Source organism: Elaeis guineensis, chromosome 7 (assembly GCF_000442705.2).
Source record: "Elaeis guineensis isolate ETL-2024a chromosome 7, EG11, whole genome shotgun sequence".
Lineage (NCBI taxonomy): Eukaryota > Viridiplantae > Streptophyta > Magnoliopsida > Arecales > Arecaceae > Elaeis > Elaeis guineensis.
Window position 1 is genome coordinate 78769001 of NC_025999.2, and position 144179 is coordinate 78913179.

Genomic DNA, 144179 nt, shown 5'->3' on the forward strand with positions numbered 1-144179 from the left:
AGCAAAATGCTCAGTAGATGAGTCACTTATTCAGTGATGATGTACTCTTATATTTCACCTGTATGCTATATCAGTATCACCACACTCCTTGATTAAGAGGACAACCAACCCATATGGCACACAACGATCTCCACTCGATAAATGTCATTGTTCCATAATGACGTATCATTTGGTCGCAAATATGTTTAAGAACTATACGATAAATTTTTCTTTATCGTACATTGATATAGTTCTAAGGACTTCATCACAACATAAGAGTTCAAGGAAGATGTAACTTTTATGATAAAAATAAATATCAGAATAAATTTTATTTATTTATCAATAATTCATAGATAAAGAAAAACTCAATTGTCGCACGATTGATTTTAAGACATAATTCCCAACAACTTCCACTTGGACTAAAGCTAATCAGGGTAGTATCTTATATCCATCTTCCATTTGAAGTCATCGAACTCTTTGATCTCGAGAGCTTTAGTAAAGAGGTCAGTTAGGTTCTTTTTTCCATCGATCTTCTGAAGCTCAACGTCATCTCGATTGATGATCTCTCGTACTAAGTGATCGCAGCATAAATATGTTGCAGCATCTGATGCAGCATTGTATTCTGTTTTGCGTACAGAATCAGCCACAGTATGTTACTTGAAATTCTTTCAGCAAATAGCTCCTCCATTCAAAGTAAATACGTAGCCCTACACGCTTCTGCTATCATCATAATCTGACTGAAAACTGAAATCAGTATATTCCATAAATTTCAGATCAGTATCTCCATAGATAAGCCATTGGTTTTTAGTATTTCTCAAATACATAAGAATTATTTTCGCAATCTTTCAATGCTTCTCACTCGGATCAGACTGGTACCTACTCACTACTCCTAGTGAATAGGTCACATTCGATCTCGTACACGTCATAGTATACATGATAGATTTCACTATCGAAGCATATGGTATTCTATTCATACGATCTCTCTCCTCAGGAGTTGTTGGACAATCCTTCTTGGAGAGAGTAATTTCATGATCTATCGAAAGATAGCCTTTATTGAAATTATCCATGTTAAACCTCTTCAACACAATATCGATTTATATGGATTAGGACAATCCAAGCAACCTTCTAGATCTATCTCTATAGATCTTCATCCCTAAGATGTAGGATGCTTCTCTCAAGTCTTTCATGGAAAACTATGATGATAACCATAGCTTCACACCTTCCAAAGCTGGAATGTCATTTTCTAGTAACAGTATGCCATCCACATACAGTACAAGGAAGATGACTACAGAATTAATAGCCCACATCTTATTCTTCTCTCATCTCACACTCTCCTCCCTATAAATACATGCCTTCTTCTCTTCTAAAGGGACATCAGCCCCTTTGTGGGGATCATCCTCTCCTTCTCTTCTCCAACAACCCAACGTCTAAGTTTCTTTCCAAGCAGCCGCCCCCTTTCTCTCCCTCTTTCTCTCTTCTCCATAAGTCTAGGAGAGGTACTAACCCTAGCAACCCCTCTTTTTCTTCCTTGCTACTACTATATTCCTCCATAGATCCCTTCTCCACATCTTTAGAAGTCTAAAGGAGGTACTAACTCTAGTATGCCTTTCATCAAATCTAGGAGAGATCTTAATTCTAGTGCCACTACCCTTTTTTTTCATATTTTATACTTCCATCTACCTTTCTTTCTTGAAGTTTCTAGATCAAGTATTCCAGCCATCCTGTCACTGTTTGCATGGAGGAAGACGAAGGATTCAAGAAGGCATATCTACCATCAAGCGCAGCTAGAAGATCAACCTAGTTAAATTATCTTGTATCACACTTTTATTTTTTTTTCTTTATGTATGCTTCGTTATTTGATAAATGAAAAATATTTTTATTGAAATTTATTTTTTTTATATTTTTTATAATTTTTTTTTATATTTTTAAAATAATCAATCAAGATCCTACAGATATAATCCCGACTCTTCCTATCTACATAGTAAGTGAGTTGGGTTAATTTTGGTGTGCTATGATATGAATCAAATTTTAACATCGTTGTTGGAGATCTTAGCATGATTATTTAAAAAAAATTAAAAAAATCTATAAAATATAAAAAAATTATATTTTACTATTTTTTAGGTCTTTATTTCTTACTTTAGATTACTTTACTATCTTTCTAGTAAAATAATTTTCTGCTTTTTATATAGATTTGACTTCATACCTATTTTAGACTTACCTTTTATTTCTAGAATAATTTACTTCCTTTCTAATAGATTTCTAGATTAAAAATATAGATAAATTTTTGCCTTTTAATTGACTGCCTTGAATAATAGATTTGATTGTCTGCTTTAATTGTAGGATATCTAGCTCTTTATATTCTTAACTTAATTTAGTTCTTATTTTAGACTCTTTAGATCTTCTCACACCTAATTAACCTAATTTAAAACTTACCTCTTATTTCTTCTTACTTAAAGATAACATAACATAAAAAAAAAAATAAAGACATTACATAATACTTAACTAAAATAGAAAAACTAATTAAATCCAAAAGTTTCTTACTTGTATTAGACAATCTTTTTTTTTGCATTGCATATTTTCATAAAACATCCTAAGGGCATAACCCATAAATAACACAAGCTAGAGATTTCATCATCCTCCCTTGACCTACAAATCTCCATCCTACATTCGTATTAACCTAAGCCTCTTAATTAAAATTAATTAGACGTCGGTCCCTAAGAAATTCAGCTCAATAGAAAAGTGATCCCGAAAGTTGAACCAGATCGGGCTTAGTTAATCAATTGGAGTCTAGAAAAGTAGTTCAAAGATTACGATCCAAAGGAAGGTAGTTCTTTAATTAGTTCCATTCACTGACTTAGCCAACTTAGTTGGTGTTTAAGAAAAAAATGGGGGACCCCCACCAATCTTACACCTATCTGGCCAGTTGGTTGGTTAAGTTCGCACTTAGAGTACTTGATGGTGCACTTGGAATAGTTAGGAGCTATCTAGATTTAGGATAATTCTAGGATAGAATTGACTTGATTGCATCACCTTTTGGAAAACCAATAAAAATAATTAAAAACAACCTTCTCATCTATCCTCTCTTGGTTTAGGACTTTCTTAAGGTTCTCATCTTTAAACTTTTCTCTTTCTTTCTCTTCTCTTCTTCTTCTTCTCTCCTCTTCTTTTAAAAAAAATCAAAATAGGATTGTTCTGATCTAGACCCCTTGATTGCATATTAAAACAATCAGAACAATCCGATAAATTAGATCTGTGCTAGGAATCTAGATTTTTATAGTAGAGAGGATGAGTTGTCCCATATATTAGATCACCTACTGGCTATCAGACACTCTTCCTCTCCATCTTTTCTTCTGCATAATAATTAAATACCCAGCCGTATACCAATTTTCTGAGTTTATGTATGAGCAAGTTCATCAAGATCAAACCTAAATAGCTTACGAATCAAAAAATAATCCATACTTTAACGACTACAATCCAGGTTACGAGGTTCAACCAAATTTTTCATAGAAACTACAACCAGTGGTTACCTTGGTACTATAAGGATCTATATTCGTAGATGTGCCTAATTACGATATATCTTATTCACATATCAACCTTCTCCAACTATCTATAGCCCATCACTCGAAGAGAAGGTTTTACAAGCACGAGATAGGGTAGAAGTCAACACTCAGACCCTTTACACCCATATGTCTCTAGTTCCATAGAGATACAATTATCAAGAATCATAGTATAATAGTCCATCCTATAGCCAGCACCAGCATATCTTGTAGTCTGTACCCAATTACAGCCTTTTTTCAAGAAAGACATCCTACAAATCCTCCGCTCCCACACGCAATCTATCGTTAAGCTAAAGATCCAAATCGATCAACTAGTAATCGCATTCGGTAGGGAGGAAAAGGATAGCTGCCTAGTCAATCCGAGAGCAATCCTGAGGAACAATACTTGGCTAGAAGTTTTAATGTCCCTATAATATTTTCTGAACAATTGATTATGACTCTCGAAAATGAAACAGTCAAAGAACAATCCTGTACAACCAAAAAGACCAATATAGATAATTTAACAAAGACAGAAACGTATAGGAAGAAATCAGAATAGTAGGACGAACCAATTCCATCATCACCCTACTTACTTATGGTCCCATTCTCTAGTATCCTAGAATCATCCATTTATTTTAACAAGAAGGGAGGATAAATTGATGAAATGATGGAATTAATTGAGACTTCTCAAGGATCACAAATGAATAACACAATGAAGGAAGCTACACCCATAATTCTCCCACAAGATTCAGTAGATCTCTGTCTAGCTCACTTCGGGATGGACGATTTTGATATAGATGAGTATATCACAGAAATAAATGATCTAATCAATATGCTCTACCCCAAAATCACTCCTAAATGATCTAGTCGATACGTCTACCCCAAAACTATCCCACTTTGGATCAAAAAATATGAGCCATCATCTAGCCCACCAATAGCTCTCTTGTTAGAATCACCACCTACTCTAGAACTTAAGCCATTTCCTAATGCACCCACCGACACCCTTTCAGTGATCCCTAATCAGAAAGTCCACCTTGTAGGTATTCTAAAAGTGCATAAAGAAGCTATCGGATGGAATATCTCTGTAATGATGGATAACGATATTAAAATTTTTATGACTGATCTTTCTGTAGTTAGCACTACTTTCGATGACTGTCTTCAAAATTTTTTTATGACGTTAAAATGATGTATGAAGATAGATTTAATGTTAATTAGAAAAAAGTACCATGCTATAGATCGGGAAGAGATGATGTTGAGACATATTATATCAGAGAAAGGGATTACAGTAAAATAGGATATAGTTGAAGAAATTCTTAAACTACCACCTCCAATCTTGACCCAACAAACACAATCCCTTCCTCATCATTATGAAGACTATGATCATATTTTTAGACCCTGGTATGCATGTTTGCTCAGTACACTCTATTGGTTTGAGATAATTATCATAGAATATTTTATGAATATTTTACTACCATGATGACAAAGCCTCCTGACTGGTCTTATCCTTTTGAGACCTTGAGAGAGGTACCTAAATTAGTTATAAGTGAGATTTTTTCAAAATATTTGGTTGAAGATGTTAAACTTAGCACTTGTTGGAAGGCAATCCAATTTCTTAGGAGTAGTCTTAATAAAAGTCTGACTGAAGATGTTAAACTTAGCACTTGTTGGGAGGCAACACAGCTTATGCAATATTTTTTTAGTTTCTAAGAATCTTTAGAAAGATAATAGCTAAGTTGAATCTCTACAGTAGAGTGGATGAGTGATGCTACTGACAAGTTGGGGGAGAGCTATGTTCATGCCAACTAGAGTTAAGAACACACCACGCCTAGCAATGAAGGACCTCTCATCCAACAATAAATGCACACAATGAACTTAGGTGGTATCCTTCCTTGTTATATTTTATTTTGGCTTCGTTATGATTTCCTTCTTCAATTAAGAACAATGCAAATTAAGTTTGGAGGGGAGAATAACTAATTTAATTGAGTCCTCAAGTATAGTCAGAATAATTAGTTTTGTGCATCCGAATTTTGTCTTGAATTGAAGTTAATTAGGCACCTTAATCAATAATGATTAACGGTCTAAATAATTTTAGAGACACTGAGAGGCAAATTATTAAGAAAAACTAATGAATCGTAGGATTTAGACTGGTTCAATTTTTGGAGTAATTCTAGAACCCCCTTCTTATCTATCTCAATGAAAAATCTACTTCATAGAGGTATAGGTGAAAAGGTTTAAGTATGTCAAAAATCCTTCTTAGAATATAAATTCATTAAAGAAATGAGATAATTTTTTTAGCATTGTCTCACTAAGTAACTGGACCCCTTCGTCTAAATAAGCATTATGGTTCACATCAAAAATGGAGATGCTAAGAGATCTATTTTAGAGTTAGTCTCACCACATAGCTTTTCTTGGACTCAAGCCAGTAAGCTGGAGGGGTGTTCTGCACCTAATACCCTAAAGCCAACTGGTTGAGAGTCATTGACTGAAAGGATCAGCTGAAAGGCTTAAGAGGATAAGACATTGCACTAGACTTTTTTTTAAAAAAAAAAGAGAAGAAAAAGATAGTAGATAATAAGGAGACTAAATTGTAAGAAGACAATAAATCTAACTTACATCAAGTTAGAAGACTTAAAGTATAGAGTTAAGAGTTATTGAAAGAAGATCTTCAATAATTTCTATAGCTAATACTCAGCCACTAACTAGATTGAATTAGTAATCCAATAACGTGCCTCTTTAATAGTCTGGCCAGGATATCCACACCATTAGGAATGCCTAGAATAACTTTCAATTCAAGGATAATTTGGTACATACTACTAATCTATCTATTTTACTCGAGGACGAGCAAAAGCTAAGTTGGAGGATGTAATGAACACTTGAATTGAGTCACTAGAGGCATATAATTCTATTTAATTATTTTTATTTATTAAGAATTTGAGTGAATTTGGGAGTTTGGGTTCATACAATTCCAATTCGACTCAAAGTAGATCAGATTTGAGTGAATTAAGCAACCAGCTCCTATTTCAGTGTGAACCTGATTTATTCATGAAGAGATCAGATGCAACCTTTACAATCAAGGTCCCAGACTAAAAGATAATCTTTCACATGAAACTAAGTATGAATATGACTTAAAAATCAAGGGCTAAGAAGCAATGCTCCAAGATCTAATGGCCATTAAGGAAAACACCACATGAAACCCTAAAAAGTGGATGCACTTAACTCCTCTCTCATGCTAAAACATCTTCACACATGCTCTCTCTCTCTCTCTTAACTCTTTCTCACGCCATCCCAAGTCCCCCACATGCCTCCTATTGCTTTCTCATGCTAAAACCTTGAGTCTCATGCACCTTCTAACAATTAAACCCTAATGTGCTGCATCCCAAGTCCCCCACATGCCTCCTATTGCTTTCTCATGCTAAAACCTCGAGTCTCACGCGCCTTCTAACAATTAAACCCTAATGTGCTACCTCATCCAAAGTCCTAATGCAAGAAGACTCTTCTAACATCCCAATTCAAGTCCTCATGCATGCCCTAGCTTCTCTCATCTCACCCTCCCCTCTCTATAAATACATGCCTCCTTCTCTTCCAAAGGGACATCAGCCTCTTTGTGGGGATCATCCCCTCCTTTTCTTCTCTATCAAGCCAATATCTAAGTTTTTTTCAAGCTGCCGCCCCCTTTCTCTTCCTCTTTCTCTCTTCTCCATGAGTCTAGGAGAGGTACTAACCCTAGCAACCCCTCTTCTTCTTCCTTGCCACCACCATATGCCTCCATAGATCCATTCTCCATATCCAAGAAGTCTAGGGGAGGTACCAACCCTAGTACACCATCCATCAAATCTAGGAGAGGTCCTAATCCTATTCCACTACTCTTATTTTTCATATTTTCATACTTTCATCTATCTTTCTTTCTTAGAGTTTCTAGATCAAGCCTTCTAGCCATCCTGCTGCTGTCTCTATGGAGAAAAACTAAAGATTCAAGGAGGCACATCCACCATCGGATGCAGCTAGAAGATCGACCTGGTTAAATTACTTGTATCACACTTTTGTTTCTTTTTCTTTATGTATGCATTTTTATTTAATCAATAAAAAATATTTTTATTATAATTTTTTAATTTTTTTATATTTTTTATAATTTATTATTTTTTTAATATTTTTGAAATAATCAACTAAGATCTCTGCGGATACGATCTCGATTCATTCTATTTACATAGTAAGTGATATCTCACGATGTTGTCGTTAGGACACATGATTATCAATTTAATTTTAATTTTTTAAAAATATTAAAAATATATAAAAAATAATGAGTCAGATCGATTCCATAGAGAAGACGGTGTTGATTTGAAATTTTTGATTTTATAAAGAAAAAAAAATCAAGAAACTAATTTAAGTCAAAAATAAAAATTAAAAAGTACAAAAAAAATTTGTATTAAGATCTACTATCTAGATCTTAGCTTCTACTTGCAATAAAAATAAATAATAAAAATTTAAAGTACATAAAAATAATTTTTATATTAATTTTAATCAAAATTTAATTATAAAAAATTAAAAAAATAAATAAATAAAATAAACTATAACAAAAATTTAAAAGAATAAGTAAATAAAATAAAAATTATAATAAAAACTGTAACAAAAATTTTAAAGTTGATTGATGTAGCCTCATCGAGAAGATAGTTGATGACCTCTCCTTCTTCTTTCAAACTTTTTAGAGCATGCAGGGCTTCCTCTTCTTCTTCCCCTTTGGATTTGATCTTTGAGATGGCGTAAGTATGAAGATGGTGTAGAAAATAAAGCTTTCTTCTAAGCATCTCTTTCTTAGAAACCAATCCATAACCCTAAGCGTGCTTGCTGCCCTATGCCTCCACCTTACTCCTGGATGATTTTTTCTTGCATGCTGGGATTCTTTTTATAGCTTTCCTATCCTCCTAGTCTCAGATCTACTGCTTCTTCACAGAATAGGACTCCTTGTCGCTTTTGTTTTCACATCTATCGCACGTCTCAGGCATGTTCTGCTTTCTGTTCCGCTATCCACTTCGCGTGAACTCCCACTTCATTTGAATCTGGCATGCTGCTCGCACCAGCCTGCACTCCACTATAAGCTCTCATGCCAAATCACACCTAGCTTATTTTTATTTGAACCAGCTCATAGCACCCAGGTGTTCCCATAACCATATTTGAATTTTACTCCACACTTGGGGCCCACACCAAATTCAAATTCTCCTCCTAGCCTTCCAACATCATGTGAAACTCTTTATTAATGAAAGGAAGGAAAACTGTTTCTCTTCGAATGACCCAAGTTATATCTAAAAATTTTTTTATTAATCTACATGAATAAGGATCAAATTCTTATCTGATTAGTAATGAAACCAGAGATCAAATCTTAAATAATCTGAATTAAACCTTCGTAGAGGTCTGAAAGTACAAATCATCTACTTTGCATACACGTCAGATGCTGCAGAAAAGCAGGATGGACTCCAATCTTTGCAACTCAATCAAACAAGGGAGGAGATATGCTGGTGCGACACCTCACATCAGCAAGGGGATGCCCCAGAAGGGCCCATGCCAAGGGAGAAGGGGTGGCACCAAAAGGAGATGGCAAAGAGGAGAAGAGACCTCTCTCTCTTCTCACACCTCTCTCTCTCTTTCTCTTCTCTCAATCTAATTTATTTGCTATGCATCCATAGGTAGAGACTCTCTTTATTTATAGATGAATCTCATGACCCAATAAGTGTAGGACTTTTAATTCAAATCTGATTTGAATCAGTCCAATACTCATTAAAGAAGGATTTTATATGAGATAAAATTGCCATCACTTATGACAATCACTTTGCACCCAATCCCTCACCCACATGGGACATCCCAAACCAGCACCATTCTAGGTATTGGTCAGCCCATATGAGAGAAGAATCTTAGTGCAAGAAAGATTTTTCATATCTCATCCAAAATAGATCTGATTCGAATCCAATTCGAAGTTGATTCGAAATAATTTCGAAAGGCTGTCAATTCCAAACTCTTTAAAAATTTTATACCAAATCTAACTTAAATTTTAGACCCAATTAAGTCTAATAATTTAAATCTAATTTAAAATTAATTAATATTTAAATTTAATCTTTCATATGCTTCATGGATCATAGATCAGAAACTGTTCATCTCCGGGATCGAATCTGAACCTCATGTGTAGTACTAGCTAGATATAATCAACTTTTCAATTCGTTTAATCCATAACTTAATTTTCAATCAAGTTATCTTATATATTCAATAAAGTCAAGTACTTTCAAATTGGATATATAAACATAAGTCAATTTCTTCTTACTTTGTCTGACTTATGTGCATGACTCTATAGGTTCAAACACTAAGTCGATAGCATAGAAATAATTTCTACACTAATCGAGATACCATCTAGCAATGGTTTCGATATTCAGATAGGTTGAATTATCGTAAAAAATATTTCAGAATCTATACATATGGTTATCGCATAATTCATCTTTTTGACCTTGAATGCTCTAGGATGATCTCAATTAACTATCAATCGAGATTGCTTCATCCACATTGTATTTCAATCATTCAAATCCATCTCATGGATTATCCTGGCCAAGACTTTGCTAAATTGAAATACAGTGATACATTAACTCCAATAATCTGGAGGGATCAATCCTATCTTGATCCACACACAGACTTCGTAAGTACTTGACTATACCCAGTAGCCTTCCGTCACTGCATTAGAAATCCAGATAGTCCGGTACTAAAGCACAGTGAGTTGCTTTAAGTCACTATAGTAATCTCAGATCTGAAGGATACTTATATCCATATGCTTCGCGAGCAGCTCTTGACAGCAGAATGCTCAGCAGGTAAGTCACTTGTTAGTGACGATATACTCCTACATCTCACCTGTATGCCATACCAGTGTCACCACACTCCTTGGTTAAGAGGACAACCAACCCATATTGCACACAATGACTTCCACTCGATAAACGTTATCTTCCTGTAATGATGTATCATTTGATCATGAATATGTTTAAGAACTATACGATAAATCTTTCCTTTATCGCACACTAGCATAGTTCTAAGGACTTCATCACAACACCAGAGTTCAAAGAAGATGTAACTTTATGATAAAAAATATCAGAATAACTATTATTCATTAATCAATAACTTATCTAAAGAAGAACTTAATCGTTACACGATTGATTTTAGGACATAATTTTCAACAACTCCCACTTAGACTAAAGTCAATCGGGATAGTATCTTATACCCATCTTCCATTTTAAGTCATTGAACTCTTTGATCCTGAGATTTTAGTGAAGGGGTCGATTAAGTTCTTTTTTTCGTCGATCTTTTGAAGCTCGACATTATCTCGTTCATGATCTCTTGCACCAATGATAGCGGTACAGAACATGCTTGGTGTGATGGTGTGACTTTGATTCTTTCGCCTGAGCTATGGTACTGAAGTTGTACAGTACAGCAGAACAGGGCCATCAATAGAAGGTTTAACTTCTAGCTAGATGATGAAATTCTGCAACCATACCGCCTCATTTGTAGCATCTGATGTAGCAATGTATTTCGCTTCGCATATAGAATTGGCCACAGTATGTTGCTTGAAACTCTTCTAGCAAACAGCTCCTCCATTCAAGGTAAATACATAGCCCGACATGCTTCTGCTGTCATCACAATCTGAATAAAAATTGAAATCAGTATATCCCACAAGTTTCAGATCAGTGTCCCCATAAATAGGCCATTGGTCTTTAGTATTTATCAAATACTTAAGAATTATTTTCACAATCTTCTAATACTTCTCATCTGGATCAGACTAGTACCTACTCACTATCCTTAATGAATAGACAACATCCGACTTTGTTCATGTCATAGCGTATATGATAGATCTCACTACTGAAGCATATGGTATTCTATTCATACGCTCTCTCTCCTCAGGAGTTATCGGACAATCCTTCTTGAAAAGAGTAATTCATGACCTATCAGAAGATAGCCTTTTTTGAAATTATCCATATTGAACTACTTCAACAAGATGTCAATGTACATGGATTGGGACAATCTAAGCAACTTTTTAGATCTATCCCTATAGATCTTCATCCCTAGGATGTAGGATGCTTCTTCCAAGTCTTTCATGGAGACTTGATGATAACTACAGCTTCACACTCTGCAATGTTAGGATGTCATTTCTTAGTAACAGTATGTCATCCACATACAGCATAAGAAAGATGACTACAAAATCGAAAGCCTATTTGTAAATGCAAGGCTCTTCTCTATTCCTAACAAAGTCATACGTTTTGATCATCTTATTAAAATACATGTTTCAACTCCTAAACGTCTACTTAAGTCTATAAATAGACCTTTCAGCTTGCACACTTTCGACTCATCTGTGGATGTGAACCGTTCAGATTGTATCATATACATCTCTTCTTTTAACATCCATTTGTCAGATCTCATAATCTAAGTGTGCAGCGACAGCAAGCATAATCTGGATGGACTTGAGCATTACCACAGAAGAGAATGTCTCATCATAGTCAATACCATAACGCTGATGATAACCTTTGATAACTAGACGGACTTTATAGGTCCCTACCTTTCTCGTCCGCTCCTCATTTCTTCTTGAAAATCTATTTACACTCTATGGGTTTTATCCCTTCAAACAGGTCAATTAGTATCCATACACCATTGAACTCCATGGACTCCATCTCGAACTTCATGGCCTCAAGCTATTTTTGAGAGTTAGACCTTTACATGGCCTCCATATAGGTGATCGAATCCTCATCATTCTCATCAAGTTCGATGGGGTCACTGTTCTGGATCAAGAAATCGTAGTATCTATCTAGCTGATGCAGTACTCTACCGAATCTCCTTAATGACGTCTCTACTGGCTTTAGATTTGATTTACCAATTAAATTCAATTCTGTGTGTCGATCCTTGGACCTCATAAACTTCATCAAGTTTAATTTTATAGGCATTAGCTCCTTCACCAAGGAACTTCTTTTTCAAAAAGATTGTCTGACTGCTGACAAACACCTTTTACTCTACAATGAAATAGAGATAGTACCCTTTAGTTTTTTTTTAGATATCCTATGAACAAATATCTGTCAGATTTTGGTCCAAGCTTATCTATCTTTAAATGCTTGACAAAAGCTGGACACCCCCAGACCCTAAGGTGTGAGAGCACAGGCTTATGTCTAGTCCACATCTCATATGAAGTTTTATCGATAAACTTGCTTGGCACCTTATTCAAAATGTAGCAGACAGTTTCTAAAATATATCCCAAAAGGAGATTGACAGACTCGCAAAGCCTATTATAGATCGAACCATATCTAATAAGGTTCGATTCCTCCTCTCTGATATCCCATTATGTTATGATATTCCAAGAAGATCTACTGTAAGAGAATCTCATTCTCTTCTAGATATATCAGGAACTTACTGGTGAGGTATTCACCATCTCGATCTGATCGAAGGGTCTTAATACTCTTTCAGTCAGTTTCTCTACTTCATCACAAAATCGTTTGAATATTTTAAATATTCTGACTTATGCTTCATAAGATAGAGATACCCATACCTTGATAGATCGTCTGTAAACGTAATAAAGTAGACATATCCTCCTCTGGCATTTATGTTCATAGGTCCACATACATCAGTATGTATTAGACCTAGGACATTGCTGGCTCTTTCACTTTTTCTCTTAAAAGGTGATTTAGTTATCTTACCATGTAGACAGAATTCGCAGGTTGATAATGATTCATAATCATCTATCTCAAGGACACGTTCCTTGATCAACTTGTCAATCCTATTCTTATTCATATGGCCAAGCCTATAATGCCAAAGGTAGGATTCACTGGTATTATCTAATTTAGGATGTTTATTAGCTGTGTACATTACACTAATAGACCGTGATATTATGTATATACCATATTTTAATTATACATATATAATTACAAGATCATTCATAATGATATCACAAAAATCATCTTTTATTATAAATTTGTAACCAAATTTGGCCAAAAGACCTACAGAGATGACATTCATCATAAAGGAGAGACAATAATGATAATCATCTAATATGACACTGCTGGACTCGAAGACAAGCTGCAAAGTTCCCAAGGCCAGAACTGGAACAAGTCTTCCATCTCCAATGTTAAGGAACCATCCGTCCTCTCGAAACTTCCTACTTATCTGTAGTCTTTGCAATAAATTGCATATATTAATAGGACTTTTGATATCCAATATCCAGATAGTAGTATCATAAACAGAGAAATTACAAAGTGTTATAATAAAAGTACCTTGCGAAATAACAGTTTGCTTCTTTCTTTTATTTTTAGACCTGTTTGGGTCAAGAGTAGCTATATAAGCAGGATAATTTTTTTTCAATGACTCAGCTTCTTGTAAAGGAAGCATTCTGTCTGGCTCTTGTCAACTTTTGATGATTTGCTCTGCTTAGGATCGATGGCACGGGATTTCTGCACTTTTTTTTCTTTTCTCTCTCAGAGGATCGATGCCCTGCAGATGAACCTCTCACTAAATTTACTGGCTCCTTTTGGAGCTAGTATCCTTTTCAAAAGTCTACAGTAATCCTAGCAAACCATGATAGTTTATCATAGGTTTCGTCATTCTATAATGACTGAGAAAAGATAGGTAGGATTTTGGTAGCGAATTAAGGATAGCATCTTGTCTAACTGTTCATGCAACAGAAAGTTAAATTTGCTAAGGCATTCAATCTGCTTAATCATATACAGTACATGATCAGTGACTAAAGTCTCCTCTCGCATATGGGCATTAAATACTGTGCAAAAGATTTTATGTCTCTCCATATCCTTAGAGATGCCGAAGGACTCATTCAACATTTGAATGATCTCCTCAGGCTACACATCTTTGAACTTACGGCTAAACTCATCGTTCATAGCTGCCCTCATCATACAACGCATAGTCGTGCGATCATTGAGCCACTTCACGTAAGTATCTCTCAAGATATGAAGAGCATTGACTGCAGGTTCTTTAGGTACCTCATCTGTAAGGATGTATAAAATTTTCTCATGCTCCAAGATGATCTTCAACTTTCAATACCAGCTATTGAAGTTGGGTCAGGTGAGCTTATCGCTATCCAAAAGTATACGGAGGGATAGTGTGTTGGCCATAACTAAAAGAAAAAATATAATCCTATTAGTATATAAATTATTTTTAATCCTGAAGATATGGACTTTAGTCTAAAGGTCCTCCTACTATTTTTACAAATTGGTAGCCTCTACCTCCAACTCAAGAAATTACACTAATTTCTTAGCGGGTACTAAATTCCACACAAACTGTATTTGGATCGAGTGTGGCTCGACCAATCCTAGTGCATCCATGGGTAGGTTCAACCAATTGTTTCTCCAAACAACTTCTAGCAATTAGATTTTGCTCCAAGCATCCCTTCAGCAAGCATGTGGCACCTCCACTGAAAATCTCGGTTAGATCCAACCATTAACATGACACACAAGTACATCCAACAAATAGATGTCTAGGCCTGAGTGTGGCTCGATCAATCTGAGCATTGATCTGAAGGTAATCATGATGGTCATATGATGAATGACAATTTCAATACGTAATAGACACTAGGCGTGTGGCACCTCTAATGCCTATTTAAAATATTGACTCATTATCATGCACCGTAATGAGAGGCTATGATCAAGTTATCTTATAATTTTATCATTTTATAGATCTAATAATTTAGAAATTTAATTTCATTGATCTGAGAATAAGAGAAAAAATCACCTGGAAGCTGCAAATCTTCCCACTGACTTCATCAAGTCATATAGAGGATTAAACACAAGCTAGTCTAAAGACATCTAATCAGTCACACTGATTTACCTTAATGGCATGGATCTACATAAATCGATTAGTGACCTAATCAAAAATAATCCATCATGTTGGTCAGATAAGTGAGATCAGTGGGAGGATGTGCCCTTAACTCACTATAGATGCATCTAGACGAATAGCTCTCAATTAAAAACTACTTGATCGAATCTATCAAACTTATCTTAGACACCAATGGTTAATTAGTTTTGATTTGGTCCACCAAAAAATTCAGACTCAACCATGGAGCCATGATCATGGTCCATTTATTAGGGTCAAACATATGGACTTGATCCAACTTAACTATTGAGATTGATCTAGAAAAATTCTAACCTAATCTAGTTCAACAATTGATTAGATTTAACCAATTTTTCTACTTGATCCATATGTATTTCTAATCCTAGGTCTAACCTATTAGAAGGACCTGATTCAAGCTAACCCATTGTCTATCATTTTATGCGATGTCTTAATGATCTTTAATTCTCATATCTAAATCATTCAAAACTTAATTCATAATTAGGTGTGTGAAATATGTATTTCAGTCTGTAGAACTATTCTACAAAGATTTCAGGTGAAGCATACCATATATTTTAATTTATGAAAATAAATTTTATAATATATTTAATAATTAAACATACATAGGTATGATCTAAACTTTATACATACATCTCATGCATCAAGAAACTTTTAGATTAATACCAATTACATCTTATATAACATGCAATTCAGATCTAAAATAATTTTATATCTGAATTTTATCTTATTATAATAAATCATAAATCACTTTAGATCTAATCTAAAATATTTATGATCAAAATAATACATAAAAATCGGTTTATTTTTTTTCTTCATAAAATCGGATCACAACAACACCCCTACACATCATAAGAGAACCCATCGAATAGGCAAAAAAGAGATTAATCTCTTTAATCTTCTATGATCGGATGGCCTGGTGATCTCATCAATCCGAGTACTAGGCTATTAAGATCTAAAATTTAATTTTATATATAATCGCAATAATATGTAATTATTGACAAACTATTTTATGTCATGAACATGTCCTTGATCTTATCAATTATGTTCTTCATCTAATATAATTAGATTTGATGCATCATGTATATTATATCATATCTGAAATATATCTTATACTGATTATAAAATATTAATTTTAGATTTGATATCATATAAAAATTAATTAGATGCAAATATGAATGCATGAAGAATAAATTTTTGGTAAAATTTATTTTGCGCAGTGCTAAATTCTGATAGGATTCAGATCTAAATATCCAATGAAATAAATTTAATTTAAATTTAAAATAAATTTTATTTTATTTAAAAATAATAATATTAAAATTTTATAAAAATAAATAAATTTTATTTCACATTGTTATTCCATCAAAATTTAGCAGCAGCAAAATTTATTATAACAAACTTATAACAACCTGAATCAACAATTGATTAGGCTCATCTAATCAATCAATATCAGATCAAAAATTTTATATAAATAGATTTAAATTATATTTAATATTTAATAAAAAAATTTAATTATATCTCATGTAATTAATCCAAAAAAATTTAGTTATACATGCATGTATTTCAGACCTGCTCTGATACCAATTGATGGGAAGGAAACTGTTTCTCTTCGGATGACCTCTAAAATTTTTTTATTAATCTACATGATTAAAGATCAAATTTTTACTTGATTAGCAGTAAATCAAAGATCAAATCTCAAATAATCTGATTTAAACCTTCATGGAGGTCTGAAAGTGCAAACCCTCTACTTCGCATGGACGTCAACGTCGCAGGAAAGCAGGATAAACTTCGATCTTCGCAATCCAGTCAAATGAGAAAAAAGATATGCTGGTGTGAAACCTCACACTAGCGAGGGGGATGCCCAAGAAGGGCCCATGCCAAGGGAGAAGGGGTGGCACCAAAAGGGAGATGGCAAAGAGGAGAAGAAGAGACCTCTCTCTCTTTTTCTTCTATCAATCTGATTTGTTTGCTATGCATCTATAAGTAAAAACTCTCTCTATTTATAGATAAATTTTATGACTCAATAAGTATAGGACTCCTAATTCAAATCTGATTTGAATCAGTTCAATACTCATGAAAAAAGATTCCTACATGAGATAAAATTGCCATCACTTATGACAACCACTTTGCACCCAATCCCGCACTCACATAAGATGCCCCAAACCAGCACCATTCCAAGTGTTGGTTGGTCTATATGAGAGAAAAATTTCAGTACAAGAAAGATTTTTATATCTCATCCAAAACAGGTCTAATTCAAATTCAATTCGAAGCTGGTTCGAAATAATTTTGAAAAACTGTCAATCTCAAACTCTTTAAGACTTTTATACTAAATCTAACTTAAATTTTGGATTCAATTAAACTTAATTAATTCAGATCTAATTTAAAATTAATTAGCATTTAAATTAATATTTTATATGCTCCATAGATTATAGATCAGAAACTATTCATCTCTGGGATCGAACTGAACCTCATATGTAGTGCTAGCTAGACATAGTCAACTCTTTAATCCTATTTAATCAATAACTTAATTCTCAATCAAGTTAGCTTATATGTTCAATCAAGTCAAGTACTTTCAAATTAGACATATAAATATAGGCCAATTCCTTCTATTTATCTGATTGTTTGCGTGACTTCATAAGTTCAAACACTAAGTCGGTAGTACAAAATCAATTTCTGCACTAATCGAGATACCATCTAGTAATGATTTTTAACATCCAGATAGATTGAATTATCATAAAAAAATATTCTAAAATCCATGCACATGGTTACCACATAATTCATCCTTTTGACTCTGAATGCTCTAGGATGGTCTCAGGTTAACAGTCAACCGAGATTACTTTATCCATATTATATTTCAATCTTTTAAATCCATCTCATAGATTATCCTGATCAAGATTTACTAAATTGAAATACAGTGATACATCAACTCCAATAATCCAGAGAGATCAATCTCATCTTGATCCATACACAGATTTCGTAAGTACTTAACTGTACCCAATAGCCTTCCGTCACTGTATTAGAAATTCAGATAGTCTGGTACCAAAGCACAGCGAGTTGCTTGCAAGTCACTATGGTGATCTCAGGTCTAAAAAATACTTATACCTATGTACTTCGCGAGCAGCTCTTGACAGTAGAATGCTCAGCAGGTGAGTCACTTATTTAGTGATGATGTACTCCTACATCTCACCTGTATGCCATACCAGTATCATCACATTCTTTGGTTAAGAGGATAACCAACTCATATGACACACAATGACCTTCACTCAATAAAATTATCATCCTGTAATGACGTATCATTTGATCGCGAACATGTTTAAGAACTATACGATAAATCTTCTCTTTATCGCACACTATCATAGTTCTAAAGACTTCATCACAGCACAAGAGTTCAAGAAAGATATTATTTTATGATAAAAATATTAGAATAACTATTATTCATTAATCAATAACTCATATAAAAAGAAGAACTCAATCGTCACACGATCAGTTTTAGGACATAATTCCCAACAATTAATCCCATGGGTCCCATGTGTAATTATCTTTTTTTTCTTTTTTTTCTTTTATCTATTAGGTTTCTGCTATCCGTCTGTGTATCTTCGCTTATCATGTACATAACATGCTTGAATTTAGACTTGAGTTTCATCTGCATGTGTTGAGGGTCCGTTGCTTGTTCGTTTGTGATGAAATCTTTATAATTAATTATTTCAAAAAAGAACATAGGAAGTATCCAATATTAAATAATAAAATTAAATAATAAAAATTTTAATATTTTTTATATCATATTTAATGTACTGATCACATCTTCTAACTTCAACTTTGCTCATCCTTGAGTGAAAAAAGATTTAAGACTAAGTACTGTTTAACCTAGAGTTTTGAATTTCTTCAAGTAATTTTCAAAGAGACCATTGATATTCAGTAGAACGAAAGTGAGGTATGTCATCAGGATATTAGTACTAATCAATATGAGAGTTAAGTCGAGAATATTAAATTTTTTTTTAATTTTTTTTAAAATTACTTTTCCTTTATCTCTAAATCATTAACCTTCACATAACAAGTATATTGTTACTTCCATCCTTCATTTATTGATTTTTTTTAATAATTTTTTAATATTATAGCGTATTGAGTGTCTTAATCTTAAGCTTTCTGTTTGATCTACGTAGTGAGTTTTCAGCTAATGACTTCCAAACCAAATGGCTTTAGGGCACTAAGTATAATATAGCCCTCAGACTTATTTATTCGAATCAAATAGGCTATGAGTTAAAACTAACTTTATAACATAGCTTCTTTACCCTTCGTATCTTTTAATGTGAAACTCAATACTTGCTTAGATAAAGAGACTCAATTACTCAACATGAAGTTCTTGAAAACTTTTTTTTATAAATGGTTTATTTGATGAAGAAATATATAGTTATCCTATACAAGCTCATAGGAAGTAAACTCTTCTTTGATGTTGGTAGAAAAAATTAAAATACTCACAAAAAAATATTTATATTTAAAACTTAAACTATTCATTGAATTTTTTTAATACTTGATCCCTCAGTATCTTACAAATTCTCTGAGCTATGCTTTAATTTTTTTTTAAAAAAATATTTGGTTCAACTCGATTCTTAAGCATAATCGAGTGTCTAAATGCTAAATACTAATTTATTCAAAAATTTTAAAAAAATATTCTCCCTCCAACTGAATTGATATTATCCTCAATGGAGTAGAAAAAATAAAGTATGACAGATAAAGAGAAAGAAAAGGAGAGATATCACCTGATTCAGATATGTACTTGGTTCAGTTTGGCCTTTATGATTCACTCAAAATCTTTTCAAAATTAGTTCTCTCCCCAACTTAGTCTAAATTTAAAAAAAAATAAACTAAAAATAAAAAAGAGATTCAAATGTAAAAAATGGATTGCCTCCCAACAAATGCTAAGTTTGCCATCTTCAGCCAGACTATATCGATTCTCTCACCTATCCAGGATCAAATACTGATTTAAAAAATTTAGTGGGTGAGATGAATCAAGCAGGCATTCACCTCCTAGACTTAGGTTTCTTCGATGGGCTCATTTAGAAAATCATCTTTCATCAACTTTAAGGAGAAATTGGACTCAACTATCTCATCTTTCAGATCAGAATAGCTTTCCTCCTTTTGAGCATAATTTGAGGTATTAAAAATATTGATTTTCTCTTTTTGATCTCCAAAAAAAATATCCATGGCTTCTATTTTACAATCGATGTTGGTATTGGCAGTGGCTAGGAATGGACGACCTAGAATTATGGGATTCTGATTCACTCTTGTCATGGTTCCATATCAAGTATGAGGAAGTCTATTAGGAAATAATATTTATTTACTCTAACAAAGACATCCTCAATCAGACCATGTGGCATCTTTACAGATCCATCAATAGATGCAAAAAAATCATTGTGGATTTCAGTTCTCCTATCTCAAATTTTTATAGATCGAGGTTGGAAGTAGGTTCACACTAGCTCCTAAATCTAGTAGGACTCGATCAAAAGTAATGCCTTCTATAACATATGAAATTAAAGGAGCACCAGGGCCTTCATTTTCTGAGGCAATAGATTTAACAGGACTGTACTTACATCCTCAGATAGCATAATTCTCTTTATGATTTGCGACTCACGCTTTTAGGCATAAAGTTCTTTGAAAAATTTTGCATAAGCTGGAACGTGCTAAATCGCATCAAGGAGGAGTAGATTCATATAAACTTGCTTAAATAATTTTATTAGTTTCTCATTGCATGCTCTTTGCTTTTTGTAGAAAAGACCGACTTCTAAGGCTAAAGAGAATGGGACTCTAGGTTTATATGTCTTGGATAACTCATCTGTTCTCTTCTTCCCTTTATCTTTCTCACTCAAATTGAAACCAGCATCAGTACCAATTCTAGGCTCAAATTCTTCTATGCGGTTAGTTTAAGTATAGTCTCTTCTTTTATGTTCACATTTTGCTAGCATCAGTACTAGCCTCTCTTACCTGATCTTGGTATGGATTCTTAAAAATTTTACTACTTCTAAGCTCAGAAATTGTTTTGGTATTTTTAAATTGAAGATTCTTAAATGAAACATTGGGTTGATGACTAGATCCAGATGATTGGTGGATATTGGGTGGCTGTTTCTGGGATTCACTATCGGTTGGCTCGATAATTGATCTAGTTTTCTCCTCATAGTGGACTCAGCTAACTATCTTATTTGTATTTCTAGTCTGATGATGGATTGCTATTAGATCATAATCGGTTGTTGAACTTGAGTAAACCTATCATCGGCTAGATTGGTCTGTTAAGGAGGTGGGTATGATGGCTGATTGTAATATGATGGTAGGATAGGCTGATTAGGCTGACCTTTATTATAGGTATAATTTTGGTATTGAGATCTATTTTAAAAATTTTGCATAGAAAGAATTTGGGTCTAAGCCTGAGTCTGTTAGGGTTACCAAGAAAAATTAGGATGGTTCCTTCAACCTAGGTTATATGTGTTTGCGAATGGATCATTAACCGGCTTGGAGTAGCCTTGCACAGCTTAAACTTATTTTTGGATGAAAGGTGAAAACTGTGCAGCCATAGAATATTCACTCATATGATGGATGGGCTAGCACAGATAGAACAAATCTCCTGATAATTAGAAGGTGATGTGTATTGTATAGGAGATTCTTGATCTAGGACTAGGACTTGATCTAACTTTTGGATAAGAGGTCGACTTTATCTAATTTCTGAGCTATCAGATTCAAGTTAGCCTTAGAACTAGAGTCTGAATATTTGATCTCATAGATTCCTATTCGCTTTTGGTGAAGAATCGACTTTTCATAGGAAGATAATGAAACATGATTAGTCGAGTTTTCACTCAAGATTTCAAATAAGACATAGACTTCATCCTCACTCTTGCTTATGAATGCACCTCCACAAGATGCATCTACTATCTGTTATATTGATCTCCTAAGCCTTTATAGAAAGCTTGAACAATTTGCCACTTAGATAGACTATGGTGTGGATATTTTCTAAGAAGTTTCTTAAGTCTCTCTCATGACTCATGAATTTGTTCTTCTGGAAGTAGAGCAAATCCAGTGATAGTTTGCCTCATGATATTAGTTCGGCCTATGAAATAGAATTTTTTAAGAAATCCATCTTGTATTTTAGCCCAAGTTTGGATTGGTCTTCCTATTGTGCCAAGTCAGTGCTAGTTTTGTCCTATAGTGAAAAAAAAAATAAGGTCAATATAAGCACATCATCAGTAAAATTTTGAATCTTCACTATGGAACAAATTTTAAGAACTCATCTAGATGCTTGCAAGGATCTTCATTGGTGTTACCATAGAAAGATGGGAGCATCTGGATTATGATCGATTTGATCTCATAATGGTTTGCAGAAATATCAAATAAATGGATATAAGTTGATAGGTTATAGGTGGAAGGAATAAAGTATTTTTTCATCTGTCAATGTGGTTCTTTAAGATTTCTAGTCATTTAATTGTTAGGTTTAACGTGAATCAGCTATTCAATTTCAGGATTAGATTCAATTAGATCAGAAAAAAGAGATCTCCTATCGTGCATGTACCAGTGCAAACCCTAATGTATGTAGTTCAAAGATTTTTTTAATAATTTTTTTAAAAAAAAAAGAGGAAGAAGAAGAGAAAAGAAAAAAGTTCTAAAGAGGAGAACCCTAAGAGAGTCCTAGATCTAGAAACGATAGATAAGAAGAATTAGTTGTGATTAATATTAATTGTAATCAAGTTAGCACAAAGTGGACTCTCTATCTTGAGGTTATCCTAAATCTAGATAGCTCTTAACTGTTTCAAGTGCACCGTCAAGCATTCCAAGTGCGAACCTAACCAACCAACTGGCCAGATAAGTGTAAGATTGATGGGGGTCCCCTAAGTGATTTTCTTAGACACCAACAATGTTGGCCAAATCAGCAAATAAAATCAATTAAATAACCATATTTATTTAGAATATAGTCTCTGAATCACTTTTCTAGACACCAACTGATCAACTTGATCCGATCTGATTCAACTTTTGGGGTCATTTGTCCTATTGAGCTCAGTTCCTTAGGGGCTGACATCTAGTTATAATTCTAATTAGACTTAGGTTAATGAGGGATACTGGTTTGGTTGTTTTTGGGCTAAGAGAGGGTGATGAAATTTTCACCTTATCTTGTTAATAGATGTTGCCCTTAAGTTGATTTAAGATGAATATGCACAATCAATTTCAAACAAGAGGTTCTATGCAAATAAATTAGATGTATGAAACTAATTAAACTTAAGAAGTTCATCTTGTCTCCAGTAATCATCAAAAATAAATAAATCTAAATGATGGATGCTCTAAGTAATTAGGATTTCTACTCTTGTTGTGAAGTTTTAATTAGATTTAAGTGGCTTATTTTTAAATTAATTTGAAAAGAAAGCAACTAATGCTAAAAAAAAAATTAGGATTAGGATTGATCTCACCAAGCAAAATTGGAAGCTTTCTTTCTTCTTTTTTTTACAAGACATCAAAACTTGATATCTCGCGATGTTGTCGTTAGGACATCATGATTATCAATTTAATTTTAATTTTTTAAAAATATTAAAAATATATAGAAAGCAATGAGTCAGATCGATTCAATAGAGAAAATAGTGTTGATTTGAAATTTTGATTTTATAAAAGAAAAAAATTTCAAGAAAGTAATTTAAATCAGAAAATAAAATTAAAAAGTATGAAAAAAAAATTGATACTAAATCTACTATCTAGATCTTAGCTTCTACTTACAATAAAAATAAATAACAAAAATTTAAAGTACATAAAAATAACTTTTTTATTAATTTAAATCAAAATTTAATTATAAAAAATTTAAAAAATAAGTAAATAAAATAAAATAAACTATAACAAAAATTTAAAAGAATAAGTAAATAAAATAAAAATTGTAATAAAGATTTCGAAGTCGATTGGTGCAGCCTCATCGGAAAGATAGTTGATGACTCTTCTTCTTCTTTCAAACTTCTCAAAGTATGCTGGATTTTCTTTTCTTCTTTTCTTTTGGATCTGATCTTTGAGATGGTGTAAACATGAAGATGGGGCAGAAAATAATGCTCTTTTCTAAGCACTTCTTTCTTAGAAGCCAACCCGCAATCTTAAACTTGCTTGTTGCCTTATGCCTCCCCCTCTTTTGGATAATTTTTTCTTGTATGCCTAAGGTCCTTCTTATAGCTTTCCTATCATCCTAGTCTCAGATCTACTGCTTCTTCACAGAATAGGATTGCTTGCCACTTCTGTTTCCGCATCCATCGTGCCTCTCAAGGACATTCCGCTTTTTGTTCCACTATCCACTTCATGTGAACTTCGCTTCGTTTGAATCCGACGCCCCGCTTGCACTAGCCCGCACTCCACTATGAGCTCTTGCGCTAAATCCAGCCCAGCTTATTTTTATTTGAAGCAGCACACTGCATCCAGGTGTTCCCATAACCATATTTGAATTCTACTCCATACCCAGGCCCCGCTCCAAATTCAAATTCTCCTCCAAGCCTTCTAGCACCATGTGAAGCTCTTCATTAATCTCGTGGGTCTCATGTGTAATTATCTTTCTTCTTTTTTTTTATTTATTGGATCTCTACCATGCGTCTGTGTATCTTTGCATATCATGTATATAACAGATTTGAATTTGGACTCGAGCTTCATCTGTATATGTTGAAGAACCAGGTTGGTTTACGATTAAATTTTTATAATTAATTATTTTTAAAAAATATAAAAATATTAAATATGAAATAATAAAGATTAAATAATAAAAATTTTAATACTTTTTATGTCGTATTTAATATACTATCAATAAGTGAGTAGGATTGATTTTAATGTGCTACAACACGCATCAAGTCTGATAACTTTCACAAAAAAAAAGCACTCGATAATCAAAATTTAAAAATAATATCCTCTTGAGGACTTTATTTTATCTTATGAAATAAATATATTCACAGATACATATTCTCATGATTAATCATCCAAAACACAATATCCTAGCCTCTACTAAATTTTTATCATTAGAATAGTTACATCCTATAAGATTGGCCTAAATCATATTGTATTCAAATAGGATCTAACTTGGCTTAATTTCTAATATCTATGGTTCCCATATGAGTCTTGTTTCTTATATCTCTCTTAGATGTTTAAATCATGCTAAACTTCTATTAAAAGAAAAAGTTCTTAACATTGGTATAATCTAAACAAGAACTATTCTTGAGTTGAGATTTGTACAATCATATGCGTTATAAATTTCCATGCCTGAAATCTAAATTCATAATGATGTAGTAATTATAGCAAAAATTCTCTATGTTAAAAATGTAATATATTAAATAAATTTTGAATAATTTTATAAGAAAGATATATTAGCATCTAATCCATGCTAAAATATTCGTTTGTAGACCGCAAGTTGGCATGTGCATTGTAACTAGTGTCCAATAAAATTTACTTGATAGTCTAATCTAAATGCAAAATTTAAGTAAAAGTGACCCCATGTATTTTTATATTTTAGTCAAATAATATAAATTCTTTTAATCAAACATTGAACCATATAGAATTGATTGCGTTATTAAATATATGAATCAAAGAGATGAAAGATAATTTGAATAAATGAAGTTACACCATCAACTATTAGATTGAGAAATGAAAAGGGTTAAAAAGATAATGATCTTTTTTTTAGAATTCATTATTGTTCATTTAGATCTCTATGTCTTTTTTTTGAAATATCAATATGCAACCATTCACAAATGAATTACATAAGGATTTAACAATTAGTGCAATTGGCCCAAAGAATTATTATTATTGCTGTGAAGCTCTGGGTCAGTGTGGTTGAGGTCAGTCTCCTATCATCCAGGCTAAGGTTAGTCTTCTACTACCCCGAGATTAGGAAATAGATGCACCTTTACCTTGGAGCACCTAAAAAGGAATTCTATACTTACTAAAGATTTTTTTGTGAGGATCTTCTGATAATTAAGTTAGTCAAAGTTTGAGAATAGTAGAAATCAAAAAGAGAGAGAGAGAACGAGGACTCTTTTTCCCTAGAGAACAGACTTGAGAAGAGTTACCTGAGGGTCCCCTTTCTCTCCTTTTATATAGATGGGGAGCAATCAATCTTGTCGTGGAATCCAAGAATGAAACTAAAAACCCATTTAACTGAAGATCACAAGCATTTGATACATACACTTAAGGTAGGCATTCGATTGTAGGCATCAGCTACGTGCATCATCCATGGGCATTATGCACTATAATATCCAACCCATGTGCACATAGTCGAAAAAAATAGTCCCATGATTTTTGGAGATTCTATTGGACTGAGTTGTCGGTTGTATAGATCGATTGTTGATGAGATTCTGGGTGGGACCTTGGTCAAATTCGAGGGTAATCGAATATGCCCAGGACCATCTATCTTGAGATTGGTCTATGACTGGGCTCTAAGTCAATCTTCACCCAATGCTAGGAGGTGCTTCCTCGATTTCAACAACTTCAACACTTCTTCAACAATGTAACTCTAATATTGAGCTCCTCAGTTGCTTGCATAATGAGGATGTAGAAATAGTGAGACACCTCATCATCTAAAGACTAAGCCATGCTTGATGAGAGAATAGTTTACTCCCTCAACACTTGCCCCCTTACGCTTGAGTTTGAAGTAACTTAGTACTTCGAATGAAAGGAGTAGCAATCGATGAAGTCATTCTCAAGTCATCGATAGTTTTTGAAGTAAAATTTTGCTCAGTAAAAGTCTGTGACTATATTTAATGCTATAGCTTGGATATTGTGCAAAAAGTTCTGGATCCAAGATTATTACAGCACTTCAAGTGAGACATCATACTTATGAGATGCAAGAATTAAGGCAACATGCTAAATAATTTGAAATGATTTGTTTTGAGGATCCTGAGGATAGCACCTTGGCTTATCGTAGGCTGACATATGGTGAAATCTAGTTGGTTGAATGTTGTGATGCATAGATCAGACTGTCGATTCTTTACTACTGTCAGATAGCACATCCCTGTAGTTAATGCACATGATTGTGGTCATTTCATCGATCAACATGTGTCAAATCCCAAGGTCGGTACATTGAACCATCACACCAATCTCAGCCATAGGTGGGAGTATAAACAGGCTTTCTCCTTCATTTCTTCTTTTATTTTTTTAGTTGAGTCTTCCTATTCCATTATTGTTGCTGCCTGAGGATTTTTTGCCCCACCTATGCCACCATCTTCTCCGACTCTATCACCACTCTCGTCCAACTGGAGTGTAATTGGTCCTCCTCTCCTCTTCTTTTGCTGATAATTTTCTTTGATTTTTAGCTTGTTTGTTCTTATTTTTCTTTCAGTTTCTCTCTTTCAACCCTTCCTTGATTCTTTTTTCCAGCCTTTTTCTTTCGATTTTTTTTTCTTTTCTTTGTCTCCATGGCCTCTGGCATAGTAAGACTAGATGCAAAAGTCATCGAGATGGTCGGATTCTCGATCATCCAAAAGCTTGAAAGTTCAACAAATTCTAAGGTCGGAGAGTACCCGAGCTGATGCTCTATCTTGTCTTAGCACCTTGGGATATCATAAGCTCAATAAGAAGGTCTTCGTTGAGCAGTTGGAGAAGCTTAGCATTAAAGAGTAGCCTTTAGTTCTGTAAGTTGAGCATGAGCTAAGCTGGATTGACCTCCTCATCGATTATCATGTCAATGGAATCCTCCTGACCAACCCTGTTGAAGCTCAAAAATCAAGCAGCAACCTCCCTAATACGTCCTCTTAGAAGAAAAATTATGCAAGAGGTCATATTCACTATCTTTGATTAGATATCTTTGGCCATCCAAGATAGATTATACTTTTCGGAAAGTACATAAGGGCATCTGTGGTAATCATCTGGGAGGGTAGATCTTTAGCTTATAAAGTACTTTGACAAAAATACTACCGATGACTCTATTGTAAGATGCAGCAAACCTCATTAGAAGATGCAACCGATGCCAGAGGCATCCTAATATCCAGCACCAACTAGTGATGCAGTTTACACCGATCTCCACTTCTTGGCCATTTGTCTGATGGAAAGTTGATATCCTCAAACCAGTCCTATAAGCAACTAGATAGATGAAGTTCCTCATCATTGCAATTAACTACTTTACCAAATAGGTTGAAGCTGAGCTGCTGGCATAGATCATGGAGAAGGTCCATGCCTTTCTCTCAAAGTCTAATATATATCAGTTCGGATTAACACACCATCATTACCAATAACGAATGATAGTTTAATAATCCGAAGCTTAAGAATTTTTGCTCGGAGCTCCATATCAACCATAGACTTACCTCGATTGCTCATTCACAGTCCAATAGAAAAGCCAAGGTGACTAACAAAACTAGTTTGTAGGGCCCTAAAGCTAAAACTAAATCAAGCTAAGGGACTTTGGACCAAAGAGCTTTATAATATCCTATAGGCCTATCAAACTACACCTTAGATACCAATCAAAGAGATGCTATTCAACTTTGTCTTTAGAACTGAAGTAGGTATTTTTGTCGAGATTGGCCTACCAATGACTAAAGTGGAGAACTACAATGAGCAAAGCAACCTAGACTAACTTCAGGTAAATCTTGACTTGTTGAAAGAGACAAGAGAACGAGATCGAATCAAGATGGCTTCCTACCAACAATGAGTTGCTCGGTATTACAATGTCCGAGTCAAGTCGAAGATTTTTCGATCTAATAATCTTGTTCTTCGAAAAGCCAAAGTATCCAAGCTCACAAAATTAGGCAAATTATCTCCAAACTGAGAAAAATCTTATCAGATTGCTGAATTCATCTAATCAAAGGCTTACAAAATTGAAGATCTTAGTAATGCTCCCTTTCTCGAATTTGGAACATCGAAAATCTAAGAATGTATTATCAATAAGCTTTCAAGTTTTATATTGATTGTATAATCAATAAAATTCTTATTATTTCAAGCCTTATATAGGTTTTCAATGAAAAGTGACTAAGAAAAATTGATAGATGTCAGGATTGGACCAACCTCCTAGAGACACACCTACTCCATCTAGGACCTCTAAATAAGTGCTTGGAAGAATACAAACTACTTGGAGACACTCGAGCTCTACCTTGGAACTTTAAAATTGAAAGTTGGATGATGACCGATCTAGAGATATCCAAGCTCTAGCTTAGACATCCATCGACTTGGTGGGAAAAAGGCCAATCTCTTGAAAATATCCTGACTTTGGCTAGGATCTCCAAATATGTTCTTGGTCAAGGCTAACCACAAGGAGACACTTCGACCCAAGTCGAGACCTCTAAATCGGAGATCGAAAAACCACCAACCTCATAATCTTGGCCCAACTGAACATTGATCATGGAATAACCAATGACTATGAAAAGATCCTATCTCCGATTAGAAACCCTTAATCAGATAAGTCCCAACTATGACTATGATTCTAACCTGATTCATCTACTAGTGAAAGACTTTCAACTTTGATAAAGACTTCCAAAGCCAAAGTCGGACTTAATATTGTCCCAACCTCAACTTGAGAGGAACCTCGGACTAAGTCCAAGCTAACAAGTTCCACATCGACCTATGCTTTCTCCAACCTCAAGACTTAGAAAAAATAAAAGTGAACACAAACACATATTTGAAGATCAGGTAAAATTCATTTCATTCATTAAGTCTTGATTATAAAAGAGGTTGGAGTAGAAAAAGAAAACAAAAGGTACAAAAACTAAGAAGCCTCCTCAGTGGAAGGCTCGACATCAGGCTTAGCGATGAGTTGGGTGATGGGCTCAGGGACGGCCTTAGGAGCAGGCTTGGCAGTAGGTACTAGAGCAACCACAGAAGTAGCACTAACTTAAGGAGCCTAGTCTGCTTCTTCCTCGACTTCATCATTGCTGACTTCGGGCTTGAGATGGCTCACATCGAGCTTAGGGAAGAGCTGGATGACCTGGGCTTTACAAGCATTGAAGCCAAAGCATTAGGTTGCCACAAAGCCCTCGGCAACCTCCATCTCAAAGTCCTCAGAGGCCTTGAACTCCATTATGATTGAGTTTTAGCCTTCATGACTATAGTCGAATTCTCCTTTATAGCTTTGGTTGTGACCACCTTGGCCTTCTCTTTAGTCGCCTTGAAGGCTACCTTACTAAGCTTGAGCTCGATGGCATCTCTCGATGGACCCTAGTCGGTGCCCTCTCAATCACAACTAGGCCCTCGAGGGCCCCAATCTTCTCCCAGGTAGATAGGAGCTTGGACCTAGCCTAGGCTGATTCTAACTCGACCGCCTTTGCCTTCACTATGGCAGCCCTTAAAGTCACCTAAACCGCCCTCTTTGCCTCCTCAGCAACCTTCATCTGAGCTTCATAGCTCAGAGCTTCTCCTCTAGCAAGTGCATCACTCGATTGAAATCAATGAGGTCCTTTCTGAGGACTATTATATCATGGGCCAATTGCAAAAAAAAAAAGACTAAATTAGGACATCGGCTTAGGATTGAGAAAAATAACTGAAGAAGAAAAGGTACTTACCCAAGGAGACCTATGTAGCTAGAGCCCATGACAGTGCACCCTCGTCCAGTGGATGGGACTTTCGTTTCAACCAATGGAAGAAAAGGAGGATCATCTTCATTAGCTCTGAGATGAGCAAATAATTCTAAAGACTGGAGTAATTACTTCGAACCCTCTTGCCAAAGTTAAAAACCCCTTCTCAGCTTCAGACAGGGAGGGGCCCACCTAAGCCCTTGTGGTCAAGAGCTTTGATGTAGCAGGTGTTGTAGTTGGAGTGGTTGGAGCAGTCAATGATCGTGGTGGTGTTGGAGTGCATTGGTGGGGGGCATTACTAAGTGAGGAGCTCCACTTGGCTCTGGTGAGGTCAAAGGGGCTGGTCTCAGCAGCATAGCCATGATGATGACCTTTGGCTCATCATCATTCTTAATAGGCTCCACACTCAAAATCTCAAGAGAAAAAGAGAGTCACTACTACAAAATAGGACTATGACAGTGGTTGAAAACAACTATCGTAGCCCAAAAAATTACTACCATAATCTATGGTAGCGGTCAGACAATCGCTGCCATTATGACCGTCGTCGTAGGTTTATGAATCATTTTTTTGGGATATGGCAATGATTGTATCAACCGCTGTCATAGAAAGGTATGATAGTAGTTTTACAATCGCTGCTATAGAGCTATGGCAGTGGTTGTACAATCACTATCGTAGCATCTATGACAGCGATTGTCCAACTACTGCCATAGATGTTACAACAGCAATTGCCAAACTGCTATCATAGCCTTTCATCGATCAAAATGATCGGTAGATAATAGATGGTGACCGACCGATGAGAGGAGGTGGATGGTGAGAGGTGGCGGCGGCAATCGGGGGCAGACGGTGACAACGATCGGCGGGCAGGCGATGGCGACGATGGGGCCCGGGTAGAGGTTGGACCTATATGGTTGACTACTTAAGTCTTAAATATAGGTCATTCATTTTTTTCACAATCGATGTGGGACGATCGCAATCAATCATAAGTTGAATATGGCATCCTATGGTAGTGGTTGGTGATAACTGCTGCCAAAGATCTACAGCAGCAGTTATTACGCAAACGTTGCTATAGAGGCAGAACATAATTTTTTTCTATTTTTTTCTGAATATGATATAATTTTAAAATTTAAAATTCATCTTTATATTTATTATCTAAATAATTATTATTAGAGTATCATCACAAAAGACCACTTCGATTTCGTAGCCCTGATATGTCGATCATTAAAATTTATTTCGACGGTCACAAATGGCTGTATGATGATTGATAGATAGAGAGCATGATGGATCTGAAAACTTACAATAATGATCTTAATGATATTTATATTATACTATCAAAATTTTATTTCAATCGAACATCATTATGATGGTCAATTTAATACAGGATGATTTGGATCGTTAAATAAAAAATGAGTGATGAAAAGACTAAACGATATTCGATTATAAGATAATTTTTTAAATAAATGATCTTTATTACTATTTTGATCATTTGTATATTGATGATCGTAAAATTTAAATCGTACATATATGAATGATTTAAAACTATATGTCACTTGCTACTCATTCTTAAATTCTTTAAGTAATTGTTCTTATGCTTTTGTAAAATATGCTCAAATAGATTTCAATATATACATACGGTTTAAATTATATGATCATCATCATATAAATAATTAAAGTATTAACAAAGATCATTTATCCAAAAAATCACCTCAATCAGACGTCGATTGGGCTTGTGATCACTCATTTTTTATTTAACGATCAAAATTATTTGTACTAAATTGACTATGCTAATAATATTCAATTGAAGTAAAATTTTGATAGTATGCTATAAATATCATCGAGATCATCATCATAAATTTTTGGATCCATCGATAGTCTCATTTATCAGATCATCATGTGATCGTTCATGATCATCGAAATCGAATTTTAATGATCGACATATCAGATCAAACTTATGGCAGTGGTTATCCATAACTACTGCCGTAGGTTATGCCTACCACAGTGGTTATAACAACCACTATCGTAATCGCTGTGGTAGGCATAACCTACGGCAGTAGTTATATTGACCACTACCGTAGGTTTGACCTATGCTACCGTAACCACTACCGTAGGTCCTATCTACGGTAGCGGTTACAATAACTGCTGTCGTAGATCAATCTACGGTAGTGGTTATCCATAATCGCTGTCGTAGATTATGCCTACTATGGTGGTTACAAATAACTACTGCGTAGGTCCTATCTAGGACAGCGGTTACGAATAACCACTGCCGTAGGTTCTATGACAGCAATTTTAAAAGCTGCTACTGTATAAGCACTGTCATAGTCCCTTTTGTAGTAGTGAGTGCTAAAATTGGCGATAGAGTCATCAGCCTCGGCTTCTACACATTCATTAAAGAAGGTTCTCCTTGGGAGGAGCTGACCTCTTCTTAAAGGTGGACTTGATCAACTCGAACAATGGCTTTATCACTAAAACACTAAATAGAAAGGTTAGATCAATAGTCGATAATAAAAAAAAAATAAATTAAAAGAGATCAGCTATACCCCAAGGATACGTCAAACTTATACTAGTGTCATACAAAGCCTGCTCGATCACCAGCTCCTACAATGGCAGCATCTTGATATCAAATAGGAATTAGAAGTCCAACTCATCCTCGAGAAGTAGATCTAGATTTTTATTTTGCGAAAGTCGAGGATCACTCCAAATCCAATTGAAGTCCTAGGGAAGGTTTGAAGAGATGAAGAAATGATGGCTTCTCTAGCTTTGAATCAAGGAGGACAATCCTATGATAAACTGACAACCTCCTCGGAAAGAGAAGCACCACCCCTTTTCATGGGGGTGCCACTTTAGGGTGAATAACACCTTGAAGAGTAGGTACCTTGGCATGATCTGAAGAAGATCGAAGAGGATGATAAAGATAATGATTATTTGAACTAAGTCTGGAGTAATTTGAGCTGGAAGAATATTGTAGAAGTTGAGAAGATTACTAATGAAGAGATGGAGAGAAAAATGGAGGCCAACTTAGAGACTCCTCATAGATCCTAAGATGTATATCCAGGGCACTGGAGATTTGGTCATCTTGACCAAGCACCTCCAGGTGGAAGATAAAAGGAATGAAGAACTAAGTCTGAAACCTCCTCAAATCAGACTCAATAAGGGTCAACTCGTCGAGTTGTAGAAGCTCCAGAATCTACACACAGGACTATCCAAGCACCAAAAATCAGAAGACCTAGGTTGGGATAAGGAGTCTGGTATGGTAGCGGCCCAAGGAACGACCTTGGACCTGGTCCAAGGAGGGACAATCGAGAAACCCGGCCATTTCGATGACTTCCACCTCTGGTCTCACTATCGTCAGAGGCCATAGAGATCAAAGAAAAGGACAAAAATCAAAAGAAAAAGACTAAAAAAAAGAATCGAGGAAGGACTGAGAGAGACAAGCTAAAGGAAAAATAAAAAAAAAACTAAAAACCAAAAAAAATTATCAACAAAACAAGACGAGAGGAGGACCAACCGACATCAGTTGGATATGGTTGGTTTAAAGCTGGAGAAGATGGTGGTGCAGGCGACGATGAAGAATCCTCCGATAGTAATAGCAATGGAATATGAAGGCTCGATTGGAAAAATAGAAGAAATAATAAAAAAAGCTATTGATACTCCTACCTACGGTTGAGATTGATGTGACAGTTCAATGCACTAACCTCGATATCTTGACATGTGTTGACCACTGAAATGACTGTAGTCATTTGCATTAATTATAAAAATATGCTATCTAACAATAGTAGAGAATCAACCTACGCATCTCAACATTCAACCAACCAAATTTTGCCACATGTCAACCTATGATAAGCCAAGGCACTATCCTTGAGATCCTCAGATCAAATTATTTCAAATTATTTTGGCATGCTACCTCGATTCTTGCACCTCATAAGTATGATGTCTCACTTGAAGCACCATAATAATCCCAAATTCAAAACTTTCCACACAATCTCTAGGATATGGCATCAAATATGGAGCCACGAGCGGAATCTCACTTTCAAAACTCTCGAAGATTTAAGAATGGCTTCACCAATTGACTACTCTTTTCATCCAAAGTCATCAAGTCACTTCGGGCTCGAGAGTTGGGGATAAGTATTGGAAGAGTTAACCATTCCCTCACCTTGCTCAAGTCGAATTTCGGATGAGGTGGTATCTCACTACTTCTACATCCTCTTTGCACAAGTAGTCGAGGAGCTCAATATTAGAGTTATGTTGTTGAAAAAGAGTTGGAGTTGGTAGAACTGCAGAAGCACCCTTGCCATTGGGAGGAGACCGACCTGGAGCTCAATTTAGATCGACCTCAAGAGGGATGGTTTTAGGCATATTCAACTAGCCCCATATTTGACCAAGATCCTAACTCGGCATCTCACTGACGATCGACCTACATGACTAACAATTAAGCCCAACAAAATCTTCGAAAATTAGGGGATAGTTTATTTTGACTAAGTGCACATGAGTTAGATTATTGTGTATAATGCTTGTGGATGATGTGCATAATCGATGCCCACAATCGAGTGCCTATATTTAGTGTGCATAACAGACACTCACGATCTTCGATTAAGTGGGCATAAATTTTTTGGTTCTGTTATTGGATTCAATGGTAACAGTTGATAGCTCTTGTTGGTGCAGAATTCTGTCGAAGTCGGAGAAGCTGGAGTTGAGATGACCGCGGCCGCCGTCGGGACCTGCAAGGAAAGTCTAAACTGGAGTTGGGGATGCTCCGGCAAGATCCTCCAACGCTCAAGTCAGTACTCTGCTTCAACAGAAATGGAGTGCTCGAGTGAGAATTTTAGCAGAGTTTCGAGATAGAGTTTAGAGCTTAGAGAAGAACGTATTTGGGGGTCCCTTTTTATAGACGGAGAGCGTAACTGATTGACAGTAACATCTGTAACTGCCTGGTAGTGGGCCGTTCAGGGTCATCCGAAGTTTGTTACGGAGAGTAGTGGCGTCAGGGGCCGTTCAGAGCCACGTAGAGTTTGTTACGGAGAGTGGAGTGGTGTCCGATGTCGCGACTTGCCAGAGAGTGGTGGAGCCACGCAGAATTCGTTACAAAGAGTGGAGTAGGGTAGCAGCCATTGTCGCGACTTGCCAGAGAGTTCGGATTTATCGGCTGAAGCTCGGTTGGGATGTCTGATGGAGCGGAATGACTCTCTATCTCGTAGATCTAGGAGAAGCTCGGATGTTTTCAAGGTTGTGACGGGTCTACTGTTGTTGGGTGCCTAGAGCACTGATGCTGCAAGCGAAATCATCTGCTGTAGAAGCTCGGACGGAGACTTTCTGTTGGAAAAATCTGGTTTCATGAAGAATCTGGCAAAGGGTCAGCCGACGGTGGACTTCGGATGGTATTGGAGAGGTTCGTCCGTTGGAGGAGTCTGGAGATCCTATGGAAGTCTGAATGGCGTTGTTGAAGTCCGACTGACACTATTGAAGGTTGATGGCTGGGGAGGTTTAGCAGACACCGGAGGCGGTCAGCTGTTGTAGAAATCCAGCTGCTGGAGCCCGTCTGTTGTAGAAGTTCGTTCGGAATCTATCAGCTATGGAAGTTCAGACAGAGTCCGGTTCTTGCAGAAGACCGAAAGGAGGCCGCTTATTGCAGAAGCTCAGTCGAAGATCGATTGTCGTGGAAGCTCGGAGTAGTGACCCGACTGGTGGAGCCCTTCCATTATCAAAATTCGTCTGGGATCCATCCACTGTAGGAGTTCGGCTGAAATCTGATTCTCGTAGGAGCTCGGATGGAATCCGAAAGGCGATCGACTACCGTAGAAACTTGGATGGAGTCTGGTTACTGTAGAAATCTTGTTGTCGGAGAAGCTCGGATATTGATAAAGTTTGGAAGAAGTTTGAAGTAGAGTCGTCTGTGGCCGAAAGAAGTCTGGAAGGGATTTGGAGAATAGTTCATCACTGTAGAAAATCGGCTGATGACGGAGTTCAGAGAGCGTTTGGAGCAGTCCAGTAAATGAATGGAGAAGCTTATTGTCGGAGAAGTCCGGATGGTATTATGAAAGCTCGAACGATCGAGGGAGTTCAGAAAGACGCCACACAAGGTCGGAAACCGAAAAAGTCCTGGAAGGGTCGGCCTTTTACAAACTTCGGCTGGGGGTATTTTATACCCAACAGCTCTCCTTTATATAAAGAGAGAGAAATGAGACCCTCAGATAAGTCTTCTTAAGTCTATTCTCCAAAGAAAAAGAGCATTTCATTCTCTCCCCCTCTTTCATTTCTATTGTTCCCAAGCTTTGGCTAACTTAAGCATCGAAATAACCTCCTTAAAAATCTTTGGTGAGTGTGGACTTCTTTTTTGGATGATAGGAGTGATCACAGGTAGGATGGTTGGAGACCAACTTCAGCTACACTGGTTCGGAGCTTTGTGGTAATAGTTATATTTCATTGTGCTATATCTACATCCATCTCATCCAATAAATGGTCCATCTAGTAGTGCTCCACAAAACTCTCTTCTTATCATATATGATGATATATCATAAACTCTTTAAAGATATGTGGGTCAATACCAAACCCTTTTATGGAAAAAAAAAAGTACCAAACCTTGTTCATACATGCACGGGAATTTGAAGAGATTTTATCAGTTTCTCTTCCACGCCAAGTCCTCATTGCTCCCAATTTTTTCATGCATATTGTAATCATTACTATAGTTTCTTTCTAGTTTGGTATCCAAATTTATGTATACATACATACATACATACATATATATACATATACATATAGATATACATATACATATACATATACATATACATACATAAACATAAAAATATATATATATATATATATAGAGAGAGAGAGCGTCAGGTTAAAATCAGATCGATCGAATTTGAACTCAGATCCGATTAGATCAAAACTCTATAATAAAAGTTCTATATCAATAATCCAAATCATTGAATGCGATCTACTACCTCAAAACTACTTGCATACAAAAAATCATATAATTTAGAGATCTCTAATCTATGCATCAAGTAGTCAAAAATTAGACAATGTAAATAAAATTGAATTAGATATATTTTTTTATCACTTGATGTGTCAGTAATTTTGAGATAATAGATCATATTCAATAATTTAAATTATTGATATAAAATTTTTATTATTTAATTTTGATCCGATTGAATTTGAATCTAAATTCAAATGATTTTATTCAAATATAATATATATATATATATATATATATATATATATATATATATATATATATATATATATATATATATATATATATATATATATATATATTGACACATACGTATATGCATACATATAACCGTTACTTGCCGGTAAATGAGATAAAGCAGGATATCCTCTCCGCACTACGTAAGCCCCTTCCGCGTGCAGAGCACTCGCCTTTGCGAGCGGGCTTTTTTTTACTTTCGGTGAATCTTTGCGAGCGGTTTTTAATAGGGAGAAAGGGAAAGAGGTCAGGTCCCCTTCTTCGCTTCGCTCGATTTCCCATCGCTTCTCTTCTCCTCCTCTACTTCTTCTACGAAGAGATGGCCGCCAACTTCTGGACGTCGTCCCACTGGTAATCCCTCTCTTCCTTCGATCCTTTCCATGATTCTCTGCTAAATTTTTCCCTTTCTGATGTTCCGTGTCTCCATGAATTCGTTCGCAGCAAGCTGCTCCTCGATCCCGATAAGGTCGACGTCGTTCCCCTCCTTGATAAGGAGAAGGGCCTCACCCAAGAGGAATTCCGGCTCATCAAGATCCACATGACTTTCTGTAGGCTGAAACATTCGCCTCACCGATCTTAATTTTTAGGGGTTTTCTCGACGGTCTTTAATGATTTATTTTTCTTGATTCGATGGGATGCCTAAAGAATCCAACTTTTGTGTCTTTAAAGATTCTAGCTTTGGTGTTTTTTCAACTTGCTTGTACTTTGTTTAGTTTTTTTTTGTTTAATTCAATTAGGATATCATTCAACTTTTGTGCAGTTACTGGTTTGTGAGGAATATGATTTTAGCAGCTTTTCATCTTTCTTGCAAAGTCTTTGTCACGAGGGATAATGGATTGTGAGAGGAAGAGGAGTCAGAAGACACAATCAGGACTGATTTTTTGAGAGGTGTTTGGCTGTATCGGCAGTTTATAATGACTTGTGATTTTGGATGGCTTTTAGTGGTTATGGGTTCAGGGAATTACCTGTTGTTGGAGTTTGGAGAATTGTGGTGAAAAAGAGAGATTAGCATACACAAGAACAATCAATTCTTTTTGAGGATTATTTTGTATGTACTGAATAATCACTAAAATTTTTAGTTCTCATGATTTTCTCAATTATTTGCTTTTATATGCAGCCAAATTACCCTTGCTAAGGCTTTACAATTTATAAGTACCATATACTCCTAATCAAAGAAAAACAATGAGTAAACAAATGATTTTGAAGATATATTCTAACTTACATTTATTTTCTTCACATTACCCATCATGAGTTTTTAGACCCTCCTCGTTACCGAATATTTTAGATTGGATGATGTTCTTGGCCTGACAATGTCTGAAAAGAAAACTTTTAGAGTCCCGATAACATGACAGCAATCATAACAGGGTACCCTCCCATGTCATTTTGGCTGCTCTATTCCATTAGTTGTGTGTTTGAGTAGCTTTTCAAATTCTTTTACAAGTTGTCCGATATAGGATAGGTGCCACACTTGTTATGAGACTTATTTTGACACTCCATTTGTGCCTTGCTTTGCTAAGAATCCATTCCTTCTGATCCATCTGGGTCTGATAACTTTTTTTTTCCTCTAAAGAAAAAAAACCCTTTCCTTTATTTATACCATGCCATTCACTTTTCTCATGTGCCATGTCTTGCACATCAAGTATTAGGTAGTCCATGACCAGCATAAAGAGATGGACTTTAAGGCCAATTCTTATTTCATTCCTTTGCAAGTGAAAAGCTCACATCTTGCTAAAACTACAACAAGTATTTTTGTCTTTCTTCGTTATACACTTCTCTTTGTGAGACAAGGGAAGGGAGACCTGCTGCACTATGATTATCCAAGTTCAGATTTCTAGGGATGCACCACCTATGAATAGAACCCAGAACCTCTGGTCGACAAGCACTGGGGTGTTCACACTGAGGCAAACCCCAGTTCGCTTTATGATTCCTTTTTAATCTCAATATACTCCTAGGAACATGATCCTTTAGTACTGTTTAAGAACATTGCCTCTTAACTGCTTTATTGTATGCATTCTCTAAACAAGTAGTGTTTGTGTTCCCTCGTATTCTTTCAAATTTCTACATCAATTTTCGAAGAGATGACATGACATATCCTTGATTTTGACCATTTTAGTTAAAGATAAATTGCTTCTTGAATATTGATGTTCTACAGAGGGAGTCACAGATAGCTGGACCAATAAAAAAGGAAAATTGAAAAATAAAGAGCAATTATAGTTTGACTACATTATGCCATTTACTATCCACTGGAAATCCCTTATAATCTGCTTTACTTAGGATATGTGTCTAGCCTGGTCGAAGCCATACTCTTTCATTTGAGGGATCAGGGTGAGAAAACTCTGACAAAGTCTTGATGTACAATGAATTTGTTGAATCTATAATTCTCTTTTTCAACCAGCTAATTTTAATTTCTTTAGACAATAATTCTAAAACTGCATTAAGAGCTAAGCCACTTTCATTCCCATTCTTTATGGTGATGAGATTTTTCTTTTTTTTTTAGTTGACTCCAAATATCTCGCATGTTAGAGTTTAGAAAGATGCAGAGACCTTTTAGGGTGCATGTAAAAGAGTAAGATTCATTTGATTGGAGCAATCAATCTGCTCTTCAATTTATATGTGAGGATAATTTGAAAGTGATTTCTCATGATATTAAAAGAGGGAGTATGTTTACCTTGTGCACTATGTATATGTTGCGGCAGTTACATGCTTAGCTTGCTATCATTACATGCACTGTTTCATTCTTTATGTGGTCTCAGGTTGTCTACATAGATTATGTATATCAAATAGTAAATACATGCACCTTTTGCGTGGTGTCCTATGCATTGGACACGAGTTCATGGAATCATCTGTATTTGTTTGTAAGCTGACCAATACATAGTGCATCATGTATGCTTGCTTGCTGCTTCAGTTCATTTGAGATTTTAACAAGATCATCCCTGCCCTCTGAATTGGAGCTCTCTCACTTGAATGGTTCTACCAAAATGAATTATTGGTGTCATACACTCAGTATGCTTTTGTAGGTAAGAATAGTTGTTGGATTATTCTGAATATAGAGTTAACATTTATAGAAAAGAATCCTGGAATATTGCATGCCAAGTCCAAGCATTTCAGGCCTCCTAAAAGTCTTCTGCTATCTGTGAGTCGTTAGATTACTGAAACATATTTAGAGCAGCATCCTGTGTTCAAGAAACACTAATAAAACAATTAATTAATGATGATGCCCTTGTTAAATGAATAAAGCATGTCTATGTGACATGTCTGTTTTGTGTGAACTATAATTTTTTTTTGTGGTAATATATTTTTTTTAAAGATCTATATGCGATTGAATGATCATTGTTTGGTGAAGCATATGAACACATGATTTTCTTTGATTATTAATTTAAGGTCAAATGCTAGTGTATGTTGAAACCTGGCGTTTTTCTTGCTTCACCTGGACACTTTCAACTTGAGGAAAACTAGATTGCTTTCTTTTTGCATAGGCTTGAACCGAGTAGGCAAGAAGGTAAATTTTTCTACTGATCAAGTAGTTCTCTAGGTTGGGAGTTGGCATCTATTTGGAGGGTAAAAATTAGGTACATAATCATTTCTAAATATTTTCAATGATGGATTATACCATGTTCCTTGTGGCCAACCCTGTAATAGCCATGGAAGAGGGTGCAATAAACATGATGCAATTTGCAAATGTAAGGACTGGAAGCTGAAACTGTAAGAATTTGTGCACTTCACTACAGGGACAGCTCCTTTGGGGGGTGGGGGGGGGGGGGGCTCCGCCAAAGCTGGACAAAATCCCTAACAGCGTAACGGACTCTGGATACCATGCTTGGCTCCTCTTGCAATCCCATCCGCCTTGTGAATTCAGTGATCTTGTTGGACTGCTTTCCTTCTGCAAAATTTTGATTTGTCCCCTTTTCTTGAAACTTCTTTTGGAAAGGTTGAGTGGGACAGGACATCCACCTCTTTCATATGTTGCCAACTCAACATGCATACCTTCCTCTTTAAACTATTATTTAATTGGGTCCAACTAATGTTTTTCATTTTATATCAGAGGTGGTCAGAATCTGAATGGCATTGCCCTCTCTCATCTTCTTCTCAACTGTCAACATAGAACAATCCACATCCCCAACCCCACCTTCTCTCTAACTTCCCTTCTGAGGACCAATCTCTACGACAGTTGTAATCCTGGATTATTGACGGTATCAGCTGCTTTTAACTTGTCATGCTTTCAGCATATTACCACCCCTCGAATTTCTTCCCTTACTATTCATTGGCCTTGTCATTAAAGGGGATTGCTTTTCTCTTTGGCAGTTAATAATTTTTTTCCAAAAAGTAATATATGGGGACATTATATTATGGTGTTTAGGAGGATAATTTAAAAGAAAAGGACTATTTTCTTGGATTATTAAACAATTAGGTTGCTTGGAATGCTTCAAGTATGTCATGACACAAAGCATAGATTTGGAGCATATATCAGCAAAAAGTCCTTACTGTTGATAAGATTTGATAAGATTTCAAAGAAGGATGATGAATCCTCTACGAATTTGTATCTTGAAGTATTTGAATAATATATGATCACGGTCAAAAAGGTGCAACTTCTCTAGGGAAGTTTAAGTTATGACTTGCGAAGCTGAGTGTTTGATACCCAGTTTAATTTTAACGATGGTTGAGGTATGTGGAGAGATTGTTAGGATGATAACCTGACTCAGATATTATTCTCATGTGTGAATTGCTGTGAGTCATGAAACAGAAAAACCATTAAAAGTTAAAACATATATAAAGGAATGTTCAGGCACTAGCAAATGATAACCCACCTTATTCTTTAATGATTCAAATAGGTTAAATCGATCATTTGCCTGCAAAGAGTAACATGAATATATTTCTCAAAATTGATGAGTTTTGGGTTCATTTTCTAGGCTTTTCTTGTGTTGTGGGTTCCATTGTATCTTGGAGCAATATCCCCAGCATGTGGCAGTTGTTTGTCTGTTTCCTTTGCTCTTTAGGCATATCCTAATATGCTATAATTTGGGGTTTCAGATGGTAGGTAAAGTATCAGTTCTACCACTCTACTATTCTTTATTTCCTTTTTCTTTTGTGTGTGTGAAATTATTTACCATTTTTCTCATGGGAGAAGGGGTTTGTATCGGTTTAGATGAGTTGGTCGTGCTTGGCAGGAGAAAAGTGGAAGCATAGGATGATAGCATCTAGATGGAAATCTGAAGGCACACCTGAAGATTACTACTTGGCTGCATATAGGTTAGATAATTCAAGAAGATTCATCTTGGAGTCCAAAGTGATAGTGTGGGGCCTATTGGTTGTGCCACAGTCAGGTCTAAAGTTGTTTCTGTAATTTCTTCTATGACTTATCCCCATGTCCTGTTTGTAAATATGTCATAATACTTAATTATGAAGCTACATGGTTTATTGGTTCTTTGACATGAACACTTATGTAAGGATCAAGTCCATTGAAGTTGATGATCTATTCTTTGTAACAGCCAAAAAGTTTGTGATCATATATAATGTAGTTCACATTGTTGTTGCTCCATAAGGTGCTTCTCTTTTGTTCCTACTGATTGTGATCATAACCATTATTTCAGATATTTTGAAGTTGGCTCAGCAAGTTAAAGTAAGGCAAAGGTTAGATCTTGTATTGCTATTATATCTTGTAGAATATAGACAGTTAAACAGGAATTCTGTTCTATAATGATCAAAATTGTTGCTTGATTTTTGATCCTTGCACAGTCATCTTCAATGCATTGGTTTTGCTCTCTCAGTGGTAACTCCAGAATAATGCATGGCATTTGCATGGTACAGTTCAAGTCAGTTAGTAAGTTCAGTTATAACAATACTTAAAGGGGCCCCTTGTTTATTGATCATTTCTGTAGGCTGTGAGCGTTTTTGAAGACTAATGAATAGAGATGGAAATGGAGGCCAATAGCCCACTAACCTGACTTGAACCCTGCCTGGTATATTGGGTTTGGGTCCCAAAAAAAGCCAATAACTTGTTTGGGTCAGTTATGGATCCCAAGTGTAAATCCGAAATATCAACCGGGCATCTTTGGATTTTGCCCAATCCATATGCAATATGAGTGTATGTATGTATATCCTTAGCCAAGAAAAACACCAAAAAGACTCATTCATCCACTGATATTGTTATAAAATGCTTAGTGCATCTTTTTTCCTATTCTATGCCTTGTAAAGTGGTCATGTAGACAGCAAAATTAAAAGACCAATTAGTTTTTCTATTTTGACCAAATGTTACACCATGCTCCTAAGTTATTGCTTTTTTGATAATGTTAATAATACTTACTTGGTGAGGGAATATTTTAATTGCATCAATTAATCTCGAAAATAATTAAAAAGCACGATAATGGAAATATTGTGATAAAATTTTTCATGTTTCTCCATATGTTGTTTATTTTTTAAACTTAACACTTGTTAATGTATTATTTATTTTATTTATTTATGTCATGGGTTAGTTGGTTGACCTGCAGTTAAACTGCTGGTCTGTGACCTGGACATCAAAGGCAGTTGGTGTCTAGTCCCAATTGCAAACATTGATTCTTCATACTTAGATCTATTTGGTGGCATTAACCGTTACATGACCATGTAATTGGTTGCTTCATTTTGGATTACTCACCTCATAAATATAAATTATTTTAGCACCTCTTTTATTTTTTAATGTGTACTTGTCAACTGTTGCAAATACCTTAGCTTTAGAACAATTTTAATTCATCTATGATTTTTCAGGGTTATCGCTACTGCAGTGACTTATTTTAGACGCGTATATACTAGGTATGTTGGAATCTCCTGGTAAGGGAGGGGCTTGCTGGGTGCCATTAAATATATTATTCGGCTAGCTTTATTCATGCAGTATTCTTGTTGGAATTACTGTAATATACTGTTCTACTATGCTACTGAGATTTGGCTAACATATTATTTTTTTTTTCAAAATTGGAAGAAGCTTATCTGACTTTTTTAATGTCCAAACCTCAAATGAAAATTGTTGCATTTTTGTTGAAAATATTTTTAAAAAAAACAGGTTTTATTTTGATATTTAGATCAGTGTACTGCTTCACTCTTTTTCTCTAAATAAAGAAAAGGCAAAGTGACTGCAAGTATTTATACATATAAAAGCAGACTGTGCTTCGTTGAGGAAAGAACTTTAGATGCTTAAGCATTTTATTTAAAACATCCAAACTATCTTGGCAGTGCTTGCATCAAGCTGCTAGTTTTCATTGGCTGTAAAGAGCTAACTATTAGCCTTTTAATAAAACTTGATTATCATTTTGTAACACATAATCTAGAAAACATTGAAAATTGGAAGTCACATTGGAAGCAATATCTTGGCATGTTTATTTACAACAAGGATGCTCATTGGAGTTTGAAGTTCCTAACCCTGAAAAGCACTTGCAGTAGCATCTGTTCACTGGTTTGTTCTGATATGTGAAGGAACTTGCATGAAAAGTCCAGGTCCAATTGTAGTCAGAATATATAGAATCTACCCACAATTTTCTTGTTATTGAAGATGTTGGGGGGATATTTTCTCCTTGGGCCGAAGACATGAGCCAATAGCTAGATATGGGCTATTAAGCATGGTGATGTATCCAATCTTAGCTTCGGCCTGTGATGATCCTGAGATCCGGACCATCATCCCGAGCAGAATTCTTAGGATTGGCCATTTATGACTTCGGATCAAATAATTTATTCCTGTCCCCATGACAACTGACCTCTAACACAGATGGTAGATGGTGGAGTATCTGAGCATACCGAGTTCTGACTTCGGCCATAAGCATACATCAGTCTCCATCAGACCTCATCTTATCGGGTAAGACCCAACTTAGCCGTTCCATCTCCTTAGCACTTGCTTTCATCAAATTAGACCGAACTTTCAATTAAAGAGATAGGGCCGATCCCACTTGCACCCTATTTCAAAAATTAAAAGCACCCACGACTTTCAGCTGATCCCGGAATGGAAAGGGTAGGTGTAGTAACCATCCTATCAATCTCGACTGGGAGTTTAGTCACGTTGCGCCTGAATCGCCCCATGATCTCTCTGGACGGTTACATAATTGTGACCTACAAAAGAACCTACAGGGGACCTCCCAAGATACCGATCGTAATCTACTTCACTAGTTTTTTGTTTTCTTGTGATCTGACTTGAGCGTCGGAGGGTCCCTGCCGGAATCCACTCCGGTCAGAACTTGTTTGCAGGACTTTCTTCCGGGAGGATGCGCCACCGCTCCAGCAGTTTCCGACCGTGGTCCAGATTTCAGCGGCAACAGATTGGCGCTAAGAGGAAGGGTTTGATCCAACTTTGAGAAGGAGCACTAAATAATGATTATGGCACCATGAAGAGCATCCATCCGAAGATCCGATACTGCTCTGCCTCCCAGCCAGTGGAGAATGCGGCGGTCCAGCAAGTTCCGACGCAACCGCAGCCAGAAGTCCAGCAACCACCATCCCCACAGATGGCGACTGTCAGCGCGGAACAGCTTCAATTACTGTTCCAGCAAGTTCAAACCTTGACTACTGCTGTTCAGATGATGCAGCAACTCTACATTGTACCGCCGGCGGTGATGCCTGTAGTGGCGGCTATGGTCGCACCCGCACCAGTCAGCATAGTATCAGTGGTGAATCCACCTTCAGCAATTCCCCCACAGTGGCCTGCAGCAGCACCACAGCGCGACCTCCACTCCCCCTTGAAGCCCTGAGTGGGGCAGACAGACTCATTACAGCCGACCTCGGAGTCCCGAACTAGAAGACGACGATCGCCAAATCTCCATTCTAGGCAGGACTCAATGCCTAGTCAGCGATCACCCCCACAATATTCTGAAAATCATACTGCTGCAGAGATCAATCGACAACAGCGGGAGATGAATGAGCGGATCGCGGCGATCCGTCACCAAGCGTCGGCGAGTGACAACGGGTATAATAGTAATCCGCCGTTCAGTGATCGGATAATGCAAGAGCCACTCTCCATGAACTTTAAGATGCTACAGCTCGAGAACTATGGGATCACCGATCGTGTGGACCATTTGGAGGCTTCAAATCCTTGATGCTTATTCATGGGGCAATCGAAGCCGCCCTCGGCCGTACTTTCCCATCCATCCTGAAGAGTATAGCTCGGCATTGGTACACCAGTTTAAAGTCTCGAGCGATCCATTTCTTCGATTAGATGAGCCGGCTATTCGTTGGCCATTTTATGAGTAGTCGGAGGCAGCAAAAGGGATCAGACTCCCTGATGAATGTGAAGCAGAGAGAAGGAGAGTCCATTAGATCTCTCTGTCATTTTAATGCGATCGTACTAGAAGTCCGCAATTTAGATCAATCGATTGCGATGGCCGCCCTGAAGGGCGGATTGCAGAAGAATGGTCTTCGCCATCCTTTAAAGAAGACCTATCTCAAAGACTTCGTCGATATGCTGGCCCGAGCAGAGAAATACGCTAGAGCAGATGAGGCATTTGAAGGCGAGCCCCCGATGATTCCTATTGAAGACAGGAGGGAAGAAAGGTTGGAGTCTCCACCAAAGAGCCAGTAGCACCCTCGCTTTCCTTCTAGACGTCGAAGATCCCGAACTCCCTCGCGAAACTCTCGACAGAGGGACAACCATCAAAGGGATCGGCATCTGCCCCCTTTCGGGAGATTTACCAACTATACCCCTTTAAACGCCGTCCAAACCCAGGTGCTTATGGAGATTAGGGATCGGATCCCAAGAGCGGCGAAGTTGCGGTCTAACCTCGTCGGTGGAATTCCAATAAATATTGTCTTTACCATTGCGACCATGGCGATAACATCGAAGCTTGCATCCAGCTTCAGGATGAAATTAAAGAACTTATCCGATGCGGTCGCTTGGATTGGTTCATTTGGCGTCGGCAGGACCAGTAGGAGTAATGGAGATTACCAGCCCCACCAGAACTGCAGCAGAGGGAGCTTTCTGGGGATTGGCCTCTTGCTGGAGTGATCAATGCAGTAATTGGAGGACCCGCGAAAGGATGGAGGAAGCGGCCGAACCATCTAAAAGGCCGAAGACTAAATAGTCCCTTACCTTTACTGAGGAGGATGCCCAAAGGATTCCGTTCTGCCATAATGATGCAATGGTTGTAACTCTTAATATTGCAAATTATGAAGTACGTCGCGTCTTAATTGATAATGGAAGCTCAGTCGATGTTTTATTTTACGATGCTTTCTCTCAAATGGGCATATCATCGGAACGAATGGGATGGATGGACACCCCTCTTGTGGGGTTTACAGGGGATGTTGTACTGGTTGAGGGGGCAATAACTCTTCCTGTAATAGCTGGGCGATCCCCTCGACGATCTAAAATCCAGATGGCTTTTCTAGTGGTTCGAGTGCTTTCGGCCTACAATGCCATCCTCGGATGTTCGGAACTCAATGCACTTCAGTCTATTGTATCAACCTATCATTTGAAAATGAAGTTCCCGATGAACTCCGGAGTTGGCGAAGTGCGTGGAGATCAGGCCTTGGCATGATAGTGTTACAACATTGCACTTTGTGGGTCGGGCCATCCGAAGCCTACCTAGTTACGGGCTCGACACACCAGACGAGTTATCTGAAGAAAGAGGAAAGCTGGTGGAGGACTTGGAGATGATCCTACTCGAAGATGGCAATAAAGAGCATACCATCCAGATTGGGTCAAACCTCGACTAGGTAACAAGGGAAAAACTCATTTCCTTTTTGCAGGCTCACGATGATGTATTCGCCTAAGCACCAATCGATATGCCCAGTATCGATCCGGAGGTGATGATGCATCGATTAGGCATCAATTCGAATTACAAGCCTATTAAATAGAAGAAAAGAAGCTTCATCCTTGAGCGACAAAAAGTGATAGCTGAAGAAGTGGATAAGCTGTTAGACGCAGGCTTCGTCTGGGAAGCTAACTATCCCAGTTGGATCGTGAATGTGGTCCTCATGAAGAAGGCGAGTGGAGGGTCTGCATCGACTTTACAGATCTTAATAAAGCATGCTTAAAAGATAGTTACCCCTTGCCCTCAATTGACCATCTGGTGGATGCAACTTCAGGCCATGAGTTCCTCATCTTTATGGACGCATTTTTTGGATATAACCAAATTCGAATGGCCCCTGAGGATGAGGAGAAAATAGCTTTTATTACTGATCGAGATTTCTTTTGTTATAAGGTGATGTCTTTTGGTTTAAAAAATACAGGTGCGACTTACTAGCATCTAGTAAACAAGATCTTTAAAGATCAAATTGGCCGAAACATGGAGGTTTATGTTGACGACATGCTTGTCAAAAGCAAGACCTCTTTGACTCATATTGAGGATCTCGAGGAGACCTTCACAACTTTAAGAAGGTACAGGATGAAGTTAAATTCTACGAAGTGCATCTTTGGAGTAACATTGAGCAAGTTTTTGGGCTTCATGGTATTCGATCGAGGGATAGAAGCAAACCCTGAGAAGATCCGGGCCATATTAGAAATGAGTCCCTCAAGGAACATAGAGGAAGTTCAGTGCTTCACAGATCGAGTGGCAGCTTTAAATAAATTTGTCTCGAGATCGGCTGAACCAAGGTATGCTGAACCGGTACCGCCGGTCGTTTCGGTATGCTGAACCGAATCGACGATCCGAACCGGAAAAAAAAGAGAGAAATAGAGAGAAATAGAGAGAGAGAAAGAGAAGAAAAAAAGAGGGAGGGAAAGAGCTGGCCTCCGACTGGCCGCCGTGGCCGTCGGAGGGCGCAGTCCACGCGCGCGGCGCCGCAAGCGTGAAACAGGGGCGATGCCCCTGTTTCGCAAATTTTTTAAAAAATAAGATTTTAAGTGAAGGCGGCAAATGATTTGCCGGCTTCACGATTTTTATTTTTTTTTTAAAAAAATCTTAAGTCGGCAATCCAGTTGCCGATTTCATAAGTTTAAAACAAAAAAAAAGAAAAAATTGAAACAGACAACGTCTGTTTCGAAAAAGAAGGGGGCGGAGCCGCAGAGGGGCTCCGCCCGCTCGACCGTCCTCAGACCGTCGGCGTCGGCTCGCCGGCCACTGAGAGCCCCGCAACAGAGGCACCGTCCGTCCGGTAGGTTCTCCGCTCCCCTTCGAGCGCTCTCTCACTCTTTTTTGCTCTCTTGAAAGCTCTATCGGGCGATACGGGGCTCGGAAGCCCTCCGACGGCCGCAGCCGGCCATCGTCGGCTCCCACCTCCCTCCCCTCCCCTCTCTCTCTCTTTCTCACTTTTCGTTCTTTTTTCTTCGGTACCGCCGGTGTACCAATTTTACCGGCCGAATCGTGTCGGTTCTCCATCGGTCCGGTACGAGATGGGGTGTACGGCCGGTTTGGTACGGTATGGCAAACCTTGGACTGAACGCTGCCTTTCATTTTTTCAGACATTGAAGCAGCCAAAGAATTTTCAATGGACTGGTGAATGCCAGCAAGCCTTTGAAGAATTAAAGCAATATTTATGTTCGGCACGGCTCCTTAGTAAGCCAAACATCGGTGAGGAGCTCTATCTATACTTGGTGGTGTCTCTAGTGGCATAAGTGCTGTGTTGGTCCATTAGCAGAATAATGTCCAGAAGCCAATCTACCACATTAGTCGAGTCTTGCATGATGCGGGGACTAGATACACGAAATTGAAAAAGCTGATCTTCGCACTATCACAGCCATAAAACTTCGGCCATATTTTCATACACATCCAATTGCAGTATTGACGGACCAGCCACTGAAAGTTGTTCTGCATCGTCCTGACACTTTTGGGCGGCTGGAGAAATGGGCCATTGAGCTTGCAGAATTTGCAATTCAATTTTGATCTTGGTCTTCCATCAAAACTCAAATCCTGACGGACTTCATTGTAGAGTGCACCATCTCAGATGACCTGGAGATGCCCGAATCCATTCAGGAAGATTAGTTGAAGAGTCGGAGTCATCGAAATTGGGAAGTTCCTAGGTGATATACGTAGATGGTTCGTCAAATGCCACTGGATCGAGAGCCCGATTACCACTGCTTGGACCCGAGGGATTCACTGGTTTAGTTTTTCTGCTACAAACAATGAAGCAGAGTATGAGGCACTTCTGGTGGGACTAAGGATCATCAAGGAACTTGAAGTGTCAAGATTAAAAATCTGCATAGATTCCTAGCTGGTAGCAGGATAAGTAAGAGGAGACTTCAAAGCCCGGGAGGAAAATATGAAAAAATACCTACAGAAGGTGAAAGATCTGACATCAGAACTTCCTGACTTTGACATTCAACAAGTACTTTGGGCCGAAATTCAAAGGCCGATTTGCTTTCGAAATTGGCAACCCTTACATCAAGTGATCTTCCACGACAATCATTCTTCGAGATTCTGGAGAGGTCAAACATAGAAAATCTGGCCTAAGTTGTACAAGTCGATGACGAGCTCTGCTCGATGGACCCTTTTATTCGCTTCCTAAGGGATGGAATGCTGTCTGCAGATTCAAAAGAAGTCAGAAAGATTAAATTTCAAGCTTCATGTTACATCTTCTACAATGGAAGACTCTACAAGTGATTCTTCTCTTTGCCGTTCTTTTAAGGTGTCTTCGTGCTTTCGAAGTTGAATATCCCATTAAAGAAGTGCACGAAGGAATGTGCAGCAATCACCTGGTTGGAAAGTTTCTAGCATATAAACTACTTCAATAAGGATATTACTGGCCTAAGATGCAAAATGAAGCAGCTGACTTCGTCAAACGGTGCGATCGATGCCAATGGAATGCCAATGTTCAACATCTGCCATCCGTGCCGCTCACTCCAATTGCTGCCCCTTGGCTGTTTGCTCAGTGGACATCTTAGGTCCTTTCTCGCCAGCATCAAGCTAAAGAAAATTCTTGCTAATGGCTATTGATTATTTTGCTAAATGGATGGAAGCTGAGCCCTTTGCCAAGATTACCGAAGCCAAAATAACAGGCTTTATTTGGAAGGCTATTATTTACAGATTTGATCTCCCTCGAGTGATTGTTATAGAAATATCCTATGGGTTGATAAGTTGTATAATATCCTATGGGCCTACTGAACCACCCAAAGAACTCCGACAGGGGAGACTCCCTTTAATCTCTCCTTTAGAACTGAAGCTGTCATCCTCATAGAAATCGAACTCTCCTCACATCGGATTGAAAATTACGATGATCGAAGCAATACAGAATGGCTCGTGCAAATTTGGATCTGCTCGAGGAAATCTGTGAGAAGGCAAGTGTGAGAATAGCGGTCTATCGACAGAAGGTGGTGCGGTACTACAATTCTCGCATCCGAGGTAAAGAGTTTTAAAGTTGGAGATTTGGTCCTGCGGCGAGCCGAAGTCTCTCAGTCAGAGTGTGGAAAATTAAGTCTCAATTGGAATGGCCCCAACCAAATAGACAAAGTAATCCGCCCAGGAACTTATCGTCTCAAGCAATTGGACGGGACACTTCTGTCTCGGTCATGGAATTCTAATAACTTACGGATGTATTACTGGTGATGTTGTTATTCACCTATTGAATATTATATTCTTCTTTAAAAATATTGTTATCGTCCTTATTTTCTGATATTATTTTGATGAGATGAATTCTCCTTGAGGACTAACTAACTAGTATGTTACGAAGGCAGTAAATAAAAAAAAAGAATGCTAGGAAGAAACAAAAAACGCAAGAAAGGTACGCATAAACATTCGCTTTTTTATTACTGCAAACATGTACAAACGGAAGGAAATGGACAGAAACAAAAGCAGAAACATAAAAAAAAAAGAAATTGGGACTCCTCCGGAACCACGATTCTTTGGCCGTATCAAGGTCAAGATCCAAGACAAGGACTAATTCTTATCTGAAGAAAATGCCCTAGCCTCCTCATCATTATTTTCGGGGTGAAGGCGGTGCAGGTCCAGTTGCGGCATCAAGTATTTGATGCAGGCCTTGCAATCCTCAAAGCCCTACATGAACCCGATCGCGGAGGCATCGAAAAGCTCCTCCTTGAAGGCCTCTGAGGCCTTGAGTTCAGCTATACAGTGGAGGTGGGCTTCTGTGAAGGCCTCCTCAGCAGTCCTTAGGCGGAGCATCACACTAGTGGAGGACCCTTCACCAGGAGTCCTCGAAGGAGGCACGTTGGGTGCTGTTCTTGCCTTCTTGGCGGAATCCTTCCCTCGAAGGAACTCCGTCTTCTTCTTCGCAGCCTCTTTGACCTGATGAGGAGTAGGCTCTATGGTTGCAAGGAAATGGGAAGGAGAAATAAGAGGAAGGAAAGAGTTTGTGGGTACACCAGCGATAGAAAGGAGTGATTTATAGAAAATCCAAATGAAAGTGCGCCCACACGAGAACCAATCTGGATCCCCCACGTGCTGTGTTTTAAAATTTCAACTGACGCCATCATTTACTACGTCTTCCTCTTATCAGAGCGGAGTCGACGGAGCGCTTCGAAAGCCATCCTGATTTACCACGTGGCGACCAAAAACTGGTTTGGAGAAGACCATCAGCTGATTTTCTTGAAAAATTCCGCCAGCCATTATGGCAGCAGGAGTCCCAAAGTATGCCATGAATAGACGTTTCAATTTCAAGAAGACGTCTGATTAGTCGTGGCGATTCTTCTCCCAACGAATAGTAGAATCCTCCATTACTAAAAAGCAGGGGCTAACCCTTGAGGACCCCCGAATGCTGAATCTTCTTTTTAGCGGGTGATGCCCATGAAGACCTTAGTAATTAGGAGAAATTGGGGTTAACCTATAAGGACCCCCAAAAGCCAAACCGGCTCTTCAGCGGGTCAATGCTCGCCAAGGCCCTGTCAGTTCGAGAAGTGGGGTTAACCTACAAGGATCCACAAAGGCCTTGCTTTTCAGCAAAGGTAATGCCCATGAAGACCTCGATTGGTCAGGAAGCAAAGGTTAAAAAAAATAAAAAAAGAGGGGGGGCCTTCGGAGGACTAGCCCAAGAGAACCCTCAAGCCATCGACTTGGGCAAAACACCAAGCCAAACCTAAAGACATAGCTACTCTATGGATGCCATGGCGAGCCGTCCCAATGTAAAAACAATTCATTCAAACTCTAAGTCCCATTCGCAAGATAGTGAACTTCCAAAATGCCGAAGCTCCGAATTTTATTCCTTATCAATCAATTCCTTACAATAGTTATAAGATAGATGACTACAAAAAGACAAAAGGAGAAGACACATGGGTTAAAAGATCAATCCTTGGCTAGTGGAGCTTCGACGCTCGATGTTCCCCTTAGGTCTGAAGCTAGAAGATGGGAATCAACTTTTGAAAAAAGCCTTCTAATTAAGCTTCGACATTTTTTAAAGCCGAGATCCATCGCTTGAGCTGATATATCGTCAATTGCGATGGTCATATCGCGCAATGTCAAAGCAAGTTGATCCTCCAATAACTTGACGGTGGCTTTAGCATGTTCGATCGCAGTCATCTTCTTCGCAAGCTGAATTCGAAGTTTGGTTAATGCGGATCTGTCCTTATGAAGGGCTCCAGAGAGGTCAACAATCGTTCTCCTGGTCTTGACAAGTTCACTTCGAATATCATCAATTGTTGACCTCTTTGCATCCAATAGCGATAAAGATTTCTTATCTCGCCCTTAGCCGAATAAAGTTCTTCTTTGAGCTTATCAGTTTTTTGCTTGGCTTCATCACCGATCTTACATGAAGCAAGCTGATATTTCAACCTTATAATCTCATTTCGGGCTTCTTGCAGCTGCTCGCTGAAAAGGGCTTTCTCTGCACCCATGTTCCAGTTAGCATTTTCGGCAGACTTTGCAATCTCATCACGCTCGATGGTCAACCTACATTTTTTGGAGAGGTATTTTTTGTTTGTCTCCTTTAGGCGCTTTTGCAAGTTCCTTTTCTCCATCGCCACCACTTCGTTACTCATCTCTAGCTTCCAAAGCTTTGCCTTGGCTTCGGCATTGTCCTGCTGAGCTTGACATAAATTTTTTTCGAGATGTTCAATTCGAATTCTTAGAGGCAAGGCTGTCGGAAGATGCTTAACTCGGTATTGGGTGAATATACAGTCGCAACAATCACATCGGATTAACTGAGAAGAGCATTACATACAGATAAGTCTAAAAATACAGATAAAACTCATCCTTTCATTAATTCAAAAGTTAATTTTTACATGATCAATCGAAAGAAAAAAGAAAAAAGAATACAAGTTTAGTTATGCCCAACCTCAACATGAGAATCGGCCGATTGTGGATTAGATGTAACCACGGCTGGTTGCTCCAACACTTGTGAAGGCATCATGATGTTGGTAGAGACAAGTGTAGGGACACTCTCTGGAGACAAGATAACATCGGAGGGTCCTCCAGTCGCCTCGACAACTGAAGTCTCTTCGACGACATCTTCCTCTTCTAGGTGATCTGGGAAGCTCCAATCCATGTTCAGGAAGCACTCCCTCACCTCCTTGCGGCAGATATCCAAATCGGTGTTAAAGGCATCTTGACTGAAGGCACACTTTTCATCCGAATATTCAGTGGATGTGCGGAAGGCTTCTACAGCTGCACATTCCGCTTCGGTAGCTTGTTCCTGGAACTTCCTTTCAACATTGATGGCCTTAGCTTGCACTTTCAACCTCTCTTTTTTCTCCGAAGCCAGTGCGGCTTCAATTTCTTTCAACTTATTTTTCAACTTAGCAACCTCAGCTTCTACCGCTTCTACCTTCGATTTGGCCTTGGCCTCTGCAGCTTCGGTCGACTTGCATTTCTTATCTACTTCAGTCAGTTCCTTTTTAGCATCATTCATCTTTGTAATGATGGTCGCCGCATAGTGCCCTGTCTACATTCATAAGACAGGAAGTGAGCAAAAAAAAAAAAGGAAAAGAGAAATAGAAGCAGATTCACCTTCACAAAAGCGAAGATCATCTGCCTCTGCTGTTTCGCACTATCTTCTTTCTTGGTCTCCTTTAGACTATCATTGAGGAGCATACCTTTAAAAGCACGGTTGGAGTTTTTCCAACTATCAAAAACCTTTTGGCGGTGGATGAACTCTGACCTTGTTCCTGATCCATCAGTTCTCCAGCAGAATCCAACTCGCCAATAAAGAGCCAACTTGGGGGGCAGGGAGCATAGCAGATTTCGAAAACTAGCTTCGAGAGGGAAGAATCGAAATAGCTTCCTCTTGAGTTAAAGTCGAAGGAACCCTCTCCTTTTCAACTTTATTTGAAGCTTTGGGTTTCTTCTGAATACCAGCAGACGAAGAAGATGCCATCCTTTTTATCGATCCCTTCAGCAACTTCTTCGCTTCCTCAGGCTTTATCGTTGCTGCGAAAAGATTCAACATCAACGAAAGACAACAAAAAGAGGCATCAGGGGAGGAATGGAGAGCTCCTCACCTCTGGGATCGGCTGTACTAACACCAGCGTTAAAGAGAGACCGCTCCAATAGCAACTTCTTTAGTGGGGGGTTTCCTATATCCCCTCAAGGTTGCAGAGTACTCTAGATCTTCATCTCCGAGCTTTGGGATTCGGAAGTCAGAATCCCTCAACCGACCCTAATGTGGACATCCCCAATCTTCGACAGAGGGATCAAAAACGAAAAAGAACGAATCTTCCAATTATGTACAGAAGATGGAGCCCCTTTCATCAATGCAGAGAATCTTCTTGGTGGGGAGACGTACTATCAATCTCCAGTATATCTCTTCACAATGTAAAAAGAGTGAAAAAGGGATAGAGAGGGCTGGATCCCGGCTCTAGAACAGAGAACCAAAAAATCGATGATAAAACGGAAGGAGTCGGAATGACAGAACACAAAAGAAGGTTAAAAAAGTGAAAAATCTTGACAACAAAAGGGTGAATAGGAAGCGTAAGTCCAGCCTTAAAGGTCTCTTCATACAAACTTATTCTACCAGGAGGAGTGTTTATTCTACCACTGAGATCAGGAGACTAATTCAAAGATAGTTGGGATCTTGTATTGAGCACGAATGCAATTCAAATCCCTAACTTCCAATTTATATTAATTTGGTCTGAAGCAAAATATGGGGTGCCATGTTCCTCATCCCCACTAACAGGAACACCCCAGAAGAGGAAGTGAGTGATTCGGAAGAGCGATTTTCACTATGGCTCCTAGAATCCGCTATTGGAAACATAGGAAACAACCGAACTAGAAAGATGAAAAAGAATAAAAAGAGGAGAGAAGAGAAACCAACCTGCTGTGGCACAATAAAAAAAGATGGCGATTTTTCAGGAGATGAAGATGATTGCCTGAAAGCAAACCGCCGAAGATCGAAAAACCCTCGATATGTGAAAGAAACTTGGAGGAAAAGAAAGAAAGTCTGAAAACGTATGGAAAAAGTCAGAGATCGCCTCCTTTTTAAACACAAAAAATCGGAACCGTTCGGATACTGAATCCTGTTTGGCTGTCCGATAATTGACACGTAGCGCAATCCATGGATAGCAGAGAGGCGTCAGTCGGCTAATTAATGATTGCGTAGGAAATGAGGTGCATCATTCTCTTGATTCTGTCGATCGCCCTTTAATCATGATTGCAGTTTGAAATGGCTCTTCGGTCCACCCAAGAAGCATATGCGTCACTCTCGTGGAAAAGACAACGCATCTTCGGCCAATCAGAATTTTGGTACTCCCTTCACTCAAATTGAACTTGGGAGCAGGAGGCATGTGTTGGGGGGATATTTTCTCTTTGGACCGAAGACATAAGCCAATGGCTAGATATGGGTTGTTAAGCGTGGTGATGTATCCAATTTTAGCTTCGGCATGTGATGATCCTGGATCTGACCATTGTCTCGAGCGGAATTTTTAGGATCGGCCATTTATGACTTCAACATCAAATTATTTACTCCTATCCTCACGACGACTGGTCTCGAACACAGACGACAGATAGTGGAGTACCTGAGTATGCCGAGTTCAGACTTCGGCCATAAGCATACACCAGACTCCATCAGACCTCATCTCATCAGGTAAGACCCAACTTAGCCATTCTATCTCCTCAGTACCCGCTTCCATCAAATTAGACCGAACTCTCTATTAAAGAGACAGGGCCGATGCCACCTGCGTTTATTTCAAAATTCAAAAGCACCCATGACTTTCAGTTGATCCTGGAATGGTAAGGGTAGGTGCAGTAACCACCCCATCAATCTCGACCGAAAGTTTAGTCACGTTGCGTCTGAATCACCTTATGATCTCTTTAGATGGTTGCATAACTTTGACCTACAAAAGAACCTACAGGGAACCTCCCAAGATACGCAACCATAATCTACTTCACTCCTCTTCTGTTTCCTTGTGATCCAACTTGAGTGTTGGAGGGTCCCTACCGGAGCCCACTCCGGTCAGGACTTATTTGTAGTTTTTTTTTCCGGGAGGATGCGTCACCGCTCCAGCAGTTTCCGACCATGGTCCAATTTCAGCGGCAACAAAAGATATGCAGGAATTAATCATAAAAGGGACTATTAAGATTGCATTTGCAGTCAGAGTTTGTATAGTGTCTGTACAGCTTAATCAATTTTATCTTTACAGTTGACCAATAATAAAAATAGTGACACTGGACTTCCCTTCGACTAATTCTATCTAGTCAAGGTCTGATAATAAGTTTCCATGCCTCAATTGTAGTCAGCGGCTAGAAGATGAAAAATTTTAAAAGGATGGGTTCTAGTATCATCAATATTGGCTAATTTGGATCACACTGGGTACGAAGAGGTTGCCGACTCCACTTTGAGATCATCTTTGCACAAAAAATAAGCATTGTTGCTTTTCTGATTATAGGCAATTTAATATGCTTTTTTTACTTCAACTGACTAGCCGCATCAGAACAGTAGTTTAAGGCATTGTTGTTCAAGGCCTCATTTGCATAACTTGTAAAGTTTTTGAAACTCTGAATAGGAAAGAAACTTGACACTTAATTTTTGATCAAAAACCTTCATTATTGTGATAGGCAAATTTATGGTTTCAAATTTAGAACTTAGCTTTTTTGGGAAAATTGACTTGTATAGGAGTCAAGAAATGAGCAGCATGTAGTGATTGGCCATAAGTGCCTGCCCTAGGGTCAGTGTGGCCAAAATTCTCAACAAAAACTAAACTGCTGTTGCCTAGGTAGTCTTCCTTGACCATACAGCAGAGACTATCCATGCCAACTCCCATTGACACTTGACCGTGCTTAGAATACAGTACTTGTGATGCAACATAGTCACATAGTTTCTCTTGGAGTAGATTATTCATTACATTATTCTGTTCTCCTTGATGAATTGTTCTTAGAAGTCTTGGTTCTCTAATTGTGGATATTGCAACCTAGGGTATGTTTCTTTTGCCACTGAATGTACATTTTCTTGCATAATGTTTCTAATCTCTTTTTTTGGTCAGTTTTGATGTCTTAGATATTAGTTCCGATCTGTTATTAGTACTAAGGAGTAATTATATATTTTGCCACATTTTTATTTCAGCTAACTGTATTTGTATACCATGTTTAGCTTCTTTTTTCTAGGTTATTCTTTATATTGTTCCATTCTTCTTGATGAATTGTTTGTACTTATTCATCTTGTTTCTCTAACTCTAGCTCTTGCAATTTAGGATATGTTTCTTCAGGTTCTCCAATATACATTCATCACACAATATTTCCAGGTTATATTTACTAGTAACATTCTGATTGCAGGAAGAGCATGACAGAATATGACCCACGTTTGGTTGCTCCTACGTGCTTGTACCTTGCATCCAAGGCAGAGGAGAGCACAGTGCAGGCCAGACTTCTTGTCTTTTACATTAAAAAAATGTGTAACTACTTATCTTTACTATGCTTATTATTTTTGAGGCGACCATGATCTTTACATGTATTCAGTGGCGGAGCTTATTTTTTCTTTTCCCTTTTTTTTGGTTGAGGAGGGGGGGGGTGCGCATATGTTGTTATTTGTGAAGTCCTGCTTTGTTGGATTACTTTAAGAGCTTGTTTGACAATAATCTACAAATATGTCTTAAATTGGCAACTTACATAGGTTTAATTTACAGAAATGTGTTTTTTTTTGAAAATGTCTCAACATAATTACAGCTGTTGGTTGCATATTATTTTGCTATCCACCATTATCTTCTCCTAAATAGACTCATTTAGTAGGGGGACTTTTATGATCTACAAGCTAATTTCTATTACAATGCTAAGTTGATATATGCAAATTTGTGGGGCATTTGCACTGTGTAGATGAGTTAGGTGACCAATTTAGTTCTTTAAAACTTCAACTAAGGATTCAAGTTTCGGTTGGACATCCCATGGGACTTCATGACAGGATGCCATTATACTTGTTGGGACAGGACTGTCCCACCATTGTCCCAACATCTGGATTGGCACACCTTGAGATGTCCCCTATACCAAATGTTGGGACAGGATAGGATGGCGGTGCATCCTGTTATATGGGAAAACTGAGACAGCCTCATTCCACTGGATTTAAAACTATGACTTTAACAACTTGATTTGAAAATATATTTGCAAACTATTAGTTATTACCATCATCCCCCTGAGAAAATCTTGGTTCTGCCACTGCATGCATTATATATGCTAGTACCATTATTCAAGTTACACATGACAGGTTCGGATGAAAAGTACCGCTTCGAAATCAAGGACATTCTTGAAATGGAAATGAAGCTTCTAGAAGCCCTTGACTATTATTTAGTTGTTTATCATCCTTATCGGCCGCTACTTCAGTAAGTTTTTTTTTTCCCAATCATTACAAGTTGTATTTTTTCCTAAATTGAATTAGTATTAGGTGAATTCGAATGTCATTATCTTTAACTTCTATGTGAAAATTCTGTAGTTATAAAACTTTGTCAGAGTAAACATAATAGTACAATCTTGAGCCAGTTATTATCTTCTCAATTTTCAAACTTATATTTAATTTATGGTCTTTCATGATGCACCTATTCTGTATTTCTGTTAATCATTTTAAGAATCTTTCTTTTTGTGGCTTTTGGTATTGGTTCATATGAATATCACATATATATTCTTATCAATGATGCTTGGGACCTGTACAGACTACAGACTATTGGACTACTATTGTGCTAAGCTTTTGCAAACAATACAACAGAATACCATAGGAAGATATATTTTTTCTAATCTAGAGACACATGATATCTTATACGGAAAAGCAGTGATGGCATTTGGCAGTTTGCCTACTTTGGAGACTATCATCACAATCAGTTTGTAGCACTAGATGAAACTGAAAAGAAGATCTAAAGCTCAAAGTGTAAAGAACAAACAAGTCATTAATGAATGACTTAAAGGCTCTAGCACAATAGCTATAAGTGAGTAAAACGACCGGTAACATCCAAGTGCAATATGATGTATACAACAAAATATACAAATAAGGTTATCTATATATCTACCTCATCTCAAATCAAATGCTTATTACATCTTTACAAATTATCATGGTATCCAAAGTAACTGTTGCATATATTTAATAGTTGTAATAGACCTAAGGTCTAACGATTTAAGTTCCGGTGGGATGGGGGCTGTCCCATCCCATTCCTTTGAGATTTCGGCACAGGGATGGGTGTGGGACCCTGAAATGTATTTCCAGCCTCTGTCTCGGCCGTCCCGACTTCATCCCTGCCAGATCAAGTGCCGGTACAGTCATCCCGATCATGCCTTAATTTTTTCTTTCATTGTTGAATGCCGATGATGCTTCGAACAGCCCATTCATCGTGGAGAGAGAGAAGAATGAAGGAGAAGGGAGTACTAACCTTTTCCTTTTTCCGTTGGTGCATTGGCGTTGGCATCGTTGTTGGAGGGATCACGATCTTCTCCCTTAAATTCTGATTTTCTAAAAGCAGAGTACGTCAAGAGAGACGACAACTCAGAAAGGGGAAGGGAGGAGAGAGGAAGGAGGCCGTCGGATTTTCCGACAAGGAGCCAAGCCAGCCGAGAGGGAGGAGGGAGGAGAGCGGAGAGAGGACCGGAGGGAAAGGAAAGAGGGCTCACGGCCTTCGGGCTTTGGTACGGAATTTTCTCCCACAACACCATCCATTTGATCGTGTCATCGTGATGTAACTCACGCTCAGCCTTTGGATATAGTTGATCTTCAAATTGCCCCAAGTTCAAGTGAACCGGGCAAATCCTGGAGCATATGCACGGTGGATAGAGCACAATTGGGAATTGGTGAAATACAAGGGGTAGCGTAGCGTGTTATCCACTGTGGGATTTGATGCAGTCCAATTGCACCAGGTGCATGCAATATGGAGGACGCGCCCACAACAAGCGTCCTTGACTCTATTCGGTCTTTGCGCCCACAATGTCAAGGCATTCGATTGTAAAAAAAAAATTATTTATGCAGTGGGATATCAATGTACATCATACTCATGTTTTAAGGGGTAGAGCTTTGACTTAATTCGTGCCCATGCAGCTATTCCCATGAAAAGAGATTGTCGTACCCAACATTCATGCGTAAAGGAATTCACGAGAGTAATTTTGTCGGACGAATTCGCATGGCCAACACTCGACATAATTGAAATAATAATCCATCTATTCATGCGTGGCTAGATGCTGCTTAGGCCGGGGTTGCTTTTTAAATCGGGCAAACAATATTCACCCTCAATACCCTATCTTAAAAGTGGGAGGAAGGAAAAAGATTTAGAGGATTGCTCAAATCAGGACTCCAAGTCTTTAGCCACCATTCCCAATGAAACCGTTGGGACTCAGTGATTTTCCCATGCCCAATTAAGAATGCATAGATGAATATAAATAATGATATTGAGATTAAGGGTATTTTGTGCTTTTTTAATGAATCAAGTGCTTTTCCAATTTGCTTCTTTGAAGTTTTTGGATCTCCAAAGTTAAACAGATTGATTTTATTAAGTTCTATTGTGTTTTATAATGCTATATTATGCTGGGTTTATATATACTGCATGTTAATGGGGGCTACAATCTATAGTAACTGTGTCCATATATGCAAGTATGTATGATATCTATATATTGACTTGGATACATACGTACAGAAATGCATGTGCATGAATATAAAACGTATGTATAAGGAGTCTTACTAGAGATTTACTCAGAACAAAATATATAAGGGACCATTGAAAGTTGGGATCTACAATGTTAACATAATTTTTACATATGAAATATTTTTTTGGATAACTATAATCATGGAGACTTATCCCAATTCTTAATGTCCAACTATTCTTGTTAGGGGCTACCTATGGTGTTATTGCAAGCTTTTTCAATTCCTTTCTCACAACTTCCATCTAGTTAGCTTTAGTACTCCTTTCTTCTTTCTAGAACCTTTACCACAAATTTGAGCACCTTTTCTTGGTAGAGCCTCCTCAAGTTTTCATTTTGCATTCCCCTAACAGAAATCAATCAATTTAAATTTGTAAGACTTATTATAATTTATAAGACAACAATTTGATCAATTTTTGGTATAGAAGTATTTAAACCCACTCAATGTTGGTTGATAAATATTTGAACTTGGAAGCTTGTATATCACAATTCTTATAATATTTTCAATATGCATCCAGTGTCAATATCTTTATATTTACTATTGCAACACACTTATATGCTGTTGGTTAGAAGCATTTAGATGCTCATCTTGGACTTTATATTATATCTGTTGGGCCTTTACTCTAGGATCAAAGACTTCACTTTATTTTCTAGTCAAAGCTTTAGGTATTTTGTTTGGATCCTTAACTTCTTTTTGACTTATATACATTCTGTTAAGGTCTGCTATTCTCTCGCTAAGGTAGAAAATTGTCCTGCTCTGCTTATATCGTAATATGTATACTCTATTATTGGTCCATATATTTAAGATAGAATTTACATGCTAAAATTCATATTTAGAAGTTGGACAAAAAATAAAACATAAAAAAGGATGCATATATTGTATATGACATACACAACTTAAATCTAATTTTTATTACTTATTATGAATTTCAATAATTATATAAAATAATTAAAATAAATTTTATTGATTATAAAAATATTTAAAAATGATAAAAATATTTAAGAAATTATAAAACAAATCCTAAACATAGAAAAGGATAGATAACTGGATATACCATATACAACTTAAATCTAATTTCTAGTTATTTTTTATGAATTTTAGTGATTATACAAAATAATAAAAATAGATTTTGATTATTAATTAGATAAATATCAAAAAAATAAAAATTAATGAAAATAATGCCTAGAAATAATATAAATATCCAAGTAATTTTTAAAATTATAATAAATTTTGAACTTTTATTTAACCAGAGTTAACAAAAAATATTAATAAATTATAATAAATTTGGAAAAATATGAATATAGCATAGGCAACTTAAATCCAATTTTTAGGTGCTCATAATTTTTTTAAACTAGATGGAGCCTAAATGCAAGCGACAGAAGGATCCGGATATTGGGTGGCATTTTGAAAAATCGGAGAAGGATCGATATTAATGAAAATATAATTACTGTAGACTAGAAAATAGAGGAGGTGGAGTCATCTGATTAAAGCAACACTTGGTGGGTGGCTTCACTGATATCAAGAAGTGTCCAAACTTGTAGAGGTTCAAATGTTGATGAGAGAGCATCTACAGAAAGAAAAGGAGGTGAAGACAGCATCCAAAGCTCGAAGAAAAGTCTTTGATCATCGAACATTTCAATCATATGTTCATGCAGACTTGGATGATGATAACAATTATTTTGATCTAGATGATTTAGAGGCAGCTCATCTACAAGAGGCTATTAAGGCTTTCCGACAAGACCAATGGCAACATGAGGTATTGAGATAGAGAGCATAGTTTGGATGCTCTCAATTTGAGAAGGGTGGTGGTTGGTGTAAGAGAAAGATCATGTTTACATTTACAGTTTGCTGGATTAGAGAGGAGTCAGTCCATGAAGATGGAAGCATCTTCAATCAAGTCATTGTTCGGTACATTTGGGAAGAAGTCGAAGAACTCAAGAGGTCCTAGCATCCATGATCTAGATCCTATATATATCCAGATCTAGAGTCAAAGCAATCATGAATTGATGACTATATAAATAGGGATAAGAAAAAACAAATAAAAAGGTTGATTGCTAACTGGTTTTACTTTAGCCATATTCTAGTATGGGTAATAGCAAATATGTACTTTCAATCGATGATTAGTACAGTACAGAAAGATGGTTCAGATATTGATCAATATTATTTTTATTTTTCGTATAGCTTACTATTTAAATCCTAAATATTAGTATGACCATGATATTGCCTTGGACGAGGAGCTTCTGATGGCCTTGAGGAATATAGTATATTGGCTAGAAAGTGATCTAAAGTTGATGCAGAAGCTATAAGTGAGGTAATAAAAGAGTAGATACCTATCGTAGTAGGATTGTAGGTATTTTTTTGAATTATATTAATTTATTAAAATTAAATGACCTTCAATGAGAAGTCTATATTGATTAGTAGGGAAAGTTTTTCAAGAGAAGAAAGAGCTTTGGAGAATGAGCAGATAGATCCATATCTAAAATGTCATCGGGTATAATTATGAGACTATTTTTTATTATCTTTAAATTTATGTATAGTGGAGGACCTAAACATTTATATACATATGTATTATTTGAATGCAGGGGAGTGGTGGGTCTAGTAAGGCACGTCCACACCCAATCTAAGAAAGATTGCCATTCGAATTTTATCATAGACTGTCTCATTAGGTGGATGCGAGTGCAATTGAAGTACATTTGCCCTGATCTATATAAAAAAAAAATCATCTAACCTCACAAAGATTAAGAGATCTGATTTTTATCCATTATAATATGAGGTTGAAGCTCAAGTATGTCAACAAGAGAAAAGAGCTCAGACAAAATGACCCATTGAGGAGGACTGTCCATGATGAGGATGCTATGCTGAGCTGGATTATAGATCAGGAAGCATGGGACCCACTGATGTTGGATGAGTCAGGAGATCCTCTCCGATCATGCAAAACAATAGCACATGAGGCAGGGATACAAGATGTGGATCGATGGGCAGCCTCTCATTTATCCTCCATTCAAAGTGGAATGTGAGATACTGGTGGAGATGAGGATGGATCAGGTAGTAGACAATTTGAGGATTTTGATCAACGATTTGATCACGGAATGTTCAGCTCAAGACTTTAAACAAGGATCTTCAAAGATAGCTAGATCATTGGGACCAGTAGTGGAGGTAGGGTAAGTCAACAAGTAAAGGCCAGTCAGAGCTTGAAGGGAGCTAGAGAGTTGCAGTTGAGGAGAGATGTGGAATATCTAAATTAAAGGAAAGGTAATAATTGATGCACTACAGGCAATTGATGATGTGTAGGTTCGAGATGGTGATAATGAGACACCGAAGCCTTAGATTCTAGATTGCTTAGATCATCTCGTGATAATAGCGATGATGATAATGATAGCAAGAGTGATGATAGATCTGATGATCATAATAGTTAGGATGGAGGGGGTGGTGAAACATATGAGATCAGTTTTTTTACTGAAGAAGCGTATTTCACTCATGCTACGTAGGATCAGGATCATGGAGCCAGACCCAGATCTAGATATCAGGACAAGCAGTTGCTGGCCTATAGAAGGAGAGGAAGAATTGTTGCAGGAGTGGCATACACACTGCAAATGTTTTGGATCATTTTCATGAAGAGCTGAGAATAACTAAGGAACGTCGATGTTGGGGATATCTGGAGTTTGTGGCATGGATGGAGTAAGATGTTTTGAGAAGTAGATTGGAGTCTAAGCAAGTTAGGTTATCATCATCGTCAATCAACGGAGGATCTGTCGGAGCATCAAATAGCCAAAGTGCATATCATGGCCCTTCTCTTTCTATGAGATTTAAATGTATACTTCCAATAGTCATATCTCGAGGAGTATTCTTATATGCAGTATTCATTATTATATGAATACATTTTTGGGCCACAGTATTGTATTATCTCTCATTATTCTAATCAAGAATGGATAGTCTCTTACCTAATGTACTATCAAGAGGACTATCCTGAACAATATCAAATACAAGATGAGCAATAAGGATAGGCTCCATATCAAAATTGGCATCATATGCAAGGCCTCGATTATGAGCAAGACCCAGATGTTTATGAGCTTCATAGGCATTTCACCTGAAATTAGTAGTAAATTTGATATGTTTATCTTAAACTGATGAATCTATTTTGTGTAATATTGAAATTATTAGCATGTACAAATGACTAAGCTCAAGTAGTATGAATTGCAACTTTTTCATCAAACTTCGATATTTTTACTTTATCAAGTACTCGTACTTGCGTTAATTATGAGAGATCAAGCAAAGATTTGCAATAACCTGAAAGATCATAATGCATCATACTGTTAGTATTAAATAGGACCGATCTATTATAAATATATTATTTTTGAAGTTCAAATATATTTAAACAATAAATAGATCAGTAAAACTTCAAGATAAATTCATATATATATACACACACACACACACACACATGTGCGCACGCGCGTGCGTAAGGGCGCCCCAAGCATGTATCGGGATGCCTGATCGGGATGGGGCAGGATGCGGGGCATTCCATTCCGGGCGAAGATTGAGATGCCTCCATCCCATGAGATTTAAAACATTGCTAGGGTCAATTACGTACATGATTCATACTCTTGGTAATGTTAAAATAGCAGAGGTATAAGGTGAGATGTTTGAACTAGGGCATTATGTACATGTTTTAAAGGTTTAGAAATCTAAGAAAAATAATATGAAAACAAACATGTGGCTTTGTGATTTCACTTGTTCCGGAAGGATCAGATATTCCACATGTTACATCTGCAGAATTATTAATAGTTAATGTGTGGTGACACATAGCATTTTTAAGTTTGGATCTAATTCCACTCAGTGTCATGCAAAACTATAAAAAAGATCCCTCTTTTCCCTTTTATTAGCTGTAGAAATGATCAAAGCCAACCTATCAAGGCATGGTTCAAATTAATTTTCTTTATCTGATAAGCTACACCTCATTATAGAAATCTCTTCTACCTCATGGTGTTTTTGGAGTGCCTCAATATGAGGGGTAATGCAAGGCTAGTCTCAAATAGTCCGTTTTTGAAAAATGCTTGGTAGTTTCCTGAAAATTCATGTATTGCTGGAACCTGGAAGTCAGTTCCGCCAGTCAGAATGGTTGGTTAAAGAATGAAGATAGAGGCATAATTTAATGCCTTCGCCATATTGACCGCTCATGTTCAATACTGAACAATACTCAGATAAGTAAAAATCCAAAACAGTCTTGATATGACACCATTGACCTAGTTGGAGTTGTGCTTGTCATGCGAATGATTAAGACTTAAACCTGATCTCTTTACAACTGTTAACTGTCTAATGAGTAATGACAGTGGTAATGAGTGTGAAGATGAGATTTGATATCTCATATTCTTGTTTTTCTCATATCAAAAACCAAAGGAACTGGAAACTCAAGCATCCGAAGAACCATGAAATCCCATGTCCTGTGGTCAAATTCTGTTGCAGAGATCCTAAGATAGCATGGCAATATAAAAAGCAATCCTTTGTCACTTCAATATCAGCATCAATTATAGTCTCCTTTACAAGCATGCTATCTGCTATGAGTTTAGGTTATTATCAAAGGAAGAACTTGTTAGATGTGTGTCCTAGATGTCAGGTTGGCTGACACATTCCTGTATAAATATAAGGACAAATTTGTAATTTTGACTATAAATAAATAAAAGAGTTATCTACTATCACATTGTGTTTGTGATACGTCCTTTGAGTTAGTAGGAATGTTAATTCGTATTTTCAAGAGTTAAAAATTTAAGGCATGAATTTACATAACTAACTCATAAACAGCTCCTGATCATAGGATCATCACGAGGATAGTGATCGATCCGGAAGGTTGGTGTACGATCGTTTCCTTAGGGTAGATGTATCTTGAGTCTATGGTGTGAAGACACCAGAGCGAGAGTACAGATATTCGTTGAGAACTAGAGTACTGAGCGTGACCACCTCGAGCAGTCATAAGGAAGTCTACCTTCTCGTCGATGACTAGCTCGATGCTGTAGCTGTGTGTCTAGTTCTTTGATCTGAGGTGCATCGACAGTTTACCTTGAGTGTGTTATAGTTTGACTATACCATAACTTGATCTCCTAGCCATTCAGAACCCTGAGGTGTATGTTGGCTGTAGCATATTCATTGTAGGAATCAGATCGACCAAGATGGGATCTATCAACCTCGGTAGATGATAGTCCTATGATGATCGAAAGATCGAGTCCTTAAGCTCGTGACCATGGCAGAGTGAAATAATGGAAGAGTTTTCCATTAGGATTTCACATCGGACTCGGATCGATCGATTAACTCATATGACTGATGTTGGGTTTGACGAGTTACCTTAACCCTAATTCAGTCGGGACTCATGATAGAGGAACTCAATCACACAGGTAGCTGCACAGAGAGATTCGTCTTCATTTCTGATGGGTTGCCACCATATACTGCTAGGTGTTACTTGTGGATTTTGAGAGCAATTAGAATGATATTGATGATCGATCATTCTAAATTGTCTGAATCAGAAGAGTTCTGGTCCATCGAAAGGAGTTTCGATGATGTCGATGATGAGATCACGACATGTCTCATTATCATACGAAAATGAACCTAACTGGATCACACAAACAAGAGTTAGGGTCTGGATGTCATCAATCAAGCTAGTCCAGTTCGATTGATTTGGATTAGATCCAATTAGGTTCAAGGAAATCGTGCTAGCACACCATTGAGCCTAACTTTCTCCTCGTATAATTTTTTCTATCTCGATTGAGCCAAATGTGATTTGACTCACCCAGAGAACTTTGAGAAGGTTTCTCTCAGTCTAAATGAAGCTTGTCCAGCTCAGAAAAGCCTTGTCTTAATTCATGAGATGAATTTAAGACAACACCTGTTAATTCCTGTCACCTGTCATTTTCATTTTAGGACATCTGTCAAATGTTGACATATGGGTCTTAAACTGAAGGCCACTTGGCAAGAGCTCATTGGAGGATTTTTGTGGAGTGTCCACATGCCAAATCCACATTAAATTGGATGCCATAATCAGATTATGGCGTGAGTCCAATTGGATTAAGTGGGCGCCCCAAGTGGATAAGCATGGAGAGTCTTGATCAACATGGACTTTTGGGCGCCACCTCCCTTGTGCTTATCCAAAGATGGCGCCAACATAGGAGAGAGAGTGGAGTTCTTATCTGATGTGATCAGATGACATCACTCCACCAATCAGAATTTTTCTGGATTTATTGGAATTTTCTGATTGGTCGAATGATGTGGCACTGCGCAGTGCAGTAGAGTCTATATAAACCCTGTCTGTGCCTAGGGTTTAGAGATTCTGCTCCCTACCCAGCAAAAGCCAGCCACCCCTCTTTTCCATATCCTCCCTGGTGCTCTCTCTCCCCTCTTCACGCCCAAAAGGTTGGGCGTCCATCTGGTGAAGGATCAAGGCATGGTGACGCCTTGAACAGGAAGGCTGCTGGACTTCTTCGACAGGCTGCTGCTCCAACTTTAGGAAGACTTTTGAAGATCTTTCTAATCAGATTTAGTTCTGATTTTTGGAGCAGAGATTCGCGAGGAGAAGACGATCTAGATCCTGCCCGAGTGGATACTGGTAGAGGCCAGGCGATTGCGTGGCTAAATCAGAACCTCAGGCTTGTTGCGATCATCTACAGGGTAATCAGATTACCCTTGAGGTATTTCATGTTTCCTCATTTTTTAGATTTATTTTAGAATTAATATCAGATAATAAAATTAGATCTAGAGATTTAGATCTGAAATAAATGTAGGATAAAATTTTTTAAAATTATTCCGTCCCAGATTTGATGAAATCTGGAAGATCCTACAAAGAAAAAGACGGTTTTTCCTTCAACTGGTATCAGAGCCAGGTTGATGGCTCAGTTTCAGATCTAATTTAGATCTGATTTTAATTTTAATTTATCTGATATTAAAGGATTTCAGATGTCACATCAGATGTGATAGGATCTGAAATCAAAATATTTAAAATTAAATCTGAGAAGATCTAATATGCATGAGATGCATGACTAGACTAGGAATAGTTTGATCTATGAATAGTCTTGTAAGTTTATGTTCTAATGAGATTAAAATATAATTTAGATCTAATTTATTCTCTGATTTTGATGATATAAATGTTATATATTCAGATCAAAAATAGAAAATAAAAATTTGGATAATATATAAGATTGATCTGTTGCATGCCTAGACTAGTTATAGAATTGTTCTAGTAACTGTCTAGAATAAATTTTATGTTGAATAGTTCAATTTAAATTTTATTTTTCAGATGTTACATGTGATGTATTAAATCTGAAAGCATGTTAATTAGATCAATTTTTTGATACATGAGATGTATGCAAAGCATGTATTAGTTAGATCTTAAATTGTATATGTGATATGTAAATTTAGATCTAACTAGTTTTGTAGTTAAATTTATATTTTTGATTAAGGTGTTTCTCATGGCCGTCCGGTCATAAGAATAAAGTAGGGTTTAAAGGCTCTCTCCTCCCATTTAATGGGTGTTCTTATGACGTGTAGGGGTGCTGCGCGTTCATCCTTAATAAAAATCAAACTTACTTTTCTGCAAAACCCTAGATCTTGAAACCCTAGGATTTATTTTACATGTTTTGTTTATGAACCCAAGACTTAATTAATGAATTAAGCTTATGAAATTAAATTAGGTCTAAAATTGAGAATTTGAGATCTAAGTCATTTTTATAAAATTGGGTTTGGGCTTGGGTAGCTCAATTAGGTCTAGCGGTTGATCAAACCGAATCAAAAGTTGGTTAGGTGGGATCATGAAAGCTAATAATTGACCAGTCTAATAGGATTAAGTCTAGGTTAAGGTCAAATCACATTCATATGTGACTCAATCAAGTTAAGATCTAATTTAGCTCAGTGGTTAGAGCTTGGATTGTAGGCTAACCCAATTGGTTCTGGTTTGACAATTTGGTGTCTAAGATAAGTTGGGCAGATTCGACCGAATGGTTTTTAATTGGGAGCTACTCGACTCGAATGCATTCTTGTCAAGTTAATGGCATATCCCTCCCACCGGTCTCACTTACCTGGCCATATGTGTCGACCCAGTTCTGATTAGAGGTGGCTAACAATTCGAGCTAACCCATGCCACTAGGTAAGTCATAATTGTTATGACTATGTCAAGTCAAGTTTAATGAGACCTAAATCAAATCTCCCTAAGAAAATATTAAGTCTAGGTCTTCCACCATTGTGGATGTGCGGGCCCTTTCCGGGGTTGATTGTTCTCGACTGGATACAGTGGCTCAGTTGTATCGGGAAGACGTAACCATGTTCATTAGGCATTGGATGCTACGAATTAGAGGATGGGTTGGGCTCAATATTCCGGATACGGTGAGGGACCCAATCAGGAATCTAGTTTGTGCAAATGGTGGGTTTGACTTAACTAAGAATTGGAGCAATATTCCGGGCACGGTGAGCTTCATGAATTAAAGACCAAGTTTTGGATGCACCATGATTAGAGAATCATTGGACAAGAGTTGTCCACCCATCGGTTGACCCATCACCAATAACTGTTAGGTGAGGTGGTGAGCCAGTCAGTGAGACCGCACCACCCACTAAAAATCATTAATAACGGAGATTTTCACATCTCTACCAAGGGAGTGTAGGGATCTGAGAAAATAGTGGGAGCCTAATTTGTTTAAAAATTAAACCCCTAAACAAATTGGTTGAGTCTGATTACAAAATCTAACTAGAAACTGTTAAGTCTCTACAGGAAACATGTCTGCGTCCAACCCCCTGACCAAAATACTAGACACCCACAGATTGACTGGATCCAATTTCAAGGACTGGTTGAGGAACTACAGAATTGTTCTGGATTTCGAAAAATTGACTCATGTCTTGGACCAGGACCCACCTACCATGCCAGCACGTCCGACTGCTGAACAGAGAGCGTTTTTGGAAAAGTGGACGGATGATGATAACAAAGCAAGGTACTACATGTTGGGTGCAATGTCTGATGACTTGCAGCGCCAACATGAGAACATTTTGACTACTCGCCAAATGTTGGCTCACCTATAAGAGTTGTTGGTGAACAAAGTCGCGCAGCCAAGTATCAAGTTTGTCAAAGACTTTTTAAGGCTAAAATGCGTGATGGGCAATCAGTCCAAGATCATTGTTTGACAATGATCAAGGACCTTGAGGAGCTTGAGAAGCTCGGTATCATCTTAGACAAGGATTTTCAGATTGATGTGATCCTTCAGTCCTTGTCTGATGCATATGGTCAGTTCATTATGAACTTCTATATGCATAAGATGCAGTGTACCTTGGCTGAGTTAATGAACATGTTGGTTACGGCTGAGCTTTTTTGAAGAGTTCAAAAGGCTCAGTCCTTACTGTGGAGCGGACTTCTTCCAAGAGTCTTTTGGAAAGAAGAAAAAGTCTGCGAAGAAGCAGAAGGTGGATGGGAAAAGGAAGAAGATGGAACCGAAGAAGAAGGCTGCTGAAAAGAAAAATGTTTCCACTGCAATTCAGACGGCCATTGGAAGCGGAACTGTCCTCAGTACCTGGCCATCCTGAAGAACAAGAAAGATGGTCCTTCTGGAGGTATGCTCGTTATAGAATCTAATCTTACGGTTTTTCTGCATCCAGTTGGGTACTTGACTCTGGTTCTAGTGCTCATTTGTGTACTTCTATGCAGGATCTTGAGGAGAGCAGAAGGCTGAGGGATGGGGATATGATCCTACGTGTTGGAAACGGAGCAAGAGTTGCTGCTGTGGCCGTGGGAACCTACCCTCTGCGATTACTGTTAGGATTAGATTTAGTTCTTAGAGATTGTTATTATGTGCCTGCAGCAAGCAGAAATTTGATTTCTGTTTCATGTTTAGCACAAGAAGGCTATGTGATTAGTTTTCATAAGGATCATTGTAACATATTTTATGAAAATAATAAAGTTGCAAATGGTTTTCTTATTAATGGTCTCTATCAGCTACATATTGATGTATCTGTATTTCATATCGAGCAAAATGTGAATGCCATAGGAATTAAAAAGGCCTAGAGTCTAAATGATAGGTATCTGTGGCACCTAAGGCTAGGTCATATAGCGGAAGACAGGGTTAACAAATTGGAGAAATCCGGACTGTTGAGTCTGTTGACTTTCGAGTCATATCCAGTTTGTGAATCATGCCTTCAAGGCAAAATGACCAAACTCCCTTTTGTAGGACATGGGGAAAGGGCCACAGACCTACTTGCTCTAGTACATACGGATGTGTGCGGCCCATTTGATGTGTTGGCTAGAGGCAACTATATCTACTTCATTACCTTTACCGATGATATGTCTAGGTACGGGTATGTGTTTCTAATGAAACACAAGTCTGAAGCCTTTGAAAGGTTCAAAGAATTCAGACATGAAGTAGAAAAACAAACAGGAAGGCCCATTAAGGTTCTTCGATCAGATCGAGGAGGTGAATACCTTGGTCGGGAGTTTCTAGACTATCTTAAGGACAATGGCATAGTCTCTCAATGGACTTCACCTGGAACGCCACAACTCAACGGGGTTTCAGAACGGAGAAACCGGACCCTATTAGATATGGTCTGTTCCATGATGAGCTTCACGGACCTCCCTGAGTTTCTTTGGGGACATTGTCTCATGACAGCAATATATGTATTGAATAAGGTTCCATCTAAAACTGTTCCTATCACACCATATGAGATATGGCATGGTAAGAAGCCAAGTCTGAATCATCTCAAAATTTGGGGTTGTCCGACTCATATCAAAAAACAACAAGCGGACAAGTTAGAGTTCAGATCTTTTAGAGCTCGATTTATAGGATATCCTAAAGAGTCATTAGGATACTATTTCTATATTCCGGAAAATCATAATGTGATTGTGAGTCGAAATGTTATTTTTCTTGAAAAACAGTTTATTCAAGATGGTGGCATCGGAAGAATAATTAAGCTCAAGGAGAATGTCTCTCAAGAGCAACGAGCTAAAGAACTTGAGGAACCAAATCAATCAGAACCAGTCCTAACACAACCTCTTCCACCTCGTAAATCGACTAGGGTTTTCCGTCCTCCTAAAAGGTACTTAGGTACCATACAAGAGGATATAGAGAAAATGTTCCTCACGGGAAATGGGGGTCATGGTGATGATCCCAAGACCTATGACGAGGCGATATCAGATATCGACTCCAAGAAATGGTTAGAGGCAATGAGATCAGAAATTGACTCGATGCACTCAAACCAAATCTGGATCTTGGTAGATCCACCTGAAGGTATTGTACTTATTGGGTGTAAATGGATCTTCAAGAGAAAGATAGGTGCAGATGGGAATGTAGAGACATTCAAGGCTAGGCTCATAGCGAAAGGTTATAGTCAACGCGAAGGTATTGACTATCAGGATATCTTCTCGTCCGCAGCCATGTTAAAATTCATCCGCACATTGCTTGCTGTTGCAGTCTATTTCGATTATGAAATATGGCAGATGGACGTGAAAACGGCATTCTTAAATGGACATCTTGAGGAAGATATCTATATGGAACAGCTGCTTGGTTTCACATCCAGTGATGATGATTACAAGGTCTGCAAGCTGCAAAGGTCTATTTATGGGCTTAAGCAAGCATCTCGAACTGGAATACTCGTTTCAATGATGTGATTAAAATGTTTGGTTTCATCAAGAACGAGGAGGAACCATGTGTATTAAAGAAGGTCAGTGGGAGCACAGTTGTCTTCCTCGTACTGTACGTAGATGACATCCTCCTAATTGGGAATGATATTTCTATGTTGACCTCAGTCAAAATATGGTTGTCTAAGGAGTTCTCTATGAAAGATCTAGGAGAGGCATCCTTTATACTGGTATTAAGGTCTATAGAGATAGACCAAATGGATGCTGGAACTTTCACAGAAGATGTACATAGAGGAGGTGCTAAAAAGGTTTAGCACGAAAAACTCCAAAAGAGATTTAGTATCTTTTAGACATGGCATTCATCTCTCCAAGAAGATGTACCCTAGCACACCTGAGGAGATTGAACGCATGAGCAAGATCCCTTATGCTTCCGCAATAGGGAGCCTCATGTATGCCATGCTATGTACACGACCTGATATAGCCCATGCTGTGAGTGTCACAAGCAGATATCAGTCGAATCTAGACGAAGAGCACTGGACTTCTGTGAAATGTATCCTTAAGTACTTGAGAAGGACTAAGGATATGTTTCTAGTCTTTGGAATGGAGAACTCCAGGTTCAGGGATTTACAGACTCAGACTTTATGTTTGATATAGATGATCGAAAATCGACATCTGGAAGTCTGTTCATTTGCAATGGTGGTGCAGTTAGTGGAAGAGTTCCAAGCAGACGGTGATTGCTGATTCCATCATGGAGGCAGAGTATATTGCTGCATCGGAAGATGCGAAGAGGCATTCTGGTATAAGAAGTTTGCCGCAGAGCTTGGAGTGATGTCATCGGATGCCATCTCTCTTTACTGCGACAATAATGGCATCATAGCTTTAGCTAAGGAGCCAAGATCTCACCAGAAGTCCAAGCATATCGAGCGGTGATTCCATCTGATCCGTGATTATCTTGAAAAGGATTATGTCGAGGTTAAGAGAGTCGACTCCACAGACAATGTGGCAGACCCACTGACAAAACTATTAGGCCAGCAGAAGATCGAAGCCCACCTTGAGAAGATGGGACTTAGATATGTAGTCAATTGGCATTAGGTCAAGTGGGAGTTTGTTAGATGTGTGTCCTAGATGTCAGATTGGCTGACACATTCTTGTACAAATGTAAGGCCAAATTTATAATTTTGACTATAAATAAATAAAAGGATTATTCTACTATCACATTGTGTCTGTGATACATCCTTTGAGTTAGTAGAATGTTAATTCATATTTTCAAGAGTTAAAAATTTAAGGCATGAATTTACATAACTCATTCATAAACAGCTCCTGATCATAGGATCATCACGAGGATGGTGATCGATCTGGAAGGTTGGTGTACGATCGCTTCCTTAGGGTAGATGTGTCTTGAGTCTATGGTGTGGAGACACCGGAGCGAGAGTACAGATATTCGTTAAAACGAGAGTACTGAGCGTGACCACCTCGAGCAGTCATAAGAAATCTACCTTCTCGTCGATGACTAGCTCGATGCTACAACTGTGTCTAGTTCTTTGACCTGAGGTGCATCGACAGTTCACTTGAGTGTGTTATAGTTTGACGACACCATAACTTGGTCTCCTAGCCATTCGGAACCCTGAGGTGTATGTTGGCTGTAGCATATTCATTGTAGGAACTAGATCGCACCAAGATGGGATCTATCAACCTCGGTAGATGAGAGTAGTCTATGATGATTGAAAGATCGAGTCCTTAAGCCCATGGCCATGGCAGAGTGAAATAATGGAAAAGAGTTTTCCATTAGGATTTCACATCGGATTCGGATCGATCGATTAACTCGTATGACTGATGTTGGGTTTGACGAGTTCACCTTAATTCTAATTCAGTCGGAACTCATGATAGAGGAATCAATCACACAGATAGTTGCATTGAGAGGTTCGTTTTCATTTCTGATGGGTTGTCACATATACTGCTAGGTGTCACTGGTGGATTTTGAGAGCAATTAGAATGATATTGATGATCGATCATTCTAAATTGTCTGAATCAAAAGAGTTCTGGTCTATCGAAAGGAGTTTCGATGATGTCGATGATGAGATCACGACATGTCTCATTACGATACGGAAATGAACCTAACTGGGTTACACAAACAAGTGTTAGGATCTGGATGTCATCAATCAAGCTAGCCCAGTTCGATTGATTTGGATTAGATCCAATTAGGTTCAAGAAATCGTGCTAGCACACGATTGAGCGTAACTTTCTCCTCGTTAATCTTTTTATCTCGATTGAGTCAAATGTGATTTGACTCATCCAGAGAATTTTGAGAAGGTTTCTCTCAGTCTAAATGAAGCTTGTCCAGCTCAGAAAAGCTTGTCTTAATTCATGAGATGAATTTAAGACAACACATGCTAATTCCTGTCACCTGCTATTTTCATTTTAGAACATCTGTCAAATGTTGACATATGGATCTTAAACTGAAGGCTACTTGGTAGAGCTCATTGGAGAATTTTTGTGGAGTGTCCACATGCCAAATCCACATTAAATTGGGCGCCATAATCAGATTATGGCGTGAGCCAATTGGATTAAGCGGGCGCCCCAAGTGGACAAGCATGGAGAGTCTTGATCAACATGGACTCTTGGGTGCCACCTCCCTTGTGCTTATCCAAAGATGGCACCAACATAGGAGAGAGGGTGGGGTTCTTATCTGATATGATCAGATGACATCACTCCACCAATCAGAATTTTTCTGGATTTATTGAAATTTTTGATTGGTCGAATGATGTGGCACTGCGCAGCGCAGCAGGGTCTATATAAACCCTGTCTGCGCCTAGGGTTTAGAGATTTTGCTCCCTACCCAGCAAAAGCAGCCACCCCTCCTCTTCTCCACGTCCTCCCTGGTGCTCTCTCTCCCCTCTTCACGTCCAAAAGGTTGGGCGTCCATCTGGTGAAGGATCAAGGCGTGGTGACGCCTTAACAGGAAGGCTGCAGGACTTCTTCGACAGGCTGCTGCTCCAATTCAGGAAGACTTTTGAAGATCTTCTTAATCAGATTTAGTTCTGATTTTTGGAGCAGAGATTCGCGAGGAGAAGATGATCCAGATCCTGTCCGAGTGGATACTGGTAGAGGCCAGGCGATTGCGTGGCTAAATCAGAACCTCAGGCTTGCTGCGATCATCTACAGGGTAATCAGATTATCCTTGAGGTATTTCATGTTTCCTCATGTTTTTAGATTTATTTTAGAATTAATATCAGATAATAAAATTAGATTAGAGATTTAGATCTGAAATAAATATAGGATAAATTTTTTTAAAATTATTCTGTCCAGATTTGATGAAATCTGGAAGATCCTATAAGAAAAAAGGGGTTTTTCCTTCAGAACTGTTGTAACATCAGTCAAGGACGATGAAGCATGGTCATGCAGGATATCTTGGAAAGCTGGGGTATGATATGGATACAGTATGATAGTGAATATATGTATATCTTTGAGATATATATGTATATGTGTGTGTGTGTGTGTAAAAATCATAAAGCACAGTGGGTGCTCAACTAACATAGTTTGTGTTGTATGATGTGTTAACTTCCAGAAAGCCTGATTTAATTGCCATTCAAATCCCTGGTCCCAATCCCTGGTCCAAACTATGGTATGAACACAGAATTTCAAAAATTACCATTCATCATTAAAGGGTTGGCATTCATTAAAAAAAGAAAGAAAAAAGAAAGAGCTTTCTCCCTCGTTCTTGAAGGCATTAGGGAAGCATTTGAGTGTATCCAAAGCACTTCCCTTAATTTTGAAAAGTAGAATACTTAACAAGTCCATCTAGTTCAATTGAAGTAGAGCACAAAGCTCTTAACCTATGATTATGGTTCTAGTAGGGGTGCAATGGAGCCAAACTGAGTAGAGTAAGTTGGAAGCTTGAGTTTGACTCGACTCAAAATACTCGGATTCAAAACTTGGCTCGAGATCACTAAGCTGTAATATCCTAAGCTCGAGTTTGGCTTGATGAAAAGTAGACAAAACTCAAAATCGACTCGACTCTACTCGAATGTCAATCGAGCCATACTCGAGCTCGAACTAATCGAGCCTTAGTCTACTAATAATATATATATTATAAATAAAAATAATAATATTATATATATAAATATATTCGAGTAGGCTTGTGAGCTTTTGAATCGAGTATCTTGCTACTCGAGCTCGATTCGAAAAACCATTCGAGCTATTCGAGGTTGATAATAACCGAGTCGAGCTCAAATAGTTCGCGAGCGGCTCGACTCATTTGCACCCCTAGGTTTGAGCTCTACGGTGGAATTCTTTTAGAGAGGGTGAGCCTTGGCACAATGGTAAGATTGCTTTATCCATTTTACATATTCAAAACATGGAAACAACCTCTTTGGATGTGGGGTAAAGCTGCATATATTTGACCGTCTCTAGACCTGACCCCACAATGGCAGTAGCCTCGTGCACTAGGCAGCCTTTTAGAATACTTAAGTATCAAATGCATATCCGATGAGTGTTGAATAAGTATTAGTTTTTAGGGCTACCAAAACATATGAGCTATTCGCGAGCTAGCTCTTGTTTAGCTCAAAATTTAGCTTGGGCTCGGTTCGCTCATTTGGTGAATGAACTGAGATCGAGCTGGATTTTTGAGCTCCAAAATTAAACAAGCTGAGCTTGAGCTTGGTTCATCTTGCTTGGTTTTAGTTTGGTATAGCTTGATATCCGAAAAATTATATGTACAATATTTATATATGACCGTTTTAATATTTTCTATTATTTATTTATTAATAAGCATTCTTAGCCAAGAGCTATGGAGTCTGTCATAGATTTAATTTCAAAGTCAAGATTATTTATAAGTTAAATAACACAATAGTCATTACATTGAATCCAATGGCTTGAAGGTGGGCAGAGGGCTTGTCTGATTTGTGCACTTACCCTTTAGGGCTTTTCGCATATATTGGCTTTGAACAGTGCACTCTCTCTCTCTCTCTCACACACACACACTTGCGCACACAAAGAATTAATATGCCCCTGAATTGGAGAAGGCCATGGAAGTGATGAGAAAGAAGAGAGCCACTGTTACCCTTATGGGTGTATGTGTGTGTATCAGAGAAGGGGGTTGAAGGTGCTACAGGGAAAAGAGAGAGCGAGAGAGGGAGGCCATGAATGCGAGAATGGCTTGCTTGGGAGAGAAATCAAGGCTGTGATCACTAGGATGGCTTTGGATTTGCACCTCCCATCGGTTTAAGCATGCCTCTTTTGTGTACTCTTAATGCTCTTTGAACTAGGGTTTCCTTTTTTTTTCCTTTTCCTTTAGCAAGCTTAGCAAGCCAAGACTCGAGCTCTCGAGGGGGGGTGGGGGGAGAGAGAGAGAGAGATCTATATGATTTCCCTTCTATGTCAAACATGTGCCTGTCGAACTCTCTGTCTTTCCTTATTATATTTTATATTTCACCAATAATTTTTGTGGGTTCATAATCCATGAAAAAAGAGCTTGCTTCAAGTGGAAAAATTAATTGTGTTCCTCCCTCTTGCATTCCACATTCCAAAGATTATATATGTGTATTTATGTTAAAGCTCGAATTTTTTGAGAGCATTTAGCCTGGAATGCTTCCAAATGAAAATCAATATCAAAATGAAAAATCCACGTCATTGATATTACTCTACATTTTCCTGATTGACTGGAATATGTATTTTTTTGAGGTCTTTTACCCACAAGACAAATGTATGCAGAATGATACAATATTAACTCTAATTGCATGATACTGTGCTTAAATTATCTAGAAAATGCTAAAGGTCACTGCTCGCAATCAAGCCCTAATGATGTGCTCAAGGAATCCTGAACCACCTAACACTCATCTACCTCTCATGTATTATGCCAATCTTGAACCGCCAAATATGACTGGTGAACTGAGCAGTGAATAGAAAAGATATTTTAGCAGCTTTTTTGATTTATATTCTAGAAACATCCAGATCCACCAGATTTGGCCTTAGTATGTTTTAAGATGTCCAGATCAAGATCATCTAAAAAAATATGATCTACAATGTGGTTTTGGCTGCTGTCTGTTTTGCTACCACTCATTTCATGCCAACTTCATGCATAGGCAAGGGATGCCGAAAGTAAATGATATTTGATTTCTATCCAATTTAGATAGTGTAGATCTTGATCAATGATGCAGATTTTTATTCTGAAATTATCATTGCTGATTTTCATTGGGAAGTATGCAGGATGCGGCCAAAAGCTTCATGCCAACTAAAATAATATTTTTATTCAATGAATAGTGATTGAAGAAAATAAGATTCAATTTTTTATTACTATTCATTATTTCTGTTACAACAGATAATAACAGGCTTGGGCCAACATATTTATTTCAAATAAACCATCTTGAGGTGAAATAGGCAAATAACAGCCTTTATTTCTGTTATAACAGAAATAACAGTTTCGACAGGGGCCTATTTTCAAGGATATTACAATTATGTAAACCTTAATTAGATCTTTAGGTCTTTGATGAGAAATTATTGGTTGGACCTGGTCCAAAGTGGACCATAGATAATTTGGTACTTAGGACGAGGAAACGGGATTAAATACACAATAATGCGTGTTGTTAAAGAGAGGAAAGGTATTAAATGCATGATAAGACGTGTGTTAAGGAGGGAAAATGGAGGAATAAGGATCAAATAATCTATGGTCCACTGTGGACCAGGTCCAACCAATAATTGGTCGGTCCTTGATAATTAAAAATATGTAAATTCTGTAACATCGTAAAATTTATCTTCCTAAAATGGTGGTGCGAAAATAGTATTTTTCTGTGACAACCATACTAGTACAACTATTCCACTTCAAAAAAGTAAATGTGGAGACTGACTAAAAATATCTCTTTTATCAGGTTATTGCAGGATGCGGGCATGGGAGATTTGACACAGGTCGCTTGGTAAGCATTTAATCTTATTTCGTTTTGAAGGAATTTGATGTAGTTTCTGATATGTCCTGAAGGTTTTCCTTATGTTTATGGATCTGTTTCCCAGTCTTAATTTGCCAAACATGTAGCAGAGTAATATATCATGATAATGGGATTTAGGTGATTCTTTCCTGGTGAGTGTTTCTTTGTACTGCAGTTATATTGTAAGATGGAATAAGAGGGTAACATTAGGTCTGCTTCTTAGTTCAACCTTTGTTAAGTTGTTTACTAGCTACTAGGAGAATCAGGCAGTAAACCTTGGAAACAATAGAGAAAGGGGCATGCCTTGTCAATATATTGATTCGTTGAATATAAGCAAGAACCTACTAAACTCAGGTCTATTGCTCAGATAATAATATGTTCATTTCTGGGGAAAAAAAAAAAAGAAACTCCTCTTGGAAATGCTATACATCAGAAGTACTTGAAAACTACATGCCGGGTAAATTTATGCTAATGTCCAGCATATTTACTGGGAGTTAGGAGAGCAAAAAGGTTTGAAGCTTGAAATGAAATTTGGGGCCCAAGGTATTCCATAATTATTATTTTACTAGACTGTAGTTAAATCATGTGATCATGCTGTTTAGATAATCAAGGGGAGTCAATTCTGTGCTGATTGATACCCATTACATGCAGGGGCCTTGTAAATGACACATATAAGATGGATCTTATTCTTATATACCCTCCATATATGATTGCCCTAGCCTGCATATACATAGCTGTTGTGCTCAAAGAAAAGGAGACAACCGCATGGTTTGAGGAGCTTCGTGTCGACATGAATGTTGTAAGCCTTATCTTAGAACACTTATCTGAATGCTTGATATTTCTGTATGAGTCTGGTTACTTCCTGAATTTGAAACTATTGTACCTGCGTGGGGATTTGCAGGTCAAGAACATAGCCATTGAAATATTGGACTTCTATGACTACTTCAACCTTGCAGGAGGTGATCCTCAGAAAGGTATCCCAGAGGAGAGGATAAATCCAGCTCTGGCCAAGTTGGTGACAAAGGCTTGAACGAGGCCAACATGTTCAATTAAATGCTACAGCTGCTAGTGAAGGTCTACTTATTAGCTGGATGTTTAAAATTTGATCCATCGCAATTGGAATTATTCATTCTTCTCAATTGTTCCAGTTAATGGGAATATGTAGGCTTGTTTGTTGAATTAAATGTTGATGATTAATTCTTCTTGTAAGAATTTCAGTTTCCTACTTAATGGTATTTAGAGATTACGGTTAGTTTCTAAGTGCTAATACCCCATGTGCATAAATTTGTACGTTTTCCAAATATAAATGACATAGTTAGATTAGAGTTGGTGCATTGTGTGAGGAAACACTGATAGATGCTAATTATTCATAATTACCTGATTATCTAGTTCAGGTTTAGGTTCATAATTTCCAGTTTTGCTTCTTGCAATAAATTACTTTTGCTGGGTTTAGGATGAGAAATATCATTCTTATCGATTTATATAATTTGATTTCCATATTTGTTTTGATTTTAGTAAGGTATTACATTTTGATTCATTAATGTATAAACATCGAATTGAACAAAGCCATCTTACAAGAAAGTAATATATTAAATTAGGCTGGACCTTTTATCTATAATAATAAACAGTACTTAGAGTTCTGGATTATCTAAGACAGGATCGATGTCCCAGAAAGTAACATTGGTGCCGTATCTTTGGAAAATAAAACTCACTGAAGATTTGAACTCATGGGCAAGTTGCAAGGATAGATTTTGTTACGGAAGATTTTCGACCGCATATGAAGATGGCTGAAGCAAATCGGAGACCAACAGAGTGGCATATTGTAAAAAAATTTGATTGAAATTGGCTTGATGGAGATTTCTGACGATCAAGTTAGGAATCTGATGTAACAGAGAAAAGAGAGGAAATCCAGGAGAGCACAAAGTATTGTGGACATGCACATTAGATTTCTGACTGACTATCGGAGGATCTCCATCGAAGTCAATTTTGGTCAGGATTTATTTTGCAGGATGCCGTTTTGGTAGCCTCTAGTTTGCTCCAACCATCTTCGTACGCGGTCGAAAATCTTCCAAAAATCTTCCACAATAGATTTCATGGGAGTTTAACCTTATGATGTGTGTCCAAAGTAAGAAATAAAGCAGGGTGAGAACAATGCTATGTTATAGCCTCTGCATACATTGTTATCTATACTAAATATAAGATACAGTCCCTCATGTAGAAGACGAGCAGGTATATGTGTAACAGGCCCATGTGATCCAATATTCAATCATAAAATCTAATGAAGACCTACCGGATACGGATTGAAATTTGGATATCATCTTGTGCTCTGGTCCTAAATTTGACTTTGTACTGAATACAAAGTAAATCTAAAAACGAAAAAGGAAAAGCAACATTATACTTGGGCAAAAACTCACAACTACATTGGATGAATGTATATGCTGCTTTTGTTGGCTGCTTGCATGCGTATGCTACAATATTTCCATGAAAAAGGAATGAATAAATAGATAAAATCGGACTTAAGAACAAAAGCTAGCAGGTGGAACTCAAACTGAGCCTCATCCGATACCGAACTCAACCTAATTTAACTTGAAATGTTATTGGATTGGTTTGATCCAATTTGTATGGGTAGACCGGTGCCTAATTTCAGCTAGGCTCGTTTCATGCCAGACTTAGATGATCAATCCAATTGGATGCTCCATATCCAAGCACAAAATGATGCCTAATCAACCTGATCGACCAATTTGAAGCCATTCGGACCCTCTGCATGGACCAGTTCTGGGTAAGGAGAAATAAGAAGACAAATAATCCATTTTATTCATAACCAAACATGGGCTCAAATACAAGAATCTGGGCCTTTGGGTACTTTTAGCGCAGCCCGCTCAGGAGCGGTGCGTGAGAGGCTGTGGATAAGGAGCAATAAATAGTCCCACATCGGGAGCGAGCAGAGGAGGTAGGGATCCAGTTGGGCTATAAAATGAGAAGCGTTGGGTGGGTTAATTATCTTTGCGCTTGGGGCAATGACGCAGCTAGTGAGGTTATAACCGAGGCGCGTCAATTGCTGGTTGAAAACTATTTCCAAACCCCCTCTTCGGCCCGGGTTTGGCCCGGTTGCCGTTGAGAATTTCTGGAAGGGCTCCCTCTAACCCAGGGTTAAAGCCCTACAAACCAAATTAAAATTTTGAAGTGGGTGAAACCAGGTTAGAGGTATTAATAGCACTGGGATGGGTGTTGTCTCCACGCACGAATCGAAAACATAAATTTTCTTTGAATAACGGCATTCTTTTTTAAGATAAGAAAAGGAGATCAATAAATTCTACATTTCAATCATAAGAAAATTTCAATTAGTTGGAAATGTAGACTTCTGTGACTAATTGTGAACAAAAAGAAAAAAAAAAAAAAGGACAGAGCATAAATGGAGAATGCGAAAAATAATCTGTCAAACGGCATTCTTAATAGTTGAATAACTATTAAGAAACATATATTTTTGATGGTTTATCTATTTAGCATTTCTTTTGCTTGAAAGAGATAAAGGATTGGAGTATTCATCTGCTAGCTAATCTTGATATAAAGAGAAAATCAAAATAACCTCAACAGGATATCTAAGTAAGATACTAATTTGCTAGATTTTTAATTTTTTTTAATAAAAAAAATATGATTGCATCCAAACATCAATAACTAGTAGCTTTATTAATTTATCTTTTATATTTTTAAAGTAAATAGATAATTTTAAATATTTTTTTTTAAATTATAATTTTAGATAAAAAATAATTTAAAAAAATATGTAATAGAATATCTTTAATTTTTCGTTATATATGTTAAAAATATTAAATTTATTTTTTACTTTACTAGATAAGAAGGATTGATGTCAAACTTGGTAGACATTAAATATTATATATGAAAAATCATGAAAGTCAAAATAATATTTTATAATATTATGATTAATTTTTATTAAAATAATTATTGACAAATATATCATGTATAACAATAAGAATAAAAATTTTAATTTTTTATTAATAAAATAATTATTATATAATAACTTAATAAATGGTAAATAATGGATAATAAAATAATAATAAGGCAAAGCAGTAGCATTATTTTTTTATTTTATTTTCAGTGAAAATATTATTATTTTTAGACCGTATAATTATTTTTGAAGAATTTAAATTTTCTAAAAAAATATTTAGCGACAGGAATATATGAGCAAATACTATGCAAGTCCTTTCTCTCGTTCGGACATCAGTCCATCCATCTAATCCCATACTACCAATACTTGACCCGCATAAAACGACAACTCTCTCCTCTATCTCTCTCACACCTTGGGGCGCAAGTCCTGCCCCAACCCCCTTCCACTCCGCTTCTTTCCTCCTGCGCGTCCAATGCGACCTCATTCTACTGCTATTACCGCTACGCGATGTCTTTCTGGAGAATTCGCTGCCTGTCTTCTTCCCCTTCATCTTTTTCTTTATCCTTAGATAAACATCTCCATTCCATGCTTTCCTCCTCCAATTCCTATTCCTATTTCTGTTCCTATTCCTATTCCTATTCTCATCCTCTCGCCAAAACCCTCCCCCGCCGCTCCTTTCAAACCCTAGTCTCCGCCCCTCCTCTCTCCTCCTCCGCCGCCGCCCGCCCCATCTCCTTCCTCTCTGCCCTCCTCTTCCGCTGGCCGCCACCGCACCGCCCCTTCCTCCTCCTCGCCTCCGCCCACCCCTCCCCAAAGGCCTTCTCCTCCGCCTCATCCGGCCAGGAGCTCGAATGGCGCGAGGACCACCATCAGCTGCCGCAGGAGCATCTCTCGTCGTCGGTCGCCGTCGGCGGCGTCCTGCTCCGACGACGACGACGACGATGGCGGCTACCAGGACCACCTCCTCGAGGTCCAGCAGGAGAAGCAGAGCCGCTTCATTCCCGTTAAGGCCTACTTCCTCTGCACCAGGTCCCTTTCTTTTCTCTTCCTGTTGTGCTAATTTTCACTTTATTTATCCTTTTTTTCTTTTCCATACGAAATTTGTTTTTGATTCTTTAATGTTGTGATTGCAGTATTGATTTGAGAAGCTTGCAGTCTCAGAATGCTTTCAATGTCATCCCCCCAAATTCTCGTGCCGCCAACTATGTCGTGCTCCGGTACTACGACGTTAAGGGCGATCCTCAAGTAGGTTCTCTGCTTCTTTTCTTGTTCTTTACTTGATAGCTTTTATTCTGTTTGGGATTATTTTTCTCTGATTTGATGTTATAAAACAGAGATTTTTGCAGTTAAGAAGAAGATTTTGTGATATGATGTATCGTATTCTGGAGCTTCCGTTGCTTGAATTGAATATTGCTTTGTTTGGCTCCATATGTACTTGCTTGTTAGACTCCCATGTGAACTCCATTGATTGTTAGAATCCCATTGACAATTTTTTACTCAATTGCATATTTGATGCTTGCAATAAGCCTGTTGGACTTCATTGTTGTTTGATTATGATGGGAATCTTTATCATTGCAAAGTGTACCTCAATTTGCCTGCGTCAAGAAGGTTGTTGTAGTATTTGCTGGCGGACTTCCAAGAGCAATAATAGTTGTTGTTACAATTTGTCTTAAATCTACAACAATTCTTTTGTCAGATTGATATTTTTTTTAATGAACTTTTCTTGTGATCTTTGTCACAAACTTGATACTATCTTATGTTGTTAAAAGCAACCATTTTATCTGTTGTGTATACTATTTTATGCTGTTATATGCCTTCATACTGATGGTTTTTGAGAACCTAATAGAAATACAATCATAGTATGATGCATATTAGGTTGGGGAAGCCCTATGATATGCCTGCTGATTGCATACAAATTAAGACTATGCGACGTTAGCTAATATGTTCCTGATTTCAGGTTCTGGAAGCTGGTTTTGGAAATGAAAGTAATTGCCACTATATGGTTGTTTTTCAGTATGGTTCAGTTGTTTTGTTTAATGTTTCTGACCACGAAGCTGATGGGTATCTAAAGATTGTTGAGAAACATGCATCAGGGTTGCTGCCAGAGATGAGAAAGGATGGTAAGCACACCAAGATTGCTTAAACCTCTTTGCTTACATTTTACTAGATCAACTTTCGTTATCAATCCTCTATATTCAACTGCTTAAAAATTTTTCTAGAAGAATCCAAAGCTAAAAAATTTGAAAGGATATAAAAATGAACTCATGAATAGGTACTTTCTCGATGAGAATTTTGAACAGATTGCATATATGCTTCTCCACTTGGATATGCCTCAATATGGAAAAGATTCAGTGTAAGACATGTTCAATTTTTTATTGGTCCATAAAATCCTATTTATTCCAGTTAAAGGATAAATTTTGTAAATGACAGGAGCTCAAGGAATATAGAGCAATGATATCATACTGTAGATGCAATGTTTATGTAGGTTGAGGAATGGAAATAGCAATTAGATCCTCATAGCCGTCAAATGAGTCATGGTAAAAATGAGAAAAATGGAACTGCTATATATATTTTAAAGAAAACCAAAGGTGATACTATTTCATTTCTGTGCACAATCTCTAAGCAAGTTATAACCTGACATTCTAATAATAAAGACCATTTTTAAAGCTTCTTAATTTTGAAACTTTGCAAGCATTGATATTGATGAGGGAGAAGGTGGTCAAACTTCTGTCATGGTGAAGTGGAAATTGTCAGATTCAATTATTGGATTGTGATGCAAGTTTCATTTTCAGGATACCATTCCTCATCTCCTCTCATGATTTGACCATCACATATTTGTAATCAAAATAAGGTTCTTTCATTTTTTAAGTTAGTAATGTTTTCTGGATTTTCCTTTTCCCATTTGAAGCATTTACATCATTCTATTATAAATGTCTCTGTGCCACCAAACTCAGTTGGTTTTGCATTAATTACCCTGACAAGGCCTTAATTTTCTCTTTTCAAGATCCTGATCACCCTACAGAAGATTTTTCTAGGATTCTGTTGTGCCTTAGTTGTTGCATCACGCCAAAGTGTAGTCTTCATATCTCTTTTAATTATTCCAGTCTCATCAAGTGCTTGATGCTGTCTTTGATCACACCTTCTCTTTAAAGCAGCGGCCCCTGTTTTGATTGCTACAACTTTTCCAGTTTTTGAGATCCATGTTTTCACCTACAGTACTAAGTCTTAAATGATGTATGGATACTTTACAAATTCAAATTACTAATTGTTTACTGACCTTGTTTCATTTTACCCTTTGTTAACTTTGAGAATGCTGATAGATTCCACATCAAGTGCCATGATCCATGTTTTTTTCTTTTACTTTTGCCATCATCTCTGTTCTCAAAAAGTTCAATTTTTCATCATTGGAGGCAGCTTTGGTTAAAAAAAATATTCTTATGTATGTTTCTTGTTGTTCTGTGTCTTATGAATGCGGTGTTTGTATTTTGTATCCCTTCCCCAGTTAAACATCTAAATTCACTGTTTCGCTAGTTTGTCCATTACCTGATTCTCAAGTTTAGATTTTAGCCTGCAACTCTTAAGGTCTACCATTTGTTGGGCTGCTATGTTTCGCCATCCATCATGCTTCCTTGAATTCCGCTGGTGGCATTGTTCGTTAAGCTTTCTGATTGTAACTTTGGATTCTCTCTCTGTGTGTTTCATACATTTTGCTTCTTTTCCATGGAGTTGGCATTGCTATCCTGTGAGCACTTGGTAATCTGCCACTTAGTTGCACATGCATGGACTTGCACTTTGCACTTCATAGGTCAGGAAGGAAGTAGTAGGTCAAACTGTTACATCAAAATGTGTAGTGGTCATTCTTTCAATCTAGATGCACTATTATTTGATTAACCTCGGTAACTTCTTTCTTTATTACTTTGAGATCCACATAACCTTGAGATGACAACTTTCTGTTTATCAGCTTCTCATGCATTGTGTGTCCCAAGTGTTCCTTCTTTGCTTAAAGATCCACTTGATTACCAACTTCATCATCCTCATCAAAAATTAGTTCTTCATTTTCCAAATTGCTCAACTGAAGAATTACATTGTCATCTATTAACAATGGCCAGTCCATTTTTTCCCCCCTTATTAATTTACTGAGATAGCCTGTCCCACTGGTTTATTATTCTACATTCTGAACTTTGTTGATTTATAGTTTCACCTAGATGCTTGCACTATTGCTTAAGGCAATAATATAACATGGTCACCTTCACTACCACTTTTGAATCTTATTTATGTTAGACTCCCAATGCATTGGTGGATCGTAGCAAATGCTTCAATCAAGGATTGTGGAACCATTTCGAACCGCACGGTTTGAGGTATATTGAGCCGTGTCGGTAGCAGATTGGGACAGTTCCAGCAATTGAAACTAGAAACTGGCAAAGAAGGGGGAGAGGGAGAAGGAAAGAGAGGAAGAGAGCGAGTGAGAGGGGGGAGGGAAGGAGAGCCGATGGCTGTAGGAGGGTCACCGAGGCCGTTGGAGGTCTGCTGAGCATGATGGAGGGCTGGAGAAGGAGCTCCGATCTCCTCCTAATCGAAACAAGGGCTTTGGCCCTTGCCGACTTCACCCAAAATGCTTCAAAATAAAAAAAATGAAATAGTTAAGTGACCCGAAATCTTCAAAATAGAAAATCGAGATAAAAGCTAAAGCCTCTATTTTGATCAGGAGGAGGGTTGAGCCGACACTCCAGCCCTCCATCAGGTGCTACAGGCCTCTAAAGATCTTCTCTCCCTCTCTTTCTCCTTCCCTCCCCTCCTCTCTCTCTTTCTCTCTCTTCCTCTTGTTCTTTCTCTCTCCGTCCTCTCTACTATGTTGGTTTGGGCACAATACGGAACGGCATGGCCGTACGGAGATATACTGAATCATGTTGTTGGCTAACCGGTTCCGGTACAATGGACCTTGGCTTCAATACAAGTTAAAATGTTGCGACCTCTCACTTGCAAATGCTTATCCCTGATCACTGGTTCATCTCATCATTTGGATTCAACCTTGTGGCTGCTTCAATGCTACTATAAGCAGCCTAATAACATTGATGCTATCTAGTTATCTTATGCTCTTTATTTGGTAGATCAATTGCGTAGCTTAACCTGCCGGTGCATTTACAATGCAATAAATATTTTTCTATTGTACTATCATATTATTCACTTCATTCTTTAAGCCCATTCATGCATTTTAATTACATAAATGTCAGTATAATTATTCTATATGTACAACCCATGAGCATGCAATCCTATGTATAGGGTACCAGTTGTTCATAGTATTTGCTTAAAGGCATAAAATTTCCATGCCTCAATGAAATAAGGTCATTGACAGTGGTTTTTGAGAACCTAAGAGGTGAATGATGCTTTGGAGGTTCTCTGGATGAATCGGCATATAAGTGTGCATTATTATATGCACAAGAGCTAATGATGACACTAGTGCTAGTTGCAACTGTCTCCTTACCTTGTCAATCATCATAATATTAGTTGGTTGATTATCTTAAAAGAATGTGATGATTTACATTAATGTTGGTGATATACCAGGGAATGCTTTTGGAAGTACATAGAAATACTTTGAAGGACAAGGATTTGAAACTAGTCAGGTCATATCTGAATAATTAACATGCAAGTTAGCAGGAATACATATCAGTGAAGTTTTGCTAAAAAATTGATGGGCAACACATCCGGTAATCCCCCATGAAAGTGTATAGTATTGGAAAATTTAGATGGAGACGTTTGCAATGAAATTATTGCATGGTGAAGCCTGAGTATGATGATTGGAGATTTATTTTGTAGTAATTTTGATCAACTCATGCCCATGAGCGATCATCATATTCCAAGCATGTTCCAAACTTCCAATCAAATATAAGAGACTCAAAAGAAAACTAAGAAGGGAAAACTCATAGCCTAGAAAGCCAACAGTCTTACAGACCATATGGAGGATAGTGTTGGCTCAATATGTTGTACAACTAGGAAACACGTGATTGCAAATGTATTCATGGAAGAAAGCTAAATAGCTGATAAATTTGGATGATCACACCTCTCCTTTTCTTTCTTTGGGTTTCTAGACCTCTTGGTTTTAGTGCAGAAATGGTTGCTTTCTGATGGTATATATTTCTGCAGTGAGCTTTGATTACTTTGTTTCTAATCTTATCCCAGTGGCATCTTTTCCAGTTTTTTGAAAGATCAATTCATTGCTTGAAAACAAACTCTTGATGTTAATTCACGGGTCAAGTGATAATTTCATCATCTTAAAGTTTATTAAGCATAACAGCATCGTCAATGGAAGGGTTGCTAAAGTCACATATTTTAGTAAAGTACTTGCTGGCCTAAAATTCAGCTAAGCATAATGCTTTACCATGTTGAATAGTGACTGCTATATATGATTTAATGTATCTAATACATTGCATCAGAAAATAATGCCTCATCATCTAGGTATCTTAATCTGTCTTTTTTCCTTTTTCTGACATTTCATTAAAATTGGCAGAAGTGCTATACTTTTCCTCAATTTCATGGTTTGAATTCTTGAAACTCTAGATTATGCGGTAGTGGAAAAACCAACTTTGGATGCATGGATGCAAGGTGGGCTTGACTACATAATGCTTAAGAATTTGAGTATAGATGGTATTCGCACCATTGGAAGTGTTCTTGGCCAAAGTATTGCTTTGGAGTACTATATCCGGCAAGTATGTTGCAAGCTTTTCTTGATATTGTAAAATATTTAAGCATTAAAGGAAAAAATTGTAATTGCTATTTTCATTGTTTAGGTTGATGGAATGGTAGCAGAGTTTACAGATATCAACCGTGGTATGGAGAAAACCGGTACCTTTACCATGAAGAGGAAAAAACTTTTTCAATTGGTTGGGAAGGCAAACTCTAATTTGGCAGATGTTATTCTAAAACTCGGGCTTTTTGAGAGGTAATTTTCCAATATTTTTGATTTAGTTATGTTGATTTTGGCAAAAGGTGAAGCTTTAGATTTTCTTGCATATTTCAAAGGTGACAGTGGTCAAACCCGTGTTCCAGCCTTATTGCTATTACATATTTAGTTCTCATCATGGTTCACTATATTATTATGTGCTGCCCTATATTGCGTGTACTGTACTATACTGGTATTGAACTAAGACTCAGTATGGGGAGCTTGTTGAGTCTTGATACAGGGGGCATACCGAGTCTGAGTATGCCGAACCTATGCCCGTACCATCATATTGACACCATACCAATGTGGTACTGCTATGGGACCTGGGATTGTATTGAAAATTTTGTACAGATTTTTTTTTCTTTTTAACTCGTTTGATCTCTCGCTTTAAAATGATTTTGCATGACATTGCCGAATCATAGAATAATATTGAACCACCATAGACTTTCTGATGCATTATTTTTGTGTAATCCAACTCCAGAATTTTACATGTAATGGTTGAATCATGTTGGAAATTGCTTCATTCTCGTCTGGACCTGGGTATATTCTTTCAGGTTGCTTACAAGATTGTGTGATGCTGGAGTTGAATTTTTTGGATTGAGCATCTGAGAAGTGAGATTTAGTACTACAAACTTGGTCCAACCAAAATTTTCTCGAACATCCTTAAGAATGATCGGACATGGTCCATCATGCTATTAATTTTTATCCCCTGATCAAATGATTAACCATGGCTTGATGATGGATCAAAGCATCTTATGCTGCATGACCTGTACTGCAGCAGCAAGATATGCATGGTGTATAATTACCCACATACCATTCATATTTCCCTGTGCCAATCTATATCTGTTTGTGCTACCATGGGCTTAAAATATTTTTCTCTAGTCCTAGAACATGAGTGGGCATATCTAGCATGGTATGACATGTGCTGAGCTGACTGTAATTGACATGGTGTGGCATGTGGTACTTTCATCCTTGGGCTTAATATGGTCAAGCACCCTGACAACTTCCTTTCTAACTCCCTAAAGATGATGTTGGAATTCTTTTTCTCATACTGAGACAGATATAGGCATTATGATATTTACCAGATGCAATTTCTTATAATGGGACCTCTTATGAAACTAGGAGCTTTATATCTATTTCAAAGCAACAAGGTGTAACCTTAGTGATCTGTGTAATCACCTAAAATAGAATGTATTGAACTTCTGCTATCACATAATCATAAATGAGAAAAATGTCAGCAGTTTTCTAACTCATTAGAACAATGATGATGGTGTTGATCTTACATTTTTCGGTTTACAAATTTACATGTATTCTAGAGTATTCTATGATTGTTTTAATTGAAGTTGGAATTCTGGTAGGAGATTGTTTTAGTGGTGTCTCCAGGCTGTTCCCATGTCTTTTTCTGAATGCTGTCTATTTGCCTTGTTAATTGGAGGCTTAAGGTTCTAAACCTATTATAAACGGGAATGGGAGAGCAGGAAAGGAGGGCGGTGTGTGCTGGCTTGGGGTGGGGCAAGGAAGAAAGGATTTATGTGTGCTTTTCTGCATCTTAAATGTTGAGTATATGACCTGTTTCAATTTGAAGGCACTTATATAATATGGTCTCTGCAGACTGATTTTTGATATTTATAATTTTGTAGTTTAAATGACCTACAGAACCTGAATCCACCATACTTGTATGTGAATGTGCACTGTTACTGTTGACTATCTGACCTGTAATAAGATGAATGAATGTCTATAAACTGGATTACTATCTGCTCAGCTGATTCCTTCTTTTGCTGCTGACTGTCTCACTTTTGTAATCTTGTAATCCCTATCTCTAAATGAAGCATCAAATCTTGGAACCAATATAAAGAAAAAGAAGCTAATAAAAGTAAAGAAATAATTCATAACATATAAATGGAGGATAAGTACCCAACCCACTATTCTTTTGTATTTATGCATGTCCACATGCTTTTAAGATGTTCCAGTGACCATGCTATGTCCATAACCCTTGTCTAGGTTATGTATCCTTGCTTTTATAAATCCTTATTACCTGCCATCCCTTTGAAAGGCCACTGGAGGTATTATAGTATTATTACAAGCTTTTGGGGAAACCTTCTCACTGCTTCTATTTATTGTTATTTCAGCCTTTTCTCCCTTTCTCTAGCCCCTTCAATATGAGTTGAAGCACCTGTCAGTAGCTGGGTCTCTCGAGTATCAGTTGCATATGCTCATTCAATCTCATTTAGTTTTTCACTTTCCCCTCGACTTATTTTTAGCCCCGCAACACCTTCCCTTCTTCTAATGCACTTGTTCTTCACTCTATCCTCAAGTTTTGTGCACATCCATCTTGACAAATATATTTTAACTCTTCAACTTCTATAAATGCTAAAATTGCAATTTTTAACTTTAGAGAGAACATAATTGTCTCATACAAAGAAATAGTTCATTAAATTTAATATATTTATACACCAACATTGAATTTAAACTACATTGAAAATTGGAAGGAGGAAAAGAAACATAGCCATAATCCAACAGTTCTTATCAACCATCCCAGTGATTCCATGTTGGAAATGACATGATCCTAGATCAAAGGTTATGCTTATAGTTGAGTAAATTACATACTTCTGTAGATGTAATTCTTCAGGTTTTATGGTAGGATCAAAAGTTATGAACACTGAAAAGGTAAACTATGTTATTTTCTACACTCAAAAAGCCATCTTATGCTTTTACTTTGTATATCTTACTAAGATGACAGATGCTGGTACAATCCCAGACATACATTTCCACTGAGTGTAGAAATTGATCTATTTGATTTTTTTCATTTTGTTTTTCTTGAAAAAAAGCTTAATGGACTTTTCATCTTGGCAGGCTGATTGAAAGTCGTCTATGTCTAGATATCTGTAGGCATGTTTAAAGGACTCAGTTTTTTAAAATCCTTCTATCGTCATCTTATTGGATTTGTTCTCTATTCAAATTGTTTGATGGCACTTTGTCCTATAAGCATCTGTCACATTTATCTATTGAAAGCATACCAGAACTATAAGGCCGTAGCTAGAATTATAGCAGATTCATGCTTTATGACTCCATTTTCCTGCACTAGGTCCGATATTGCTTGGAAGAATGCAAATTATGCCCAAATATGGGAATATCTTCGGGATGAGTATGAGCTTACACAGAGATTTGGAAACCTGGATTTCAAATTAAAGTTTGTTGAGGTGAAAATTTCTTTCAGCAGATTATTTGGTTCCGAAGGTAAAAAAACTGGTCGTGTTTATCTAGTTTTCCTGATATTTAGGTTTTGTATTTTGCAGCATAATATTCGCTTCCTCCAGGAAATTCTTCAAAATAGGAAATCTGACTTTTTAGAATGGCTAATCATTATATTGATTAGTGTGGAGATCCTCATTTCTGTCTACAATATTGTTCGTGAATCATTATGACAAGAAGCCCTCTGATAACCACAACAGTCAAATGGAGGTTAAAATCTAGATTTTTTTTTTGTGTTCTTTGGTTTAATATTTCCTGACTGTCTTTATTTGGAAGGGGTTTTATCTTGTTTCTTTCTTGCTCTTGTAAAGTGGTGAGATAAGATCTAAATGTGCATCATCCATACAAATGCCGGCTATTGGGACTGCACTCGTTCTGCCACTTTGTACAGTAATGCCGTCTCTTTGTAACTCATTTTGGCACCGTTAAAACACATTGTTTACCAGCTGTGCCATTGTGGTTTAAACACATTCATATGGTAGAAAATCGATAATTTTAAATTTTATAGCAATAAAAAAATGTTGTTGTGATGATTGTGCAAAAATCTTGATCGTAGAACGAAATGCTACCATGCTTATTTCATGCCTGCATCTAATTGGGAGTGAGATGATAAAACTAAATCAGCTAAGCTGGGACCTTTATACTGGCAAAATCGGTGATATCATTATCTCCCTGATACAATTATTCAAAGGTAATGGGGTTCTCCTACTGCCAATCATATGATGAGTTGTTGCTTACCTTGAAGCTTCATCCGCTGCGCACTTGTTTTAAGGAGACCTCTTAAATCATTATCTCTCGTACAGTGATTTCGTCATGTACACCTTAATTTAACATGATTTTGAAGCTTGTATGGTTGTATTACATCTGTCTCTCTGTGAATCGACAAGATTTTAGATGGTACATAATTTCTCATGATTTGAGTTTCTATATAAGGTCATGAATTGGAGCTTGGCCCAGTGGTGTGCTTGTTACTCTTTTGCTTAGCAGCCAAACATCCAAGTTGAGTGTTGAATGGTGCAGTCCATTTCATGTCATCATAAAATTTTTATGGGATGCAATTTCGTGGCCATTAATATTTAATGAGAAATTGAAAATTTCAAAATGTCTGGAAAACCATTTTTATATCAATATTAAATTTAAAAAGAAAATTAAAATAAATTATCTTGTGCTTATTTATTTAAATAAAGATTATTTCATTATAAAATATTCATATATACAATTTTTTCACATCCCAAAAGGTCATTAAGTTTTATTGAAAAATTCAAACAACTCAAGGTGCAGCACCATGTTTATATCTCCGACCTATAAAATATAAAAAAATAAAATTTTATGCGCCGTCTGTGGGAATCGAACCCACGACCACATGGTTAAAAGCCATGCGCTCTACCGGCTGAGCTAAGACGGCGTGGTTCTTCGGTCTAGGAATATTTATTTTGAGACTAGACATGGCAACGAAGTGGTTTACCTTCCAACCTATTACATACAAGATGTTTTTAGGACGGGACGAGACAAGATATCCCCACCTCTCCCCTTAACAAGTAAGCACCCACCACGGAACAAGCACGGTGCACGTGGAACATGGGACCTCAGTTAGGCTATCCCAATTGGTGGATGTGCTATTTGTTGGGTGCAATCCAACCATCATCTAATTCGGACCCGGTGTTTTGTTGATCTTAAAAAGTATGCTTTCGAAATAAATTTATCGAAATTATTTTTAATTATATAAGAAAAAATTATCATACCAAAAAAAGTATGATATAAATGAAACTCATTTGTAGTACATCTTTATCATTTGCCTTTTTTTCCTCTCCCAATCTTCTTTTGATTTTGCTATTCTGTACTTCCCACTTCATAGACTTTCAATCGATCAAATCATACCGAGCCTTGTAATTTGAATTGACAAAAACCAATTTAGAATATTTTCAAGATAGTAGAAAAAAATTTTACACAAAACCATAATTGGAAAGTTCATATTTTCTCTCAAAAGTATGCTTTTTTAGATTTGAATTTTGCAGTAATTTCCATTTGAACCATATTTTGCGACTTTGTATTTGACCTAGATGGTATTCTCAAATAAACATTCATCACAAATCCAAAAAGGCTAGAGCACTTCCGGTTTTCATGTCTTCAAGGGCCAAGGGAGTTCTATAGGAGCCTTATTTGATGAGGACTTCAAATCTAAATACTAAAGATAAGGTTGTTTTATTTGTCCTTTTTTTTTTTTGAAGAATTTAACTTGTATTATAATTGTTGGGATATACCGATTGACCCCCATACGCCGACTTACCTTCGGACCGGTCTGACCGATGACCGATGGATGACTCCGACCGACGTCCGACTTTACCGACCGCACTGATCGACGACTGCCGATAGTAGCTGCCGACATTGTCTGACTGAAGGAGTGTCGGCCGAACCGACCCATGCTGTTTCCGACCGATCGAGCGGCCAAACCCATATTACCGACTCACTGCCGGGGGTGGCAGCCGACGTCCGACTTAAGCAAGACACCTGACCAGCCGACGGTGCCTCCGGGTCATCACCCGACATCCCACAACCAAATACCGACGTATGATCGGTCGGCTTCCTCAAACGCCGTACGACTACTGAGGGTCGCCGTCCTGACAAAGGCATGCGGCATAGCCACCCTGGGACATTGTCCTGCCGAGGACATGGGTTCGTTCTAACAACCCGCAGTGATTTGACAGCCCACGGCGACTCTGACAGCCTCCAGCGATTTAAAACGGAGAAGGCATGCCGCGCTCTACTATAAAACGGAGAAGGCAACATCGCTGGAGGGGGTTCTTTCGAAACCCCTGAACTCCCCCCTCTCTAGCTCTCTCTCTCTCTCATTGCTGAGCTCCTTGATTCTTTTCTACTGTTGCCTAGTCTCCTCTCTGACTTGACTGTCGAAGGGTCCCCGCCGGAGTCACCTTCGGTCAGTGCGGACTTCTTTTACGGGCGCTCGCTCCCAGCGACCAGGCGACGAGGGGATTGGCCGCAATAGGTTTGGCGCGCCAGGAAGGGGGGATCACGACCTCCACAGCACTCGAAACATCCTTTCGAAATGACAAGAATCAGAGCTCAGCGATCGAGGGCTACCGGATCAGTGAGGCACTCTACCCGCCGGCAAGAGGCCCCTCCTCCACCTTCCATGGCGGAGCCCAGCTCTCCGCATCCAGTGGCAACTACGGAGGTGCAAATCGCGGCGATCGTGCGGCAAATGACCGTTCTGACGGACACAGTCAAAAGCCTCCAACAGCAACCGATTCAGTTGCCGCAACCGCCGGTGGAACAACCGGCGACGCACCCTATGCCGTCCAGAAGCAGCTGCCGACGCCTGCGTCAGCTCTCGCCTCCTCCTCAAGAGCAGCCGCCTCAGCACTCCCATCGAGAAGGAGCAAGGCGGCCACGGCGTGACCCTCACCGGTCTCGGCATCCCTCTCCTTCCCAGCTGGAGCGGGCAAGGAAGGGGAAGCGGCCGAGGACACCGTCCGCCTCACCCTCACATTCTTCGGGAGGTTCGACTCCTGGGATTTTTCAATATCGACGGTTGGATGACTACGAATGCAGGTTCGAAGAAATCGACCGTCAGCTCGCTCAACTCCAGGTGGATGGCCAGAAGTCTTCGAACGACGTCGACTTTTGGACCACCCAACCTCTCTTCCGACTCATCCTCGACGAGCCGATCCCTAGTCGGTTCAAGGTGCCGCACGTGGAGCCTTACGATGGCTCCACCGACCCAATTGACCATCTGGAGAGCTACAAGGCTCTCATGACAATCCAAGGGGCAACCGATGCCCTCCTTTGCGTCGGTTTCCCCGCCACACTCCGCAGAGCTACCAGGGCCTGGTACTCTGGCCTCCGCTCAGGAAGCATCCGCTCCTTCGATCAGCTCGAACATGCTTTCGTGGCCCATTTCAGCACTAGTCGGAAGCCCCCACGAACCTCGGACAGCCTTTTTTTCCTCAAGCAGAGAGAAAACGAGACGCTCCGACACTTTGTGGCCCGATTCAATGCGGCCACACTTGAGGTCCGGGACCTCAACGAAGACATGGCTATCTCGGCCATGAAGTGGGGACTAAGGGGGTCTCGATTCACCTATTCCTTGGACAAGACCCTCCCAAGGACGTATGCCGAATTGCTGGAGCGCGCGTACAAATATATGCACGCAGACGAAGGAGCTTTCGACCGGTGCCTGATCGAGGGCAAGGGTCAGAAGGAGAAGCGGAAGAAAAATCGAGCTCCTACTGAACCCAGCAAGCCCCACCGATAGACGGGTCTCATCCCGACAATAGAGTCTGAGACCGACGCATCGCAGGTATGACTCCTACACCCCTCTTCCCGCTCCTCGTGCACAGATCTTGATAGAGATCGAAGGAGCAGAGAATCTATGACAGCCTCGGCCTTTGAAGGAAAAAGGCCTCGATCGAAGCAGCTCGATAGCAGATCGTCGATCGTTGAATCAATGGTTCGATCGTCGATCGTCGAATCAATGGCTCGATCATCGATCGTCGAACCAACGGCTCGATCACCGACCAACATGGCTCGATCGTCGATCGTCGAATCAACGGCTCGATCATCGATCGCCGAACCGACGGCCTCGACCTCTGAAGGCAAAAGGCCCCGACCAACACGGCTCAATCGTCGATCGCCGAATCAACGGCTCGATCACCGATAGTCGAACCAACGACTCGATTGCCGACCAACACGGCTCGATCGACGATCGTCGAATCAACGGCTTGATCGTCGATCACTGAATCAATGGCTCGATCATCGATCGTCGAACCGACGGTCTTGGCCTCTGGAGGCAAAAGGCCCCGACCAACATGGCTCGATCGCCAATCGCCGAATCAACAGCTCGATCACCGATCGCCGAACCGACGGCCTCGGCCTTTGAAGGCAAAAGGCCACGACCAACATGGCTCGATCGTCGATCATCGAATCAATGGCTCGATCACCGATCGTTGAACCAACGGCTCGATTGCCGACCAACATGATTCGATCACCGATCGTCGAATCAACGGTTCGATCATCGATTGCCGAACCGACGGCCCCACCTCTGAAGGCAAAGGGCTTCGACCAATGCGGCTGGCTAACTTGCCAACTTAGCTTCGACTAAGAAAGGGCAAAATGCCAAGACAACCGCGACATACCCGCCCGACCAAGGTCTGGACAATGGGTATTCGACTTACGACATACCGACCCGGTCACAACCGATCGAAGGATATTCGGCTTGCCACCGTCTATCATACGACTCGACATGCTACGTCAACGGGTATTCGACTTGCGACATACCGATCTGGTCACGATCGATCGAAGGATATTCGGCTTGCCACCGTTTATCATACGTCCCGACGTGCACACCCGACCTAGGGGCCGGACAATGGATATTCGACTTGCCATCGTTATCCTATCCAAATACGTCGGATGCTACTCGACCATTAGACTCTGCAGAATGATCGTGTCGACGAGCAACGACCCAACATGCATGCTCGACCTGCAGTCGGAATGACCGACATCGGATCGTTCGTTGATGCGATCGCCAGAGTCGGGGCAAGACATGACGGAAAACCACTCCTTTCGTCCGAAGCCATCGCCCACGTGTTCAAGCGAGCCAATACGACATCGGACTCAGGAGTGGAGGGGGCAACTGTTGGGATATACCGACTGACCCCCATACGCTGACTTACCCTCGGACCGGTCTGATCGATGATCGATGGATGACTCTGATCGACGTCCGACTCTACCGATCGCACTGATCGATGACTGCCGATAGTAGCTGCCGACATTGTCCGACTGAAGGAGTGTCGGCCGAACCGACCCATGCTGTTCCCGACCGATCGAGCGGTCGAACCCATATTACCGACTCACTGCCGGGGGTGGCAGCCGACGTCCGACTTAAGCAAGACACCTGACCAGCTGACGGTGCCTCCGGGTCATCACCCGACATCCCACAACCAAATACCGACGTATGATCGGTCGGCTTCCTCAAACGTCGTACGACTACTGAGGGCTGCCGTCCTGACAAAGGCATGCGGCATAGCCGCCCTGGAACATTGTCCTGCCAAGGACATGGGTTCGTTCTGACAACCCGCAGTGATTTGACAGCCCACAGCGACTCTGACAGCCTCCGGTGATTTGACAACTCCTTCCATTGTCTGCGTCATTAATGACGGTGCCATGCCGCGCTCTACTATAAAATGGAGAAAGCAACAGCGCTGGAGGAGGTTCTTTCGAAACCTCTGAACTCCCCCCTCTCTAGCTCTCTCTCTCTCATCGCTGAGCTCCTTGATTCTTTTCTACTGTTGCCTAGTCTCCTCTCTGACTTGACCGTCGGAGGGTCCCCACCGGAGTCACCTCCGGTCAGTGCGGACTTCTTTTGCAGGCGCTCGCTCCCGGCGACCAGGCGACGAGGAGATTGGCTGCAACAATAATTAAGGCTATAAATTGATTGGATTGACGTGCTCCCAATCTAGACTAGATCCAAAATTAATCTGGTCCAAAGAAAACCAAAGTTACTTAGGTTAGTCTGGAATTTGAAACTATGACCTATTTCAAATGTGGATTGGATTTGGTCCTTTTCAATTCGAACCCAAACCGATCCAAAATGATTAAAAACTAGTATATTGTATATTCCAAAGGCATTATTGAGTCTAAGTAATTAGTTTTTTTCTCAAGATATAAATTTCTCAATAATTTATCTTTTGATTATAATTATGTGTGATTATTATCAAATCCTATGTAGAATATGTTGCCACAAGGCTCCGGCGGAGTGCTGATGGGAGACAGTAGAGTTTTGTGCTCTCGTTCATACCATATCTTTTTTTCTCTCAAAAGGGGCATAAGGCCCTTTGTCTCGCACCAATCCACCATTCCCAAAGCTTTGGTTAACTTAAGCATCAGAGAATCCTCCGTTATAATACTCCCAGTGAGTGTAGACTTTTTTACAGATATCCTTCGACGTACAGATCTTGACCGACGCCCAGCTTTAGTCACATTAGCACTCCATTGGAGACTTATGGCAATAAAATATATTTTTGATAATGTCTGCATATTACTTACTATTATTTTATCACATAATATATTCATGATATATTAGGTAATACTTTAAATATATTATTTATGCTTTATGTTTGGATTGACACGAACATGCGATGGATTGATTAGAATTAATATTTTGACCTGCTTCAAGTATGGGTTGGGTTTGCGTTGTGCCTATCCTTGATCCAATTTACCTATTTGCAACTCTAATCATAATTTGTTCCTTTATTGGTGAACAAAAGAAATCAAAATTTGAATGCCATGACTATGATGGTTGCATTCCCTTTTTTTTTGTTTTTATTTCTATTTTGTTTTGTTTTTCTTTTTTTTCTAAGAAGCAAGATTTTGTCCCTGATTAACTCAAAAAGAAAGAATTTTTTTCATGGAGCAATGCCTAATTTTTAGGAGGGGCCAAATAATTAGAAGAGACAAGCCGTTGTCTACATACTAAGAACATACATGCACCCTTCCTCTACTGGGGCTCCATTCCTTTAAAATTATAAGATAATTTTTTGTGCACCGCATGCGGTGGAGAAAAGCTGATATGGAGCTAGCGCACCGCGGCAACTGATTGATCTACGTAGCATAGAGGAAATATCCCTTCTAGCCATCAACTCAGTATCTGATATCATAATTAATAATGGAAGCTACACCATTTGCACCATTTTTCAATGTTGTAAAAAATTTAATACAGTTGGACTTAATTTTTGAAATTTGAAACTGACAAAAATATCTTTTCCCTCCAAAATACCTTCAAGTGTTCTATTTTTCTCATGTTTGGCTATTATGAATGCGACTTTTCTCTTTCTTCTTCCTCATTTCATTCTATTTCTGTTTGAGCATCGGGCGCCCAAAATTTTTCAGCAGCAAGCTATGTGCGTCCGAGGTTATACTAACATTACTTCAAGATAACATATCGTACCTATAAGGTTTATCTTTTCCTCTATAGATCTTTTTTTTTAAAAAAATCTTTTATTACAGCAACTTCTTTGACAGTTAAATGAAGTTAATGCGTATGGTAGGCTGAAATAGAGTTTTTTTCTATTATTATAATAAAAAATAATAATACTCTCATGAGAAGTCATAAAAAATAAATGAGATATCATAACAACTATTAGAAAATCATACAAGCCATTAAGAAGTAATATCGAAGTTTTTTTTACATCTTATGACATTCTAATTAAAAAATATGATATTTTATTTCTTGGTATGACATCATAGAGCCTTGTATGACTTATTGTTTTGTCACATAAGTATTTTAGAGGGATATATCATTTCATATGAACTTATATAAACATCAATATTTTCTTATTGCTTAATAAAACTGTGTGAATAATAGCTATGATTTTTTCTTCTTAATAGTAGAACATACTATTGTATGATAGGCTGAAATAGAATTTTCTTTATAAATATAAAATGAAGTAATAATATTGTTATAGAAAGTCATAAAAATTAAATGAGATGTCATAATAACTAGCGAAAAATCATATAAGCCATCAAGAAGTAATATAGAAGCCTTCTTTTTACATCCTATGATATCTTGATAAAAAAATATGATATCCTGTCTCTTGGAATGGCATCGTATAACTTTTATATGACTTCATCACTTCATATAAACTTGTATAACTTTTATATGGCATTGTATAACTTTTATAACTTTTAAAGATATACATCACTTCATATAAACTTGTATGAACATCAATAGTTCTTCTTTGTTTAATAAAACTATATGAATAATAGCTATAGCTTCTTCTTAATAGTAGGACATATTATTATATGGTAGGCTGAAATGGAGCTTTTTTTTTCTATTAGTGTAATAAAAAATAATAATAATATCATAAAAAATTATAAAAATTAAATGAGATATCATAACAACTATTAAAAAATCATATAAGCTATTAAAAAGTAATATAGAAGCCTTTCTTTTGTATCTCATGATATCTTGATCAAAAAATATGAACTCATATCTCTTGATATGATATCATATAACCTTGTACAGTTTATATAATTTTTTTGCTAGTTGTTATGATATCTCATTTGATTTAAATAATAAAAGAAGCTATAGCTATTATTCATATAGTTTTATTAAGCAACAGAGAGACATTGATGTCCATACAAGTTCATATGAAGTAATGTATGTCTCTAAAATACTAATGTGACAAAATAATAAATTATACAAGGCTCTATAATATCATATCAAGAGACAGAAGGTCATATTTCTTGATTAGGATGTCATAGGATGTAAAAAGAAGACTTCTATATTACTTCTTGATGGCTTGTACAATTTTCTGATAGTTGTTATGACATCTCGTTTACTTCTTATGATTTTTCATGACAGTATTATTATTTTTTGTTGCACTAATAAAAAAAAAATCCTATTTCAGTCTATCATATGCATTACCTTCATTTAACTATATATCAAAGAAACTACTGTAATAAAGGATTTACAAAAAAAAAGATCTATAGAGGAAAAGATAAACCTTATGGGTATGATTTATTGTCTTGAAGCAATTACAGCAGACAAAATTTAGTATAACCTCGAATGCACATGGGTCGCTATAGAAAAATTTTGGTTGCCAAATGCTCAGACAGAAACAGAATAAAATAAGAAAAAAAAGAGAAAAATAGCATTCGTAATGGCAAGCATGAGCAAAATAGAGCATCTGAAGGTATTTTAGAGAAAAAAAGTATTTTCATCAATTTTAAATTTTAAAATTTAAGTCCAATTGCATTAAATTTCTGTAGCATTGAAAAATGATGTAGCTCTCATTATTAATTGCAATATCAAATATTGACTTGATGGCTGGGAGAGATGTTTCCTCTATATATGTAGATCAATCAATTGCCGTGGTGTGCTCCACATCAGTTTTACTGTACCACATGCGATGAACAAAGAATTACTCATAATTATAAGCCTAAAGTAGCTCTATGTGATAGATTAAAACTTTACAAGGGTCATAGAGCCCATAAGCCCATGCAAAGCCCAATTTCTACTCCTATGTGCTAGGTATGCCCCTAATCTTTTTTCGATTTTGTTATAACCAATACTACTTTATCCATTCTACACCTATATTTAGTCATGCTATCCGAGCACTATGGCATCCTATATCATTCTCCCTATCTTTCATCTGTCCTTCTCTATACGCTCTTTTACCCCATGATTAGAAATATTGGCCTTAGAGTTATCCCCTATAACTGCGTCTGGATGCAGAGTAGCCAAGGGATAGATAACTTTACTTACATGTAATCACCATATCTATATCCATAAATTTGCAAAAGTTGTTGATCAATTCTTACTAACTTATCTAGCTTTATTCAGTGATATAAAAAAACTATTGTTTGGTTGAAAAAGACATAGGTTGAGTGATTAATTAGGTGATATGGACAAAAAAAAAAAAAAAAAAACTCCCCTAGAACTAGTAAAAAGGGGCAGAGAGGGCTGCGAGATTGTTTGAGTAGATAAAATTAGAGGTGGTGTGGTTAAAGTTATTTCAACTCTCCTATAGAATAACATTAACCAGGTCATCAGTTGGCTAAAATCTTATTAGTGCTAATTTTTTAACCACCAAAAAACCAAGGATGTTTGGATGCATAATTGAATAACTATGGCTTGACCATGGGTTATGCAGTATCCAAACACACATAGATTGATTTAACTAACATGCATTCATCAATTCAACTCCACTACACATTTTTGAATAAATAATAACTACACATGTTCTTGGTTGTCATAGTCATCATGGTCATTCTTATATCTTAAAATGCTTCTCAGCTCATCTATCGGAAAGCTTAAGCAATTTTTTTACCAATTTATTCGCATTCTTTATCCTAAACTATAGAATCCTACTGATATATCTTAACCCTCTCTATCTAATTTGCTCTTCATATAAGTGATAACTTCAACTCAAGGCTACTTTATAAACCCACTATTCATGAGAGCAAGCCAAGCAAGAAAACCTAGCTATTACCTAGTTATAACTTTTATAATAATCTAAGTTCTCTCCCCTCTCCTATTCTCCTCTTTTGGTAACCTTGGAACTCTTAAACCCTTTTCTACCAAAAATCCTAGACTTAATCCAAATTACCCAAAACTTGAAGCTTTATGATACATTCTCTTCAATGTTTGTCCTTATAAAGCCAACTACCACTTTCCTAAAAAGAAGAAGAAGAATTTCTTATGTTAATGGTGGTCAAATTCTAAATATAAATGAGTAAAATGAATTTTGTGAACTTGATTTGATTAGTGGCCTGATAATATCCTTGATTCATGCAAGGAAGAAAATAAGGATGCTAATGAAGAATTGAGTGGATCAGTCAACTACTATTAAAAATACTGATGATTCTAGGTTATGAAACTATATGCTAGTAATTATTGAAAGTATCCATCATGCTGGCGACTACTAGTGAAAGATAAATTTGTGCTTGGTTGTGAGAGGGTAGATTAGATAACTAAATGAGGTACCTATAATACTTCTCTTTTTTCTCATGATGGTGCCAACATTATTGCATGTACTTGGTTACCCAATATATTCTTCACCTAAATAACTTAGCATTTCAAATTTAACTTATTAAGGTGTATTTAAGTTAGCAACAAAATAAAGTACGAGAGTGGTGTGGTTGTAAAATGAAATGGCTTTCTAATTATATTTTAGTCATAGCATGGATGAATAGTATAATTTTAGAAATATATACCTAACAAAAAAAAAAAAGAAGTATATGATTAATGGCTATTATTCCAATAATTTATTAAGGAAGTTGTTCATAAAGTGTCTTATCTTATGCATGATCACATTGGATAATATATAAAATACTTACTTTTATAGATTGATTTTCTATGAGATAACAAAAATGCCAAATAAACTCATTTTATAGCATCTTATACAAATCAACATATCATATGTTACCTCGTATTGTTTCATTATTTAGCTATCAATCTATGAGGTACTGATCACATTATATTAGAAATGTTTCTATTAGAATGTCGATATGCTTCCAACTATGGCCTCCAAATAGTTAAAATTAGAAAATATTTTGTATGATATACGGGATATAATTTTTTTCTTTCTTTTCTAATTATCTTTAAAATATAACATAACAATGTAGCAAACTATATTCTAGAAGTCTTTCATAACTAGATTTCTATTAGACATTAAGCAATCAACTTTAATAATAGCCAATAGACACTTCCATCATTAATACTAAATAATTCGATCGCAAGTGAAGAAATCCACACAAGTTGAATCTCCATTGATAAACCTCTTCATTAATTACTGGCATCATGAATACCATCCTTGTACCATGTATAGGTCTTGTTTTCCTTTTCTAGCTATTTTTAAGATGCAATATAGGATATAGCAAATATCATAATTAGAAGATTTCAATAGCTAACATTTTTGTTGTACATTAAGTCATGATCCTTAACAATAGTCGAATAGAAACTCTTGTTATTAATATTGTGTAGAATTTAGAGAATTATAGTGAAAATTGACTTACCTCTTGTAGGCCCAAAATCACTAGATCTAGAAAAATCACCTTGATGGGTTAAGTATCATTCCTCTTATTCTTTCGATCATGTTTTCGAGCACAAAATGGAACACAAATAATTGCCACAGCCTAAATTACCTCTTAATTATTTATTATTGCTCTTCATTCTTTTATTATATATATTTATCTCTTGTAGATAGTTTTCATGTGACTCAGAGAGATGGGAGTCTCGGAGAGATCGGAGTCTCTGAGAGTTCGTAGTCTGGAAGTGAGTGACTTCAAAAAATCAAACACCTCTCTTTTGTATGGGAGTTATAGGCTTGTGGGTAGTTTAGTAACCACTTACCACTTTCTTGCATGGATAGTTTAGAAACTACTCATTTCTATATTATTTATTTTTAAGCCCATAATTGGGCATACAAGTCTTATATCTCCCACTTGCATAATGATGGGCTTAGCAATATTTTATCTTAAAATACAGTCTTTTCAGTGATAATTTATACAGACAATGATGCCATGTGATCAATGAACATTCTTAGCATATTGTTGTGCACCTATTAGGGATATCGAAGCAGTTGCCATTCATTTACAATCGATATAGAGATATTTTTTTGAGTATCACTTTTTATCTTAAATACATTGATATATACATCAACAATTAACACATACTCGATCTCTCAAGAGTCATGTTTAATTTTCTTTTCACGATATATATTGACAATTATATATAAGAAGCTAACTTTAGCAAACATATATATAACTAGTCAACCGACGAATATGCACACATTATTGGTGCAACCAATGATCTTCCTTTCTCACTCATACCTCTTAGTTTCAGATCAACTGCTTTCTTAACATGTCTCATAAGGTTAATTATATTCATCACTATTGAAAACATATTAAGGTAGCAAATATTGATCTATCACTTTAAGATATAGTCAAACATCTATCAGGGCAATAGTGAGGCTAAAATTTATTTATTGCCTTAGAGAACTCACACAATGAGATTACAGAGATTTGTCATTACTATATATATATATATATATATATATCTCACTTTTCCTTTTGGTCATCTTTATGCATGTAGTATGAAATATATGCCATGGTAGTCTTTCTTTTCATAACAGAAAAAAGCATATATCATTATTTATTTTATATATTACTATCATACAAATTTTTTGTTTAGATATTCTCTCAGATCTAGCTTAAGTTTAGCATCTGTTTGCTTCTCTTAGTGCTATTATATCCAAATTCAACTTTGGTACTCTTCTAGGCTAACACTTTGGTGGAATTAAAGTGTTCGATCCTTATAATAAATCGAACTTCATCTTCATCCCTTTGTTTAAGATGATACATAAAAAAATATGCAGTTAACTCTTAATCATTTATGTATCTTAGATGCACATGTGTCTCATCTCTACACATAACTCTCATGTCAGAGGCGGTTGCTTGTGTGAGAGAGCTAACCTTAAGTCTGATGACATACTTATATTCCTTATAATAAATATGTGCATGCACTAGACTAATTCAACAATGTCACAACTTATTTTTTAAAGGCAACAATCCAAGAGGAGGGTGAATTAGATTTCTTAAAAAATTTAACTTCAACAACGTGTGTCCAAAGATAATTTTAGAAGTATTTATGATGTGCTTAATAGATAAAAAATAAGTATAGTAGAAATGATAAAACAAGCAAGGTAAGACAAGCACAAACACAAAAGATTTTATAGTGATTCAATATCAAACTCAAAACTTACATCCACACCCCAAGTAAATGCTAGATGTATGATTATTGACTGATACATTTTTATTCTATGACACATATTTATACTTAAACTATTGATTTAATCAATAAAGAGTAAATTTTTTTTTATTTAAGTATTATGTATCCTTGAATCATCTTTAAAATTGATGGTACGATATATATTCTCAAATATTAAAAATTAGAGGTATATATGATCGATTCCTAAATTGCTTTCGATTATAGGATAGTCATGGAGATGGTGATCTATCTAGATAAACTGACGTATATTCACTTCCTTCAGGATAGATGAATTTCTAATCTATGGTGTAGAGATACTGAGCAAAAAGTACGGATAGTTGTTAAAAAATAACTAGTACTAAGCGTGATCATATGAGATATCACATGGAGTTCTATTCGATCGTCAGTGATCATCTCGATGCTGTAGTTGTGTGACTAATTTTTTGACTTGCAGTGTCATAGTTGCTCATAGTAAGACTGCTAAAGTTTGACTATACATAAATATTAACTCGATTATGAGTTTTTGAAGTGGATGTTGGCTTCAGTTGGTTGAGCTATGCGAGCAATATATGCATCTATATGAAATCTATCGATCTTGATAGAGAGGAATAGTCCTATGAGATTTGAGAAGCTGAGTTTACAAGTTAATGGTCATAGCAGTATGATTAATGAAAAGAAGTTATCATTTGGAATAACTATTAGACTTGAGCCAATCACATCTATCATATGACTGATGATCAGGTTTGACGATTTATCTATGATTTGCCATCTAATCGAGACTCACGATAGAGAGACTGTATCATACATTAACTACACCTAGAGATTCTATTTCAGTTCTACTGGATTGCTATTATATATTGCTGATATCACTGATGGATTGTGAGAGCTCAATAGGATTATTTTGGATCGATGATCCTTATCGAGTTAGAGTGAAACTATTCCGACCTACTGAAAGGAGTTTTAGTGATACCTATGATAGAGATCATAGTATTTCTCACTGCCAAACAGAATTGAACCTATGGGATCACACATAATGGAAGAAGATTTGAATTAATTATAATTAGACTTATGAAACATCAATTTATATGAATTTAAAAAAATCCTATTGGGTTCATATTAACCTTACTAGCACTTGGATGAACCCAACTTCTCTTATAGTTGGTTTACTTATATGATGAGTTTTTATCAATTTCTATACTTGATTTAAATCTAATTGAATTTGATTCAATAAGATTCAATTATTAGATAATTAATTTATGACTTAGATTAAATCAAGAAAGAGTTTCTTGGTTAAGAATCTTTAAAAAAATTTATGAAATCATGTAGGCTGATTTGTGCATTCAATTGAGTCCTATATGATGGGATGCCTAGAGTAGGATGTGATTTTGGGTAAGTAATAAGTGGCACCCCATTTATTTGATCCAATTATATTATGGTTAAGAATTCTAATGTGATTAGAATGAGGGATCCTAATTTGATTAGGATATCCTTAAGTTGTCTATATAAAGGATCCTAGCCTTTTGGTTGTGACATAACCTCTCCTCCTCCCTCCTTGCCGCCACCTTTCACTAGGCCCACACCTCTCCTTCTCTTCCTCTCTCTAGCCCATGCCTCTTCTCTTTCTTGGCATCCTCCTTTGGAGCCAAAAAGAGGGTGGGCAGCACATCCAAGAAAGTGGGTCAATTGTTGGCGTCACTTATTTGGTTCTTATTTCTTTTGCCCTCAAATTTGTTGAGAGTTAGTTACAATCAATTTTTTAGTATTATTTTTTTTGATTAGTTGAAGGATCAAGAAAAGATTCTTGATTTCTTCAAGAATCAAGAAAGAAAGATTAAAAGGATCATCAAAGGAGTTCTATTTTGATCCAGATTTGGTTCAAACCTATTTAGGCTTTGGTTTAGGCAAGCAGGATCTAGGAGAAAATAATTGAGATTGGTCCTGTGGATATCTGTAGAGGCAGGACACTTGTGCTACTGATTCAAAATCTGTCTAGGTCCAGATCCAGAGATTGAATCGGATTCAACCCCAATTATAGGTTTGAAGAAAAAAAAAAACGTTCAGGTATGTGAATTGATTTCAGACTTTCGTTTGTTCTTCTTAAAATCTATATATGTTAATTTCAGCATATGAACTAGATCCATAGGTGCTTTCATATAATGAATGTATGCTTAGATTAAAAGTATTTTAATCTAATTTTTTTACTATGTTTTGAATTTAGAAAAGTTTTAAAATTCACATGCACTAGTATCTATAGAAAATCCAACAGTGGTATCAGAGTCACATGTTCATATGTATGAAAATCGTATAAAAATTTTAAAAATTATTTTAAAAATTTTGATTTTTAGATTATACATGAGATGTATAGGTTAATGTTCAGATCTGAAAAATATTTTAGATCTAATTTTTATTCATATACACGATATATGAAAGCATGCATAGGCTAGAAATTAAATTTTTGTGATCTAAATTTTTTGTATATATGATATATAGTGATATATTTAGATCTAAAATTAATTTTTAAAAATTTTAAAATTTTTTATGCATATGATATATGATTGCATGCATGTTCTGAAAAAATTTTAAAAATTAAAAACTTATTTTTTATGCAATTAATTTAGATCTGAAATCTATTTCAATGATCTAAAATTAATGTGTGCATGAATCGTTGGGCATAGGTAGTTTTACATTAGGTCAATAAATTACATCTTAGGTTATAATAAGATTATATTAGGTTAAAATTGATGTAACTATTGATCAAATCAAGTCAAGTGTTGATTTGGATTAGATCAATTGAGCTTATAATTCTACAAGTTTGTAGATAGAGTTGATTAAACCCCATATATAGAATTGAGTCAACCGAAGGACCTAATCTGACTTTATGGCTTGAATCCGATGCACCTAAACTGAATAATTAAAATCAATAAGGCATTTGGTGTCTAAGGTAAGTCTTAATTGGTGGTTTTTAATTAGGAGGCTACTCACTTAGATAAATTTACCTACGGTGAGTTAATGGTGTACCCTTCCGTCAGTCTCACTTACCTGATCAATTGGATGATTAGGTTCATTAGTAGCTAAGGAGTTTTGGTCTAGCCTATGCCAATTAGATCGATCATTTGATGACTGATTAGATGAGACCTAATCTAAATCTCTTTAATTAATATTGTCTTATGGTCTTCTACTATTGTAGAAGTACGGATGTGCTACTGACATTGATTGTTCTTGACTGGTTACAGTGGTTTAGTTGCATCAAGAATATGCAACCACTCTACTAATAAAGAGTTGCTCTAGGATGAAGATGAGATTGGGCCCAATATATATTATTTGAGGGACTCAATGACGGTTTCACATCTGCTTGTGAATGGTGGATCAGGCTTAACTAAGGAGTGCGACAATATGTGTTATCTAAGCTCACATGACTTAGAGATCAAGTCACTGCAATATGCTTAGAGAAGCATCTGAAAAAAATATTGCCTATGCATTGATGTATGTGTCATCAATAATTATTAGGTGAGGTGTACGGCATCGGTGGAACCGCACCACTCATTAGAAATCTTATATTGATCGTATTAGATTTTTATTTTTCATCTGAAGAGTATCGAAATCTAAAAAAATAAGTTTCTATTTGCATCTAAAAATTTTTAGAATAAATATAATTTTAAATACAAATATCTAACTAGAATCTTTACTCTTGTAGATAAACAATGTCGGCCTCTAATCCACTAGCTTGCATCTTTGAAACCAACTGACTGATTGATACAAATTAAAAGACTGACTCAGAAACTTCAGGATAGTCCTGACATCTGAAAAAATTATGTACTTGATCAGAATGCTCCAATCTTACCAATCCATCCTATGGTAGAGCAAAGAGCTGCTCTGGATAAGTGGATGGATGATGATCTTAGGGTGAAGTGCTATGTGCTGGCTTCGATGTCAAATGAGTTACAGAGTTAGCATGAGCACATACTCATTACTCATGTCATGATCACTCACCTACAAGAGTTGTACGATGAGCAGAGCCAGATCGCGTGCTTTGAATTATCCAAGTGGCTGTTCAATATGAAGAAGCATGAGGAGTAGTCTGTCTACGATCACTGTATGACTATGATCAAGGTGTTGCTCTATGAATTGATTTTGATGATTATAAAATATTTGAGAGGTTATTGATGATTTTGGCTTGAAAAAAGATTTATTATATTTCAGGGACAAAATCATAATTTTATCAAGTTCTGATTCGAAAGCCTCAAGAGCAAGAACAGAAGATTTGTGATCTATTGAAGGTAATTTTATATTTTTTGGATGTATATTTTGAGAGAAAATCAAGTTCAAAGAAAAGAGTCGACCTCTAGGTCAACCCCTATCAAAAGGGGCCGAATAGCATGCTATTTTTAGCTGGCACATCCAAAGGGGACGACCCCAGGGTCGATCTTTGTTATTTGTGCAAGTCAAAGATACAGAATAATTACTTTCTGTTCTGTGCCACAGAGGTCATCCCCTGAGGTCAACCCCTGTGCAGGGGATGACCCCTAGGGTCGACTCCTGTGACGAAAAATTTTCGTAACGGTTAGTTTTCAGTTCATTTTGATCGTATTTAATACTCATTTAAAGCTCTCCAACAGTTCTAAATCTGCTCAGATTTGTCTCTATCCATTGAAGATATAAAGGTACTTAAAGGAGGAAAAAAGAGAAGATTCAAGCATTCATTTCAGTCCTAAGCAAAAAACCCTCTTTAAGCAAAAAAAGCTTTCATTTCAAGTTCACCAACCCCTCAAGAGCTCATTCAAGTCTTCAACAATCTTGAGAAAAATCAAAAAAACTTTTTCTTTGCTGTGTAAAGTAGTTAAAGTTTTATTTGCTCATTAAAGGTGCTAAAGTTGTATTTCTTTGTCATTAACTCTTATACTCTATTTTTGTCTTGATCTTTAGTTTTGAAAGAGTTTCAAAACTTGGATAGATTGATCCGAACCTTGAATCGGATTGTATTGGGTTGGCTTGTACCCAAAAAAAAATATTCTAGCTTGGGATAGCTAAAGTCGGAGGTACCGACGTTGTATTTTTGTTGAATACGTTTTAGTGAAGTTAAATTCTTAAGTAGGAGCTTGGGGAGTGGATGTAGGTACAAGGTTGGCACCGAACTACTATAAATCTTGATTGTTTATGGTGTGCTTACTTACTCTCTATCTAAATTTCTTTATTTTTTTATATTCTTACATCTCATTTCTACACCTTGCTTAAATCACTTACTACATATAACTTGCTTATTATTACTTAATCTTTGTAGTTCTAAATTAACTTTAAAATTTAGAAAAAATTCAATTCACCCCCCCCTCTTGGATAGCATAGTTGGGCAATACAAGGATCTAGAGGAGCTTGAAAAGCTCAGGCTGAATATACAGAGGGAGTTAAAGGTGGATTTGATCTTCTAATCTCTGACCAATTCGTTTGGATAGTTTATCGTAAACTACCACATGAACAAATTAGATTGAAACTTATTTGAATTGGTCAATATGCTGGTCACTGCTGAGGGTACCTTGAAGAGTTCAAGGGGCTCTGTTCTTGCTGTTGAGTGAGCATCTTTCAAGAAAAAGTCAAGAAAAGAAAAAGACTAAGCCTACAAAGAAGCAGAAGAAGGAGAGTAAACCCAAAAAGAACACTCCGAAGAAAGCTGTAGAGAAAGAAAAGTGTTTTCATTGCAACTTCGATGGTCACTGGAGGAGAAACTGTTTACTTACCTGGAGAGCCTGAAGATGAAAAAGAGTAAGATAAGGTGACATGATCCTTTGGATCGATAATAGAGCAAAAATTACTACAGAAGCCGTTGGAACCTATCTTCTTTGATTACTGTCAAATTTTAGATTAGATTTAAAAGATTATTATTTTATTTCTGTAGCTAGCCAAAATTTGATTTCGATCTCTGTACTAGCACAGGATGAATTTATTTTGCAATTTAATAAAGATTTTTATTTTATTTATTTATAAAATAAATTAATTACATATGATCTTTTGATTGACAGTCTTTATCACTGGCATGTTGATACTAATGTGAACTTAAATGAGCAAGTAATGAATACCGTAGGCCAAAAGAGATTCAGAGATGAGTTTAACCATAAGTACTTATGGCACCATAGACTTGATCATATTGAAGAAGACAGGATAAACAGACTGAAAAAGAATTGGATCCTTAACTTAATTAAATCTAAGTCAATTTTGACCTATGAATTATGCTTTCGTGAAAAAATGACTAGGTTACTCTTTGTGGGATAAGAAAGGACCACTGAGTTACTAGTCCTAGTACATACTGATGTGTGTGGCCCATTTGATATATAGATCAGGAATGATTATCGCTACTTCATTATCTTTACTGATGATCTATCACAGTACAGATATGTGTTTCTTATGAAACATAAGTCTGAAGCTTTTGAAAGGTTCAGAGAATTCAAGCATGAAGTAGAAAAGCAAACAAGTAAACCCATAAAAGTCTTATGATCTGATCGAGGAGGAAAATATCAGAGTGCTGAATTTTTGATAAATCTTAAGAAGAATGGCATAGTCTCTCAATGGACTCCTCCCGATACGTTTCAACTCAACGGAGTATCCGAAAGGAGAAATAGGACTCTATTGGATATGGTCCAATCCATGATGAGCTTCACTGATTTATCCTTATTTCTTTGGAGACATGCCTTACTTACTGTGATGCATATTTTAAATAAAATTTTTTCTAAGTCTGTTCCTGCCACACCATATGAGATATTGTATAGTAAGAAGCTGAGTCGAGTTATCTTAAGACTTAAGGATGTCCAACCTATATTAAGAAACAGAAAGCGGACAAGTTAGAGGATAGATCAGCTGTAGCTCGATTTATAGGATATCCCAAAAAATTCATTGGGTACTACTTTTACTTTTCATATGACCATAATGTGATTGTGAGTCGCAATGCCACGTTCCTAGAAAAATAGTTTATCTAGGATGGTGATAGTGGAGGTTAATTGAGCTTGACGAGAATATCTCTTAAGAGCAATGAGCTATAGATTCTCAGGAACCTATCCATGATGAGTCAGTACTTAATATTCTACCTCCACCTCGTAGATCAAGTAAAATCTCCCATCCTTCTGAAAGATATATGGATATGCTGAAAGAGGATGTAGAAGAAGTATTTTTTGTGGGATATGGGGGTCATGGTGATGATCCTAATACTTTTCATGAGGAGATGTTTGATATCGATTTCGAAAAATAGTTAGATGCAATGAAGTCAGAAATTAACTCAATAAATTTGAACCAAGTATGGACCTTAGTGGATCCATCGAAAAGAATTATTTTTATTGAATGTAAATGGATTTATAAAAGAAAAATAGGTATCGATGGTAAGATAGAGACCTATAAGACAAGACTGGTGGCAAAGGATTATAATCAGTGTGAAGGCATAACTATCATAATACTTTTTCGCCTGTAGCCATATCGAAATCCATCCACACATTGCTTACTGTTGCAGTCTATCATGATTTTGAGATCTGACAGATGGATATGAAAACTACTTTTCTAAATAGATATCTTTAGAAAGATATCTATATGGAGCAGCCTCTGGATTTATATCCGATGATAGTGATCATCGAGTTTGCAAGTTGCAAAGATCCATCTATGGACTAAAGCAGGCTTCTCGGAGCTGGAATCTTCGTTTTAATGATGTGATCAAATTATTTGGTTTCATAAGAAATGAAAAAAAAATCTTGTGTTTACAAAAGGGTCAGTGGGAGCGCGCTTGTCTTTCTCAGATGGTACGTCAATGACATCCTCCTTATTAGGAATGATATTTTCATTCTGACTTCGATTAAAGCTTGGTTATCTAAGAAATTCTCTATGAAAGATCTAGAAGAAGCATCCTATATCCTTGAGATAAAGGTCTATATAGATAGATCTAGAAGGATGCTTGGCCTGCCACAAAAACTATACATAGAGAAGGTGCTAAAGTGGTTCAGCATGAAAAACTCCAAAAGAGGTTTGCTACCCCTTAGGTATGCTATTTGACTCTCTAAGATGATGTGTCCTAACACTTCTGAGGAGATCGAATGCATGAGTAGGATCTCTTATGCTTCGACGATTGAGAGCCTCATATACGTCATGCTATATACTCAACTTGATATTGTCCTTACTGTGAGTGTCACGAGCAGGTATCAGTCAAATCTAGATGAGGAGCACTAGATAGCTGTGAAGAATATTTTTAAGTACTTATGAAGGACTAAAAATTTATTCTTGATCTTTGAAGGAGCACTTGAATTGCAAATTGAGGGTTATACAGATTTGGACTTCATATCGGATTCAGATGATAGAAAGTCTATATCGAGATATGTGTTCGTATGTAATGATGGTGCAGTCAGCTGGAAGTATTCTAAGCAGAGCATCATTGTAGATTCGACCACAGAGGCTAAGTATGTCACCGCTTTAGATGCTGCAAAAGAAGGCTTCCGGTTCAAAAATTTTATCGCAGAACTTGGTGAAATGACATCGGACGTCATACCACTGTACTGCGACAACAATGGAGATAGCACTTGCTAAGGAGCTGTGGTCTCATCAAAAGTTAAAGCACATTGAACGATGGTTCCATATTATACACGACTATCTTGAGAAGTAATATGTCGAGGTATGAAGAGTAGACTCTGTGGATAATGTGGCAGACCTGCTGGCTAAATAGTTGAGCCAGTCAAAAATAGAAGCTCATCTTGAGAAGATGGGGCTTATATTAATGGCCAATTGGCTTTAGTCCAAGTGGAAGATTGCTAGATGTATATCCTAGAAGTCAATTATTAGCTGACATATTTTTATTCTATGACATATATTTGTACTTAAATTATTGATTTAATCAATAAAGGATAGCTTTTTTTATTCAAGTATTATGTATTCTTGAATCATCCTTAAAATTGATGTTATGATACACATTCTCAAATGTTGAGAATTAGAGGCATGTATGATCGATTTTTAAATTGCTCTCGATTATAGGATAGTCATGGGGATAGTGATCTATCTAGATAAATCAGTATACGGTTCGCTTTTTTTAGGATAGATGAGTCTTTAATCTATGGTGTAGAGACACTGAGCAAAAAATACGATAGTTGTTAGAGAATAACTAGTACTGAGCATGACCATACGAGAGATTACATGAAGTTCTATTTGATCGTCAGTGATCATCTCGATACTGTAATTGTATGGTTGGTCCTTTGACCTGCAGTATCACAGTTACTCATAGTAAGACTGCTAAAGTTTGACTACACATAAATATTAACTTGATTATGAGTTTTTGTAGTGGATGTTGGCTTCAGTTGGTTGAGCTGTGCAAGCAACGTATGCATCTATATGGGATCTATCGACCTTGATATAGAGGAATACTCTTATGAGATTTGAGAAGCTGAGTCCACAAATCTATGGCCATAGCAGTGTGATTAATAGAAAGGAGTTTTCATTTGAAATCACTATTGGACTTGAGCTGATCATATCTATTATATGACTGATGATGAGTTTGATGATTTATCCATGACCTATCATCTAGTCGGAACTCACGATAAAGAAACTGTATCATACATTAACTACACCTAGAGGTTCTGTTTCGATTCTGCTGGGTTGCCACTACATATTGCTAGATATCACTGGTGGATTGTGAGAGCTCAATAGGATCATTTTGGATTAATAGTCCATGTTGAGTTAGAGTGAAACTGTTCCGATCCACTGAAAGAGATTTTAGTGATACCTATCATAGAGATCATAGTATTTTTCACTATCAGACAGATTGAACCTATGGTGTCACATATAAAGGGAGAAGATCTGAATTGATTATAATTGGGCTTATGAAGCACCAATTTATATGGATTTAAAAAAATTCTATTGGATTCATATTAACCTTGCTAGCACCTAGGTGAACCCAACTTCTCTTGTGGTTGGTTTACTTATATGATGAGTTTTTATCAATTCCTACACTTGATTTGAACCTAATTGAATTTGATTCAATGAGATCCAATTGTTGGATAATTAATATATGACTTGGATTAAATCAAGAAGGAGTTTCTTGGTTAAGAACCCTTGAAGAGAATTTATGAAACCATGTGGGTTGATTTGTGCATTCAATTAGATCCCATATGATGGGACACTTAGAGTAGGATGTGATTTTGGGTGAGTAATAGGTGACGCCTTATTTATTTGGTTCAATTATATTATAGCTAGAAATTTTAATATGTTTAGAATGAGGGATCCTAATTTGATTAGAACATCCTTAAGTTGTCTATATAAAGGACCCTAGCCCTTTAGTTGTGATATAACCTCTTCTCCTCCCTCCTTGCCACCACCTTTCATTGGGCCCATGCCTCCCCTTCTCTTCCTCTCTCAAGCCCATGCCTCTTCTCTTTGTTGGCATCTTCCTTTGGAGCCAAAAAGAGGATGGGCAGCACATCCAAGAAAGTGGGTTAATTGTTGGAGCCACTTATTTGGTTCTTATTCCCTTTGCTCTCAAGTTTGTTGAGAGTTAGTTACAACCAATTCTTGGTTATTATTTTTCTTGATTAGTTGAAGGATCAAGAAAGGGTTCTTGATTTCTTCAAGAATCAAGAAAGAAAGATTAAAAGGATCATCAAAGAGGTTCTATTTTGATCCAGGTTTGGTTCAAGCTTATTTAGGCTTTGGTTTAGGCAAGCAGAATCCAAGAGAAAATAATTGAGGTCAGCCCTGTAGATATCTGTAGAGGTAGGATGCTTGTACTGCTGATTCAGAATCTGTCCAAGCCTAGATCCAGGGATTGAATTAGATTCAATCCCAGTTATAGATTTGAAGCAAAAAAGAAAGCGATTCAGGTATGTGAATTGATTTCAAACTTTCATTTATTCTTCTTAAAATCAATATATATTATTTTTAGCATATGAACTAGATCTATAAATATTTTCATATGATGAATGTATGCTTAGATTAAAAATATTTTATTTTAATTTTTTTACTATATTTTGAATTTAAAAAAATTTTAAAATCTACATGCACTAGCACCTATAGAAAATCTAATAGTAAATCTATTTGAGAATTCAATTATAACCTTTAAAGATTACAATCTGATTATTTATTATGGTGTAATTATTTTTTTGGATTTACAATCCAATGTAGTTAGTTTTTCTTAGATCATTAATCATAATCTTACAACTGATTATTTTCATATGGATTTATAATCAATTCTAATTTTCCTGATTGATTTTTTTGGAGATTCCAATCAAAATCAATATCATCCAATTATAACTTGGACACACCTTCATCCCAAGTTTTTTTTTCACAAAGAACCTAATAAAGAAAATAACAAAATACTTGAGTACAAAACAAATGAGCCAAAGCTCAAGATAATAGAACTTGTTGAAGCTTGGAGAAGTCGTTGATTGATGCTCTTTGTAAATATGACTTCCTTTTTGAATGAATGAGAGAGACTTGAAGAGATGATTGAAAGATTTTTCAGTTGGTTGTCCACACAATGAAAGCTCTTATCTCCTTTTTATCTCCTCTTCTTAAGGATATTCAATGTACTCAATGAGAACTGAAGTTTTTCAATTTTTAATCTATTTTCTTGATTCCCCAATTCATTCTTTGGCTTTAAATAACTTCAAAGATGGCTGGAGAACGTGTTGTAGCTGAAAGCTCAAAAATAGCCATTGAAAGTAAAAAATGGTAGTTTAGAAGAGTTTTGAAAAACTAGCCATTATTAATGTCAGAACAACTAAGTCAGCTCATCCCTACTTTGAGTCGGCTCATAGTGGTAGACTTATAATTTTCATGTTCTCTACCTTTTCTGTTGATTGATACTGAATTGGCTCAACTTCAGATTGGGTCGGCTTAGCAGCATGCCAAGCATGCCAAAGAGAGTTTCAGATAGTTCATGAGATATAGGGTCAATTTATGACTACTTTATTTTCTTCAAAATTTGACATCCCAAACTTATATTTCTTGATCTCAATGCTTTCAAAATACTTTGAAAAGTTCTTCAAATATTGAGTTTGCTTTTTACAGGCTTCTCCATATCCTTTTGCATGCCAAGATCAATTTGCATCATCATTTTGGTCGACTCTTTGCTTCTATTACATAAAGTTGAGCTTGGGGAATATGAATTTTGCTTGATTTTGAGAGAACTTTTTCTTGATTGTATGTAACATTTTGAACTTCTTTAAAATCATACAAATATTTTTGAAATACACAATTAGTATCATTTTCATGCAAAATTTTGATATCATCGAAATCAATCCTTGGATCAACACAACTGAAAGGAATGTGCACCATTTATTAACATTAAAGTTCATACAAAATGTAGCATCATATAATAATTTATATTCTATGCAATCCCATAGAGTTTGTATGAGCAACAAATACATCTCTTGCAATGGGCTTAGCAAAGGGATCGGCTAATATTCATCACATAGAAATATCTTTGAAATTCACTTCATTTTGTGCCAATATCTCAATCATAAAATTATTCTTAATATCTATGCATTTCATTTTTTCTGATACTTCAAATGTTTGACATAAGTTTTTGCTGCTTGATTGTCACCGTGTACTATTATAGATTTGATTAAGTTGCTCATTATTCCCAAATTTTGCACAAATCTTCTTAACCATATAGCTTCTTGTACTACCGATGAGTAAGCTATAAACTCAGCTTCCATGGTTGATAGTGCAATACTAGTTTATATTTTATTTCTCATGATATAACACTATTATTGAGCAAGAAAATGTAATCAGATGTTGACTTGCATTCATCTAAAATTTTTGCCTAATCAACATCTAAATATCCATCCAAATGTAAGCAATCTCCTTCATAACACAGAGAACAGTTCATGGTGCCTCTGAGATATCTCATGATACTCTTGATTGCTTTTCAATATTTTCTTTTAGGATTTGATTGATAGTGACTTACTAATCCAATGGCAAAATAATTATCTTGCCTAGTGCACATGGTGATATATATGAGACTTCCAACAGTACTCAAGTAAGAAATCTTGGCCATCTCATTCTTTTCTTTTATAGTTTTAAGACACGTATCGAGACTAAAGCCTTCACCTTTTGCTATAGGAATGTTAATGAGATTACAATGTTGCATATGGAATTATTCTATAACCTTCTTGATATAAGGCTCTTGAGAGAGAGCTAAAAGTCTCCTAAACTGATTTTCATAAATTTTGACCTCCAAAATATATGCAACTTCTCCAATGTCTTTTATCTCGAAATTTGATGCTAACCATTTTTTGATGGTATTCATAAACTCTCTGTTATTATCGGCCAATAAAATATCATAAATATGTAGTGACAAAATAACAAAATTATCTCCATGATGATTGACATATGCACAATAATCTTCATTAATCATGTTAAAATCATAGGATAATAAAGCATTATAAAATTTCAAATATCACTGTCTGAATGATTGTTTCAAGTCATATATTAATCTGTTAACTTACATATTTTGTTCTCTCGACCTTTGGCCATGAAACCTATAGATTATTTCATATATATTTCTTCATCCAATTCTTCATTGAGAAAAGCCATCTTAACATCCATTTGATATAGCTCTAAGTTCATTTGAGCTACTATATGGCTAGTATTAAACAAATTGAGGTAAACCTAACAATTGGAGAAAAAATTTTCTCATAGTCTATACCCACTACTACCAGACGTGCCTTATACCTCTAAATTATCTCATCTATCTTTCTTTTGATTTTGAGAATCCATTTATTCTCAATGGTCTTTTACCCTTGTGGCAGATTAATCAAGTCCCAAACATGATTTGCATTCATTGACTCCATTTTCTTTTCCATTGCAATCTTCCATTCTTCTTTGGCAGAGCCAGATAAGGCTTTATCAACTGATTTTGGTTCTGCTTCATTATGTGAAGTCAACATAAATACCTTATCTTCAATCTAAAAAATGTCTACGAGGAATGCTCAGATGAGTACTCTTTTGTATTTGAGAGTTCTGAGATGGTTCATCTTGAGGTGCATAATTACTCCCATTTGAATCAAAAGATTTAGGTTTCTTATTTTCAACCTCATTCAATTCATATAATTGAATTTCTTTATCTATCTTGTCACTGCTTGGAAACTCATTTTTCAGGAATGTGACATTTTGTGATTCAATTTTAGTTATTTCTTCATCTGGATATTCACCTATGAACATATATCCTTTCAAGTGTTCAGGTATCTTATAAAGATATACTTTTTTCCTCTTAGATCTAATTTTAATATTTGTGAGAAAGATTATGAACATATGCTATAGACCCCTAGGGTGTTAGATTAGACAGGTCAGATTTCTTATCTATCCATAAGTCATATGAAGTTGACGTAATCAATTTAGAAGGCATACGGTTAAATATATACATAGCCTTCAACAAAGCATCTCCCTAATAAGAAATTGGAGGATTGGTCTGTGCCATCATGGACCTGACCATTTTCAATAGGATCTTATTTTTTCTCTCAGCCACTCCATTCTACTGTAGAGTTTTAAGAATGGTCAACTATCTATCTATTCCTTTTCATCACATAGTTTCTCGAACAGTTCAGATAGATACTTTCTTCCCCAATCAGTTTTCAATTTTAATTCTTTTATCTAATTGATTTTCAACCAAGTTGATATATACGTTTGAAGCAATCCAATATTTCTGACTTATAAGAAATCAAATATACATATCCAAATCAGGTATAGTCATCTATGAAAATAATAAAATAATATGCATCATGTCTAATCCTAACACTCAATAGACCACAGATGTCTGACAGGACTAGTTGTAATGGTGGGATGCACGGGGGTTTCATACATGCATTTCAAAAATTTTTCAGTAGAAGAATATTAAATTAAACTATTTAATATACAAATGCATGTATAAGATCTAATCTTAAAACTCTTACAAATGGATCTATGATATAAATTTAAATGCATAAAAATCTGAATTTAAAATGATAAGTATGTGAACCAAAAATAGTATTTAGTAATAGATCTAATCCATTACTTCTAGAATTTCGAACCTAATACCTGAGCATGGATAGTCAAACTCCATGATCAAGAATATAAATTTGAAAATCTTCTCTGGTCACTCATAGCCACACAAGCATCCGACCTCTACGGATGGTTCACATGAAGTCCTCGGATTGATCAGCCCACTACGGGAGTGCTAGCTCACGCAGTTGGCTTCTGATAGTAGATCTGATTTGATCTTTTTTTTCGATCATCTCAGACCTTTTTGATATTGAAGATAGATCAGAAGAGGATGCTGGATGGTGGAGAAAAATCTAATGAAGACTCTCTTCTCTTTGATTTTTTTCTCACCCAAAAATCCTAGAACAGTTTTAGGTCTCTCACCCAAGAGGAGTTCGATCTCCTCCTTTATTCACGCCAAGGAAGATAGAAGCCCACCTAAACCACATGCCCCAAAAAAGATTTTCAGCCTCTCTTTCCCTCTAGTATCTCATGATGAAAATCTCTTATCAGTTGAAGCACAAAATTATAGCCTTTTTATGGTTGTCGCACAAACCAGGTTAGATAGGATAAGAGCTGGAGTTTGTTACAATTCAAACCATTTTGAATTTTAATTTAACTTCAATTTTTTTTATCCTTATTTGACTTAAAGAGGGACTTACCAAAAAAATTTAGGCCTAAAAAACAATCAAAAATATTTTTTTTTCTCGCACACAATGGGCACCTTCACAAGAAGCCATCGTGCGGAAAGATAGGGATAGGATTTTAGATTGAAATTCAAACAATTTTGAATTTAATTCAAAATTAACCAAATCCTATCCTTATTGGGTGATAAAAGAAAGATTAGCTTCTAATTTTCTCATGCACAAACTAATTTTATACGATGAGAAAAGGTATGAGATCTTTTGGGTGGTGCAAGGGAGAGAGTCCTATTCATCTGGGACTCTAGGGTTTAACCAATTGAATTTTTTTCAAACCCAATCCAATTAGATCTAAATAAAACATGATGAACCTAATCTATTTAAGTTTCTATAATTTTAATTAAATCTGATCAAATCAATGAATTAATTGAGGCATAGATCCGATCAAATCAGGATCATTTCTTTCTTATCGATTAGATCATCTCATAACCTAATCAGATCTGACCTGATTGAATCCAATTCAATCAGACTTGATCCAGACTTTAATGCTCAATCAAATTGAGCTAATTAGTGATTTAATCACTAATTAATCTTCCATCAAAGATAGAGTCCAAGTCCAGTGGGACTCTTCACCAGAGTCTCCATCCATTGAGACTCTTCAGATTAGTCATGTGATCGGAGAGAAACTTCTAATGTGTGTGATCCTATAGGTTTGAACCTAATCCGGTAGAAAAAGAATAGATTTCTGTATCCATCGAAGTAACTATCTAGTAATGGTATCCGACGTCCGGATAGGCCGAATGTATGTAAAGCAACACTCAAGAACCTATTTAGATATAGTTACCGTATAATTCATCCCTTTAACCCTTGATGCTAGGATGACTTAGAGTTTAAATTGTCAACTCTTAACAGTACATTCATTATGTGTCTCAACCTAATAAATTCTGTGACTCCTCACAAGGATTGTCCTTACCAAGATTTTACTAAATTGAAACACAAAGTATTCTTTTCAATCTCTTGGAGTGATCAATTCCATCTTGACTCATGCACCGACTTCACAAGTAGTTGATTATGCCCAAAAATCTTTCGATTCTGAATTAAAAATTCAGATAGTCCGGCATTAAAGCACAATAAGTTATTTGTAAGTCACCGTGGTAATCTCAGATCGGAGAGACACTTATACTTATATTTCTTCAGAGTGACTCTTGACAGCAGAGTGCTTTGAAGTTGGTCACGTTTAGTGAAATGTACTCTCCACACTCCTTGGTTAAAAGGATAACCAACCTATATAATGCACAACGATCTACACTTGATATGTCTATCATCCTAGTAATAGCATATCATTCGATCGTGAACTCATTTAAGGACTAAATAATAAATCCTCCTTTCTCAATTTAATATAGTCCTAAAGACTTTCATCATAACACAGAAGTTCGATATAGAAGATGTACAAGCTTATGATGAAAATTACTAAATAAATATTTTATTAATTAATTCATATACAATTACATCAAATAGCACAACCGTCAACAGGCTGACGATTGACTTTGGGACATATTTTTCAACAACTTTCACTTGTACTAAAGCCAATCAGTACAGTATCGTATACCCATCTTCATTTTATGATCTTCCAACTCCTTTACCGCAATGACTTTAGTTAATGGATCGATCAAATTTTTTTTTATTGATTTTTTGAAGGTCGACATCACCTCGATCTACGATCTCTCGGATAAGGTGGTAGCAACAAAGAATATGCTTTGTCCGTTGATGTGCCTTCAATTCCTTTGCCTGAGCAATGGCTCCTGTGCTATCGCAATAAAGCAAAACTGGACCATCGATGGAGGGTGCCACTTCAAGCTCGATGATGAACTTCTTCAGCTACACAACTTTCTTTGCAGCATCGGATGTTGCGATGTATTTTGCCTCACAAACTGAACCGGCTATGGTGTGCGGCTTGAAATTTTTTCAGCAGACAGCTCTACTATTTAGGATAAAAATGTATCCCGATACGCTCTTGCTATCATCACAATCTGACTGAAACTGTAATCAGTATATCATATGAGTTTCATGTCAGATTTTTTATAAACAAGCCACTGATCTTTAGTATTTTTTAAATACTTAAGGATGATTTTTGCAACCTTCTAATGGTTCTTACTCGGAACTGATTGGTATCTGCTCACTACTCCTAGTGAGTATGTCACATCCAGTCTCGTACATGTCATGGTGTATATTATAGAACCCACTGTCGAGGCATATGAAATTCTACTCATACGCTCTCTCTCTTGAGGGGTTATTGGACAATCCTTCTTCGAGAGAGAAATTCTATGGCTTATCAAAAGATAGCTTTTCTTGAAATTCTCCATACTGAACCATTTTAGCATGGTATCTATATATGTAGATTGGGATAGTCCAAGTAGTCTCTTAGATCTATCCCTATAGATCTTCATCCCTAGGATGTAGACTGCTTCTTCTAGATCCTTCATGGAGAATTATGACGACAGCCACACTTTTATTCCCTGTAACACAGGGACATCATTCTCGATTAAAAAAATATCGTCTACATATAAAATAAGAAATATAATTACAGAACTATTAGCCCACTTATATATACAAGATTTCTCTCCATTTTAAATGAAGTAATACGTTCTGATCACCTTATCAAAATGTATATTCCAACTCTGAGATGCTTGCTTCAATCCATAAATAGATCTCTGAAGCTTGTACATCTTGGACTCATCTGTGAATGTGAACCCTTCAGATTATATCATATACACCTCTTCATTCAGCTCTCCATTTAGAAAAGTTGTCTTCACATCCATGTGCCAGACTTCATAGTCCAGGTATGCCGCTATTGCAAGCATGATTCAAATAGATTTGAACATTATCATAGGAGAGAATATCTCATCATAGTCAATACTATAACATTGACGATACCTCTTAGTAACCAGATGGATTTATAGGTCTCCACCTTTCCATCTGCACCTCTTTTCTTTTTGAAGACCTACTTACACCCTTTGGATTTTATCCCTTCAGGTGGATCAACCAATGTCCACATATTATTGATTTTCATGGATTCCATTTTGAATTTCATGGCTTCTAATCATTTTTTAGTGTCAGACCTCTACATTGCATCCATATAGGTGATTGAATATTTGTTATTCTCATCGAACTCAATAAGATCTCCATCTCAGATCAAGAAACCAAAGTATCTGTCCGACTGACGTAGTACTCTACTAGATCGTCTTAAAGTTATTTGTACATTGGGCTCCAGATTCGATCTTATCAAATCTGATTCAGATTCAGTCACTGGTGTCGGTTCTTCTACCTGTCGAACTTCATCAAGCTCAACTTTAGAGGCACTTATTCTTTCGCTAAGGAACTTCTTTTCCAAAAAGAGTGCCTTACTGCTGACAAATACCTTTTGTTCAGCAGGAAGGTAAAAGTAATATCTCCTTATTTTCTTGAGGTATCCTACAAAATTATACTTATCGGACCTAGATTCGAGCTTGTCAGTTTGTAATCGTTTGACATAAAACGGACAACCCCAAACCTTAAGGTAAGTGAGGTTCGACCTACGCCCTGACCATATCTCATATGATATTTTACTAACTAACTTACTCAAAATATTATTGAGCACAAAACAGGCTGTCTCAAGTGCATATCTCCAAAAAGAGATTGACAGACTTGCAAACTCCATCATGGACTGAATCATATCCAATAAGGTTCGATTTCTTCTTTCTAAGACATCATTATGCTATGGTGTCTCTATAGGAGTCTATTGTGAGAGAATTTTATTCTCTCCAAGATATATCAAAAATTTACTGAAAAGATATTCACCCCCTCGGTCAGACGAAAAAGTCTTAATATTTTTTTTAATTTATTTTTCTACTTCATTATGAAATTATTTGAATATTTTAAATGATTCAGACTTGTGTTTCATCAAGTAGACATATCCATACCTAGATAGATCATCTATGAATGTAATGAAATAGCTATACCCTCCTCTGGCACTAATGTTCATAGGTCCACAAAAATCATTATGTATTAGACTTAGAACTTCACTAGCTCGTTCACTTTTTTTAATAAAAGGTGACTTAGTCATTTTTTTAAAAAGACAAGACTCACAGATCGACAATGATTCACAATCATTGATACTGAGGATACTCTTTTGTGCTAACCTGTTTATCCTGCTTTTGTTAATGTGATCGACCCTGCAATGCCAAAGGTAGGCATCTGTAATATTATCTAATTTTTGATATTTATTTGGAGTGTATATTACACTCACAGGCTTTGACAAAATATAGATGCCATTTCTTAATTATCCTCACATTATTATAACATCATTCCTAATGATATCACAATAATCATTCTTTATTAATAAACTATAACCATATATGACCAAAAGGCCAGCAGAGATTATATTCATCAAGAAAGATGGATAATAGTGATAATCACTTAAAATGACACTATTAGACTTGAAAATAAGCTCGACGGCTCCTAAAGCTCGGATTGAAACTTGACTTCCATCTTCCACATTTAAGAATCTCTCATCGTTCTCAAATTTTCTATTAACTTGAAGTCCTTGCAATGAATTGCATATGCGAACTGGACTTTCGGTATCTAATATCCAGGTAGTAGTGTCACATATAGAGAAATTACAAGGTGTTATCATATAAGCATCTTGATCAGCAACTAATTGCTTGTTTCTCTTTAGCCTATTTGGGTCATAGTCTGCTTGACTCGATTTAGTCCTAAACTTTTTAGCTAGATTGGGCTCAAGATCAATGTTCAACTTTTGATACTGGCTATCGAAGTTGGATCCAATAAGCTCATCACTGTCCAACAGTGAGTGGAGTGGCAAATTATTAGTCATTTATGAAAAGAAAGAAAACACAGACCTAATTTGTATATGAATTAATCAAGCCTAAAGATATGAACTTGAGTCTAAAGGTTCTTCCACTATTTTATATGAATTGGTAGCCTCTACTTTTAATTCGAGGAATTATCTTAATTCCTTAACAGGTACTAGAATCCGCACAGACTGTATACAAGCTCGAGTATAGCTTGGCCTACCCATATGCATCTATGGATAGGTTCTTAATCAATTATTTTTTTAAATAATTTTTAGTAATTAATTTTATCTCAAATTTTATTTCAGTAGGCAATGGATCTTCACTAAAAGTCCTGGTTAGGTCCAACCATTAACATGAACCTACTCGATAATTCTAACTAATGAATGATCGGGTCCGAGTATGGCTCAGCCAACCCAACTATTCATCAGATAGTACAACAGAGTCATCATATGATGAATAATAATTCCATCATTCAAAAAAATACCAGATGAATGGCGCCTACAATGTCAATCAGAAATGATAGACCCATTACCATTCACCTTAATGGGAGGCTATGATCTAGTTATCACCATAATTAGCTTATTTTATGGATCTAATAATTTAGAGAATTTGATTAATATAATTTATCAAAGTTAAATATATAGATCAGTTAATCTCAATCCTCCCACTGACTTCACCAAGTCAGATTAGGATGGACTAGAAATAAGTCGATCCAACTGACAGGTCATCAATCCTCCCACTGACTTGCTTAAGTCATGTCAAGGATAAAGATAAGTCGAACTAGGGGCATCTAAATCAGTCGAACTAATTCCTTAGTAAGCATGGGTCAATCCTAATCATTAAGCGATCTGATCAAAACTTGATTCATCATGTTGGTCAGATAAGTGAGATCGATGAGAGGGATATGCCATGAACTCATTATAGACTCAATCTATGCGAGTAGCTCTCAATTAATAACCATCGATCAAGACTGCCATACTTACCTTAGATACCAACTGGTTAATCAGTTTCAATTGGATCAACTTATGGATTTAGATTTGATCGCTGAGCTCAAGATCAAAATCCATTTCGATCTAATCAAAGATATGAACTCGACCAACTACAACTATTGTATTGGCTCTAGAAAAATTTTAATTTAATCTAATTTCTCTTCTTAGTCCATTTAATCTTTGATTCTAATCCTAGGGTCTAACCCAATTTGGAGGACTTGATCAAGCTAATCCATAAACTCATCACCCAAATTTTATGAGAATGACATTAGATCTTTAATTCATAATTCTAGATCTAATAGGTTCAACTTAATTCTCAATTAAGTTTGAGGTTATGGGTAGGGGTTCGATATATAAAAATAATTTTAAATTTTATAAAATAGTTTATAATTAATTTTATGCATAATCATTTAGATCTGAAACTTGAATCGGCTCACTCTTAGATTGAGCTGACTCATCACAATGGGTCAACTAAGTTTCGAGACTTAGTTGACTCATTGATAATAAACTATTAATCATAATTTTTAGTCTATTTTATTGAGTCAATTCAATAAAAATTGAGCTGACTGATCAGGATCCTGAGTCGATCCAAACAATATTGAGTCGACTCAATAGGCAAACTACAATAATTGTATTAATTTTAGATCAAAATAATTCTACATAAATAGTAATAAAAATTAATTATAAATTATTTTAAAATTATTTTAAATATATTTATAATTTTAAATTTTATTTGCAAAGATTAGATGCAACTACTTTTCATATAATGTATCACATACACAATCCTAAAATTTTATAGAAAAGTAAAGTTTTCTTTTCACATTTATCTTCATGGGATATAGTCATAATGGCATCCTTACATATCATAAGAGGATCCAACAAAAAAAATGATGAAATCTCTATTACCTCCTATGACCGGACAGTCTGGTGACATATCCGATCTGATTACTTCTCTACTCAGATCATCTAATCTAAATAATTTAGATCTAATCTAAATTATTTTAGATCTGATTATTATATTTTGATCATATTAAAATCAAATAATAATCATCATAAATAAGTTTTATATTTTTCAAATTAAAATCAGATTTTATAAGATCAGCACAAACTAGGATAACCTTTGCACTGTAAGGGGTAAACCTTACAGCAGAACAACCTTATATCAATTTGTGCGATCAGATCTATAACTGATTTTAGATCTAAATATCATATATCAGATCTAATCTAAATTAAATTATAGATCTAAATACATGTAATATCATGTGATATCGAACCGTGGCTCTGATACCACTATTGGGATGCGGAGGGATTTCATGCATGTATTTCAAAAATTTTTCAGCGAAAGAATATTAGATTAAACTATTTAATCTATAAATGTATGCATAAGATCTAATCTTAAAACTTCTACAAACAGATCTATGATATAAATTTATATGCATAAAAATCTAAATCTAAAATGACAAGCATGTGAACCAAAAACAGCATTTAGTAATAGATCTAATCTACTACTTCAAGAATTTCGAACCCAATACATGAGCATGGGTAGTCAAACTCCATGATCAAAAATATAAATCTGAAAGTCCTCTCTGATCGTTCATAGCCATACAAGTGTTCGGCCTCTACGGATGGTCCACACGAAGTCCTTAGACCGATCAGCCCTCCACGGGAGTACTAGCTCGCGCAGTCAGCTTTTGATGGTAGATCTGATTTGATCTTCTTCTTTGATCATCTCAGACTTTTTCAATATTGAAGATAAATTAGAGGAAGATGCTGGATGGTAGAGAAAAATCTGATGAAGACTCTCTTCTCTTTGATTTTTTTCTCATCCAGAAATCCTAGAATAGTTCTAGGTCTCTCACCCGAGAAGAGATCGATCTCCTCCTTTGTTCATGCCAAGGAAGATAGAAATCCATCTAAACCTCATGCCCCAAAGAAGGTTTTTGGCCCCTCTTTCCCTCTGATATCTCACGGTGAAAAGATCTCATCAGTTGGCACACAAAATTATAGTCTTTTTATGGTTACCGCGCAAACCAGGTTGATAGGATAAGAGCTGGAGTTTGTTGCAATTCAAATCATTTTGAATTTTAATTTAACTTTAACTTTTTTTTACCCTTATCTGACTTAAATAGAGACTTACTAGAGAAATTTAGGTATAGAAAACAATCAAGAATATTTTCTTTTCTCGCATACAATGGGTGCCTTCACAAGAAGCCATCGTGTGGAAAGATAAGAATAGGGTTTTAGGTTGAAATTTAAATCATTTTGAATTTAATTTAAAACTAACCAAATTCTATCCTTAATGGATGACAAAAGGAGGGTTAGATTTTAATTTTATCATGTACAAACTGATTTTGTGTCATGAGAAAAGGTGTGAGACCTTTTGGGTGGCACAAGAGAGAGAGTCCAATTCATCTGGGACTCTAGGGTTTAACCAATTGAATTTCTTTCAAAATCAATCCAATTAGATTCAAATAAAATATGATGAATCTAATCTAATTAGATTTCTATAATTTTAATTAAATTTAATCAAATTACTAAATTAATTGAGCCATAGATCTGATCAAATAAGGATCATTTCTTCCTTACCGATTAGGTTATCTCACAACCTAATCAGACCTGATCTGATTGAATTCAATTCAATCAGACTTGATCCAGACTTTAATGCTTAATCAAGTTAAGCTAATTAGTGATGTAATCACTAATTAATCTTCTATAAATGATAGAGTCCAAGTCCAGTGGGACTCTTCAGCAGAGTCTCCGTCCAATGGAACTCTTCACCAAAGTCTCCATCCACTGAGACTCTTCAGATTAGCCATATGATCGAAGAAAAATTGCTAATGTGTGTGACCCCATAAGTTTGAATCTAATCTAATAACACAGAAATAGATTTTTGTATCAATCGGAGTAACCATCTAGCAATGATACCTGATGTTCGGATAAGCCGAATATATGCAAAGCAACACTCAAGAATCTATTTGGATATAGTTATCGTATAATTTATTCTTGACTCTTGATGCTAGGATGACTTAGAGTTTAAACTGTCAACTCTTAACAGTACATCCATTATGTGTCTCAACCTAATAAATCTTGTGTCTCCTCACAAGGATTGCCCTGGCCAAGATCTTACTAAATTGAAACACAAAGTATTCTCTCCAATCTCTTAGAGTGGTCAATTTCATCTTGACTCATGCACCAACTTTACAAGTACTTGACTATGCCTAGAAACCTTTCGATCTTGAATTAAAAATTTAGGTAGTCCAGTACCAAAGCACAGTGAGCTGCTTACAAGTCACCGTGGTAATCTCAGGTCGGAGGGATACTTATACTTATATCCCTTCAGAGTGACTCTTGATAGCAGAGTACTCCAGAATTGGTCACGTTCAGTGAAATGTACTCCTACATTTCACCTGCATGCTATACCAGTGTCTTCATACTCCTTGGTTAAGAGGACAACCAACCTATATGGCATACGATGATCTACACTTGATATGTCTATCATTCTAGTAATAGCATATCATTCGTGAACTCATTTAAGGACTAAACGATAAATTCTTCTTTATCGATTTAATATAGTTCTAAAAATTTTTATCATAATACAGAAGTTCGATATGGAAGATGTACAAGCTTATGATAAAAATTATCAAATAAATATTTTATTAATTAATTTATATATAATGACATCAAATAGCATAACTGTCAATAGGCTAATGATTGATTTTGAGACATATTTTCCAACATATAATGGATAATCAGCCCTTGCTCCTTTTCCAAATGATTTCTTGATTATTTTTCCAGCTAGACAATGTTCACAATTGGTTAATTCAATTTTTCCATTTGGACCCAAAAGTCTTTCCTTAGCTAATTTATTCATTCTCTAATCCAATGTGAAGGGTCTAGCATGCCACACATTCACATCCACAATATTAGAAGTAGTCAATGAAAAATAACTATTATGATAAACATTAGTAGAATACCCATCATCCATAATAAAAAAAAATTATTTAGCAGACATACTGAAGTAATTAAAATATCTTCGTAGTAAATATCCACAATATAGCCATGAAAATATAAAACATATCCTAAGCTAAGAAGAACTTTCAAGGAGAGCAAATTGTGCCTTTTGCCCGAAGCATAGAGGACATTATGTAGGTACAAGATTTTCATATTGTGTAAAGTGAGCTTATACATTCCAATATCTTTGATCTTCAGTCTTGTATTGTTACCTACATATATCGATCTTGTCCCTATTTGGATGCGATGGTACTCCATGAATGCTCCTCGGTCTCCACTCACATGGTTTGTGGCTCCTGAGTCTACAATTCATGTAGGATAAGAATCAATGAGCAATATTATACTGAAAACACAAATAATATCTTTTAAATCAGTATGTGGTGTTATCTTATTCTGCTCTTTACACTCACGAGCAAAATGGCCGATCTTGCCACAACTGAAACACTTCATCTTAGATTTGTTCTTCCATTTAAACTATCTGCCTTTCTTATTTCTTTTGAAGTTCTTAGGCCCACAAGCAATTTCTTTTGCTTTCTGTCTTTTTCCCTTCCACATTTGACCCTCGCCCTTGTTCTTAGAGCTCTAAGCTCTCTTTGAACCTGATCCAACTAGGAAGACATTCTTAGTGCCACTTTCAGATACAAGGTGCTCCTCCTCAAGTTCAACATATCAAGCAGCACCTTCGAAGGTTTTGATACTATCATTGTGGTTAGATGGAGTTTCATATGCTTCCAGCTATTAGGAAGAGAATGGATCACTGCTTGGACTTGTTACTCATCTGTCAGGATATGACCAACTGCTTTTAGCTCCTTAATCATCTTTGACATTTCATTTAGATACTCATTGTGTGATTAGGATGCTTCTTATATGTATCAAATTAATGGTTAGCTATCTTAGCCTGGTCATAGTTGTCCTATCAAATTTTTCTTTCAAGTGCATCCATATCTCATGAGAATAGTGGAGAACTACTTGCACTCATCCACTATTGTACTTATCAGAATACCACGTATAGTGGTATCTTTTGCCTTCCAATCATGATAAACCTCTTGATCTCTCCTATTTTGAGCACTATTCTCGTCACCAGGATTAGCCATGGCATGATTGATGGCTTCCAAAGCCTCTTGTTCCTCAAGAATATAATGGATCTTAGTCTGCTAGATATTATAGTTCTTATCATTCAAATTTTCACCTTTGTTAAGATTAGCAATAATATTTTTTGATGCCATCTCAAACTACACAGTCATTTGGTACAAAATAAGTACTAACACATTTTCACTCCAAGCATATATAACTTTGTAGCATGCATAAATAATGATACCCTTAACATAAGTAGCAAAATTGAAAGTTCACTATGTTTCCAATTATCTTCCATATCTTATGTTAGAATGCCATTATTTATCATCTCTTCTCAATAATACTTTTATAACAACACATATATTATGCAACTATCAGTTGCTTCCACTAAATCAAATATAACTGAATAGTTAAACTTATATAAATAAAAGAATTTAACTATACATGAGTTAATACAACAAAAGAAAACATGGCATGTTTACAAACATGCATATATACCAGCATATTTACAAATATGATTCAGCAATTTAAAATAGCTAGAAAATATAGATATAAATATTTCTAGCTACTACACATGTCGTACTATGAGGATCAATATAATTTTATCTAATAGTTGATCTAGTCGTTAATAAGATTCTATAAGTCTCTTTAAGTTTGGCTACTAGCTCCTCATAAGTATGCATCTTTCTATGTTTTCAATGTTCTCTTGTTACTCTTTTTCAAAAGTCAGGTATTATGTCATGCAAGAGTTCTATTTTGTAAAATTCGTTCATTGCATACTCTCTTTGAAACCTCTTTATTATTTGGTTAATCATCATCAAGTATGCTTCTAGGTTACCACCTTTCATTATATTGGATTTTAGATCATTTAACTTGTTCTTCGCAATAGGTCCTCTAATAGCCTTCTTAGTTCTAATAATTGTCATTTTATTTGTCAAATAATTAAATGAGTAATATTAGTCTCACACTTAGAGACTAAAAGTAAATTTCTGAGAACTACTATCAAAAAATAAACTTCATCAGGGATTAAACAATAATTAGGAATCTTTATGTAATAAATTTTGTTATAGGGATCAAATTGTAAATTCTTATAAGCACTTATATCAAATTATGTACTTCTATAGGGAGTAAAATGTAAATTTTTAAATAAGTTAGTCGGGTTCAAATTTTGGATTGAAAACTCAGAAACCCAAGACCCATGAATACTTCCCCTTCCTCCCATTGAGGCGGTGGAGAATGGGGGCCAAAATCAACTCTCCTTCTCACCTCATTTCAGTCTGACGACCGGCGGGAAGCCTCAATAGGTGGACTGCTGGTCTCTCTCTGCCCATGGCTTTCGATCACCATCCTCTCTCTATCGTCCACCATCGGTAGTGACGGGATCCAGTGGTTTCCAATTTTCTTTTTGTTTCAAAAGAAGATGGGAGGAAGAGGGGACAGCATCCGACACCATCGCCTATCGGGATCATCACCACCTGCATGGATGGCTGCCTACGGTCACCATAAGAGAGGAGGAGGAGGACACTACGACGAGAACTGCCTCTCTTTTTTCTTTGTATTTTTTTTTTTAATTTTATTTGGATCCAAACAGGAATATGTGGGACTCATCATTGGCTCATCTCAATGGTCGTCGGAGCTTGATCCTACCATGCTAGCGAGAAGAAGAGGAGAAGAAGGGACAAACATAATGAGTTTTGTTCGTCTTCTTCTTTCTTTATTTTATTTTATTTTATTTTTTTAACTTTGAAGATCTATAAGTTTTGATCTTGAAATCCAAATTGATCATGAGTAACAACATAGTTTAAAAAAAATAGGCCTAGATATGCAGTATATCATCAATTACTATTTTAGATATTATTAAAGCACAAATATGTAATTTCATGTTTGAATATAAAAATACACATTCAAGCATATTCAGGGATGAATCTGATCTATAAATTGCTTTGATACCAATGTAGAACCGAGAGAATTATAATGAAAATTGACTTATCTCTTGTAGGCCCAAAATTACTAGATCCAGAAAAATCATCTTGATGGGTTAAATATCATTCCTTTTGTGCTTCTGGTTATATTTTTTATCACAAAACAGAACAAAAATAATTACCACAACCTAAATTGCTTCTTAATCGCTTGTTGTTGTTCTCCTTTCTTTTACTTTTATGGTTTTATGGTGCTTATCTCTTATAGATAGTTTTCAGGAGACTTAAAAAGATGGGAGTCTCAGAGAGATTGGAGTCCCAGAGTTCATAATCTCACAGTGAGAGACTTCAAAAAATCAAACTCCCCTTTTTTATGCAAGAGTTATAGGCTTATGAGTGGTTTAGTAATCATCCACCACTTTCTTGTATGAATAGTTTAGAATAGGGCTGAGCACGGGTTGGATTTGGTTGGATTGAGAGAAAAATTTTATTTGATCGAATTCAATTGGATTGAAAAAATTCAATCTACTGCCAACTGTTTAACATGCATTAACCATTTGAAACTAAAGTGAACAGTTTATAGCGAGTTCAGGTGGATTGTGTCGATTTGAACTTTAATTTTGACCCAATGTTGATTTTAGATCCAATGTTGGCCCACTTAAGTTTATTTTTTTTTATCAATTTAATGCAAAAAAAATCTAAACCTTATAAGTTATAAATTTTAGACTTATTTTTGAATATATATAAAATAAAAAAAAAAAATTTATTCATTTGAAAGTAACTATATTTAAAAATTTTACTTTAGAATTATCTCAAATTGATATACTCCTATTAATAATTCAACATTAATATTTTCATGAATCCAAATAGGTGACGCAGTATTTTTTAGAATTATTAGATGTATGATCGAAAAAGTCAAGTTGGCTAACAAATTGTATTCTTTCAGGACATAAATTTATAATTGACTTATTATTTATTAATAAAATAGATAGTTATTATTTTTATTCTTATGTAATATGTGCTTAAATCTTTCAAGGAATTAATAATTTAAAGATATATATTCTCAAGTATTGAGATTCACAGATATGTATAATTAATTTTTAAATTACTTTCGATCGATGGATCATCATGGAGACAGTATCAACCCAGTTAGATCGGTACATGGATCGTCTCTTTTGAATAGACAAGTCTCTAGTTTACAGTATGGGGATACTGGATGAAAGTACAAGTGGATGTTAGAGAATATCGATACTGAGTATGACCATACGAGATATCACATAGATATTTACTCACTCATCGATGATCTTCTCGATGCTGTAGTAGTGTGAGTGATTCTTTGATCTGCAGTACCTCAGCTGCTCACGGTAAGATTGCTGTAGTTTGACAATATATAAATATGATCCCTAGCCATTCGGAGCCTTGCGGTATTCATTGACGGTAGTAGATTCATTGTAGGAGTAGGGTGTGCACTTACAGAGGATCTATCGACCTTAGTAGATAGGAAGTAGTCTTATAGGATTTGAGAAGCTGATTAGCTGAGTCCTTAAGTCAGTAGCCACTGTAAGGTGATTGATGGAAAGATGTTTTCATGAGTTTCACAATTTGGACTCGAGCTGATCAAATTTTTCATATGATGGATGATGGGATTTGACGAGTTTTCATGACTTTCATCTCGTCGAGACTCACGATAAAGGAACTGAATCACACGACAACTACATTTAGAGGTTCTACTTTTTATTTTACTGGATTACCACCATATGCTGCTAGGCATCACTAGTAGATTGTGAGAACTCACTAAAATCATTTTTAGATCAATGGTTCTTGTTGAATGTGAGTTATAATTGTTCTAACCCATCGAAATAAAATTCGATGATACTGTGATGGAGATCATGATATATCTCACTATCAGACAGAATAAGAACCTATGGGATCACAAACAAAAAAGATTTCTTGACTGATCAGATGATTAGATTACTATGAATCATAATATGATTTAATTATCAATTTGATTGATGATTGATTCAATGCAAAAGTTGCAATGTTCAATGCGCTAGTGTTAGTGAATTAATGGAAGATTTCATTTGTAATTGGAGTGCAATATGGCTCAATTTGATTGAGCATTAGGGTTGGAATTAAATCTATTCAAAATGGATTCGATTGAATTTGATTTGGGTTTGATTGAATCAAGTCCTATTGGATTATGAGATAATTCAATTATTTAAAAAATTAATCTCTAGTTTGATGGAGTTTAACGTAACTAATTTTCTAATTGGATTAGGACCTAATTGAATTTCTAATTGGGCTAGGACCTAATTAGTGATTGATTATAACTAATTCCTAAGTTAGTTAGGATTGGTCCAAGAATTGGTTAAGGATTGAACCAAGATTACAAGAAAGTCCTAGTTGGATTAGGAATCATTTCTTCTTGGCCGCCTGCCCCATGAAACCCCATATCGCACGCCATATTAGGATGCCCCATTGTTTTCTCCATGGAAAATATGATTTAATGTGAGGAAAATCATGCCCAAAGAAGAGCCACACCCACCCTTCCTCTCTTTAGATTGGGATATGGTTTAAAGTTTGAATTGGATTCAAACTTGAGACCTAGTCAAAACCCAATCTAAACCAAAGTCTTATACGCCTATTAAAAGGTTTATGAGGCATGTGAGAGGAGGGGAATCTGAGTTTTACCATAAAAAATCAGAAGGAAGGGGCGTGAGAAATTCCATTGGGACGTGGGGCTCTTGTGGGCATTGGGGTGTAGAAGAGAGAAGAGAAAAGGGTTCTCCCTCCTAGTCTTTTTCTTCCTCCAGTTTTTTTTTTTTCTTGAGATCATTTTGAAGATTAAAGGAGATCCAGATCAACCATCAAGAAAGTATTCTCTACAAAAAAAGTTAGCATCCTGGGAAGAACAAGAAGTCTCTGATCAGATCAGAATTCGTGTAGATGCTCGTAGAGACCGAATGCTTATGCGGCTACAACGAAACTTATTGAAGGCATCCGTAAATCCAGATTCAAGAAGAAGTTCTGCGAATCAGATATTTGATTACCTCTTATTTTATTTTCTAATTTTAGATCTAGCATAATTATTTTCATGACATAAAATATGTATTATGATATGATCATTGCATGTTTAGATTAAAGAGTTTAATCTAGTCTTTCGCTGCCTTTGTTTCGAAAAAATTTTGAAATTCAGCATACTTAGAATCACCTAAATCCCAACAAGAATAAAGTATTGAAGTCTAAACGACATTGTCCCAAAATAAAAATGAGTTTGTGAAATACTACATCGGCTGGATTTGGTTTCATTATGTTTAAAAGTGTAGGAATCGAATTCGACTATAAATAACCGATTTTTTACAAATCTTAACCTAATTCCATCCAATTTATGTCTTTCAATCAACCGAAATCGATGTTTATTAGGTTGGATTGGATGGATTTCTTCGGATTTCGATTATTTGCTCAGCCTTAGTTTAAAAACTATCTACTTCTATATTATTTATTTTTTTTAAGCCCATGATTGAACATGCAAGTCTTAAATATTAGTTGGTCTACATAATGAACAAAGAAATCTATACAAGTTGAACACCATAGAGAATCTATCATTATTAAATGCCGGCATCATGCCCAGCATAATGCAAAGGTAATTTTTTTTCTCCTTCTTCTAACCATTCTTAAAATGTAATTAACAATATATCAAATTATAATATTTAGGAGGCTTCGACGGCCAAATTCCTGTTGTCCATTTGCCAGAGAAGGCTAAATAAAATTTTTGTCTTTCATACAGATGGCAAAGAGTGATACCATCTGATCAAATGCATGGTGCTAGGCTAAATTCATATTCAGCCTAACCTTATTTGAAGCAGATGTATAGATCCATATCAGTACTTCCAATTTCAATCAATCTAATCCAAGCTTAAGAAAGATTTCTACTCAAGGCCCATTAAATAAAATATAGTTAGATCCACCTGACCTTATCCAAATTGCACCCATATTCCTATATTGTGTTCAAGTTGAAAAACTTTTTGGGTCCAGGCTGCCGGGTTGATTGCCGTGTTGTGCAAGAAATTGTGCTTGGCTGGCTTGATGTTTCCATTGTTACTTAGGTTTAATGCGCTCTTATTTTATCTTGTCAAGTTTTCCATGCATACCATAAAGATCCAAAATCTAAATGCCATAACATTGGACTCAAGTCCATATCCAAAAGGGCGACAACTGGATCCAGGTCAACATACTTCCGGAGTTGGGTCACATAAGGGTCCAAATTTGGGACAAACTAATATGTCAATCTGCACATAAAATATATCCCTCTACCATAAAATATAAAGAAAATATTTATAAAACTATGAATAAAATATATTCGTGGTCTGGATCCAGATCTAACAACTTTTTAGACCACAATGTGGTAGGAAAATCTACAAATCTATGACCGGATCTCAACTAGGATGCGCTACGACGGTATCCGCATTCCACATTGGCATATTCCAAGACAATGGAACCAGCGTCCTTGACTGCGTCCATGACTGCTCTATACCCCAAGCTTTGGTCACCAAACGGTGGGACCCACGGCAAGTTGGTTTTTTTTTTTTTTTGGCTACGAACGGCAAGTTTCATAGAGCCACCAACCCAACAAAGGCGGCGCCGTGCACCGGAGTCCAGCTCTCTCTGGAAAACACAACCACATTTTTCATAACAAAAAAAAGAAAATGATGGCAACAATAACACTCATAAGCAACAACTAATGGTTCTCACTGTCACAATTTCAGTTCACATTTCCTATGTTACATAAATTAACTGCAATTTTTAATAAATGGCTCAATGACATGATAAAATATTGCACTGGGTATCAATTTCGGATTTATATTATTATATATATATATATATATATATATACACACAAAATGAAAAAATAAAAATATACATAATA

General features: G+C 36.7%; 2 protein-coding genes and 2 non-coding genes across 9 annotated transcripts; 3 read left to right on the forward strand and 1 right to left on the reverse strand.

Annotated features, from left to right (window-relative positions):
• Nucleotides 1-38234: 38234 nt before the first annotated feature.
• On the forward strand, nucleotides 38235-83670 carry LOC105033191 (cyclin-C1-1). 6 transcript variants are annotated; one of them, XM_073261172.1, is made up of 9 exons: nucleotides 38240-38402; nucleotides 38493-38599; nucleotides 43640-43679; nucleotides 44793-44855; nucleotides 59585-59703; nucleotides 60507-60621; nucleotides 82365-82409; nucleotides 83070-83217; nucleotides 83375-83670. In XM_073261172.1, the coding sequence occupies exons 1-9, from the start codon at nucleotides 38371-38373 to the stop codon at nucleotides 83411-83413; spliced, it is 708 nt and encodes a 235-aa protein (XP_073117273.1). In that variant the 5' UTR covers nucleotides 38240-38370; the 3' UTR covers nucleotides 83414-83670. The 6 variants fall into 6 exon arrangements, with proteins under 6 accessions (XP_073117269.1, XP_073117273.1, XP_029117079.2 ...); XM_073261170.1 differs by having other exon boundaries at nucleotides 38245-38402; nucleotides 83320-83670; XM_073261171.1 differs by having other exon boundaries at nucleotides 38245-38402; nucleotides 44793-44837; nucleotides 83320-83670.
• A 1747-nt stretch (nucleotides 83671-85417) lies between these two features.
• LOC114912881 (U4 spliceosomal RNA) lies at nucleotides 85418-85576 on the forward strand. Its single transcript, XR_003798859.1, has one exon. It is a non-coding gene; the product is annotated as a U4 spliceosomal RNA (small nuclear RNA).
• Nucleotides 85577-86715: 1139 nt separating this feature from the next.
• Nucleotides 86716-96804, forward strand: LOC105033189 (protein RETARDED ROOT GROWTH, mitochondrial). Its single transcript, XM_010907878.4, is given in 8 exon segments — nucleotides 86716-87210; nucleotides 87212-87351; nucleotides 87456-87567; nucleotides 88280-88442; nucleotides 92878-93026; nucleotides 93108-93259; nucleotides 96345-96459; nucleotides 96556-96804. Coding segments are annotated over 8 exon segments (1341 nt in total). The 5' UTR covers nucleotides 86716-86829; the 3' UTR covers nucleotides 96685-96804.
• Nucleotides 96805-97843: 1039 nt separating this feature from the next.
• Nucleotides 97844-97916, reverse strand: TRNAK-UUU (transfer RNA lysine (anticodon UUU)). Its single transcript has one exon. It is a non-coding gene; the product is annotated as a tRNA-Lys (tRNA).
• Nucleotides 97917-144179: the final 46263 nt, after the last annotated feature.

Coding starts and splice junctions, on each gene's coding strand:
- LOC105033191 (XM_073261168.1), top strand. CDS start 38,371: ATGGCCGCCAACTTCTGGACGTCGTCCCACTG. Junction 60,622..82,364: donor CCTTATCGGCCGCTACTTCA/GTAAGTTTTTTT, acceptor CTCTTTTATCAG/GTTATTGCAGGATGCGGGCA. Junction 82,410..83,069: donor GATTTGACACAGGTCGCTTG/GTAAGCATTTAA, acceptor CATTACATGCAG/GGGCCTTGTAAATGACACAT.